The sequence below is a fragment of the Papio anubis genome, chromosome X (assembly GCF_008728515.1).
Source record: "Papio anubis isolate 15944 chromosome X, Panubis1.0, whole genome shotgun sequence".
Taxonomy (NCBI): Eukaryota; Metazoa; Chordata; class Mammalia; order Primates; family Cercopithecidae; genus Papio; species Papio anubis.
The window spans coordinates 49,548,563-49,692,741 of NC_044996.1; the positions used below are offsets into that span (position 1 = coordinate 49,548,563).

Consider the following 144,179-nt stretch of genomic DNA (forward strand, 5'->3'; position numbering starts at 1 on the left):
AACACAAATGGTTATGATTTTGATTTCAAATAAGTAGACCAGATATTTGATATTACAGAACTATTTTTATTTATAAATAAACAAGGTATATTAAATAAATAATAAATAAGGAGGTACGATGATGGTATCATAATTATATATAAAATGGGAAGGCCGGGTGTGGTGGCTCATGCTCATAATCTTGGCACTTTGGGAGGCCAAGGTAAGAAGATAACTTGAGCCCAGGAGTGCAAGATCAGCCTGGGCAACACAGGGACTCCATCTCTAAAAAAAATTAAAACAATTAGCCAGGCATGGTTGTGCACACCAGTGGTCCCAGAGGTCCCAGTACCTTGGGTGACTGAGGAAGAAGGATTGCTTGGGCCTGGGTCGAGGCTGCAGTGAACTGTGATTGCACCACTCTACTCCAGCCTGGGTGACAAAGTGAGGCCCTGTCTCCAAAAAAATAAAAGTATCCTTACCTTTTAAAAATCATATACTGACATATTAAAAAATGAAATATGCCACCTGGGGTTTGCTTTAGTATCACTGCGAGTTGAGGTAAGGTGAGTGGGTAGGTGGGAGTAAAAGACACAAGATTGTCTGTGAGAAGAGTTGAAGTAGATACGGGTATGTGTGGATTCATCTTACTGTTCTCTCTACTTGAAATTCTTTGTGCGTTTGTTTTTGGAGACAGAGTCTCGCCCTGTCACCTAGGTTGGAGTGCAGTGGCATGATCTTGGCTCACTGCAACCTCCGCCTCCCAGGTTGAAGCAATTCTCCTGCCTCAGCCTCCCGAGCAGCTGGGATTACAGTGCACGCCACCAGGTCCGGCTTTTTTTTTTTTTTTTTTTTTTTTTTTATTTTCAGTAGTAGAGACAGGGTTTCTCTGTGTTGGCAGACTGGTCTCGAACTCCTGACCTCAAGTGATCTGCTCACCTTGGCCTCCCAAATTGCTGGGATTACAGACATGAGTCATCGCGCCCAGCCGAAATTCTTTATAACACAAAGTTGAAAATATATAAATCCAATCTAAATACATACTTTTAAGATAAAAAAGCATATAACAGGATCCTGGTAACCAAAGGAATAAACTAGAATGTTAAAATGTTTGCTCATTACAAAGAGAAGCAACACTGTACCTAAATCTAGTATCTTATCAACTTATTACTAAGAAACAAGGATACCATAATACAAACATCCCACCTACCATGAAATCCAAACTGATGGTGAGAGGGCAGAGGATTGTCTAACCCAAGTAACAGTGACTATGAAGTCTCTCACATCACACGAATTTAATAAAAAACACTTTGGGCCGGGCGCGGTGGCTCACTCCTGTAATCCCAACACTTTGGGAGGCCGAGGTGGGTGGATCACCTGAGGTCAGGAGCTCAAGAACAGCCTGGCCAACATGGTGAAACCCTGTCTCTACTAAAAATACAAAAATTAGCCAGGTGTGGTGGTGGATGCTTGTAGTTTCAGCTACTCGGGAGGCTGAGGCAGGAGAATCGCTTGAACCCAGGAGATGGAAGTTGTAGTGAGCGGAGATTGCACCACTGCACCCCAGCCTGGGCAACAGAATGAGACTCCATCACACTCCCCTGCACCCTCCCCTCCCCAACAAAAAAAGAAAAAACACTCTGAGGGGATGATTCCAAAATTCACATTTCTACTTATTTGTAAGCATAGTTTTAAACAACTGGAGTCTTCTAAAATGTATTCAGTTCTGTGTCCCAGCACTGCCATTTACAATTGCTTTTTTGTGCATCAAAGGACTAACTCACAGAGAAAGCTGCATGGCAGCACTCTGCAACAATAAAACCTGTGAAACTGGCCCAAACTTCTCACATTATTCAAACATTAAATCTTACTCATAGTCAAATGAAATGGTCACTGATAAATTTCTCCATTAAACTACCAAGTTCTCAAATTTGGTAGTAGCTTTAATGAAGCAGAAAGTGAAATACAGGCTGGGTACACTGGCTCACACCTATAATCCCAGAACTTTGGGAGGCCAAAGCAGGAGGATTGCTTGAGCCCAGGAGTTCGAGACCAGCCTAGGCAAAAAACACTTTTTGTAGAGACCTCATCTCTACAAAAAATTTAAAAATTAGCTGAGTGTGGTGACATGTACCCATGGTCCTAGCTACTTGGGAGGCTGAGGTGGGAGGATTGCTTGACCCTGGGAGGTTAAAGCTGTTGTGGGTTATGATCGCACCACCGCACACAAGCCTGAGTGACAGAGCAAGGCCCTGTCTCAAAAAAAAGAAAAACAGTTTAATCTCCCTCTCACACCAATCACCTGCAACAGTTAACTATAGGCAGCAGTTTTTTAGCCACTAATTACTGTTCACTGATAAAATGATAATGGTCACTACATAAACCAGCAAATCTCTACAGCAGCACTGTCCAACAGAACTTTCTGTGATGATGGAAATGTTCTACATCTCATGCTTTTCAATAGAGTAAATAGCATGTAGCCACATGGTAGCTACTGGATACTTGAAGTATTGCTAAGGAGACTAAGGAACTACATTTTAAATTTTACTTAACTTTAATTCATTTAAATAGCCATATGTGGCTAGTGACTACCATATGGGCATTACATAATGTACTATCCATTATGGTAGTCACTAGCCACATATGGAGCTCTAGAGTACCTAAGAGAAGAAACACATACACGCACATTTCACTTAATATCTAACTCACATTTATTAAAAATTGAAGATTACAGAAAAGCATAAGATTGGTGTCATTAAACAAGCTTAATTAACTTACCTTTGACTAATAAATGAAAGTATTTAATAACACTAAAGGAATTTTGAGAATAAGTTCTATTCCAACCTTAGAAATTAAAAACAAAAACAAAGCAGCTATTCTCCAAAGGAGAAAGCAACCACAGATCTCCCTCTAGTGGCAAAAGATAAAGTTGCTGCTGAAAAGCTGAACTGCTCCTCCATACATAGAACTGCTCAGACATTTCTTTTATAAAATTTTAACTTAAGATTCTAAATCAACATATAAGGAAAATAGATCTATTTTTTGTCGACAAAAATTAGACCTACTGCCCAGTAATAGCATGGATTAAAAAAATTAGACAATTTTCATTTACTATGAATGCTAATCTCTCTAGAAATCTGATCTCTCCAGAAAAAAAATGTTTTGCCAATGACATTTGGGTATCTGGGACTTTCACCAAATAAAAGTTTATAAAGCCATAACCAAACTATGAGCAACAGAAAAGAGAGCAGTTCTCCTCTGTTGGTAAATATTCTGGGATACAGCATGAAAGGAGCTGACTCAGAAGTATAAAGTAGTAAGGAGCAGTGAGTGAGGTTTGTAACAACTCAGGGTACATCAAAAGAAACAATACATTATAAGAGTTCTTAACCAAAACAACACTTTTCATTCTGGTATTCAGTTTCAAAAGACAGCTCTGCCACATTGCCAGTTTTAATTACAACCATAAACACTCATTTAGATTTCACTATTGAACTACTTTCAAGTACAAGAAGGAACTCAAAATAGAAACGACTTATGATACAACTATTGTTATTCCCTCACAGCTTCAGGGAAAACAGGCTCTATATACACTGTAGTAAGTACAGAATGTACAGAAGACAGTTATATATACAAAAGTGCATTAATATAGTAATACATTTAGCAGTAATACAGGAAAAAAAAATCCTGGTTAACAATCTCATACATTACAGTATTTAAGACTACTTGAAGATTCTCCAAACCAGTCAATTATCTACTTGCTTTGGTTATGATATTGCTGCTACATAACTAATCTTTGAAACTAAAAAGCAAAAACAAAAACAAAAACCCACAATTTGAAATTTTTATCCATCTGTGAATTGTTTTGCATATACTTGTTTATCATTAATAGACTTTGACAATAGTCCTTAAATTCCCAACACAAAGATTCAGAATAGATAATACTTATTAAGTGAGAGTACTCAAATAGGAAATTAAATGGATCCACTACAGGGACATTATCTGCTCCATTGCTAAAAGACTCAGCTAGATAACCTAACCACAAATCTCAGTTTCAGTCTCAGTTTAAATCCAATAGGTCAGCTACTGTTAAAAGAGCCAGTAGCTTCACAAAACAAGTCATGGCTTCAGGCCACTGTTCCTTATTCAGTTGTTCAATTCAGAATAGTAAGAGTTAACTTGTTATTTATACATATAGTCTACAACTACCTTTACATAGTCAAAATGTATATGCATAATTAGAGCAAGTCTCCCCTTTTTCACCCCCATCCCTCACCACAAAAATGAACAGATTTCCACACAGGTTTTGTTGGACACAAAGACGCAACAAAGAAATCTGACAATTAAAAAAAAGTACTACATATAGAATTTAGAGAAGACCAAACAAGTTTTTCTGAGTTCGGTATGAGGGTCAAATTAAAATTTAATTTGCCATTATATGCTCTAGGTTAAAACACTAATTACCTTAATTTTAAAAATAACTGGAGGGAGAGCCAGAAAGAAAGAATTCTAATGTTAAAAAAAATAAGAAAATAAAATTTCAGCGAGTCAACTCAGATCTTCAGCAGTACCATGCAACTTCCTCACTCTTCATGGCCAGTTAGAAGAATTTTCAGAGTTCCTTCTAAGCCTTTTGGAATAAGTAAATTATTTTCCAAAGAAATAAGACCTAAGCATTATAAGTAGTTATGTTCCAGATACTATGCTAACAAAGATGCCTAGCTTAAAATATCTCAGATAGTTTTTATTCACTTAGCATAATTTTATTTTTAAGACAAAGTTTATCTTACTTTATCAGACTTAAAACGAATCCAAAGTTACCACAGTACATGTGTATACAAATACTTATTTCCTAACTAATAGTCCTTTCAGAATTAAATTTACTTCTAGTTCAGACATGTTGAATGAGTCAGTGCCCTCAACATCAACACTATTATTTGAATGCAACTGGGGATTTTCCTATTAATTGTCCCAAACTATAAACAGACTGTGAGTACCCTCCACCAATTCCAAACAAATGTTTTTCTTGGAGATAGAAGTGCTAAAAGTTCATTTGTTAAAGGAAAGAAGAGGAGTATGTTCCAGCTATTACACAAATGAATTCAAAGAATTCATAAAGAATCAACTTGCTACATAATCTCTGTCCTTGAAGTGCTTTTGCTTGTACCTTGAAAATTATCTTTCCAGATATTAAAAGTGCTCTGGTTTGAAGAAGTATCCTGGCATATGATCTTTTTCAGAGGAAAAAATATACATTAAGCCATACTTTAGATAACTTTCAAGGCTCTTCAATGATCTAGCTAGGCCGAAAATAAAGTTACGCAAATGAAATTTAAGATTTGAAGGTTTTTGTTTTTATACTCTATTAGCATTGATTGGTTCAATTTAATGACTTTGCTTACTGATACCCAATTCCATGGGCATTATGCAAAACAAATTACAACATTTGGATTGTTTTTGAGTTTTGAAAAGCCTGATATTGACAAAAAGTACAGAGTTCACCACCTTTAAGGCACATGAGGCTATTCAGAGTAAGCCACAAACAAAGTCTCTGCTGGAGAACCCAGAAACAAACAAGACTTCTATACTGGTTGTGTACTAACATTTCTAGCTAAAATATGAAGACATTTGCTATATTTTATAATTTTTAAAGCTCATCAGAATCTGGATACCTCTATATAGTAGTTTCCTATAATTCTTCCTTTTTGAGAGGATTTAGCACTTTTAAAAGTTAAATAAAATGAGAAGTTCACCCAATCTATAATGTCATTATTTTATAAGTCAGTTTCTGAGATTAATTCAGCAATATCTAATTCACTCAAGGGACAGAGGAACTGGACAAAACTGCCATAGCCTAACAAAAATGAGGTAAGTCTCATGAAAAAAAGTGTTATTTTATTCTAAGTTCTTGTTGGGAGAGAATGAACTAGCCCTTTATACCTCACTACACATTATAATGCATCACCTTCCTTTAATTCAGTTGCAAAACTATAGAAAAATATTATATATGTCATTTTGTTAAATGCAAGTCTCATCCTTTAAAAAGCTGTGGTAGGAACTGAGATACTACTATAAGATCTCTAATAAAATGTTTCTGGATAAATCTGTGGGAAATATATTACGCCCTCAGTTAACAAGGCTTATTTTCAAAGAGGAGACTTAAAATTTGCTCCAGTGTCAGTTCTCTACAGATGAGAACCAATACTACAGCAAGTCAGTCTTGCCTTTTTATTAATTAATTGGTTAGTTTGGATTTGAATTTAAAAATAAATACTACTGAGTTGGATTGTTTTAAATTGAACTCAGAGATATACCATATTGAATAAATTATTACTTATTCCAAGAAAGAAATAGTTCAAACTTTGAATTATCTACACAAGACATTACAATGGAAAAAACACACAGCACATGAACAGAGACCTAAGAACTTTTTATGTCTTTTTCTGCTAGTTTCTTTTTTAGGGGGACAGAGGACTATTAAATCTCCCTCTTCAATCACGAGCAAGCCCAAGTTATTTAATGATTTTCTTTTAATCAAATGAAATATTTTCAATCTCCTTCAACCCAACTTTATTACTATCTCTAACTTATAGTACTATAATGACAGTTCATCTGGATTTACACAAAATTTCATGATGCACTTCTATAAACATTCAAACCTTTACCAACTTTAAAAATCAACTTTGTGGCACTTTGGTAAACTTATTTAACAGTGACTCAAGTTAAATTGAAAGCAGTAAGACTATGATTATTGGGAAAGTAGGGAAATTGGTCTTAAATTACATCATGACCTTGTTTAGGGTTTTCTTTTACTGATCCCTGTTAAGTAAATAGTTTCCAAGTATTTGACAGATACATGGTGCTCTATGGCCTCCAAAAGTGGCCTGTTTTCCTCGCAGAATAGGTAAAGATGGCAGGCAATCATTCTGTGGCATTTTACTTTTGCTAAAAGCAGGTAGAGAATTTAGATACAGTTACTATGCTCTCCATTTGCTCTTCCTATACTTGGAAGGGAAAACAGTGAGGTTAAGTTGTTCCACCTCCACAGAGTATTCTGGTGTCTATCCCCAAGCTCTCTTTGGGTCCTCTAAGCTGGTTAGGAGAACCAAAGAGGGGGAGGGGGAAAGAAAGAAAGACCACTCCAATTGAAAACCATAGACATTTACGTTTTATTTTAGTAAAAATTTCAAATTACGACTTTAGTAGTCTTTAAAAGGTTACAACCATACCATGGACTTTGGCAAAGCTGCAACGTATTAATTTTTATCCCCAGTTTCCATTCTTTAACCTTCAAGGAATGAAAATGAAATCAAAATTTTAAAACACATGATTATAAGCCTTTGTATCAACTGAGAATTAAGAATTTAAGTCATGAATCTTTTTCTTAATAAGCTACTTGACATAACAAAAAGCAAAAAAAAAAAAAACAAAAACAGAAATCTTACTAACCTCTGTACTCTAGAGTTTGAAAAATATTGATTACAGCTCTTCCTACAGAATCACGGTCACCTTCAAAATGCTATCCACAATATAAAGAAAATTATGAAAGTCAGAAAGCAGCTTGATTGTCAGTAGTATCAGTTTCCATCTTCTTTAACCCATGTGAATGTTCAAGACATGTGGTAGAAGAAAAGGAATCACGCTATTTCTAATGTTCATGATAACAAACTCTCTAGGAAAACATTTAAAGAAACTCCATGATTTCACAGTTAAAATTAGAGCTCTATTAATAACCAACAAGCTAAGGTGTTTTCTATATCTCATTGCTCTGTATATTTCTAGCAATTTATAGAGAAGTTTAGCAGATCTATAAGGGTTTTCATCAGTTAATTTTCAACATTAACAAGGTCACATGCCAGAAGCTGTTATACCAAATATTTAAAAATTAGAGCTGTGCTGAAAAAAAAATGACCTACAATAAGAACTTGAGAGAGATACAGACTGACTTCCTGCCTGAGACAATTTTACAGCCTAAAATTTCTGAAAGCAACAGAAAAGCAGAATTGCTTATTTTGCCTAATTACTTTCACCATTTAAATATTAATCAACATAGCATCAAGTCTAAAATTCAGCTACTAGTAACATTATTTCATCAGTAGTCATCACTTAACAAAAAAGGATTCTAAACTTATATAAAGTTAAAAACAAAAATAAATCTAACAGGAAAAAGATGAGGGCCTGTTCTTATACCTTTGAGTCAACAATGAATGAAAACAGAACTAAAACTAATGAAGGCACTATCGTAAACAGCAATCCACACCTTGCCCACCCCCACACCTCAGAAAAAATTTATACCAGGAATCAAGAATTATGCTATGGCCCTTTAGGAAAAGTAAACTAAGAAATTGTAACATTAAGAAGGGAACTAAATTATGATCTCTACACATGTATGTATACTGACACAATAAACTACTGTCAGCAGTACCTTGAAATCTTCTAAACTGTATAAGTGCTAGTCTTTGAAGAAGCCCACTTCGCCACCATAAACTTCAAACAGTCAAAACATTTACCCAAAGTAGTGGTTCTTAAACTAGACTGTGCATCAGAATAACCCCGCACTTGTTAAGAAACAATGCTAGGCGCCTCCCTGTTGGTTTCTGATTCACTACGTCTGGGGGTGGGGCCCACAAGTATGCATTCCTAACAACTTCTCAGGTGATGCTGAAGCTGCAGGTCTTGGGACCACCTGTCAAGAACCACTGGCTTAAATTATTAATGGTACATCAGCACAGCCCTAACCAAAATTTTGGTCAAAATGCATGTAAACCAATAAGGATGGAGTATTTTAATGCTCACAAAGAATGCTAATAAATTCACCCTTATTACATCAAAACATCAACATCTGCTTCATGGTCTTCCTCAGTCACTTTCAAGGACAGCACCTCTTCGTTAAGGAAGAGCCCACTGAGCCTCTCCTTCCGGGCCTGCCTCTGCTCCTTCAGCTGCCTCTTGCGGAAGGCCTTCTGCTGTAACTTCCGCTGCTTGGATCGCTTCTGTCAAAATAAAAATTTCTAAATCAGTTTGGTTTAGTTTTTGGCATATCCACCCCAAAATGTTTTGTGGATCAAATTCTCTATGTTCTAACTTTAAGAGATGTTCAAATCCTTCTGTAGTATGATCCTCATTCCAGTAAGTGAGCCACTGGCTTAGGCATAAAAATGATTAAGATTCCAATTTTGTGGTATTTGACCAGTGACTCTTCTGATTAGGAAGGGTTGAGACAATCATTTTGGCTAGTGATGCATAATGAGTCACTTCAAAGACTTCTTTTTTAAATTCCATTAAGGTACATTGGTATAAATGCATACTGAACACACAATTAATACTAGGGGACAATACTGAATACAAATGTAGAGAACATTGCCCAGGTCTCTAATACTTATGATTCTCAGGTGCCTTTCATCCAAAAACACTAGCAATCTTATAATGGCAGGTAAAAAAAATCATGCCTTTTTCGTAGTAGGCGAATACCATCTTAAAAACCCATCAGAAACTCAGTGGGTACTCCCATCCTTGTCACTGGTGAACTGATACTAAAAAGGAATGACCACATATCTAGGGAAATTCCTTAGCAACTAACAAAGCGGGCTATGTTTCTGCTACTTCCCTAAGAACCAGGGAAAGAATCACTGTGTATCTTCAAGTCACCACTTGGTCACCAAAGAGAGAGATTCTCTTATCATCTTTAAACTGGCTCCAGATTCTTGTCACTGCAAGGAATCAAACTCCCCTGCTAAGCCACAGGACCATTCTAAATATACTTATACCTTCTTTTTTTTTTTTTAAGTGCCCAACAATATTATACAGAACTTTCTCAACTGTGAAAAGAGTAGACAGAAATTAGAGAAAGTATTAGATTTTTAAATTAGCTAAGAAGAAACATTTAAGATTAAAACATTAAGAAAACATTTAACACACACAAAAGACATACACAACATTCTTAGGAGCTAATAGACAGCAACATCAGCAACATAGTGAGATTCGCTCAGTAGTGAGTTGCAGTCAATATTGCAATCTTGAGAATAACTCATTATTTCCACCAATTTATCTTACTTAAAACATACACAAAAATCAGGTAAGATTGAATGCAATATGGTTGTGGGTCAAAACAGCATTTCAAAGCACTCAGCCAAGAGTGCTTTGTTCAACAGCAGAGCATCCTGCTTGTTCAATTAAGACCAAAACCCACAGGCATCTAGACAGCAGGATCATTTTAACTCTTCAAGAAATTTATATGAAGGAGTACTAATGTTAATATTGAAAGGTAAAGTTTTGTATTGATTAGACGTTTTACTTTTGAATCCCGAATCCGCTCTGCTGCACTTGCAGACAGGTTGCTGTCACTGTGTGCTCGACTCATGTTGGCACTGGAGTTTGAAGCAGAGTTTCCAACACTGGACCCACTGCTGCTTGCAGAACTGACCATGCTGGCACTGCTGCTGCTGGCGCTGGCACTGGCACCGCTCACTCCACTGGTGCTTGCACAACTAAAGTTGCTTCTCTTCCAGGCCTCTCTTGCAGGCCGTTGGCGAGGGCTATGCTCCTTGATATAGTTTCTGACCTTGGGAAGCACAACCACAAACTGGTTAGTGTTGCACCTTGATGTTCTACCTTCAAAATGCTGGGGGGAAAATAATATTGTACTTAATCTAAAAGACTGTCAAAAGTGCTGCAGATGCATATATAAGGTAGAATAGAAAGGCTAAATTTAGAAATAAGTACTAGAAAAATGAACAATGTTCAAAATTCTAGAAAACATGTTATAGATCTGGATTTTAAAAGCACATAAAATATAATCAGTAAATGGAAGGCTACTCGCCTTCAGAAATTTAGGACTGTAAAAAAATAGCACTCAAAATACAAACTAACAATAAAATAAAATAGATGAGATTAGGCAGTTGTTAAAGGTCTCCATTTAAGATAATTTAAGTAAGCTGCTGATTTTATATAAGATTAGGGTGTTTCCTAAATCTTAGCTAGGGGCCAACGATACCTGTCTTCAAATGCAAGACATCAATTTATCATACTAATGAAAAATTTGCTGGAATGTAGAAAATTATAGTATGTCTGCTGGGAGAAATACTGAAATGAGAGAAATTTTTCATAAATAATGATAAATGCAAAACAAAGAAACAAATCCAAAGTAGAACGTAAGAACATTAAGTATTCATTCAACTACATACCAGAGAAAAAGAACAGCAAAAATTGTATTTAGAAGATACCAGAGGCCAGGCGCAGTGGCTCACGCCTGTAATCCCAGCACTTTGGGAGGCTGAGGCAGGTGGATCACGAGGTCAGGAATTCAAGATCAGCCTGGTCAAGATGGTGAAACCCCATCTCTACTAAAAATACAAAAATTAGCCGGGTGCGGTGGCAGGTGCCTGTAATCCCAGCTACTCGGGAGGCTGAGGCAGGAGAATCGCTTGAACCTGGGCAGTGGAGGTTGCAGTGAGCCGAGATATCGCCACTGCACTCCAGAGTGAGACTCCGTCTCAAAAAAAAAATAAATAAATAAATAAGGGGGGGAAGAAGAAGAAGATACCAGAGATGCAGATTTCAGAACAGCAGAGGGAAAATTCACTAGGTTTCACCCTAGCCTGGCTCAATTATTACAGCATAAAACTACTCAAATCCCTCAGCTCAGATATTTACCAAAGAATAGCTCTCATTAATTAGTATTTTGTCAATTAGTCTCCTGTAAACTGAGTTAGAATAAATCTATACCTTAACCTAACCACCTCATAAGTGGTAACATTACATTTCAAATCCTATACAACTGAAAAGCAGGTTCTAGATTCACACTGATCCCAGAAAGGTACTGGCAGGTGAGATGTACATAAAACCTCTTAAATCAATGTGCCATCATTTTTTCTAATATTACCTTTCACAGCAGTGATTTTGGCCTTAATTATCTATGTATTTACATATGATTATTTTAGTCTACATTTTATAAGATGGTGGTATTTTTAATAGGTAAATAATCTGTATTTTCTTTACATACCTGCTTCAGTTTTTCATCTGTGAGACAGTTAAGTTCAATAATAAACTCACTGTCTGTAGGGGAGATTTGAGCAGAAGGATCAATGATCTTAATAATATCAAGTTGCTCCCGAAGACCCATCTCAGTACTCACTTTCCGACTCAGATACTCAATATATTCCACCTATGTGATGAAAAAATTACAAATAAGATCATTGCTAAAACTTCTGATCCTTCATTATGTCAATTATAATGTGTTTACATATCAGAAGCACTTAAGGTTTTATTTGTTCCCTGAAAAACAGTTAAAGCTCAAATTCAGATTTACTAAGCAATCCACATTTCCCCAGTAGCTTTAAACAGGCAATAAACTGAGCTTTACCTAGTCTCCACATAAAAGCTTTTAATTAAGAATGTTAAGATCTTTACCTGCTCATCATTTGTCATTGCACTCCAAGGAAGTTCATCTAAATTCCGGTGCTTGTTTTTCTTTTTAGGAAGCAGGCAAGGTGAACTTGGAATACTGGGTATGACATCAGAAAGTACATCACTCCCACTGGCAATGTCACTGCCTGGTAACTTTATAAAAATAAGGAGGGTGTGGGGAGGGAAAGCAAAATTGTTTCAGACTACATTTTAAATACTACAGTATATTTTCCACATCGATTAAAAGTTACTTTATGAGATTGACATGCTGCGGGCTATGCTAAGAGGGCTTCCTTAAAAGTTCATTTAATGTAAGACTAATGGCAGCCGGGCATGGTGGCTCATGCCTGTAATCCCAGCACTTTGGGAGGCCGAGGCAGGGGGATCACCTGAGGTCAGGAGTTCGACACCAGCCTGTCCAACATGGTGAAACCCGGTCTCTACTAAAAATACAAAGATTAGTCGGGTATGGTGGCATGTGCCTGTAGTCCCAGCTACTCGGGACACTGAGGCAGGAGAATCCCTTGAACCTGGGAGGTGGAAGTTGCAGTGAGCCAAGATCGTGCCACTGCACTACTCCAGCCTGGGAGACAGTCATACTCCGTCTCAAAAAAAAAAAAAAAAAAAGACTAATGGCAAATACAGAATCACAGGACATTAATTCTGATCCATGCCTATTTTATACAAAGCAGCAACATAAATATATAAATATATATTCTTTGCATATAGTTATTCAATGAAAGATGTTTTTGAAAAGCTTAGACTTGTAATCAAGACTTATTAAAATGGTAACCGAAGTCAATCATCATTAAAGTTTTTAATGTATAAAGAGAATATGACTAGGGCCTCCAAACTGTAATGAATAAGAAGCACTGGTATCCATCTGGGGAGACCTGAATGATGTGCCACTAACTGGCTTTTTGCCAGAGACTGTGCTAAACATACTGTCAATATAAAGACAAATACATCTTGGTCCTTGTCCTCAAGTCTGTATCAGTGACCTCAAGACAATTAAAATATATTAAGGCTGGGCAAAGTAGCTCATGCCTGTAACCTCAGCACTTTGTGAGGCAGAGGCAGGAGGACTGCTTGAGCCCAGGAGGACTGCTTGAGCCCAGGAGTTCAAGACCAGCCTAGGCAATGTGGCGAGACCCCATCTCTCTAAAAAAAAAAAAATAATAATAATAATCATGCCTGTAATTCCAGCACTTTGCAAGGCTGAGGCGGGAGGATTGCTTGGGCCCAGGAGTTCAAGAGCAGCCTGTCCAACATAGCGAGGCCTCATCTCTATTTAAAAAAAAAAAAAAAAAAAAAAAAAAAAAGGAAAGGAAAAAAAATTAGCTGGGTGTGGTGGCACATGCCTGTAGTCTGAGGTGGAAGGATCGCTTGAACCTGGAAGGTTGAGGCTGCAATGAGACATGTTTGTGCCACTGCATACCAGCCTGGACGACAGAGTGAGACTTGGTCTCAAAAAATAAATAATAAAATAATTTTAAATATGCTGTTAATATAAAGCAAAACACTTTTAAGAACCAGAAGTATTATAAGAGAAAAATTAGGAAACATCATAGAAGACAAAGTGTAGACAAAGGAGAAATAAAAGCAAGCCTAACATACAGAAAATAAAATCAATTTAAGACAAACAGCAAAAATATGTGCTATAATTTTATATATATTTATGTATATTTTTGCACATGTGCATATACTCATGTAACCACCACCATGACCAAGGTAATAAATATATCCATTACCTCCAAAAGTTAGAATGGATTTAATTTTAAATAAATGTATTTAAGTCATTCATCAAAAAAGTAAAGTCTTTTCTTCTACAAGGAGCACATGACAATTTTCAAACATACTGGCTTCATTTTTACAAGGTATAAAACAGCACCTTTTTGCTGTGTTTTGGTTCTATAGAGCTTGCAACTGTATCTGAACTCTGGATGATTTCTAGGCTTATGCGGTTACCAAAAAAGTGAAGAGCTACTTTAGTCATGAAGACTATTGCGATCACACGTATTTGAACTCCTACTTTGTACACAGCAGTATAATAGGTACAGGGGATTCAAAGGAGCGTTAAGTCCCTACACAAAAATTTTACTTGGGAAAGTAATACAATAACACAGACATACAATTATACAACACAGCACATGATGAATGCTAGGTTTCAGACCACATGTCATCAATGGAAATATCTAGCAGTGGGTTGAAGCTGCAGGATTAAAGTTTGGGAGAGTTGCAATGGACTGCAGGCAGGCACTGGGGAATCAATCACAAAGAAATAAATGAAACCACAAAGATAGGAGTCAATCACTATGCAAAAGATTACTATGATGTTTAAAATGAAATTGTCTAAGAGAGAGGCCATTCTTTCTACATCCCCGTAAGTAGCTACTACTCTCAAAAACTACATTTTCACTATGACAGTTATTGACAAGTCCAAGTACATAAGTGACTACCAACAATCTGTATAACTTATTTTAAAATCTCATTAACGGCTGGGCGCAGTGGCTTACGCCTGTAATCCCAGCACTTTGAGAGGCGGAGGTGGGTGGAACACCTGAGGTCAGGAGTTCGAGACCAGCCTGGTCAACATGGCAAAACTCCATCTCTATTAAAAATACAAAAATTAGCTGGGTGTGGTGGTGCGCACCTGTTATCCCAGCTACTCAGAAGGCTGAAGTAGGAGTATCATTTGAACCTGGGAGGCAGAGGTTGCAGTGAGCCAAGATCGTGCCACTGCACTCCAGTGTGGGAGACAGAGCGATCATCTCAAAACAACAACAACAAAAAAACCCATAAAATCTCATTAACTAACACTGCTTGAACTGTTCACCCTTCACCCTAATTGTTATCTAGGTGGTGTTATGAAAGGATGATTGCTGAATGCACATATGAATGCCATCTCTTTTTCAGCCTGTAATTGCAAAAAAGAAAATGCTTTGCTATTTTCCCTTTGACTTCAAATCTCCCTGTGGCCCTTAAAAAAAAAAAAAAATTAGACACTTCTTATCAGACAAAAGGCCTCCCCTTCCCTACATCAAGCTCCTTTGATAAATGAGGTAAATGAAAGAACTCTTGAAATACCTGTATTTTCAAAATATAAGAAAAAAATTCACCTAAATCTTGGAGAATATCTGCTAGGCACTTAAATTTGTACCTTTACTTCTGTCTATGCATTTGTTGGGGAGGGAGGGGTGTAAAAAAGCTAAGTAGTGGTACCTTGGCCATTTTTTCAGGGATAAGTAAAAAGATCCCAGAGTTCAAATCCCAGCTCCACTGCTCACTAGCAGTGTGACCTTGTATAGGTTAGTTTATTTCTTTGAGCCTCAGAGTTAGCAGTAAAATGTGGTCAATATCATCAATCTCAAAGGATTGTTGAGTGGTTTAAATGTGGTAACATGCCTGGCACACAGGCAACACTCAATAAAGAGATGTACTTTTCTTTTTCCATCCCTTGCCATGGTTTTGGACCCTTAAAAAAGTAGCACAATCTCTCAGAGAATGTCACATGTTGCTAAAGTGCTTGGGTTAATTTCACATGGTAGTGTTTCAGAATGATAGGGGAAAAAGGAAAAGACATTCAGGTAAGGAGAATAATTTAGTAAAGTCATAGATGGAAAAAAACATAGTATGAGGTGACATATATCCTAGATATCATGTAATCATATGTCAGTATGATTAACACAGAAAATCAGTGCTAGGGATTTAAAAGTTCAACAGAAGAACCAGAAACTGTCATATGATATGTAGAAGTAGGCCGATAACATTTTCTAAGAAGTAACTTGATGAAACTGGTCTTTAGGGAAGATCAGCTAGAAAGCACTATGGGGACAAAATAGAGTGAGGAAAGACTAGAATTAGATAGGAAGCTCTTGTAATCTAGGCGTGGATGAAAATAAGCAAAAATGGAAAGAAAAATGGGAATAGATAGGACAAATGTAACATGAAAATTTACAAAGCTGGGCGCAGTGGCTCACACCTGTAATCCCAGCACTCTGGGAGGCCAAGGCGGACAGATCACGAGGTCAGGAGTTCGAGACCAGTCTGGCCAATATGGTGAAACTCCGTCTCAATCAAAAATACAAAAATTAGCCAGGTGTGGTGGCATGCACCTATAGTCCAAGCTACTCAGGAGGCTGAGGCAGGAGCTTCGCTTGAACCCAGGAGGCAGAGGTTGCAGTGAGCCAAGATCGCACCACTGCACTCCAGTGAGGGCAACAGAGTAAGATTACATCTCAAAAAAAAAAAAAAAAAAAAAAAGAAAGAAAAACAATTTACAAAGCTGTTTGATAACTGAATGGATAAGGTAATAAAGTGTCTCATGTTGAGACCAGAAAAAAATTGGTGACATTTCAGGTCACACAACCCACCCAGAGTGATACACTTAAAGACCGCAATTTTCATAGCAAGGTAACTGAAATGATGTTACAGATCTTCTAGTCCAACATCCTCATTTTACATAAAAGAAAAAAATGATGTCTGGGGAGGGTCATACAACTAGTGGCAGAATCCAAAGTAGGACACCAATCTAATGCTTTCAACTATGCTAAACAGTTTTGCCTGTCTGGCAAGTTTGTAATAAGAGAGGAATACAATTTGGGATATAAAGGGTTTGTAGTGATAATGGGAGAAGCAAGCACAAGTGTCCTTTGGACAGACAATAATAATTTTTTACTAAGTTGTAAGACATGTCACTAAGCAGAGTCTATTTTTTTCCATGGAAACATTGTAATTGGAAGTTGCAACACTGCATCAAGGACTCAGCATCAAATAATGGGTTAGTATTAAATATTAAGGTCATCTAAGTGGAAATGTCAAGTAGACAATTAGAGATACGAGATTAGACTAGCGGTTGTATCGGAGAATTGTATGGGCTCCTGTATATTTATTAGACCAGCAATTTTCCATTTTATAACTGATACTATATTTCAGAATAAATGCTTACTAACTCCCAGCCCATATTTTTCATGGGCAATATTTGGCATATTTATATTATGATCAGTAATTGTGAAACACAGGGAGACTTAAATCTCTGCCATATTTTCTGCAGAATGCAGCAGAATTTTATGAGTAAGCTCATTTCTGTAACAGCTGATGTGTAATTTCAGAGTGCACCTCTAGGTTTCAAGTGTGACAGCTGATTACTCACTGTTTAAATTTTCTAAGCTTTCCTGCTCAATAATAGAAATAATTTCTCAGACTCTAAGACTAGTCAAATATATCCTTAATAACAAAAGGACTGAAAGCAAAGAAAATTATCAGCAAAGCAAAATGCAAAGATGCTAATTCATTCTAAGGTTAAAATCTCATCTTACTAAGTAGTGAGCATTTTTCTTCCCAGAGAATCCGTAAATCATTTATATTTACTTTAGTAGTAACTGAAACATCTGCTAAAAAGAAAGATTTAAACAGATGTAGTTTTTAATCATAACAGAAGTAATACAAATTTTTTAACTATAGTAAATGAATTTAATCCATATTAATCCTAACATGTAATTTGTAATTATCTTCTTGGATAATTTACTGCTCATCATTATGAAATCCCACAAAAACAAGACAGCACTTTAAATCTTTCAGCATATTTAAATAGCAGATATCCATGGTAACAGAGTATCCATACTCCAATTTCACAAGTGGGAAAACACATTACTAAGGCAGGTATGATTTTTGTTCTGACATCATAGTCACTCATGTACATTAACGGTGAATGGCTGGGGATGGTTTTCCACTCTAACTACTTGCAACATAAGTGAAGGAGCCAGCAATTAAAATTTAAAAATGTCTGCCACCTTGTAACATTATGGATGATAACTCTAAATAAATCACATAAAATAAGCAGAAAAAATATTTCTTAGAATTATCAGGACTCTAACTGACTTATGCTTTACTAAGAATTGTTGCAGTCTGATTTTAAATACAAAGTCTGCACTAAAAAAAAAAAAAAGGGGGGGGGAGAGAGAGAGACACTGGCTGAGCACGGTGGCTCACCATTTTGGGAGGCCAAAGTGGAAGGATCGCTTGAGCCCAGGAATTCAAGACCAGCCTAGGCACCAAAGTGAGACCCTGTCTCTACAAAAAAACAAAAAAAAAATTTAGCTGGTTGTTGTGGTGTCCACCTGTGGTCCCAGCTACTGAGGAGGCTGAGGCAGGAGGACTGCTTGAGCCCAGGAGGTCAATTCTGCAGTGACCCATTTTTGCATCACTGCACTCCAGCCTGGGTGACAGAGCGAGGCCTTGTCTCCAAAAAAAAAAAAAAAAGCACTGAAAAATTCATTATGAATATCATGAAAAAGTTTATATCTTAAATGAGAAAATCTTATTAAAAAATTTTAACCAGAAGAGGAAAAACTTCCTATCTCCTTATGAGGACAGTATTACCTGGACACCAAAGCTAGACAAAGACACAACTGAGAAAGAAAACTGCAGACCAATATCCCTTATGAATATAGATGCAAAATTCCTTAACAAAATACTAAAAAAACACATTGAGAAGCAGACTGAACTTCTCCCCTAAGATTAGGAAAAAGACAAGGATGCTCACTTTCACCATTTCTATTAAACACTGTACAGGAGATCTAGTTAGGGCAACTAAGCAAGAATTAAAAGGCATCCAGATGAGGAAAAAAGAAGGAAAACTATCTCTATTCATAGATGACATGATCTTAAATATAGAAAATGATAAATAATCCACACAGGGGAAAAAATTATTAAAGCTAACAGATGACTTCAGCAAAGTTGGCACGATACAAAATCAATATACAAATACCAATTGTATTTCTATATATACACTAGCAATGAACAATCTGAAAATAAAATTAAGAAAACAATGCCATTTATAACAGCATCGAAAAGAATATAATATTTAGGAATTAATTCAACCAAGAGAGTGTAAGACTTAGACATTGAAAACTACAAAACATCATTGAACTAAAGAAGCCCTAAATAAATAAGATATTCCATCCCATATTAATTGGAATATTTAATATTGTTAAGATGGCAATACTCCCCAAAGCAATCTACAGATTCAATGTGATCTCTATCAAAATTCCAACTACACTTTTTTGAAAAATGGGCAACCTGATCCTAAAACTCATACGGAATTGCAAGGACCCCAAATAGCTCTGTTGCCCAGGCTAGAGTGCAATGGCACAATCTCAGCTCACTGCAACCTCCATCTTCAGGGCTCAAGCGATCCTCCAACCTCAGCCTCCTGAGTAGCTGAGACCACATGTGCACACCACCATGCCTGGCAAATTTTTGCATTTTTTTTTTAAAGACACGGGGTTTTGCCATGTTGCCCAGGCTCGTTTTGAACTCCTGGGCTCAAGCTATCTACCTACCTCAGTTTATCAAAGTGCTAGGATTACAGATGTGAGCCTAAACAATCTTTATAATGAACAACAAAGTGGGAGAACACATCTCAATTTCAAAACTTACTGAAAAGCTATAATAACTAAAACAGTGTGGTACTAGCTTAAGGATAGACACATACATCAATGGAATAGAATTCAGAGTCCAAAAATAAACCCACACATCTATGATTAATTCATTTTCAAAAGGGTGCCAAGATGATTCAATGAGGAAAGAATAATTTTTGCAACAAATGGTGCTGGGACAACTGGATACCCCCATACAAAATAAAAAATTTGGGAGCCAGGTGCAATGGTGCATGCCTATAGTCCCAGATACTCAGGAGGATGAGGTGAGAGGATTGCTTGAGCCCAAAAATTCGAGACCAGCATGGACAACATAGTGAGACTCCATTCTTAAAAAAAGAAAGAATGAGCCTGTAATCCCAGCACTTTGGGAGGCCAAGGCAGCGGATCGCCTGAGGTTAGGAGTTCAAGACAAGCCCGGCCAACATGGTGAAACCCTGTCTCTACTAACAATACAAAAATTAGCCGGGCTTGGTGGTGGGCGCCTGTAATCACAGCTACTCGGGAGGCTGAGGCAGGAGAATGGCTTGAGCCCAGGAGGCAGAGGGTGCAGTGAGCTGAGATTGCGTCACTGCACTCCAGCCTGGGCAACTGAGCTGAGCAGGACTCTATCTCAAAAAACAAGACACACACACACACACACAAAAGAAAGAATGAATCTGGACTCCTATCTTACACATCATATACAAAAAATAACTCAAAATGGATCAAGACCTACATGTAAGAACTAAAACTCTAAAAGTCTGGGAAGGAAACAGGTGAAAATCTTTCTCATCTTGGATTACACAACGGTTTTTAAAATATGATATTATAAGTACAGCAAAAAAAAGATAAATTAGACTTCACTAAAATTAAAAACTTTGGTGTCAAAGGACACTATCAAGTGAATAAATACTAACAAGCAAAAAGACAACCCGCAGAATAAAAACATCTTCGCAAATCATATATCTGATAAGGGTCTAATAGCCAGCATATAGAAAGAACTCTTACAATGCAACCATAAAAAGTAAAATAACACAATTTTAAAAGGGGCAAGGTATCTGAATAGATATTTCTCCAAAGAGGACACACAAATGGTCAAAAAGCACATGAAAAGATGCTCAAAACCATAATGAAACACCAATTTATACCCAGTAGGATGGCTATAAACAAAAAGACAAGGCCAAGTGTGGACACGGACGTGGTGAAATGGGAACTTTCATATGTTGCTGGTGGAAAAGTAAAATGGTGTAGTCACTCTGGAAAACATGTTAGCAGTTCCTCAAAAAGTTAAATATCAAGTGATCATATGATCCAGCAATTCCACTCCTAGGGGTATATCCAAGAGAATTAAAAATATAAATCCACATAGAAACTTGTACCTGAATGTCCACAGCAGTATTATTTATAACAGCCAAAAAGTAGAAACAACCCAAAGTTCATCAGCTAATGAATGGATGAACAAAATGTGGTAGTGTATATCTACAAAATGGAGTATTAGTCATGGAAAGGAATGAAGTGCTGTTATATGGTACAACATGGATGAACCTTGAAAACATTATGCCAAATGAAAGATTAGCCAGACACAAAAGGCCACATATGCATCCATTTATATGAAATATCTACAAAAGCAAATCTATAGAGAAATTAGATTAGTAGTCACCAGGTGATAAGGGGGAGGGGAGAATTGGGACTATGTGCTAATGGGTATAAGATTTCTTTTGGGGGTGACAGAAATGCCCTGGAATTACATAGTGGTGATGGCTGCACAACACTGTGAGTATATTAATAACTACTGAACTATACATTTCAAAATGATGAAAACGGTGAATTTCACCTCAAATTTTTAAAAAGTTTAAAAAATTTTTAACCAAAATAATATGAAAAACAAAAACGGAAGGGTTGTGAATTACTTTTTTTCTTAAAAAAAAAAAATCTCATCTTTTCAGTGTAGCATCGTTTATAACAACAAAAAACTGAAACAAACTGAAATAGCCATAATTAGGAAATGGATTAAGTAAATTATGATTCAGTTATGGAAAAGAATGAGATGTGTTAGCTGAAAAAAAAGCACAGGGCCGAACAGTGGATGAAGTATAATCCCATGTGTTTTTAACAGTATGCAAACATACTTGAATCTGCATAAGCTCCTAACAGTGGTAACCATAGTAGAGTGGGACTTGGAGATTTTTTAAATTTGGTGCCATTCTGTATTATTTGAAAGCTGTTTGAAATTATAATATTCAATTCCTCTTTTGGAATAAAACTTCAAGTATTCAGATAGCTTTCAAACGTAGCAGGCATTCGAGTTTATCTAGCAAATAAAATCTTTGCTGTAGGCAGGGAAAACATCTTTAAATGTATCGTTTTTACAATCAGAATATGGATGTTGTAATAACACAATCTAAATTTTCTGACAAACTGCACTCATTATAAGGCAGCATTTTCAAACAATTTACCACAAAGCCGTTTTACATGGTATATACGCCACAAGAAAAAAGTGTCAGGCGAAAAACATGTCTACATACAAACAGAATACAAAATGAGAAATTATATATTTCTGATGACAGAACCAAAAATCATGTATTTATGGTAATAACAGTTTATGATATTAGATACATAATGTGACTGATATGTGTCCTATAAGGACACACCACCTATTTATTATAGGGTAGGAAGCATAAATTTGCTTGGATTCGTGCATAGAAAGGTACTGATGATATATAATAATGGTAATATTACACAAGTATTAAATAACATAAAAATCTACAAAAGGAGATCTATAGCATCTAAAAGGTACATTAGCAAAAATAAAGATATCCCATCAAATTCTTAACTTTAAAACACGTTGTAAGAGAATCTCCAGGACTGGATAAACCGTAGAGAAATTTACTTTGAAGTAGAGATGAAAATATCAAAAGAGAAGTTTATAGTTCTACTTCTATAGTAATGAGGACAAGAAAAGGACAAAAAAACTTACCTGCCATTCAAACTCGCTATCTGACCAATCCCAGTAAGTGCTAATAGAAGAAGAGACATCGCTGCAGACACTCCCCTCAGGAAATAAATCAAAAGAAGTGAAGTCCTGATCATCTAACAGGGAATAGCAATCATCTTGATCTCCAACAGACACAGATGAAAACAGCTCCTCACTGCCTTCTGAGCTGGCAACACTTGTTCCACAAGAAGTTAGGTTCCACCTTCAAAAACACAACATAAAAGAAATCACAAGAACTACAGAATCCACACAATGTTAAGATATAATTAACAGGACATATTTATAACATGTATAAGGAATGTGAGGTTTTTTTTTTTTTTGTATTTTTAAAAGAACCCTTACCTTTTAAGGAAATATACTAAAATATTTATGAATGATATATGTCTAGGAATTGCCTCAAAATAAGGCAGGGGTTGGGGAGTGGATAGAGGTACAGATGAAGCATGATGCCATATATGAATAAATGTTGAAGCTGGGTGACAGGAACATGGGGTACATTACACTTTTCTCTCTACTTTTGTAGCTGCCTGAAAATTTTTGTAGTACACTATTTTAAAAGAAAGTAGTATTTAAATTAGGACTAAAGTAAAATCTTCATCCACAAACAAAACATACAGCATAGTGGTTATGAGTAAGCTCTAGAATCAGACAGTTCAAATTCTTGCTCTGTCACTTCCTAGCTAATTGATTTTAAGCAAATAACACTCTCTCCAAGTCTGTGTCCCAATGGAGGTACTGTGATGATCACATGAGAATGAATACAGAGCACTTGCAGCACACATAAAAAGTGCCCAATATATGACAGCTTTTATTATTGTTAAAGGAAGAGTGGGGCCATTGCAGGGCAGAGAAAAGCAAGTGTAACAAACACTTCTTGAACATCTACCTGTGTAGATGCTTGTTGGTGCTTTTCACAATAGCAAAGACTTGGAATCAACCCAAATGTCCATCAGTGACAGACTGGATTAAGAAAATGTGGCACATATACACCATGGAATACTATGCAGCCATAAAAAAGGATGAGTTTGTGTCCTTTGTTGGGACATGGATGCAGCTGGAAACCATCATTCTTAGCAAACTATCACAAGAACAGAAAACCAAACACCGCATGTTCTCACTCATAGGTGGGAACTGAACAATGAGATCACTTGGACGCAGGAAGGGGAACATCACACACCGGGGCCTACCATGGGGAGGGGGGAGGGGGGAGGGATTGCATTGGCAGTTATACCTGATGTAAATGACGAGTTGATGGGTGCAGCACACCAACATGGCACAAGTATACATATGTAACAAACCTGCACGTTATGCACATGTACCCTACAACTTAAAGTATAATAATAATAAATAAATTTAAAAATAAAAAATTTTAAAAAAATAAAAAAATAAAAAAAAAAGAAGTGTTTGTTATATTTAAGTAACTTTTCCATATTAATGCTGTAGAGGCTCATTGCAAAGATGTTGGAAAGAAAGGAATGAATAATAAAATGATCAATAATTCCATTATCCAGCAGTAACTAATCTATAATATTTTGGTAGTTTATTTTTATGTGCATACATATTTTTTACAGAATCAGCAACCATTCTGTGTATATATATTTTAGTATATTGCTTTTTTCATTTAACATTAATATGCTAAACATTTTCCTACGTATATTACTTAAAAACATTTTAATGCCTATATAATATTCCATTGTATTAAATGTATCATAATTTATTTAACTTTATTCCCCCAATAATAGATACATAAGTTGTTTCTAATTTTTTAATATTAGAAATAATACTGAGATGAGCCTTGTTTATAATTATTTATCAAAATATATTATCTCAGGACACAGCTGCTTGAAAGCTAAGTACTGAGTCAAAGAATATGAACACTTCTAAGGATCAATTTAGTCAACACCTTTCTGAAAGGCTGCATCAATTTATACTCCCCAAGGCAGTATATAAAAGTGCTCATTTCACCACAATCTTAACAGCACTAAAATTGCTAAAATTTTTTTTTACCTATCTTATAGGACAGAAACTTTTTGTTTTTATGAGACAGGGACTCACTTTTGTCATTGAGGCTGGAGTGCAGTGACACAAACACAGCTCACTGCAGCCTCAAACTCCCAGGCTCAAGCGATTCTCCCATCTCAGCCTCCCAAGTAGCTGGGACCACAGGTGCAACACGCCTGTCTAATTTTTGTATTTTTTGTAGAGATGGGGTTTTGCCATGTTGCCCAGGCTTGTCTCAAACTCCTGAGCTCAAGCCATCCGTCCATCCCAGCCTCCCAAAGTGCTGGAATTACAGGCGTGAGCCACTGCACTGGCACAGAAACATTTTTATATCAAGTTTTATTTATTTAATTACTAGCAAGATCAAATTTTTAAATATTTATTAGCTATTCTGCTATGGTGTTTTCCTATGTGTTAATATTTTCATTACTAATTTTGTAAGAGTTATTTATGCATTAAGGATATTAACATTTTGTCTACAGTATTTATTGTAGGGTTTTTGGTTGGATTTTTTTTTTTGGTCTTGAAATCTATCAATCTGTTTTCTTTTGTAAATTTCCACTAGTTTTATACTATTAATAAGACAATTTTCATTGCTTTGCCAGTAGCATAGGGAATTAATCCTTAAGATAATGATTTAGTATTTCCAGTACTAACAAGCTCCTGAAGTAACGACTGCCTTATGAAAAGTCTGTTATTTACCTATTATTAGGTCGTGTCTCATCCTTCATTAAATCTACTGTTTCTCAAATTACGCACTTCATTTTTTTAACTTCCTCCATTTTGTATGGCTAATCTTTTAGAAGTTCTTGATTTACATACAAAATTTGGACAATCTGAAAAACTTTATGGTACCTTTTCTTTTGAATTGAAGGTAGAGCATTTTAAAACACTGAAACACACATACACACAAACTATTATAATTCAGTAAATAGAAAATAGATGTCAATAAATTTTTATAGATAGTAAAAAAAATAAAATTCATCTAAGAATCCTAGAATATCTTGTAATATTACTTTCATCACATGCTTGCTAGGTGAACAGTATCCTCATTTTAGAAAAATTTTTAATTAACCAAATTATCCCAGGACTTGCAATAAAAGTTATGAAGAGGAATCACACCCTGCTTTGAGACCAGTCTGGGTAACAAAGCAAGACACTGTCTCTACAAAAAATTTAAAAATGAGCTGAGCAAGGTGGCATATGTCTGTATTCCCAGCTACTCTCAGGAGGCTGAAGCAGGAGGTTCACCGGAGCCCAGGAGTCTGTGGTTACAGCAAGCTGATCCTGCCACTGTACTCCAATCTGAGCGACAGAGCAAGGCCTTGTCTCAAAACAAAACAAAAATACATTCTGGACACAGTAAGCCCTATCTACATTATGTCCTGAGCAAACTATTTTTCTCTTGTGTCTTCGAATTACATGTGATTTTTTTCCCTTTATTCATTCACTCATTCAACAAACATTTAGTCAGTATCTTCTACGTACCAAATAATATGTTCAGTGCTAGGAAAAACTGTTAGATACTTGTTTTTAATTAGAATTTCTTTTTAGCTTCTAAAAATTCTGTAGAAATGTGTTTCTCTCCATGAGTAATAATGACATTCCTTAAAAAAAAAAAAAAGATGCCATATTTAGTAATCTAACCATTAGATCACTGCCAAAGGAGTCAGGAATTTGCTTCATTTTGTGGTCTTACCTTTGGGCAAAGTCAGTGTGTTTCTCAGTTTTTCAGATTTGTAACCATCACAAGGTTCTGAATGTTCTCAGAAGTCTTTGTCTTTTGTTTTTAATTATCAGTGGCAAGTAAACTGAACTCATAATTGAACAAACCATTCATAAAATAGAATAATAATATTTTTTACTAGTAAAGATTGTAACATTTTTTATATCCTCTTCTTTTTTTTTTTTTTTTTTTTTTTTTTGAGTCAGGGTCTTGCTCTGTCAACCAGGCTGGAGTACAGTGGTGCAATCATGGCTCACTGCTGGCTTGACCTCCTGGGCTTGATTCATCCTCTCACCTCGGCCTTCCCAGCAGCTGGGACTATAGGCACATACCACCACGCCTGGCTAATTTTTGCATTTTTTTTTTTTTTGGTAGAAAAAGGGTTTCATCATGTTGTCCGAGCTGGTTTCAAATGCCTGGGCTCAAGCAATCCTCCCACCTTGGCCTCCCAAAGCGCTGGGATTATAGGTGTGAACCAATGCACCTGGCAAAATTTTTGTATCTTCTAATCTGCAAATTTTTAAGATCATAATTTTAAGGCAATATAGATAAAAACAAAGTAGGAAGTACTTTCATCCATTGCTAGTGACAGTGTAAGTTGACATAATCTTTCTTAAAAGCAATTTGGCAGTACTATGTACATCTAGAGGTTTAAAAAGGTTCATTCATTTGGAATTAGTAATTCCTCTTCTAGGAATTGTGTTCCCTTCCCCAAATAGAAATTTGGAAAAAAGATGTGTATACAAATATGTTCAAACAATACTATTTGTAATAGTCCAAAAGGGAAAACAAATGCCCCTAAAATATAGGGATTAAATGATATATCTGAATGGTATTTTTATAATCACTAAAAATCATATTTTCAGACTATTCAAAAGGAAAACACCCAACAATGTAAGTGCAAATATGCAGGTCACAAACTGTATATACAGCCTGATCCTGATTTTTAAAAATTATATATGTACATAGAAACATTAAAAGAAACATCATTAAAATGTTGATAGTTGTTACCTTTGGGGAAATGGATCATGAGTGGTCTACAGTTTTTTATATGCCCTCAGTTTTCTGTAATAAGTTTTTAAATAAAAATTTAAGTATGATTCTTTTAGACTGTTCTGTCAGTTTCAAACTTGTAATGAATGTCCATTGTGTGCTCAGCACTAAACTATTCAAATTTACAAGCCCTTACATTTTATTCCACTAAGAGAAAGCTACCTAACACTTCGATTCTAGCTATAACCATAATATTACTCTCAAAGGAGACTTTCTTCAAAATCGTGAAAGATGTTGAAAAGAATTCCAGTGAAACACAGTGTTTAACTCAATAACTAGGCTTGCTGCCCAAATTTTAATTTACAAAAAAATAAAGCCAAGAATATTTCTCTGCAAGGTGTTTCAGCAAGAATATACAGACTAAGGACTTTCAATAGTATTTTGGTAAATAGCCATTTAAATGTTAAAATTAAGAATTAAAATTAAGAAAAGTATGTGCACAATGTATACATTCCTCTGCAGTCCCCTTTTCTCTCAGGTGGACCTGATTGCCACTTCTGAAGATAAGAATCCAGCCAATGAGCACATAAAGTCCTGTCAAGCTGATGAAGGTCATTTGAAGTCTATGCTATACATTCATTCTTAGGGGACAGTGCCCTATCAGTACTTGTATTCACCACTGACTCTCTGTCAGAATCCCCATATAGCCAACCTGACCTCTGCTGCTATTCTGGAGTCCAACAGACCACCAAGGTTCCAAGTTAGAGAATATACAACCCCTTCTTCTACCCACTTAAGTTCCCTACTTTCCTCCTCGCTATCTCAATCATGTTCGGTTCATTACCCATCTTTCCCACCCTCTTTATTGCCTTGGAAGTAAAAAACACTCTGTGTCATTTCTAAGGCTAATGATCCCATTTGCACTTCTGAGTTCATCATCTCTATCTCTCATCCCATCTTCTTTTATATTTTCAATTTCTCCCTTTCCTGTGGCCTGCTTCTAAGGAGGTAACATCTCTATTCTTGGAAAAGAAAAACTAAACGAGGTTAAAAAAAAAAAAGAAAGAAAGAAACCTTTACTTCCCTTTCAAATTCTCACATCTCCCCTTCTCCTTTCCTTCCCTGCTAAATGTATTGAAAAGCTTCCACTTTCTCAACCTTTGTAACCTGTAGTTCTACTTCTATCACGTCACGGATTTCTACTGATTACTCCCAAATCTGTATTTCTAGCCTGGATATTTCTCCAAATCCTAACCCCCATTTTCGACTTGTCTCAGCAAGTCCCCAAACCAAATTTCTCCAACATGGTTCTCCCACCTGCAACCCACAGCTCTTCTGCACCTCTAATTCTGTATCTAGATAGGAAAACTATGGGTGTTACCAAAGGCACACAATAGTCTTTAGGTTTTTCTGGTTAATGGTGATTGAAAATGGAGCTCTAAAATCACATAACTGAGTAACTGATTTATGCGACAGTTTGGAAGTGCTAAGAGAAAGCTCCCATTTACATCAGAAAATCACTGCCCCCCAAACGAAAGAAAATGTCTTAAACACTACATATGTTCCACACTGACATTTCACATTTTTAAAAAATTCATTCACTTTTTTGGCTTACTGAAATTTATTCTATTTTCCTAAAATTCTAGACCAATCCATGTAAGTCTTAAGGTATGAATGATTAGGAAACTGGCTGTGTCCACGTAATGTATTTTCTACTGAACCTAGACCAGTGACATACCAACCTACGCCACAAATGACTTTAATCTGAATATTGGGCCGGGCGCGGTGGCTCACACCTGTAATCCCAGCACTTTGGGAGGCCGACGTGGGTGGACCACCTGAGGTCTGGAGTTCAAGATCAGCCTGGCCAACATGGTGAAACCCTGTCCCTACTGAAAATATAAAAATTAGCCAGGCATAGTGGTATGCGCCTACAGTCCCAGCTACTCGGGAGGCTGAGGCAGGAGAATCGCTTGAACCCAAGAGGCAGAGGTTGCCCTAAGCCAAGATTGTGCAACTGCACTCCAGCCTGGGTGACAGAGTGAGACTCTGTCTTAAAAAAAAAAATCTGAATATTGCATCCATTCAACCTCAGTGCTGTGACTGTCTTTGTTAATGAAAATTGCAAATATAGCCCAGAATCCAGTAAATGAGTAGGCACAAACTGTCATAATCATAAAGTCCTTATCAAGGGCATTATTTTTTAAATCTCCACATTTTTCTTATCAGGTATCAAGAAGGAAGCAAAATAAAGGTTAAGTCAAATATCTACCAATTAACAAGCTTCCTACTTCCAATGAAATTTGTTTTACAATGACTAAACCCAAGGCAGAATTTCAGCCTACAACTATTTGAAATCTGATTTTTGGGTTGTTGCCTGAATTGGCAAATGACGTGATGTGAAGGGAAAAAGTGACACATACCACTCCAAAATAAAAGAACTCCCTAAACTTTGCCCAATATATGATTTAGCTGTGTGCTTCTTCCTGAAAAGAAATGGCTGGAAGCCTATGGTCCTCTCAAGCACCATCTTGAGGAGGGGTAAGAAGGCAGAACATTCCAGAAGGATAATAGATTTAAAAGGCAAGGTAGCCTAGGGCAGAAACATCATGTGCTGTGAATATTGCTAATTTTGCTTCCCCTACTCTCTGCTGAAAAGGATACAGAGCATTAGAACCCCTGCCACCATGCCAAGCCTTGTGAAAAGTAGGGTAGGAGAGGGACGTTGAAAAAAAAAAAAAAAAGAGCAGGCAGTAACTAGGAAAAATGTTTGACTTGGAAAAACTGGGGCTTGCAAAGAACCTCCTTCTCCCCTCCTCACTGCCCCATTGAAAAAAAGTCCTGACCTCACCAAAGTCTTTTAGGGGAAGAAAACACAGGGAAAAAATGGGGAGGAGGAGGAGGAACAGAAAAAGTTGTAAGAAACATATTATTCTCATAACTTCACTCCCCATCACCTCCACCCAGTTTTGGCAGTACTTACCCACAGCCTCTGCCCTCACTCCCTTGCCCTCATCATCCAGCAGGATCATTCTGAAATCATTTAACTTTCCTGGGTATGTGACTTGCTCCAAGGCTGCAAAACTTAAATGCCAAATATGTACAAAGGTATTCTTTTATATTATTTTCCAACATAAATAACCCTAAGCATACCTGATTTCATGAATACGTTACATTCACATTACAGTGACATCAGGGGTTAAATAGGGTTCTGTGAGTTGGTCTAGGAAACCGTAAGTTCTATTTGTAACACGGGATCGATTAGTTCTGTTCCAGGTTTAATCATTGGCTTCAAAGGAATAGTCTTGGATTTGCTTGACTAGGTTTTACGACCTTGAACTCAATCTTTTCTTTCTGGGCCTGTTTCTTCAGTTTTTGCAATGATGATTTAGAGTACTCATAATAAATTTACTGCCACTTCCTTTTGAGATGTGTTATACTGATATTCTGATTATTTAACTATAACACCTTGTTCCCATAGACTATAACTTTCATTTATGTAAGAAACATCTTTTACACATTCCTTGTACCTGGTAGAAGCTCATTCAATCTACAGACTGATTTAAGGGAAGGGAGGGGAGAAATATGCTAAAGACATTAAAATATGAAAGAATTTGATCAAACTCACATCATAAATTTGAATCAGAAGTCAGAACTAAATTTCTTAATTTATCTCCAGTATTTTCCATAGCTGAACCCCTCTCCTAGAGCCTTATCCACACACACCCCCAGCCCTTTGTATACATATCTCAAATATCCACCTATATTAAAAGTTGAGGCTATATCTAGGACGTCTTCAAATCCCCCCACCCCCAAGATTTGATCTAACATGTAAATGCTTGCATGAGAGAAGTCTCCAGAACACTACCTTCTACCGAAATCAGTTAGGAGGAGATACACCCTCTGAATAAATTTGTGTAAGTCAGTCCATCCTAAGCCTTACTCTGTCCCTTCAAAGGGGAAGCAAACCAAGGGATATGTCATATGAAGGAATCTTCCAGATTTAAGCTTACCCAGTTTGGCTGAGCCCAAAGCGCTAAGGCAAACAGTTAATAAAGGAGGGGGGAAAAAAAAGAAATAATCGACTAGTTTCCTAGCGCTCAACTAAAAAAAAAAAAAAAGGGGGGAGGGGGGGGGGGGGGGGGGGGGGGAACAGGACTGTGAGATAGGTTAAAAATAGGGAAAATTAAGCTTCTAGCTTTAAACGTGCCATCTTTCAACGCCACTTTTCAAAAGATCTATGGATTGATCTTCAGTCATCCAAATTCCTCTACAGCGTACCGGAAATGGAAGGGGTTAAACTTTTGCAGATGGATGGAAACAGGGGCGTATCTAAAAATCAAGGGTGGGGGTTTGGGATTCGTAGGGTACAGATGGGGGGAGGGAAGGGAAGCGAGGGAGGAAGAAGGTAGGGAAGGGAGGAGTCGCTATAGCCAGAATATGAATGAGGAAAAGAGAGTAAAACGCCGGTCGAAAGGAAAATCGGAGGGCAGGGGTGAAAATAGGGAGGGGGGGCAGGGAAGGAGCCCGGGAATGAGTGCTGGTCAAAGGCAGGTGGGGGAGGGTGCGACTGGAAGCGCAGCCCGGGACGAAGGACCAGGAGCAAGGGGGCGACCAGAGGTGGAAAATCCACCCCTGCCCTCAGGTGCAGTTCGTACCTGTTGGTGTGGAAGCGGTGGAGCGGGTCGGTGCGATGGCAGGAGGACAGCTGGCAGCCGAAGTCGCTGATGTCCAGGCAGCCCGGCTCCTCGCTGGGGCAGGTGCCCACCCCGCGAGGAGGTCCCAGGAGTGGGAAGGGTTCCTCGGGGGTTAGAAACTTCTCGTAGGAAGTGATGGCCGAGGCCTCGTCGGACATGGTTGGATATTGCCTGGCTCGGGCTCCCTCTCTGGCCCTGGGCTGCTCCCGCGCCCGCCCCTGCCCCCACTCTAACCTGTCCGCAGTCGCCGCCGCTCCGGGGTGTGCCCGCCGCAGCTCACTGGCAGGCTGGGCGTCGCGGCCCGCTGCTACTTGCGGGGTGCGGGGCCGCGCGAAGAGGCTGCTCGAGGCCACAGCAGCCCACCGGCCACCCAGTTAGCGCCTAGGTAGCCTCTGCAGCTGCCGCCGCCGCCCGACTCAGCCCGTCAGCGCAGCGCCGCCGCCCGGCCCGGCCAGGCCCGCCCCGCCCACTGCGCTCAATGCTAGTGACTGCAGCAGTCTGCCCGGCGCCCGCCAGGAGGGGAAGGGCGGCGGGAAGCCACTCCCCGTGCCCCCTGCTGGACCGGAGGAGGAACTGAACCTCCGCCTGCCGCGGCCCCGAGCGGCCCGCCCCGCCCTCTACTCATCAAATCAGGGATTCAGGCCGCTAGAAGGGCTCGGCGCCTCTGGCCAACCTCCTCCTCCGCTTTCTCACTCGCACTTGATTACTAAGCAGGAACCGCAGTCTCAGAAAAGGGACTTGGCCAAGGTCACACTGCGGGTGCGTGAGAAAGCATCCAGATGCCCTGGTTCCCAGCGCACTCGATCACCCTGTCCCAATTCAACAAGTATTTATTGAGCTCCTGCAATGTGTGCCCAGCACCGTGCAATGAGCTGTAGGAGAAATCTTCCAAGCAGGAAAAAATAGTCCCTTCGTCCGTCACCCTTGATCACCTAACTCCAAGAACACTACGCTGCAGCCACTCGCCTACTCAGAGCTGCTGGACACGTTGTACTCTTTTGTGCTTTGCGCCTTTTGCTCGTAGGCACTCTGCTTGGAATGCCCTGCCATTTCTCCCCTGCTAATCCTTCAAACTCCAGCTCAAACGTTATCTCCTCTGTGAAGCCTTCCCTGACTCCCAAAGGAGACCTAGGCACTCCTGCTAATTTGCCCCCTCTCTCCCGTAGAAAATATATTATGGAGCTTAACTTGTTCAACTTGAATCAACTTGTTAGGTGTCATATACTGTACTTTGCTCTTTATCTCATCTCTCTTCTCTGTATTCTGGACAAGTGGTTCCTGTTCTTGGATGCATAAAATTTAAAAAATATATATTCAGAGGAAACTCCAAGATTGCTAATTTACTTTGCCCAAAGAAGACAATCTTTAAAACTACCTAATACTATTTTATAAAAGGAAGCACATTTTCATATAAGCATAATTTTTCAATAAAAGCAATTCTTTGCATTAACTGTATTTATGAAAAAACTACACTGATCCTTCAGGAAAGCATAGAACTAAAATAGGTGGAAAGGAGGGGAAAGATGAAAGAAGGCAGGAGGAAGAAGAGAAAGAGGGCAAGAGAAGTGGGGGTTGTCACTAAAACAAGCCCCATTCAGTATTAAACTCTGTGCCTTGCCCTACCAATGCAACTTATAGTGAAAACAGCTCCGCTTTTCCAACGTGCCTTTAAAATGTATACATTATCTTGCTTCAGTTACTTGTTTGACTGTTGAGCATGCCTGCTTTCTTTCATTGAGATTGCAAGAAGGTATGTTGCATTGTGTATGTGGCTTTCAAAATGAATCATTCATTAATATCTAATGAGGCTGACCAATTTAAACTTCTGGAAGTGAGGCTGATGATGGTTTGTTCTATGGTCCCTAATGCACCAATCCCCAGGGGTCTGAGGCCAATGAGGCTGATTGGGCCATGGCTTGGTCCCCACAAACAAGAGACTTGATTAGCCAAATGAAACAAGAGTCAAGTGCTGCATGACAATGTAGGTACTCAGGTTAATAAGTACTGTTAATAAGAGCTGTTAATAAGAAGCTAACGAAATAGTGTAATTTATTTTATTTTATTTTATATATTTTTTGAGACGGAGTCTTGCTCTGTCAGTCAGACTGGAGTGCATTGGTGTGATCTTGGCTAACTGCAACCTCCACCTCCCAGGTTCAAGCCATTCTCCTGCCTCAGCCTCCCGAGTAGCTGGGATTATAGGCATGTGCCATGACACCTGGCTAATTTTTGTATTTTTAGTAAAGATGGGGTTTTGCCATGTTTGCCAGCCTGGTCTCAAACTCCTGACCTCAAGTGATCCACCCGCCTCAGCCTCCTAAAGTGCTGGGATTACAGGTGGAGCCACTGCGCCTGGCGGTCTAATTTAAATATATATACCTTTTACACATACTATAAGAGGTGGGTGTTTTTTAAACTGGAGTCTAATGATAGAGTATGTGAGGTTTCTACAAGTATGTGTTTTACTTTTGTGTTTGATTTTAAGCATATTCTGAAATATCTGTATGACCACATAACTAACTGCTGTCACATGATTAGGACATGTATTTGAGTTTATTTTCACAATGAATTAGCATAAGGTAATACTACTTTAATTGTCATGATCTAGTGAGAAGACAAACGAGGTGAACCTCATACTTGGCATCTTCCTATACAAATGAAGGGTTGCAGTAGTCTGAAAAGAAGAAAGTGATGGAAAAGTGGAGTCAACCCCAAGACATACTTACAAGCATTCTGAAGGCCAAGAGCATATGCTTGCCAGTCAGTAGTATGTTCACGTTTCTAGGGCAGTTTTGTTTCATCATATATACCACATTACACTGACTTTGTAAAAAAGTTTGTGCACAATTTGTAAATTTCCTTTGGTGTTACATTTGTACAACAGCTTTATGAACATGCAGTTTATACTTAGTGTTTGCTTACATTTAAGAAATATTATAAAAAGAATTTACAGAAATGTTTGGGTGTGAGATAATTAAAAAAAAAAAAAACAAAACAGAGGTCCTAGGCCGGGTATGGTGGCTCATGCCTGTAATCCCAGCACTTTGGGAAGTCGAGGCAGGCAGATTACCTGAGGTCAGGAGTTCGAGACCAGCCTGGCCAACATGGTGTAACCCCATCTTTACTAAAAACACAAAAATTAGCTGGGTGTGGTGGTGCACGCCTGTAGTCCCAGCTACTTTGGAGGCTGAGATAGAAGCGTCGCTTGAACCTGGCAGGTGGAGGTTGCAGTGAGTCTGGGCAACAGAGCGAGACTCCGTCTCAGAAAAAAAAAAAAAAGAAGAGGTCCCTGCATATATTTATCAGTGAGAAATACTGACATAGATATGGATAGCAGTACATAGAGTTTGTGCACTGTATGTATAATGTTTACTTAAATATATGGTAATAATGTATTAATACATCTTAACCAAGTTTGTAATCATTGGAGTTGATGACTGTTGGGCATCCTGCCTTCTTGTCTCACTTCGATTTGATTTGTCCCTTGGGTGTACTTCACCTCAATGGATTTACCCAATTCATCTCTCCCTTCCATTCTCCAACATCCTTCCTAATTTCTGTTTCTCTGAAAATGTGGGTAGGTACAGTAGTTCCTTATTTTCTCTGAAGATCTGAGCCTGAGAGCAAACCCTGGGGTAATCTGCCTTGAAGTCTTCAGATGCATGATTTACCTACCAGAGAGCTGATGGCTGCAGGAGAGACTGAGTGGTATCGAGAATTGTCAACTAACTTTTATCATTTTGTTTACCATTGGACAGAAATACACTGGACTTGACCCTTATCTAACCTTTATAATTAGATAAGGTAATCTAACCCTTATAATTTTTTCATGTGATTGATGAGCTCAAAGTGTGTGTGTGTGTGTGTGTGTGTGTGTGTGTTTGTGTATTTAGCTGAGTCAAATATCACCAACAAAACCTGCTGATAAAACAAAGCTTGAATTTCTTATGTATTTTGGCAAGGAAAACCTCAGCTTCCACAAACTTTGGCAATGTTTCAGAGGGGAATGTCTGGGCAGAATTTATTAAGAATTGGCAGTTTGATTTAAGGTGGGTATTTCAATGTGGGGTCTTGATTAAGATTGGGTAAGAATCATTTTACAATAATCCAGGATTGGTGGAAGAAGCAAGATGAGGATTTTGAGGTGAGAAATTCAGAGAATTGTAGGGGGCAAACTGTTGATGCTTTCCATTGAAGAGGTGGTAGGTCTTTCAGGAAGTTCTGTAAAGGATGTTAAGAATTAGATCAATTCTTTTTGCACGTGGATGTCCAGAAGCTCCTACATTATTTATTGAAAAGACTATCTTTCCTCCATTGTATTGCCCTTGCTCCTTTGTCAAAGATCAGTGGACATTTAAGGAAAGGATGAGTTTGGCTTGGGAGAAAGAAGATTAGTGAGGGCTTTACAGTGAGTGACATTTGGCCTGGGCTTTTAGAAGAGTAGGCCAGCAAAAGATGGGCAATTTAGACGAAACATTGTAACACTGAAATTGTGGATCGTTTCTGTGGTGAAACTGGTGAATTCTGAAAGATACATGATAGACTTAGAAAACGTTTTTGATAATAAATGGTGTGATATCAATCATATACAATCATAGAAACCCTTGTGAACAAATGTGAACCTGAAAGAACCAATCCTTCAAGATGAATCCCGAAATGCTAATGGCCTAAATTTAAAATAGAGAGCCAAACAGCCATTTGCTGACTAGAGGTCATACACCCACTCTGAGTTCCCAAAAAACCTCCACCTTTTTAACTTTGGGACTTTTAGAACTCAGCTGTATCAACCAATCAGAGTTCAGCCATATCAACCAACTGGGGCTCAGCTGCTTCCACCAATCAGAACTAAGCAAGTTTTATCCTTCATTTGCATAAATGGATGTGATTGGGAACTTGGGTGTGAACTTTTGCAATTAAACCTAAACACTCTTTTTGTTGTCTGGAACACACCTTCATCTCAAACCTGTTTGCAAACTGTTCAGTGAAATAAAGTGTCTTTCCTCCAAATTCTTTTTCAGAGAACTTTTGTTCACACCCTTAAGGGTTGATGGCAAAAAAATTTTTGAGAAATAACAACCAGGGGGATGATTATAACATTTTTACATTTGTCCTCGTATAATTTTCTTCTTCTTCTTCTTTTCTTTTCTCTTCTTTTTTTTTTTTTTGTTTTTTGAGACAGAGTCATGCTCTGTCTGCTCTGTTGCCCAGGCTGGAGTGCAGTGCCACGATCTTGGCTCACTGCAACCTGCAACCTCCACCTCCTGGGTTCAAGCGACTCTCCTGCCTCAGCCTCCTGAGTAGCTGGGATTACAGGTGTGCACCACCACGCCTGGCTAATTTTTGTATTCTTAGTAGAGATGGGGTTTCACCATGTTGATCAGACTTGTCTCAAACTCCTAACCTCGTGATCTACCCGCCTCAGCCTCCCAAATTGTATAGGGGTGAGCCACTGCGCCCAGCCTCTTTCTTCTTCTTTTTTTTTAAAAAAAATATGATATATTGCTCCCCTGTAAAATTCTATCCAGTCTAATTTTAAGTACTTTAAAATTTTTAATGAATGGGGTAATTCACCATTCTTTAATTGCTCTTACCAAACCTTTGTTTAACCACTGTTACAGATAAGTTAGGAAAGTCATATCTCCTCTTTGATGTATATGTGTGTTAAGCAAGTAGCTATGATATTCTTTCCTATGCTTTAATGAAAATCTTGTACACAACTAAAACATTCCATGAGACTTATAAATATTATAATTTATTTGACTAATGTAGAAAGGGCTTTTCAGAAACAACCAACATTTCTCAGATCAGCATGAATTTTTAGTTTAATGATATTTTCTTAGGAAAATGTTTGTTTTAGCTGCCAAAAGTAACCACTGAAAAGACCCTCCATAATCTGATTTTTTGGAGAGGAAGATGATCATATATTTGCTTCCATACAGCAAAAAAGGAATTAAAATAAATTATGATATATAATATATGTAAATAAAAATAATAAAAGGAACCAATTACAAGAGGTCATAGCAAAAGGAATGTATTAAAATATATTCAGAACTAGGTAATCCCAAAGAAAATTATTATCTTGGTTCTTTTATTGTAGCTAGAGGAATGGACTTAGTCAAGTGAGATTAGAATCAGTGACTATACATTATGTACTATGTAAATAATAGGATATATATTTTGGAGGAGATGCTAGATGTTTTGAAATTTTCCTCCTTGCAAATATATATTTTAACAATCTGGTCATTTTCAACCTGAACTTTTTTTTCAATCTGAACATTACTCTTAACCAGTACTTGTACACTTTTACAATATTATGATTGAGGTTTGTAAAGATGATTCAGTATGTCTTCTGAGTCATAGAAGAATTATTAAATTAGGATATGTTTTATTATTTGCAAGCTGGTAATCTGGTCGTTGTTTCTTTTTTTTTTTTTTTTTTTAACACTTCTAGACTAATCGGAGCATCCTTATCAGGTATCTAACCTTGGGCTCATTCTTTGATCATCTCTGATAACACAGAGTTTACACTCAACAGACATATAGCAACCAACAGCTGATAAATTTAAGATTCATGCTATTATAGCAGTATCTATCACAAAATAATTGTGACCTAACTAAAATTTTAACAAATGCCACATAACTATTTTTAATAAAAACATTTTTCCACAATGAAGCACAAACAATCTTCATTTCTAATTTGATAGAATGTAGTCTGCTGGTGTCACCAAGACAGTAGATTTCAGGAATAGGGCAGATCTCATTTTAATCTGAGTTAGGACAGATGTTCAAGTTTGACTTGAGGGGTCTTATCCAGTTACATCTTAACTCACTCCTGACTTCCCCAGAGATGGGTATGATGGCTCTGCCTACAACAGAGGGTCTACAGAGGGACTTCTTTACATGATCCTCTGATAAACATGAGCTGAGCATGAGTATTAGGGTTCCCTAGAAGCAGAGCCAGAGGTGGGGCATGATTCTTGTGCAAGTGATTTAGAGCGAGTGCTCTCAGCAGCAGGGGAGCGAGAGAAGCAGGATATGGCTAAGGGAAAAAACCTAAACTCACTGGAAACGAGCTCTAGCCTAATCCCAGGAGGAGCTCTGGAGTAGGATTTGCACCATAGAATTGGTCAACCTTGAGGCAAGGTACCTTGTACCCTCATCATCAGTCAGTCATTGCTTTTGGCTGCAGGGTTGTGTGTGTAGGGGTTGGGGGTATTAAACAGCAATCTCCCAGGCAATGAACCTCTTCTGCAGAGTGCAGTTCTGCAGAGAAGGAAGCAGCTGTATTTATCAGCTAATACCCACAGCAGCTGGGGGATGGATCTATCTGCCTTGTAAAGGGGGCCTGAACTGGTCACCAGCTGTGTAAAACACTATGACATAGAAACACTGTCATATATATGTTAGGATCCCAGAACAGTTCTTAAGAAACAAATAACTGAAACATACTGAAGAAAGCACTGCAGAACCTGAACACTTAAATTATGTACGTAGAACACTGCTTCTAAAAATATGCTACGAGTACAACTAGGGATGCTAGGAACACATCTCCCTTTCTAACATTGGGTTTACAAACATCCTCTCCCCTCAACTACCCAGTTTGCTTAGCAGTAGCAGCTGGTGGTGAATTCTGCCATTAGGGCAAGATGCCCAGCAAGGAAAGAACTGGGTTGGTTAGGAGAATTTAAGGCAGTGGAAGTCTCTGGAATGGGGATATGGTGTGTAGGGTGAAAGGAGCTGAAAGGGAAAGGTTTCTTTGTGTATGAGACCCACTCACCAATTTCCACCATTTGTTTATTTCTACCGACCCTAGAGACACTCTTGTCAGCTTGTCTTTCCTCTGCCAACACTTTTGCTTTGCATCAGGATTTTTCTCTTTCCTGGCCTCTGGAACTCGACTTCTCACAGCTCTACCCCTTACACTGACATTTTCTAATAGTTTGACAGCTAGAAATAATGGAGAAAATTAAGTAAAAAGTTTTTCCATCCTACCTGTTATTTTTGTTTTTAAATTTGGCCAAGTCCAGACATGTGTGCTACTGTTGGGTGTCGGGGGAGAAAATAAAAGACAAGATGATTTGCCTGCAATTCAAACCCAAGAGGGTTTCCTAGGTGTGGAGTGATGGGTTCTGAAATGCCAAATGAGAAATAAGGTCAGGGAGCTACAAAAGAGGTACAGAGGTAGGGACAAAGCAGTGCTTCATTTACCTTCAGCAAACCTGGCGATTTACCTTCTCCTTCAGTCCCTTCACCATCACCAATCCTTCCCCTGAAAAAACCACTGTGGACCACCTGATGATAAGTTGGGAAGTGAGAGTGGGTGGGTGTGGAGCAAGAATAACAACATCCTGAGTACCATACACTCTGAAGGAACAGAGGGAATTCCTATTCTGTTTTAACCTGGGACAGAGGGGATGGCCCTGTTCTCTCCAGGCTGAGGCAGTAATTCCTGACTCTAGGGACTGCTGATATGGAAATTACTACTACCACTCTAGGTGGAGTCAGATGAGTATGTTAAAGAGTCTCATTGTACTGTCCTAAAATAAGCAAGATCTTCGTTAATATCCAAGCTTTACAGAATGGTGGGATGAAGTGAAGGCCCTATACCTTTATCCTCAGTAGTCTTCAGTACTATAGGCAGTAACAGGGCCTGTGTGGCACAGTGGAGGGCAATGAGTGAGCTGTTTATGCCAATTCCTAGTATAGTCACCTCTTTGGCTGCCAGCCTTCAAGGGAGAGATCTTTGCCTTACTGGGGTCTGCCCTTCTGCTTCTGAAGTGAACCTAGTCTTCCTGTATGGGCATTGAGCAACTCTTGGGGTGGGGAATCGGGGGAGAGAGAGCACTTGAAAAGAATTTATGGTGGCTTTTTTTCTCGGTGATATTTGAGAGATACTAGGACACATCTGAATGTATCTGAGTTTAAGTCTTGGCTCTATTTGTTATTAGCTCTGTGACCGTGGGCAAGTTATTGATTTATATGCAATGTGACTAATCTGAGTTTTCTTAGCTGCTTTAAGCAGACGAAGAGGACAGGAAAGGGTAATACACTTAACAACCAGCAAAGGGTTATTGTGAGGATGAAGCAATAACAACAAAATGGGTTTAAAGCACTTATAGTGCATGGTCCATGGAACTGCAAATGTTGGGTTTTGCTTATTTTAGGACAATACAAAGAGACTCTTTAATATACTCTTCTGACTCCAACCAGAGTGGTAGTAATTTCCATATCAGCAGTCCCTAGAATCAGGTATTACTGCCTCAGCCTGGAGAGAACAGGGCAATCCCCTCTATCCCAGGTGAAATGATTATTATCATTTATTATTTATTAGCCAGAGGTCTTAGGTGAGATCAAATTCAATCATAATTTATATTTCAATATACTGCTTAACTCCATGACAGGCAATGTTCTAGGTGTTCCTCACATGTGAAATTTTAATATTTTAACTGCAACTCTGGAGGCAAGTACTATTATTATACCCATTCTACAGATGAGAAAGCCAAGGAATAGCATGCTTGAATCACTTGCCCAAGATGCCATGGTTAGATAGTGGTACAGTGGGAATTCGAACGCGGGAACTCAGGTTTCAAAGTCTGTGCTCTTTACATACTCAGTTAAAGAGTCAGACAAGAACCAAAAGGAGATGGAGAATGGAGGGTAGAAAGGGCACAGGTTCAAGGTGAAAGGTCAGAAACTGCAAATTCGGAGTTTGGGTTGGTCTAGCAGCTTGAAGGCGTCATCGTGAACTGTTCACCTAAGTAAGTTAAGCTCCTGTTTAATAATGATTGATAAGCTTGCAAGCCAACTTAAAAACAAACTGGGGAAATGTTCCAACAGATGACTAAGTCTTTTAGGTCTTTTTACCTGTGTCTTTTGGTCTCTTTACCAGATTAGTCGCCTGGCTCTCCCACACAGACCAGCCAACGGACGTGGCAGCAAAGGGGTTAATGTCGAGGCGGGGCGGGGCGGGGCGGGAGCGAAGAGGGGGCGGCTGAGCGCAGGGCGGATGGCGAGAGCGGAAGCAAAGAGGATTGTGGGAGCTCCGTTGTGCGTCGCTTAAGGGAGGGCGGTGGATGGGCGAGAGTCCGGTAACTGCGACTGCCGCTGCTCTCCGAGGCCACAGGACAGGGGCCGTGGGTCGCCGTCATGAAAGCGAGCGAGGCGGAGGTTTGTAGCACTTCTTATGGGCTGAAGGCGTAGACACATCCTGCTTCCAGCCGAGTAGGCAAACGGGAATGGAAGTGATAGGGGATCGGAAGTTGCGAGGGGATGAGGAGTCGGAGGAACTGACAAGAGGACGGACCCGGCGGCGAGAATTGATTGCGTAGCTGTAGGATTAAGGGGCGTGTCAACTGTGTTGTGTGTGTTGACACTGAAATGTGTGAATCTTACTATTTTTGGCTGGGGACAGGCGAGGTCTATGGGGGGTGGGGGCGGACAGATGAATGGAGGATAAAATCAGGGCGAAAACGTGTTGTCTACAGGGCACCAATACATCTGAATCCCATCTCGGCAGGATGATTTTATGGAAAGATCTGGGTCGCTGGTTTCAGATTCCGCTATTGATGCGTTGATTGATTCCCTTACCAAAATACCAGGTACCTGCTCTGTGCTGGGTACTGCACTAGAGGCTCCGGATGAGGAAAGGAATTAGGCTTTTCCCTCGACATTTACAGCCTGCCGGTTGCTATCTGCATTTGGAGACAGGCTATTACAATACAAGGAGACAGAGATCCTGTGTTGTGAAAACCTACTGGGTGCCACCGAACTCACCTGGGAGTTTAGATCTGGGACGGCTCTTTGATGTGGTGATTTATCATATATTTTGAAGACAAAATAAGCAGGGCAAAAACGAAGTGCGATTTTCCTCCAGGCACCTTCCCTCCCTGTTGAGGTGAACTGGAGAACTGAGTAGCATTTAAGGCCCAAAACTAGTTTCTTTTTCTTTTCTTTTCTTTCCTTTTTCTTTCTTTCTTTTTCTTTTCTTTTTTTTTTTTTTTTTTTTTTTTTTTTTTTTTTTTGATAAGGAGCCTCTCTACTTCTGTCGCCCAGACTGGAATGCAGTGGCGTGATCTCGGCTCACTGCAACCTCCGCCTACCGGGTTCAAGCGATTCTTCTGCCTCAGCCTCCCAGGTTGCTGGGGTTAGAGGCGCCCGCCACCACTCCTGGCTAATTTTTATATTTATAGTAGAGCCGAGGTTTCACCATGTTGGCCAGGTTGGCCTCGAACTTCTGACCTCAAGTGATCCGCCTGCCTCGGCCTCCCAAAGTACTGGGATTACAGGCATGAGCCACCGCACCCGGCTCCCACAGCTAGTTTATTCCTGGTAAGAGCATTTGCCCATCACATTGGCACTTCCAGGCCCCTCTGGAAGAATCAGTCTTACGTGAGTGCAAAGCCTGCAAGCTCTGGGTAGGACTACAGTGGAGGTGCCAGTTATTTGGTTTTCTAGCAAACTCGGTTCACAGCAGGGAATTGTGCACCCAGCAGAAATCCTAAGCAATATTTTAAAGCTTCTGAACAAGAAAAGCAGCCTCTTTGTTTACCAGATAAACAACAGTATAGCAGTCTAAGTCAGTGGCTCCCAAACTTTCCTGTGAATCAGAATCAGATGGAGGGTTTCTTAAAATAAAGATTGCTAGGTCCCATCCACAGAGTTGCCCCTACAGTTGGTCAGGAGTGGACCCCTGAATTTACATTTCTAACTAGTTCCCAGGAGATGCTGATACTCCTGGACATGGGGCCATACTTGGAGAACTATAGGTCCAAACGGAACTGACAATAAATCTGAAAGAATATCTCCTGGAATCCCTTAGAACTCGGGAGGCATAGGTTGCAGTGAGCCAAGATTGCGCCACTGCTTGCCAGCCTGGGCGACAGAGCGAGACTCTGTCTCAAAAAAAGAAAAAAAGAAAAATCTCCCATAGGGAAGGCTAGGCACACTCCTAAAGGTCAGGCATGTCTGAATTCAGACACAGTAGATATGAAATAAAATTGACTTACTTGACACTGCTTAGAAAATCTTTTTATTTTTATGTTTGTATAATTTTATTGTATATTAACAAATTGTATACATTTATGGAGTTCAAAGTGGTATTATATGTGTACAGTGTAGAATGATTAAATCAAGCTAAATAACATATTCATCACCTAAAATATTTATCTTTTTTTACACAAAAATGACTCAACATGGAACTTAATAGTTTTTTTTGTGGTGTTAACATTTGAAATGTACTCTTAGCTATTTTGCAATATGAAATTTTGAATTATCACCACTATTCTATTACCTGCTTCTGTAGGTTCCATTGTTTTAGATTCCACATACAAGTGAGAACATGAAGTATTTGTCTTTCTGTGCCTGGCTTATTTCACTTAGCATAATATCCTCCAGGCTCATCAATGGACAGATTTTCCTGATTTTTGAAGATTGAATAGTATTCCATTGTGTATGTATAGCACATTTGCTTTATCTGTTCATCCACTGATGGATACTTAGGATGATCCCATAACTTGGCTATTGTGATAAATCCTGCAATGAACATGAGAGTGCAGATATCTCTTCGACATACTGATTTCAAATTCTTTGTATATATACTCAGAAGTGGGATTGCTGGATCATATGATAATTCTATTTTTAATTTTTTGAGGAACCTCCATGCAGTTTTCCATAATGGCTGTACTAATTTATATTCCCACCAATAATGTATAGGGTTGCCTTTTCTCCATATCCTGGCCTGTTATCTTTCATCTTTTTGATAATAGCCATTCCGAAAGGTGTGAGGTAATATATCACTGTGATTTTAATTTGCATGTCACTAGCAATTAGTGATGTTGAGCATTTTTTCTTATGCCTGTTGGCCATTTGTGTGTCTTCATTTGAGAAACGTCTATTCAGGTCCTTTGTCCATTTGTTAATCAGGTTATTTGTCTTTTTGCTATTGAATTGTTTGAGTTCCTTATATATTTTGGACATTAACCTCTTATTAGAAGTAGGGCTTGCAAATATTTTCTCCCAATCTGTAGGCTGTCTCTCCACTCTGTTAATTGTTTTCTTTGCTGTGCAGAAGCATTTTAGTTTGATATAATCTCATTTGTCTAGTTTTGCTTTTGTTATTTGAGCTTTTGGGGTCAAACCCCCAAATTCATCGCCCACCAGTGTCCTGTAGTTTCTTCCCTAGGTTTCCTTCTTGTAGTGTTATGGTCTCAGGTCATATATTTAAGTCTTTAATAAAATGGATGTGTTTTTGTTGCTTGTGTGTTTTGAATGGTCGAGCAAAGATCATCTTCCTGAACTAAACAAAGCGAATTGTTTTTCTCCATTGTAGTTGTCACAGTGACTTATACCATAAATTGGTTAAAAACACAAAGTAGCTGTTTTCTATTCAAATCCCTTGCTGGTTTTTATATATTCAAGTAGTTGTTTACAGTGGAATTCACACCTCCACTATGTCAACAACAAAAAATGAAGTGTTCCTAATTTCTGGTAATAAATTATATTTGAGGTTAAAAATTAAAAAGACAATGTGACAAGCTAATTGACAGAGAAAGATTAGTGTAAGAAGTCAGAATTGGTAGGTAGTTCCCCCCAACCAATAAAACCCTCCCTTTAGAAGAAATACAGTCATTCATTGCATAGTGGCATTTTGGTCAACGATGGACCACATATATGATGGTAGTCCCATGAGATTATAATGGAGCATATATAGAAACCTGATATACAGCACTTGATACTGGCCTTGCAGATCAGTTGGGGTAATGATTGATGTTCATTATTGGTACTGGGACATTTTGTTTTTCATATGAGAAAAAAATATGTATATATACACACACACACTCTAGGTTTGTGTAAGTACTGTCTATGATGTTCTCACAATGAAATTGCCTAATGATGCATTTCTCAGAATATATTCCTGTTGCTTTGCAAGGTGTGACTGTAATCATTTTATTTACTCTAGAACACAGAATCAGAAATCTCATTGTGTTACAGATTAATTTGAAGCCTTCCTTTAGGGGTTGGCCCTAAACAGACTCCTGTAGGGTGGCAGTCCACAGTTATACCTCCTGTTCAAACCCCCTTCCATGACCCTGAAAAAGGCTAGGACACATTTTCAGAAATTTCACTGATCATTCTAGACTCTAGTCAATGCTTCATCCCAAATCTTGCTAGGCCAGTTACAAAACAAAATAAGTGAAACCCCAAACCAAACACTCAGACACACATAAAAAGACAACCAAAAAGTCCATACAAACTGGCCTGAGTCTATTGTGAGTGTTTGTAGGGGCCAGCAAGGTGCTAGGATGGCCAGTGCCTTGGATGTTTCAGAAATCTGTTCCTAGACTGGGAGTGGTGGCTCACGCCTGTAATCCCAGCACTTTGAGAGGCCAAGGCAGGCAGATCACAAGGTCAGGAGATCGAGACCATCCTGGCCAATATGGCAAAACCCCGTCTCTACTGAAAATACAAAAATTAGCTGGGTGTGGTGGTGCGCGCCTGTAGTCCCAGCTACTTGGGAGGCTGAGGCAGGAGAATCGCTTGAACCTGGGAGGCGGAGGTGGTTGCAGTGAGCCGAGATCGTGCCATTGCACTCCAGCCTGGGCGACAAGAATGGATCGCCATCTCAAAAAAAAAAAAAAAAAGAAAGAAAAAAGAAAAGAAATCTGTTCTCTATCATATCCATATTCCAAAGGAGTCAGCAAGACAACCACATATGACTCCTGAAAATTAATCAGATTTTCCACGTGATTGGTGAGCCTCTCACTTCATGCTTGTGCACTTACCCTGCCCCTCCACGCTAGTCCTCATCTCTGTCTAAATCCACACCTAGTCTTACAGGCAGTGTTATTTTCCGTGAAATGTGAGGAGATAAAACAAACCTATGTAAGTTTGAACTCTGCAGCTCCATTTCCTAAATGATGCCCGAGTAGTAATGATTTAATTTTGTTGCATGAACATGCAGTATCTCAGGGACCCTGAGAGTTTACAGATGGTTGTGAAGGAGAATTTTGGGTCAAGAGTGTCAAAGCAGCAAACACGATTACTCCAGAATTCAAGTTCAGATGGGATTGTTTCCAGTCCATATTTTCTGTGTGCTACAGCTGATTCCTTAAACTAAACTTGAAATCAGTATGTGTCTCTGACCTGAAGTTGGGTGGGGATTCTGTTCTGGCACTGAACTACTAGGTTATGGAGGTCAGTGTTTTCTTTGGAACGGTTTTTCTGAGGGTAAGAGTCCTTGCATCAAGCAAATGAGAACTATAAAGGAAAGGAGGAAAAGGGTGATGATATTGTCACGTTTTTTCTTTGCAAAATAAGATTAGGATAAAAATGAAGAATACACTAGGAGGAGGAGGAGGAGGAGGAGGAGGAGGAGGAGGAGGAGGAGGTGGCAGAAATAGGATTGTGAATCTGGGATCTGCAACTGAGATGTCCTGTGCCTACCTATTGGTTTTCCCAAAGCAGAGGCTTAAGCACTCTGTGTGTGAAGCCATATTTCCTTTAGGTCCTGTGACTATGCTGGGGACAGGGCAGCTGTTGCCACTGTTATTGGAATAACCTTTCTGTACTTGATAAGGTGATAAGGAGGAAACCTGGGGGACCAGATCTCATATACACATATATTTAAGACGTGTGTGTGTGTGTGTATATACACACATATATAAAACTTTAGGGGCAATTTAATAGCTTCTGGCAGTCTAAGGAGTTTATATAATTGTCTGCCAAAACTGCAGTGTAAAAGAGCCAAATCGAAAGTCTGACTGAAAGCTAGAATTCAGGGGATGGGAAGTGACCTCTGCTAGAAATGAGTTTTATTATGCAAGGTCCTTAGAGGAGTTGTCAGTGCCCTCTAGCCCAAGACCACCAGGAACACACCTGTGGTTGAACAGGTTGGGTTGATTGCTCAGTGCATTACATGGAGGGAGAGCACACACCATGGGTGCTATGGTGCTTCTCTGTTGGAGGGTGTCAGCAAGGACTTATTATGGGATTTGAATCTGTGTTAGGTGAATTTGGGCAAGATTTAAATAAGTGAGGCTTTGCCCTGGATTGGACTCTGTTAGGAAATGGGAATAATTCTATGATTTGGTATCTTAATGAATCTTATCCAGAAGGAGGCTAATTGGTAAAGTAGCAACAGTCACTGTTAACCAGGATAGCAGAGTGTTTGGTCATTTTTATGGCCTGGTCAAAGTTCATGTTTTGTTTCTTCAGATACAATTACGAGGTGGTCTTGCTTTTTTCTTGGTCACTGTGGTCACATAGTGGCCTTGTCTGATAGTGGCAGTTTAGAAATTGTTATGTGCATCGGGAGAACACCAAGGCCCAGCTTCGAGTGCCAGGCCAGTTGCCACATGTCAGTGGCTGCTTTTTTTCCTCCAGAGTGATCAGTGCTGAGTCCAACAGCTTATTGGAGGCCAGATTTCCTGGCCATTTATAGTAGATAAATAGTCAGCTATGCTGAACAGGAAAGCTTGGGGCTGGATGTGGGTGAAAGCATTTGGTTATCTTTTTTTTTTTTTTTTTTTGAGATGGAGTCTTGCTCTGTCACCCAGACTAGAGTGCAGTGGTGCGATCTTGGCTTACTGCAGCCTCCGCCTCCTGGGTTCAGGTGATCCTCCTGCCTCAGCCTCCCAAGTAGCTGGGACTACAGATGTGTGCCACTACGCCCAGCTAATTTTTGTATTTTTAGTGAAGATGGGGTTTTGCCATCTTGGCCAGACTGGTCTCGAACTCCTGACCTCAAGCGATCCTTCCACCTTGGCCTCCCAAAGTGCTGGGATTACAGGCATGAGCCACTGTGCCGAGCCCTCTGGTTACCATGAGCCTCAGTTAAAGTATTAGTCTCCGAGGTGGTTTTTCCCTAAAAAATCAGATCAAAGTATACTTAAGCATGAGAAGTACATGGGAGAAAGTGGCAGATTGTATTTTTCAGAGATGACCACCATAGTACCTCTCATCCCATACTCTCTTCTGTAATGTGACTTTGCCAACCTTCCATTGAGAAGTAGGGTCAAATATCTCCTCTCTTTTCAATCTGGGCAGACTTTGATTATATTAACCAATAGAATAGGGGGCAGTGAGACTGTGACTTCTGAGGCTAGGTTATAAGAGGCAGTGTAGCTTCTGGCTCATGTGCAGTGACATTCACCGTTACAGCCCTGAGCTGCCGTGTACAAAGTCTGATTACCCTGAGGCTGCCGTACTGTTAGAAGGCCCAGGCCTATGGTAAGGCCACCTATAGGTCCTCTGATCAACAGCCCTAGCTGAGGTTCCAGCTAATAGCCAACATTTACCAGTAGCCTATAAATGAAAACTCCTAAATGATTATGGCCCCCAGCCTTCTGGTTTTCCCAGCGGAGGCCCCAGACGTCATGAAGTAGAAACAAGCTGTCTCTGTTCCATGATGTCTCAATTCTTAAACCACAGAATCCTAGAACAAAGTAAAATGATTGTTTAATGCCACTAAATTTGGATTGGTTTATTATGAAGCAATAGTAATTCAAACAGAGGTGGGGAGCTTGGTTAACATAAAAGGATTGAAGTAAAAGGAGCAAGGAAGGCAAATAGTCAGTAGAGAAGAAACAGGCTGGTACACAAAGCATTTTGCTTTGCTGCTGATGAGGGGTGCTTTGATCCCAGAGACTTCAGAGTGGACAGTAGAGGAGAAAATGGAAAGAGAATTTATCCATTATGCTAAATGAAATTGCTGTGGATAAATGAAAAATCCATAGATAATTGTGCCTCCTTTTAAAGTAAGATCTTGAACTATTTATTTTTTAACTGAACATCTTGATTAAAACTAACAGAAGTGTGTGGAGTTTTTTGTAAGTAAAAAGTAGTAATAATATTAACATTGGCCAACTATTCAGTGAGTAACAAGATTTTTTTTCTTTTTTTGTTATTATACTTTAAGTTCTGGGGTACATGTGCACAACGTGCAGGTTTGTTACATAGGTATACATGTGACATGTTGGTTTGCTGCACCCATCAACTCATCATTTGCATTAGGTATTTCTCCTAATGCTGTCCCTCCCCCAGCCCCCAACCCCCTGACAGGCCCCAGCGTGTGATGTTCCCCTCCCTGTGTCCATGTGTTGTCATTGTTCAACTCCTATTTATGAGTGAGAACATGTGGTGTTTGGTTTTTTTCTCCTTGTGTTACTTTGCTGAGAATGATGGTTTCCAGTTTCATCCATGTCCCTGCAAAGGGCATGAACTCATCCTTTTTATGGCTGCATAGTATTCCATGGTGTATATGTGCCATATTTTCTTTATCCAGTCTGTCATTGATGGGCATTTGGGTTGGTTCCAAGACTTTGCTATTGTGGATAGTGCTGCAGTAAACATACATGTGCATGTGTCTTTATAGTAGAATGATTTATTATCCTTTGGGTATATACCCAGTAATGGGATTGCTGGGTCAAATGTTATTTCCGGTTCTAGATCCTTGAGGAATCACCACACTGTCTTCCACAGTGGTTGCACTAATTTACACTCCCACCAACAGTGTAAAAGCATTCCTATTTCTCCACATCCTCTCCAGCATCTGTTGTTTCCTGACTTTTTAATGATCGCCATTCTAACTGGCATGAGATGGTATCTCATTGTAGTTTTGATTTGCATTGCTCTAATGACCAGTGATGATGAGCATTTCTTCATAAGTTTGTTGGCTACATAAATGTCTTCTTTTGAGAAATGTCTGTTCGTATCCTTTGCCCATTTTTTGGCGGAGTTGTTCGATTTTTTCTTGTAAATTTAAGTTCTTTGTAGATTCTCGATATTAACCCTTTGTCAGATGGGTAGATTGCAAAAATTTTCTCCCATTCTGTAGGTTGCCTGTTCACTGCTGATAGTTTCTTTTGCTGTGTGGTAGCTCTTTAGTTTAATTAGATCCTATTTGTCTATTTTGGCCTTTGTTGCCACTACTTTTGGTGTTTTAGTCATGAAGTCTTTGCCCATCCCTATGCCCTGAATGGTATTGCCTAGGTTTTCTTCTAGGGTTTTCATGGTTTTAGGTCTCACGTTTAAGTCTTTAATCCACCTTGAATTAATTTTTATATAAGGCGTAAGGAAAGATTCCAGCTTCCGCTTTCTGCATGTGGCTAGCCAGTTTTCCTAACACCATTTATTAAATAGGGAATCCTTTCCCCATTTCTTGTTTTTGTCAGGTTTGTCAAAGATCAGATGGTTGTAGATGTGTGGTGTTATTTCTGAGGCCTCCGTTCTGTTCCATTGGTCTATCTTTCTGTTTTGGTACAGAACCATGCTGTTTTGGTTACTGTAGCCTTGTAGTATAGTTTGAAGTCAGGTAGCGTGATGCCTCCAGCTTTGTTCTTTTTGCTTAGGTTTGTCTTGGCTATGTGGACTCTTTTTTGGTTCCATATGAACTTTAAAGTAGTTTTTTTCCATTTCTGTGAAGAAAGTCAGTGGTAGTTTGATGGGGATAGCATTGAATCTATGAATTACTCTGGTCAGTATGGTCATTTTCACGATATTGATTCTTCCTACCCATGAGCATGGAATCTTCTTCCATTTGTTTGTGTCTTCTTTTATTTCGTTGAGCAGTGGTTTGTAGTTCTCCTTGAAGAGGTCCTTCACATTCCTTGAAATTTGGATTCCTAGGTATTTTATTTTCTTTGTAGCATCTGTGAATTGAATGGGAGTTCACTTATGATTTGGCTCTCTGTCTGTTATTGGTGTATAGGAATGCTTGTGATTTTTGCACATTGATTTTGTATCCTGAGACTTCGTAGAAGTTTCTTATCAGCTTAAGGAGATTTTGGGCTGAGAGATGGAGCTTTCTAAATATACAATCATGTCATTTGCAAACAGAGACAATTTAACTTCTTCTTTTCCTAATTGAATACCCTTTATTTCTTTCTCTTGCCTGATTGCCCTAGCCAGAACTTCCAATACTAAGTTGAATAGGAGTGGTTAAAGAGGTCATCCTTGTCTTGTGCTGGTTTTCAAAGGGAATGCTTCCAGTTTTTGCCCAGTCAGTGTGATATTGGCTGTGGGTTTGTCATAAATAGCTCTTATTATTTTGAGATACGTTCCATCAATACCTAGTTTATTGAGAGTTTTTAGCGTGAAGGGCTGTTGAATTTCGTCGAAGGCCTTTTCTGCATCTGTTGAGATAATCGTGGTTTTTGTCATTTGTTCTGTTTATGTGATTGATTATGTTTATTGATTTGCATATGTTGAACCAGCCTTGCATCTCAGGGATGAAGCTGAGTTGCTCGTGGTGGATAAGCTTTTTGATGTGCTGCTGGATTCGGTATGCCAGTATTTTATTGAGGATTTTCACATTGATGTTCATCAGGGATATTGGTCTGAAATTCTCTTTTTGTTGTGTCTCTGCCAGGTTTTGGTATCAGGATGATGCTGGCCTCATAAAATGAGTTAGGCAGGATTCCCTCTTTTTCTATTGTTTAGAATAGTTTCAGAAGGAATGGTACCAGCTCCTCTTTGTACTTCCGGTAGAATTCGGCTGTGAATCCGTCTGGTCCTGGACTTTTTTTGGGTGGTAGGCTATTAATTACTGCCTCAATTTCAGAACCTGTTATTGGTCTACTCAGAGATTCTACTTCTTCCTGGTTTGGTCTTGGGAGGGTGTATATGTGCAGGAATTCATCCATTTCTTCTAGATTTTCTAGTTTATTTGCATCGAGGTGTTTATAGTATTCTCTGATGGTAGTTTGTAGTTCTGTGGGATTGGTGGTGATATCCCGTTTATCATTTTTTATTGTGTCTATTTGATTCTTCTCTCTTTTCTTCTTTATTAGTCTGGCTAGTGGTCTATCTATTCTGTTTAATCTTTTCAAAAAACCAGCTCCTGGGTTCATTGATTGTTTTTGAAGGGTTTTTCGTGTCTCTGTCTCCTTCAGTTCTGCTCTGATCTTAGTTATTTCTTGTCTTCTGCTAGCTTTTGAATTTGTTTGTTCTTGCTTCTCTAGTTCTTTTAATTGTGATATTAGGGTGTTGATTTTAATCTTCCTGCTTTCTCTTGTAGGCATTTAGTGCTATAAATTTCCCTCTACACATTGCTTTAAAGTGCCCCAGAGATTCTGATACGTTATGTCTTTGTTCTCATTGGTTTCAAAGAACATCTTTATTTCTGCCTCATTTTGTTATTTGCCTGGTAGTCATTCAGGAGCAGATTGTTCAGTTGCCATGTATTTGTGCAGTTTTAAGTGAGTTTCTTAATCCTGACTTATAATTTGATTGCACTGTGGTCTGAGAGACAGTTTGTTGTGATTTCTGCTGTTTTACATTTGCTGAGGAGTGTTTTACTTCCAATTATGTGGTCAATCTTAGAATACATGCAATGCGGTGCTGAGAAGAATGTATATTCTGTTGATTTGGGGTGAAGAGTTCTGTAGATGTCTGTTAGGTCTGCTTGGTCCAGAGCTGAGTTCAAGTCCTGGATATCCTTGTTAATTTTCTGTCTCGTTGATCTGTCTAATATTGACAATGGGGTGTTAAAGTCTCCCACTATTATTGTGTCAGAGTCTAAATCTCTTTGTAGGTCTCTAAGAATTTGCTTTATGAATCTAGGTGCTCCTGTATTGGGTGCATGTATATTTAGGATATATTTGTTGCATTGATCCCTTTACCATTATGTAATGGCCTTGTTTGTCTCTTTTGATCGTTTTGTAAACAACTCAAGATAATTGGCTCAAAATGGTTAGTGAGACTTCCTCAAAGGCTTGTCATCATAGGCAACTACAATATTAAATCTTGTTACTCTGATTTCCAGCAAGATGGCTGAATAGGAACAGCTCTGGTCTGCAACTCCCAGCGAGATTGACGCAGAAGGCCAGTGATGTCTGCATTTCCAACTGAGGCAAACAGGGTCTGGAGTGGACCTCCACTGTTTAAGGTCTGTTTTATCAGAGACTAGGATTGCAACCCCTGCTTTTTTTGCTTTCCATTTGCTTGGTAGATCTTCCTCCATCCCTTTATTTTGAGCCTATGTGTGTCGTTGCACATTAGATGGGTCTCCAGAATACAGCACACTGATGGGTCTTGACTCTTTATCCAATTTGCCAGTCTGTGTCTTTTAATTTGGGCATGTAGCCCATTTACATTCAAGGTTAATATTGTTATATGTGAATTTTATCCTGTCATTATGATGCTAGCTGGTTATTCTGCCCGTTAGTTGATGCAGTTTCTTCATAGCGTCATGGTCTTTACAATTTGGCATGTTTTTGCAGTGGCTGCTACTGGTTTTTCCTTTCCATGTTTAGTGCTTCCTTCAGGAGCTCTTGTAAGGCAGGCCTGATGGTGACAAAATCTCTCAGCATTTGCTTGTCTGTAAAGGCTTTTATTTCTCCTTCACATACGAAGCTTAGTTTGGCTGGATGTGAAATTCTGGGTTGAAGTCTTTTCTTTTTTATTTATTTATTTATTTATTTTTTTGAGACAGAGTCTCGCTCTGTCGCCCGGCCTGGAGTGCAGTGGCCGGATCTCAGCTCACTGCAAGCTCCGCCTCCCGAGTTTACGCCATTCTCCTGCCTCAGCCTCCCGAGTAGCTGGGACTACAGGCACCCGCCACCTCACCCGGCGAGTTTTTTTTATTTTTTAGTAGAGACGGGGTTTCACCGTGTTAGCCAGGATGGTCTCGATCTCCTGACCTCGTGATCCGCCCGTCTCGGCCTCCCAAAGTGCTGGGATTACAGGCTTGAGCCACCGCGCCCGGCCTGAAAAGTCTTTTCTTTAAGAATGTTGAATATTGGCCCCCACTCTCTTCTGGCTGTTCTGCTGTTAATCTGATGGGCTTCCCTTTGTGGGTAATTCGACCTTTCTCTCTGACTGCCCTTAACATTTTTTCTTTCATTTCAACCTTGGTGAATCTGATGATATGTGTCTTGGGGTTGCTCTTCTTGAGGAATATCTCTGTGGTGTTCTCTGTATTTCCTGAATTTGAATGTTGGCCTGCCTTGCTACGTTGGGGAAGTTCTCCTGGATAATATCCTGAAGAGTGTTTTCCAACTTGGTTCCATTCTCCCTGTCACTTTCAGGTACACCAGTCAAACGTAGATTTGGTCTTTTCACATAGTCCCATATTTCTTGGAGGGTTTGTTCTTTTCTTTTCACTCTTTTTTCTCTAATCTTGTCTTCTTACTTCATTTCATTAAGTTGATCTTCAATCACTGATATCCTTTCTTCCTCTTGATTTGGCTATTGAAACTTGTGTATGCTTCACGAAGTTCTTGTGCTGTGTTTTTCAGCTCCATCAGGTCATTTATGTTCTTCTCTACACTGGTTATTCTATTTAGCCATTCGTCTAACCTTTTCTCAAGGTTCTTAGCTTCCTTGCATTGGGTTAGAACATGCTCCTTTAGCTTGGAGGAGTTTGTTATTACCCACCTTCTGAAGCCTACTTCTGTCAGTTCGTCAAACTCATTCTCTGTCCACTTTCGTTCCCTGCTGATGAGGAGTTGTGATCCTTTGAAGGAAAAGAGGCATTCTGGTTTTTGGAATTTTCAGCCTTTCTGCACTGGTTTCTCCCCATCTTTGTGGTTTTGTCTACCTTTGGTCTTTGATGTTCGTGACCTATGGATGAGGTTTTGGTGTCAACGTCCTTTTTGTTGATGTTGATGGAATTCCTTTCTTTGTTAGTTTTCCTTGTAATAAGTCAGTTGGAGTTTGCTGGAGGTCTGCTCCAGACCCTGTTTGCCTCAGTTGGAAATGCAGAAATCACCCACTTTCTGTTTTGTTTGTTTGTTTGTTTTTGAGATGGAGTCTCGCTCTGTCACTCAGGCTGGAGTGCAGTGGCCCATCTCGGCTCACTGCAAGTTCCGCCTCCCAGGTTGACGCCATTCTGCTGCCTCAGCCTCCCGAGTAGCTGGGACTGCAGGCGCTCGCCACCATGCCCAGCTAATTGTTTTTTGTATTTTTAGTAGAGACAGAGTTTCACCATGTTAGCCAGAATGGTCTCCATCTCCTGACCTCGAGAAATCACCCGCCTTCTGCCTCGGTCTCGCTGGGAGCTGCAGACCAGAGCTTTTCCTATTTGGCCATCTTGCCGGAAATCAGAGTAACAAGATTTAATATTGTAGTTGCCTATGCTGACGAGCCTTTGAGGAAGTCTCACTAATCATTTTCAGCCAATTATCTTGAGTTGTTTATAAAAAACAATTTCTACTTTGCTGTGGTTATGTGAATGTTTGCCTCAGTATATCTTATTTGAGGTGTTTAACATATGACACATGGCTGCCATTAGTGTTGAAACTGTGAAGACGTTTAGCTGTTCAGTCTTCCTTGATAATAGTACCTAGTTATCAGAGATTGAAAGGACATTTGCTCACCTCTGTCTCATTGTGTGAGATGAAAACACAATGTTATTTCCAATGACATGTATGGAAGTTTCATTCTTTTAATCTGGCAGAATCTGGTTCACTTTTTTTGAAACAGGGTCCCACTGTGTTGACAGTTGGAGTGCAACGGTGAGATCATGGCTCACTGCAGCCTCGACTCCCAGGCTCAAACAATCCTCCCACCTCAGCCTCCCAAATAGCTGGGACTACGGGAGACTGCCACCATGCCCAGCTAATTTTTGTGTTTTTTGTATAGACAGGGTTTAACCATGTTGCCCAGGCCGATCCTGAACACTTTTTCTTTTAAAAGACATAGTAGTGAGAATGCTGGTTCACTTTTAAAGTCTCCGTATGTGGCCACATTTTAGATTTTATATGCATCAGTAATTTTTGCTGGGTAACCTATTCTATCTGTAGGTAAGAATGGAAGTTCTAGGGCTGGGTGTGGTGGCTCACACTTGTAATCCCAGCAATTTGGGAGGCCAAAGCAGGTGGGTCGCTTGAGCCCAGTATGAGACCAGCCTGGCAACAATGGTGAAACCCCATCTCTACAGAAAATTCAAAAATTAGCCAGGCGTGGTGGTGCATGCCTGTGGTCCCAGCTACTCAGGAGGCTGAGGTGGGAGGATCGCTTGAGCCAAGGAGGTGGAGACTGCAGTGAGCTGTGATCATTCCAGCCTGGGTGACAGAGTGAGACCCTGTCTGGAAAAAAAGAGAAGTAGAAGTCCTTGTACTGTTGGAATTGTTTAATCAGTGAGCATTCAGAGATACTGGTTATAAATGTTGAGTATGGCTACCAAATGACCACATGGTTATGGGCCAAGGTACAACATGTCTCAGTCACTTCTTTTATTGTAAAAATTCATGTGAATGTCTAAGGTTTTGAAGATTTACACCTGTGTTTTCTAGGAGTTTTATATTTTTCTTTCCTATGCCTTTGTTTTGTTTTCAGGTAAGTTTGGCATGTAGTATAAAGTAGGAGCCCAGCTTTGTTTTCCAGACGCATATCCAGTTGTCCCAGCAGCTGGAATTCACAGCTTACTGCAATTGCAAGGCTTCTGGTTTTCAAGGCCATCACTGAGCAGTAGAGCAGGGGATGTGAATAGAGCAAGTTAAAAGGCCACAAAGATCAGTGTTTTTGCCAAGATTCAGTTGTTTTCTTGAATAAATGCTCCTTAGATTGCTGCAAGCTTTTGGATAATTTCCAGCATACTGAAAAACTTGATTTTAACAATTTTGCCAATATTCTCATCACTGATTTGAGGAGCAGATTTTTTGGAGGGTCTTACTCGGCTATTCTGAAAGTCCCTACTCATAGGTTTCTGTTTTGCCTGGGCCATAATCAGATCTCCATATGAAATAATAATCTTGATATATGTATATATTTGGGTCAGAACTTCTTAGCGGTGGGCAGGATTTGGACTGAGCAACAAAATGCTTAAGGTGGCCTTCTCCTGTCTCTTCAGGACTCTAAAAGACTGTCCTGGGTGGAGGCCGGGCTGTATTCACGAGCAGGCCAGTGGGTGAGAACTATAGGCAGCCAGTGAGACCATGTTGTTTTTGTCCCTGTCAGACTGTTTCTGTGCTCATAGACATATGAAAACATCTGGAGATACGTTTGAGCTCATTTTTTCCCCCCCAGAGATGGACTGCCAATTTCCTCTGCTGTTTATGGTATTCCCCAGAAAATTTATTAGACTTGTACCTCTCCTTTAGAATGAATTTGGGAGAGACCAATGTTAAAGGGGGTAATTGGAGAGACCAGGGAAGGCTTCCTGCAGGAGCTATGAGTTTTGACCTAGTCCTACAGAGTGAGCAAGAGCTGATAAGTTGAAGAAAATAGGTGGTGAGTAAGAAGTAGTTAAATTTAACACAAGCCATGAAGATTATACGTAATTATTTCCCCTCACTGGGCTAATGCAAGAATAAAACCCAGGCTTATCCCTGGAGGAAAGCCAGAAACTATTCTGTGATCCCTACCCACAAAAAACAACAACAACAACAAAAAACACCGGAATCCTGTCTCTACAAAAAAGACAGAAATTATCAGGGTGTGGTGGCACATGCCTGTAGTCCTAGCTGCTTGGGAGGCTGAGGTGGGAAGATTGCTTCTTGAGATCGGGAGGTCCAGGCTGCGCTGAGCCTTGATCCCACTACTGCACTCCAGCCTGGGTAACAGAGTGAGACTCTGTCTCAAAATAAATAAATAAATAAGGAGAGGAGGCTGTATATCGTAGTCATAAAAAATTCAAGACCTGATGTCAGACAACTTAAGTTCAAATGCCAGATCTTCTGCTTATTGGCTGTGTGACCCTGGGAAACTTACTTTATCTCTTTGGTCCTGTTATCTTTGTAGAATGGGAATATCTACCTGCTTCACAGGTTTGGTGAGAAGTTTAAATGAGAGAATGCATCAGTAGTTCAATGCACAATGTCTTGCACAGAGTATTTACTAAAAGCCATTTTATTTTATTTTTATTTTATTTATTTGTGTGTTTGTTTATTTATTGAGACGGAGTCTTGCTCTGTCACCAGGCTGGAGTGCAGTGATACAATCTTGGCTCACTGCAACCTCCGCCTCCTGGGTTCAAGTGATTCTCCTGCTTCAGTCTCCCAAGTAGCTGGGACTACAAGCGCACACCACCACACCCAGCTAATTTTTGTATTTTTAGTAGAGATGGGGTTTTGCCATGTTGGCCAGGATGGTCTCGATCTCTTGACCTTGTGATCTGTCTGCCTTGGCCTCTCAAAGTGCTGGGATTACAGGCATGAGCCACCGTGCCCGGCCTATATTTATTTTTTTTGAGATGGAGTTTCTCGCTCTGTTGCTTAGGCTGGAGTGCAGTGGTGCAATCTTGGCTCACTGCAACCTCCGCCTCCCAGGTTCTAGCGATTCCCCTGCCTCAGCCTCACAAATAGCTGGGATTACAGGCATGCGCCACCATGCCCAGCTAATTTTGTATTTTTAGTAGAGATGGGGTTTTACCATGTTGGCCAAGCTGGTGTTGAACTCCTGGCCTCAAGTGATTCACTGGGCTCGGTCTCCCAGAGTGCTGGGATTACAGGAGTGAGCCACTGCGCTCAGCCAATTTTTATTTTTGAGACAGGGTCTTACTCTCTCACCCAGGCTGGAGTGCAGTGGTACCATTTCAGCTCACTGCAACTGATATGGAAGGGGAAAGGGAAGTACTGGGAAGGGAAGAGCATGATCCCTTTCAATGATATGGAAGGAGGCAAGAGTGTGGTCCCTGGCTAGGGCTCTATCCCCGGGCCTATGCCCATGGACCTAGATGAGGACAGGCATTTTTGTTTTCCTGCCCAAATGTTGCATTTCCCAAGACCATCCTGGCCTGCCATACCACCATCCTGTGCCTATGAAAACCCCAAGACACCAGCAGGCAGACACACATGTGGCTGAGCTTTGAGAGGAGCACATCAGTGGAGGAACACACAGGTGGCTGGATGTGGAGATGAATGCACTGATAGGTACCAGCACACTGGGAGGCCATCGACCGGCAGAACGACATGGAGTTTGGCTAGGGCAGTCAGAAAAAAGCCTGGGTCGTGAGCAGCCTGACTCCAGAGGAAAGCCATCTCCCTTCTGGTTCCCCCATCTACTGAGAGCTACTTCCACTTAATAAAATCTTGAACTCATTCTCCAAGCCCACGTGTGATCTGATTCCTCCAGTACACCAAGGCAAGAACTCCAGGATACAGAAAGCTCTCTGTCCTTGCGATAAGGTAGGGGTCTAATTGAGCTAATGCAAGCTGCCTACGGGCAGCTAAACTAAAAGAACACCCTGTAACACACGCCCATTGGGGCTTCAGCTGTAAACATTCACCCCTAGACACTGCTATGGGGCTCCCTGCCCATCCGTATGCTCCCATAGAGGTTTGAGCAGCGGGGCACTGAATAAGTGAGCTATACCCCACATTGCACACCCTGCAAGGGGGACAAGAGAACTTTTCCTTTTTCACAACCTCTGCCTCATGGGCTTAAGTGATCCTCACACTTCAGCCTCCCCAGTAACTGAAAGTACAGGCACGCCACCATGCCCAGCTAAATTTTGTATTTTTTTCTAGAGATGCTGTCTCCCTATGTTACTCAGGCTGGTCTCAAACTCCTGGCCTCAAGCGATCTTCCTGCCTCAGCCTCCCAAAGTGCTGGGATTACAGGCGTGAGCCACTATGCTGGCTGGTGGGCAGCCACATTTTAAATCTCTGAGTCTAGCCATAAATCCAAATATCAAATGCACAAAGCCTAAAAACCGTGTGAGTGTGGTCAAAATAGAAACTGTTTTTGAATGCTTTCTGAAATTTATTTCTGTTCTGTTCACTTTTAGAATTTGGTAGCATCTTGAAAATGCCAACAGTCTCTATCATGTTAGGAAGGATCATATGGAGTGTTTTTTGTTTTGTTTTGGTTTTTTGTTTTGTTTTTTTGTTTTGTTTTTTTGGGGCTATATTTGAGACAGAACATCTGTGAACAAAAGGTCTGAAAAGGAGACTGGAGGAAAGAGACTCTGTTCCAGTGAACTGTTTGCAAACTCAGGAGTCTCAGCCTCCAGTGTAAAACAATAGTACATTTATAACGAAGGATTGAAGCATGGTTAGTTCTGATTGGTCAATGCAGCTGAGTTCTGGTTGGTCCATATAGCTGAGCCCTGATTGGTCAACACAGCTGAGCTCTGATTGGCTGAGTCAGATGAGCCAATGATTGGTTGGTTCAGGGAAGCGCTGAAAGTCTGAAATACAAGAGTGCTGGTTTTCAGGGACCTCAGAGTATGTGTGTGACCCCTAGTCAGTAAAACGGCTTGTTGGCTTTATTATACATTTAGGCCCAGTGAGCTGCTCAAGATCCATCTTGAAGGACTGGCTTTTTCAGGTTTATGTTTGTTCACACATGAAAGGAGGAGCACTCACTTTGGGGCTTGGCGGGTGCAGGGCTACAGTAGAGGCAGGGATCAAGCAGAGCATATTTCCAGGGGCTAGGTGAGATTCAGAGGGATGGAGTCAAGTTCCTGATCAGCTTAACCTCCTACTACGAGATTCTACTACCTGAACTTTTATCTCCTTGAGTTTTGGAGGTACAAGGTTTTTATTTATTGAATCATCAAACATGCATTGAGGCGGGGTTATGGGGACAGTAGTTGGTTTTTTTTTTTTTTTTTTTTTTAAGCTATTGCATGGGTTCTGGACCCAGGGCAGGCTTGAATCCAAGCTCTAGCATTTCCTGGCTGTGTGACTATGGACAATTTACCCAACCTTTCTGTTGCTCTTTTGCTTCATCTGTAACATGAGGATAATCATATTATTTACCTCACTGAGTTGTGAGCATTAAATGGGATAATACAGATACAGTATTCAGTGCTCAACAAATGTTAGATATTATAATAATTATTCTATAGTGGTTGGAAATATGGCTATTTTAATTCTGTGTGTACATGTTTAATTCTTTGTTTATGCGGTCAACTGGTTTTGTTTATCATTGTGTCTCTGCCTGTCCTAGGCACGACACTTATAAATTTGTTGGGTGCATGAATGAATGTGTGCAGGTAAACAATTGTAATACAATGAGAGGTGCTATAACAGAGCTTGAGTACAAGATACTTTGCAGGACATGGAGAAGAATATGATAAACTCTGAGCATTTCCGAGAACAGTTCACTGAGCTAGGCTGTTCCCTTCCAGAACTTTCACAGTGCAGTGGGCTTTCAGAGCAAACTGCACTGGGGAATTAAGTAAAGGGATGCTAGATAGCCACCAGGTGGCGATATTGCAGAAGGATTCAAGTAGTGGAGGAAAAGAGCAGCCCTTATCCATCTAGAAGTCCACGTTTATGTCCACGTCAGATTTTTTCTCCTGTCCACGAAAGTTCAAGTCGTGATTTCTTTCCCTTTGTTCTGATGGTATTGGAGCACTGCTGTTCCTGCCCAAGGCTGTTTTGGAGCTGCCTGGTGCTGCAGCCACTCTATCATTACCAGAGGACAGAAATGATGCTGTTTCCAGTTCTTCAGTTGTTGGGCTTCTAATTCTTACATCACTGACCTGCTGTTTCCTCTGCTATGCCTCCCATGGATGGAGTTAAAGGGGTGAGGGGAGAAGCAAAACTGACATATTTTGAGACTTCTGGCACTATATCAGACATATATACATATATAATATGCATGCATATTATGCATATTATATACGTATGTGTGCATATTATATACGTATATAGTATGTATGTTATATGTAACATACATAATTATATACTTTGATATGTGAGTTGTGAGCCATTTTATATAGTGGGAAGCTGAGGCTCAGAGATGGACATCCTTTCAGTATTCAGATAAAATTCTCTAGTTAATCAAACTTGGTATCAGATATTGGAGATACAAAGATTAGGAAGATGTGGTTCCTACCCCTAAGTCTTGTGCTCCTGTAGTACTCTGTTGGTGTGTCTATCACAGGACTTATTACATCATGTTATTAGTGGTTATTTATATGTCTGTCTTCTCAGATAGATGGTAAATTCCTTAAAAGGCAGCAGCCATTTCAAGCATTCCTCATACTTAGCATAGGCTCCAGTAAATAGTAGATATTTAACTAGTATGAGGCACAGAATAATTGTGTCTGACGGAGCAGTGGGAACTAGTGAAGAGTTTCAAGCAGAGCAGTGACATGATGAGATTTTCGCTGGAGGTGGGTAACAGGTTGCCCATTGGATTGGAGGAGTGAGTGGAGGCAGGCAGGGAGGTGACTATGGCAGAGTCTGTGCTAGAGGGGATTTGGGCCAGAACAAGAGCAGTGGCAGTGAGTATAGAGAGAAGGCAGGTTGGAGAGTTATTGAGGACATGAATTAGGATTTGGTCATTTCTTAGATGTGCAGATCGAAGAATTCCAGTCTTGGGTGATGGTGGTGCCAGCAGCAGGTTCAGAGTAAAGAGGGGAAGTGGGTTTGGGGTGGGGAACGTGAGTTTGGTTTTGGACATGCTGAAGTTGAGGTGTCTATTCAGGGGGTGTGATATATCAGGATATTTGAAACAAAAACTCAGGAAAGGTTAGGAGTGAAAATCCGGGGATCATGAGGCTGTCGGTGGAGCTTAGAAACTTGCCAGGGGATGCCATCACTCCGGGGCAGGACATGCAGTGAAACAGGAAGTGGGCTAAGGATGGAACCTGGGAACCTTGACACAGATGGGCTGAAGAATGAGAAACCTGTGAGAAAGATGGAAAAAGAATAGCCAGGGCGATTGGAAGAAAACCAGGAGGGTGTGGTGCCACAGCAGCCAACAGAGGAAAGAGTTAAGGAGGGAGGGAACACGGGAGTTGTTAGTACTTCAGAGGCAGGTAGGAAGTTGATGGTAGAGAATGGTTCAGTGTGACTGGGCTTTGGGGCATCGTGGACGAGTGGCAGGAGATGAGCCCAGAAAGGCCATTCGGGCCCTTATGCAAGGAACCTTGGTCACCAGGCTAAGAAGTTAAGGCTTTATTTTGTAGGAAAGGAAGAATCATTGAGGGGTTTCCAATAGGAGTAACATGGTCAGATCAAGGTGTTTCAGAAAGTTCAGGCTGAGGCAATGTGGAGGACGCTGTGGAGGAGGCAATGGCTCATTGAAGTGATGTAAAGTGACTTTTGGGCTGTGAAAGAAGACACTGTCTTCCAAGATCTTTAGTAGGTAAAATTGAGACGCCTTGAAAATGGTAGTTAATACTCATTGAGCACTGTTCTAAGTGCTTACGTGAATGATCTTGATTCTCACAACCAACCTATGAGGTACATTAACATCATTTAATGCCTAAGGAAGCAGGAACAGAGAGATAAAGTAATGTGCTGAACAGAACTAGTAAGTGGCAGAGCCTAGATTCAAACTCAAGTGGTTTGGCTGTAACCCACACTCTTAACTTCAGTGTTGTTTTGCCTTGATTAGATGTGGGGAGTGAGGGGGTTGTCAGTTAGCATCAGGTTCAGCTGTGACTTATTAGCCATCCAAAATAACGTATGGACTTTCTGTCCCATCGTCTCCACCATGTGACACTTGTCCTCTGGTCATTGCATTTATGTTTCACGCAGTAAAATACTGGGTAGGGGGAAGGGGAGAACAGATATTGGGGAACAACAGAAGTCTCTGCTGTAAGAGAAATCCCAGGACGCTGACATTTGCATGGAGGACGATATTGCCACAAATTGAAGTGGTGACCACAGGAAACCTGTTAGACCTTTATCATTTGAAAGTTTCTTTTCCCAGAGTCCTTCCTTTGCCCTGGAAATGAACCCCTCTGTGACTCTGGTGCGCTGCTCCTCTCCTGTCCAGCCATTCAGTGCTCGTGAGAGCTTCCAATCACAGTACCTGTCTCCATGGCCACAGTTGATTTGATTGGTTGAGGTGTGGCATGTGGTCTAGGTCAGGACAATCAGAATGTTTTTCTTCGAATTTTAAAAATTTAATTGAGGGAAAATATTGCCTCTTGGTTTTGTGGCACAGCTAGGAGATTATGTGGCCAGAAACTGCTGGTGGCCCATTTTACAGCCACGGGGAGGAAACTTGTTTCAGAGAATGAAGTGAACTTACAGGATGAGCAATTGAAAGATTCCTGTTCATGTTTGAGTCTCTGATTGTACTTGTCCTTGACGCTCATCTACTTATGATTATGTGAAACTTCCAGTAAATTAACTCTTTGGCCCAAATGGTGTTTCTGTTACTTGGAATCAGTAAAGTCCTAATTAAACCTGTGTTCAAATAGGTAATTCTGGAATCACTGTAGATGTGTTTAGGGTCTCTGTGTGTGTTGGGTGGGGGGGGGGTCATAGTAAATAGTAACCAGAAGCAGGGAGGCAATTTTTGAGACTGTTTTAATGGTCTACATGAAAAACAGTAAGAATCTGAACTAAGATAGTGTTGGTGGGTACTGTAGGTCCTGGCCAGGCTTGCCACTCCCAGTCTCTTCTATCTTCTAGACTGTGAACCAGCCACCCACCTCTATAGGCTGCTCATCTTTACATGGTTGCAGTACAGCTGGTCACTATTCATTACGAGCATATTTTCCTCTGTGTCCTTGGGAATCATTATAATAGCTGGTTAAAAATTTCTGTCTGCTAATTCTAACATGTCAGTCATCTCAGGGTCAGTCTTCATTGATTGCCTTTTTTCTTTGGTATAGGTTACATTTTCCTGTTTCCCATAGGAAACATGTTCAATCATTTTGATTTTCCTCAAACAATGTTCAGTCATTTTGACTTGTCTCCTGGATATTGCACAGGACATGTTCTAGAGAAACTGGATTCCATTATATCCCTCTGAAAAATATTGACATTTTTGTTTTAGCAGCATTTAACGTGACTAAACTCGAATTCCATGCTCTGTGTCCCTTGTGGCAGGCAGCAACTGAAGTCTCTAGTCAGTTCTTTTAGTCTTATACAGACTGTTTGGAGACTGTCCCATGAGTGCATAATTCAGAGGTCGGCCAGAGATTTGGGTAGAGTTTATACACAGAATTCAGGACCCTGCCTATCTGGCTGTCTCCATTCCAAGATTTTATCCCCACAATTTTCAGCTGCTGTGGAAACTCTGAACTCTGTCCTCTTGTCTTCAAGTCAGTAAGGTTCACCCATCAGGGAACTGATTGGGGCCTACCCTGTGGTTCAAAGTCTTAAAAATGGGAATCTCATCTAGTTTTGGTCTCTTCTTTTAAATGTAGATCGTCCTCCAGTTTCTGCCTGCCTTGGGTTACTTGTCAATACTTGCATGTAATTAAAAAACAAATTGTCCAGAGTGTATAGTTGTTACATCTGAAGGAGGATGGGTTTGATAGGAGCTATTTGGTCATTTACTAGAAGCCAGAATCTGTCTGGTCACTGTGATATAACCTGTGGTGTGTGTAGCCACGATGTGCTGGCAATGTATTAAGAAGTTGTACACACAATCTGGATGTGAGATCCAGATGATGAGGCTTAATTAAGGCAGTTTTTGTAATCACACTAAATGCGATGATATTTCAGGATGGCATGCTCAGGGGTATAAGGAGCTTGATTAGCCAATAAGCCCCCACTTGGGGCTTCCCAGGAACTGAAGTAACCTCACCCTAGAGGTTACCGAAAGGCAACATCCCATTGCTACCAACTTGAGTGCTTCTCCCCATGTGGAGTTTAACTCATTAAATATCTCTTGTCCTGATATCTCTAGATCACCTCTGCTTTATAAAAAAAGGTGTTTGACCTGGAAAATCGGGTAACTCCCACCCCAATATTGCGCTTTAAGCAAACAGGCACACCAGGAGATCATATCCCACACCTGGCCGGGAGGGTCCCACGCCCACGGAGCCTCCCTCATTGCTAGCACAGCAGTCTGTGATCTACCGGCAAGGCAGCAGCGAGGCTGGGGGAGGGGCGCCTGCCATTGCTGAGGCTTAAGTAGGTAAACAAAGCTGCTGGGAAGCTCCAACTGGGTGGAGCTCACAGCAGCTCAAGGAAACCTGCCTGTCTCTGTAGACTCCACCTCTGGGGACAGGGCACAGCTACACAACAACAACAACAACAACAACAAAGCAGCAGAAAACTCTGCAGACGCAAACGACTCTGTCTGACAGCTTTGAAGAGAGCAGTGGATCTCCCAACACGGAGGCTGAGATCTGAGAACGGACAGACTGCCTCCTCAAGTGGGTCCCTGACCCCTGAGTAGCCTAACTGGGAGACATCCCCCACTAGGGGCAGTCTGACACCCCACACCTCACAGGGTGGAGTATACCCCTGAGAGGAAGCTTCCAAAGCAAGAATCAGACAGGTACACTCGCTGTTCAGAAATATTCTATCTTCTGCAGCCTCTGCTGCTGATACCCAGGCAAACAGGGTCTGGAGTGGACCTCAAGCAATCTCCAACGGACCTACAGCTGAGGGTCCTGACTGTTAGAAGGAAAACTATCAAACAGGAAGGACACCTACACCAAAACCCCATCAGTACATCACCATCATCAAAGACCAGAGGCAGATAAAACCACAAAGATGGGGAAAAAGCAGGGCAGAAAAGCTGGAAATTCAAAAAATAAGAGCACATCTCCCCCGGCAAAGGAGCGCAGCTCATCGCCAGCAACGGATCAAAGCTGGACGGAAAATGACTTTGACGAGATGAGAGAAGAAGGCTTCAGTCCATCAAATTTCTTAGAGCTAAAGGAGGAATTACGTACCCAGCGCAAAGAAACTAAAAATCTTGAAAAAAAAGTGGAAGAATTGACGGCTAGACTAATTAATGCAGAGAAGGTCATAAACGAAATGAAAGAGATGAAAACCATGACACGAGAAATACGTGACAAATGCACAAGCTTCAGTAACCGACTCGATCAACTGGAAGAAAGAGTATCAGCGATTGAGGATCAAATGAATGAAATGAAGCGAGAAGAGAAACCAAAAGAAAAAAGAAGAAAAAGAAATGAACAAAGCCTGCAAGAAGTATGGGATTATGTAAAAAGACCAAATCTCCGTCTGATTGGGGTGCCTGAAAGTGAGGGGGAAAATGGAACCAAGTTGGAAAACACTCTTCAGGATATCATCCAGGAGAACTTCCCCAACCTAGTAGGGCAGGCCAACATTCAAATCCAGGAAATACAGAGAACGCCACAAAGATGCTCCTCGAGAAGAGCAACTCCAAGACACATAATTGCCAGATTCACCAAAGTTGAAATGAAGGAAAAAATCTTAAGGGCAGCCAGAGAGAAAGGTCGGGTTACCCACAAAGGGAAGCCCATCAGACTCACAGCAGATCTCTCGGCAGAAACTCTACAAGCCAGAAGAGAGTGGGGGCCAATATTCAACATTCTTAAAGAAAAGAATTTTAAACCCAGAATTTCATATCCAGCCAAACTAAGTTTCATAAGTGAAGGAGAAATAAAATCCTTTACAGATAAGCAAATGCTTAGAGATTTTGTCACCACTAGGCCTGCCTTACAAGAGACCCTGAAGGAAGCACTCAACATGGAAAGGAACAACCGGTACCAGCCATTGCAAAAACATGCCAAAATGTAAAGACCATCGAGGCTAGGAAGAAACTGCATCAACTAATGAGCAAAATAACCAGTTAATATCATAATGGCAGGATCAAGTTCACACATAACAATCTTAACCTTAAATGTAAATGGACTAAATGCTCCAATTAAAAGACACAGACTGGCAAACTGGATAAAGAGTCAAGACCCATCAGTCTGCTGTATTCAGGAGACCCATCTCACACGCAGAGACACACATAGGCTCAAAATAAAGGGATGGAGGAAGATTTACCAAGCAAATGGAGAACAAAAAAAAGCAGGGGTTGCAATCCTAGTCTCTGATAAAACAGACTTTAAACCATCAAAGATCAAAAGAGACAAAGAAGGCCATTACATAATGGTCAAGGGATCAATTCAACAGGAAGAGCTAACTATCCTAAATATATATGCACCCAATACAGGAGCACCCAGATTCATAAAGCAAGTCCTTAGAGACTTACAAAGAGACTTAGACTCCCATACAATAATAATGGGAGACTTCAACACTCCACTGTCAACATTAGACAGATCAACGAGACAGAAAGTTAACAAGGATGTCCAGGAATTGAACTCATCTCTGCAGCAAGCAGACCTAATAGACATCTATAGAACTCTCCACCCCAAATCAACAGAATATACATTCTTCTCAGCACCACATCGTACTTACTCCAAAATTGACCATATAATTGGAAGTAAAGCACTCCTCAGCAAATGTACAAGAACAGAAATTATAACAAACTGTCTCTCAGACCACAGTGCAATCAAACTAGAACTCAGGACTAAGAAACTCAATCAAAACCGCTCAACTACATGGAAACTGAACAACCTGCTCCTGAATGACTACTGGGTACATAACGAAATGAAGGCAGAAATAAAGATGTTCTTTGAAACCAATGAGAACAAAGATACAACATACCAGAATCTCTGGGACACATTTAAAGCAGTGTGCAGAGGGAAATTTATAGCACTAAATGCCCACAAGAGAAAGCAGGAAAGATCAAAAATTGACACTCTAACATCGCAATTAAAAGAACTAGAGAAGCAAGAGCAAACACATTCCAAAGCTAGCAGAAGGCAAGAAATAACTAAGATCAGAGCAGAACTGAAGGAGATAGAGACACAAAAAACCCTCCAAAAAATCAATGAATCCGGGAGTTGGTTTTTTGAAAAGATCAACAAAATTGACAGACCACTAGCAAGACTAATAAAGAAGAAAAGAGAGAAGAATCAAATCGACGCAATTAAAAATGATAAAGGGGATATCACCACCGACCCCACAGAAATACAAACTACCATCAGAGAATACTATAAACACCTCTATGCAAATAAACTGGAAAATCTAGAAGAAATGGATAATTTCCTGGACACTTACACTCTTCCAAGACTAAATCAGGAAGAAGTTGAATCCCTGAATAGACCAATAGTAGGCTCTGAAATTGAGGCAATAATTAATAGCCTACCAACCAAAAAAAGTCCAGGACCAGATGGATTCACAGCTGAATTCTACCAGAGGTATAAGGAGGAGTTGGTACCATTCCTTCTGAAACTATTCCAATCAATAGAAAAAGAGGGAATCCTCCCTAACTCATTTTATGAGGCCAACATCATCCTGATACCAAAGCCTGGCAGAGACACAACAAAAAAAGAGAATTTTAGACCAATATCCCTGATGAACATCGATGCAAAAATCCTCAATAAAATACTGGCAAACCGGATTCAACAACACATCAAAAAGCTTATCCACCATGATCAGGTGGGCTTCATCCCTGGGATGCAAGGCTGGTTCAACATTCGCAAATCAATAAACATAATCCAGCATATAAACAGAACCAAAGACAAGAACCACATGATTATCTCAATAGATGCAGAAAAGGCTTTTGACAAAATTCAACAGCCCTTCATGCTAAAAACGCTCAATAAATTCGGTATTGATGGAACGTACCTCAAAATCATAAGAGCTATTTATGACAAACCCACAGCCAATATCATACTGAATGGGCAAAAACTGGAAAAATTCCCTTTGAAAACTGGCACAAGACAGGGATGCCCTCTCTCACCACTCCTATTCAACATAGTGTTGGAAGTTCTGGCTAGGGCAATTAGGCAAGAGAAAGAAATCAGGGGTATTCAGTTAGGAAAAGAAGAAGTCAAATTGTCCCTGTTTGCAGATGACATGATTGTATATTTAGAAAACCCCATTGTCTCAGCCCAAAATCTCCTTAAGCTGATAAGCAACTTCAGCAAAGTCTCAGGATACAAAATTAATGTGCAAAAATCACAAGCATTCTTATACACCAGTAACAGACAAACAGAGAGCCAAATCATGAATGAACTTCCATTCACAATTGCTTCAAAGAGAATAAAATACCTAGGAATCCAACTTACAAGGGATGTAAAGGACCTCTTCAAGGAGAACTACAAACCACTGCTCAGTGAAATAAAAGAGGACACAAACAAATGGAAGAACATACCATGCTCATGGATAGGAAGAATCAATATCGTGAAAATGGCCATACTGCCCAAGGTAATTTATAGATTCAATGCCATCCCCATCAAGCTACCAATGAGTTTCTTCACAGAATTGGAAAAAACTGCTTTAAAGTTCATATGGAACCAAAAAAGAGCCCGCATCTCCAAGACAATCCTAAGTCAAAAGAACAAAGCTGGAGGCATCACGCTACCTGACTTCAAACTATACTACAAGGCTACAGTAACCAAAACAGCATGGTACTGGTACCAAAACAGAGATATAGACCAATGGAACAGAACAGAGTCCTCAGAAATAATACCACACATCTACAGCCATCTGATCTTTGACAAACCTGAGAGAAACAAGAAATGGGGAAAGGATTCCCTATTTAATAAATGGTGCTGGGAAAATTGGCTAGCCATAAGTAGAAAGCTGAAACTGGATCCTTTCCTTACTCCTTATACGAAAATTAATTCAAGATGGATTAGAGACTTAAATGTTAGACCTAATACCATAAAAATCCTAGAGGAAAACCTAGGTAGTACCATTCAGGACATAGGCATGGGCAACGACTTCATGTCTAAAACACCAAAAGCAACGGCAGCAAAAGCTAAAATTGACAAATGGGATCTAATTAAACTAAAGAGCTTCTGCACAGCAAAAGAAACTACCATCAGAGTGAACAGGCAACCTACAGAATGGGAGAAAATTTTTGCAATCTACTCATCTGACAAAGGGCTAATATCCAGAACCTACAAAGAACTCCAACAAATTTACAAGAAAAAAACAAACAACCCCATCAAAAAGTGGGCAAAGGATATGAACAGACATTTCTCAAAAGAAGACATTCATACAGCCAACAGACATATGAAAAAATGCTCATCATCACTGGCCATCAGAGAAATGCAAATCAAAACCACAATGAGATACCATCTCACACCAGTTAGAATGGCGATCATTAAAAAGTCAGGAAACAACAGGTGCTGGAGAGGATGTGGAGAAATAGGAACACTTTTACACTGTTGGTGGGATTGTAAACTAGTTCAACCATTATGGAAAACAGTATGGCGATTCCTCAAGGATCTAGAACTAGATGTACCATATGACCCAGCCATCCCATTACTGGGGATATACCCAAAGGATTATAAATTATGCTGCTATAAAGACACATGCACATGTATGTTTATTGCGGCACTATTCACAATAGCAAAGACTTGGAATCAACCCAAATGTCCATCAGTGACAGATTGGATTAAGAAAATGTGGCACATATACACCATGGAATACTATGCAGCCATAAAAAAGGATGAGTTTGCGTCCTTTGTAGGGACATGGATGCAGCTGGAAACCATCATTCTTAGCAAACTATCACAAGAACAGAAAACCAAACACCGCATGTTCTCACTCATAGGTGGGAACTGAACAACGAGATCACTTGGACTCAGGAAGGGGAACATCACACACCGGGGCCTATCATGGGGAGGGGGGCGGGGGGAGGGATTGCACTGGGAGTTATACCTGATGTAAATGACGAGTTGATGGGTGCAGCAGACTAACATGGCACAAGTATACATATGTAACAAACCTGCATGTTATGCACATGTACCCTACAACTTAAAGTATAATAATAATAAATAAATTAAAAAAAAAAAATAATGAAGGGAGAAATGTATGCAGACCCAGTGGAGTTGAACTCACGTTTTTTATAACATTCATAGGCATAGGTTGATACATAAATAAAATTATTAGGAGACTTGAGGGCTTTCTGATGCCCAACAGCAAAAAAAAAAAAAAAAAAGGTGTTTGAGTTTATTATAGTAAATGTTAATTTCTATATGGTTTACAGATCAGAATGATGAACTGAGACCCTATCTAGTCCTCTGCCAGAGACCTAGTATTTAGGATGGAGAGGAATAGATAAATTGACAAGCTTTTTAGCAAGCTGAATGGTTGGGGATCAGTGACAAACTGTATTCAGTATAATAGGAGAGATGGTAGAGTTAAGGATGACTTCCAAGTTTCAGCCTTGGGCATCTAGGCGGGTGGTAAATACAGGAGAGAAAAGACAAGGAAGAGAGCATGTGTAAGGAAGATGAATTAAGCTTTGGCTGTTTGAAGTACCCCCTGGACATCTAGGTGAGTACATGAGATTCTGGATCACTGGAGAGAAGTCTGGGATGGAGATATATATTGAGGAACCACCAGTAGTTAAGTGATAGATGAGGCTATAGGTGTAGTTGATATAACTAGGTAGCATATGCAGAGTGAGAAGAGAACTGATAGCAAAGCCCAGTAGATAAGGGGAGAGCCTAAGAAATAAGTCACTTTAGGAGACTGAGGAAAAGACAAGGAAAGGTGATATACAGAAGCTAGGGGAGGAGAATTTCAAGAAGGAATTTAGTGGTCAATAGGGTCCAATTCCAAAAACAAAAAACAAAAAACAAAACAAATAAAAACAAACAAAAAAACAAGCAAAACAAGTACTGACAGGCATCTATTGGATTTAACAACTAAGACATCTGTCTTTACCTCAAAGATTACAATTTCAGTGGAGTGATGGGGAATGCAGCGGTTTGAGGAGTACATGGGGGCGGTAGTCTGTAACATGTGACTCCTATCAACCAAGCCTCCAAGTAACTGTACCTCTGTGTAGTCCCTCTACTGTTGAATGTGGTGGGCCCTGTACAAAAGTTTAACTGAAAGAATGCAGGGAATTAATGCTGCTTGACTGCCAAGGATAGGTTTTAAGAATCCTGTAACTTTTGCCTTGGTCTTTTGGATCCCTCAGGAACCATGTAAGAAGTCTGACTGCCCTGCTGGAGAAACCAAATGGAGAGGTCCAGAGACAACATGGAGAGAGAGCGCACAGCCCAGCTGAGCCCAGCTTTCCAGTTATCCCCACCAATGCGCCACACATATAAAGGAAGTCATCTTGGTCCCTCCAAAACAACCTAGCCAGCTAGCTGGATACCACTGAGTGACCTCAGTAGATGGCACATGGGACAGCAGAATTATCTAGTGAGCTTTGCCCACATTCCTCACCCACACAGTCGTGAGTATAATTAAATGATTATTGTTTTAAGCCCCAAGTTTTGGGGTGGTTTATTATACAGCAGAATATAACTGGAACATTGGGCATTGAAGTAGTGGAAACCATACATGCACGTTATATTTCCGTTAAACTTGGAAAGATCTGATGTAGTGGGAGGGTCACATAAGATCGAGGGAGAATTTTTATGAAGATGACAGAGACTTGGGAGTGTGCATATGCTGATGGGGAAGAGTTAGGAGAAAGAGAATGTTGAAGATGGGGAAGAGAGAGGAGATGGCTGATGCATGAGGTTTATGAGAAGGTAAGGGAAAGGATGAGATGCAAAACTCTGCTGGAGGGACTGATCTTGCATACAAGGATAGTGGGATGCTTCACCTTGTAAAATAGGAAGTGTCTGCCTGCTTCCTGTTCTTTAAAAATGTCAAGCATATCCATGTACTAGAGTGGAGAGAATATATGAAGGTTAGTTGGACAGTACTGGATCTCCTAAGGATTGTTTGACTGAGGCCCTTTCTCTAGACTGCTGACTCAACCTAGGCTGGAGTTAAGTGATTGGAATCCACACCCTTGGACCAGAATCCAAGTTACCTTCTGCTAAAGCCATACATGCACGTTAAAACCACACTTCCACAGAGTCAGCTGGTCTGGGCTCAGTGGGCTCTCAAAATAATACAGGGTTCCATTGCCTCTGACCCAGAGGTTCTCTCCAAGAGAAAGAGCTATTGATGTTACAATTCTGCCTGTCACTGTCCCTGTTATAGCAGGGAGTGCGTACTGGATTAGTACCCCCCAGGAGGATGTGTGGTAGGTTGGGTTGGTGGTGGATGGCAGTTTGTCCCAAAATGTCACTTGAACTTCACCTTTGACAGCTGCAGACTTCTGCATGCTGGTAAGGAATTAAAGAAAGTGGAAATGCAATGCAGTCCAAAATAAACCACTTTACAAAACTTTATCTTATGGAAAATTGCAAACATACACAAAATTAGACTAGTGAAATGAATCCCCATATACCTATCATCCAGCTTCAACAATTACAATTTCTGCTCATCATTTGAATGGCACACACACACATATTTGTGTGGATATATATATGTGTCTGTAGTTTTATATATATAAATAAAACTACATATATATAGTTATATATATAGTTGATTCTTATATATATAAATGTAGTTATATATATATACACATATATAAAAAGTTGATTCTTATTATTCACAGATTGCATATTTGCAAGTTCACTTACTTCAAACTTATCTGTAACCCCAAATCGATACTTGCAGTGCTTTCAATAGTCATTCATAGACCTGCACAGAGTGGCAAAACAATTTAGTTGTCAGGCACTCAGTATTCCCAGCTGAGGTTAGAAAAGGCGATGTTCTTGTTTCTGCTCTCATACTGTAAGTAAGTGTTCTTTTCATAGTTGATTTAGTGATATTTTTATGGCTTTTGTTGGTGATTTCACTGTTTAAAATGGCCCCCAATCATAGTGCTGAAGTACCGTCTAGTGTTTCTAAGAGCCAGAAGGCAGTGATGTTCCCTATAGGGGAAAATACATGTGTTAGATAGGCTTCCATTAGGCATGATTTATAACGCTGTCTGCTGTGAGTTCAATGTTAATAAATCAGCAACACAGTACATCCAGAAAAAGGAATAGGAAATTTGCCAATCTATGTGTGAAGACACTCTGTATGGTGCTAAAGTAACATCTTTAGTGTGTGATGAAGCTATGGAATAAATGGAAAAGCAGCAAAATTTGTAGATTCATGAGATAACTACTGATTAGAAAAAGCATAGTGGACAGCATGGTTGTGAGGCTTTTGAAAACCAAAGAAATTTATGGTTATGTTAACCCAGGATCAGGAAAATGTTAAACCCTTCTTGGCTAGTGGTTTACTATAAAATACTGCATATAATGTATTATTTTAAGAAATATATATTAAAGAGGGTGTCTTTAGACAGAAGCATACATAAAACAAGGTTGTGTGTATTGATCATTTTAAGGAATGCAATGAGAGGCTCCCAGGAACCTAAACCTGTATTTCTACTAGGAGCAGTGGCTTGGTATTTGGTAATTCATTGGTTAAGGTGACTTTATAGAATATAACTGCCACAAATAATGAATCAACTATATGTACATGGGGGTGTGTGTGTGTTTTGGAGTACTTTAATGCAAATTGCTGACTTTTTTTATCTGAAAATGTTTCAATATGTCTCTCTAACATATTGGTTCTTAAAGTGTGGTGTGAGGAGTCCTGGAGACACCTGAGACTGAGACCCTTTCAAGTGACTGGGAAATCCTTTTTCCAACTACATATCTCCATGAGGTTGGATTTGTCTTCATATGATTTATCCAAAACAGCATGTTACAACATTAAATGCAGAAGCAAATACGAGAATCTAGCTGTCTTGTACTGAGGCAGACATTTAAGAGATTTTCAGAAATGTAAAACATTCCTAAAATCTTTGTTTATGAAAATGCAATTATTTTAATAACATTTTATGTACAATAATCAGTGGATTTATTATTTTAAATGCATTAATACATATTTTAAAAATTTGCACTTTTGATTTCTAATATAATAAATATTGATAGCTCTGTAACCTACATTAGCAAAAGCTCTTTAGGGTCTAAAAGTACTAATATTTTCACCATGTGTATATAATTTTTATTTGTAAATATTAAAATAACTCACTTAAGAAAACATAATAATGCTTTTTACAAAGAAGCACTGATACACTTCTTTTTAGCACTGTTTGTAAAACTTGTCGAAAGGAGGAGGAATTTTTAAACTACCCCAGCTGTGCATAGAAGACAGCTAACACAGGAAAAACAAGTCTAGCAAAGAAATTCGCTAAGGCTACTTTCTGCCACCCTGGAATCCCACACTAGTTTTTTTGTTTTTTGTTTTTTTTTGAGACAGAGTCTAGCTCTATCACCAAGCCTAGAGTGCAGTGGCGTGATCTCGGCTCACTGCAACCTCCACCTCACCAGTTCAAGCCATTCTTGTGCTTCAGCCTCCCGAGTAGCTGCGATTACAGGCATGTGCCACCATGCCCAACTAATTTTTGTATTTTTATTAGACACTCAGTTTCATCATATTGGCCAGGCTGGTCTCGAACTCCTGACCTGAAATGATCTGCCCACTTTGGCCTCCTAAAGTGCTGGGATTATAGGCATGAGCCACCGCACCCGGCCCCACACTAGTTATTTTAAAAAATTATCTTAAAATAATTATAGAGTCACAAGGAAGTTGCAAAAGTACATAGAGTCCCATGTACCTGAAACCATGCTTCCTCTAATGGTGGCACCTTATGTTATTATAGTACAATATCAAATTCAGGAAATTATTACAAGATTGTTAACTAGAATATAGACCTAATTTTCACCATTTTACATGCATTTGTATGTGCATGTGTTTTTCTATGTGGTCTTATCCCATGTATAGGTTTAACAACCACCACAGTCATGATATAAAACTGTTCAATGACCTCCCTTGTGCTTCCCCTTCATAATCATACCCACTCTGCCCCATCCTTGCTCCCTGGCAATGATTAATCTGTTCTGTATCTCTAAAATTTTCTAATTTCAAGAATGTTACATAAATAGAGTCCTATACCATGTAGTCTTTTGGGATTGACGTTCTTCACCAAATGTAATCCTTTTGAGTTGCATCTGGGTTGTTGTGTGTATTAGTAGTTTGTTCCAGCTCAATAGTATTCCCTTGGGTGGACAGACCAGAATTTCTTTATCCAATTACTACTTGATGGACATTTGGGTTGTTTCCTGGTTTTGCAATTACAGATAAAGCTGCTGTGAACATCAGCATGCAGGTTTTTGTGTGACTATAAGTTTTCATTTCTCTGGGATAAATGCCCAAGAGTGCACTTGCAGGGTCATATGATAAGTACACGTTTAGTCTCATAGGAAATTGCCAGAATGATTTCCAGAGCCTTACCATTTTATATTCCTAACATCATTGTATGAGAGATTCATTTTTTCTGCATCCTTGTGAACATTTGGTATTACTGTTTTTTATTTTAGCCATTCGTATAGGTGTACAATGATACCTTAGCTTATTGTGGTTTTAATTTGCATTTCTTAGTGACTAATGATGTTGAACATGTTTTTTGCCATCTGCGTATTCTTTTTGGTGAAATTCTGTTCATATATTGCTCATTTTCTAATGGAATCTATTTTTTACTTTTTTTTTGGAGACAGGGTCTCACTCTGTCACCCGGATTGAGTACAGTGGCGCAATCATGTCTCACTGAAACTTTGACATGGACTCAAGTGATTCTCCTGCCTCAGCCTCCTGAGTACCCAGGACCACAGATGTGCACCATCATACCTGACTAATGTTTTAATTTTTTTTAGAGATAGGGTGTCACTATGTTGCCCAGGCTTGTCTCAAACCCCTGGCCTCAAGTGATCCTCTCAACTCAGCATCCCAAAGTGCTGGGAATACAGGTGTGAGCCACTGTGCCAAGCCTTTTAATGGAATCTTTATGTCTTTTTTACTGTTGAGTTTTGAGAGTTTCTTTTCCTCTTCTATCTCCCCCTAACAAGTGCTTTTGCCCAGACTGGAGTGCAGTGACGTGATTGTAGCTCACTGCAGCCTCAAACTCTTGGGCTAAAATGATCCTCCCACCTCAGCCTCCCAAGTAGCTAAGACTGCAGGCATGTGCCACCACACCTGGCTAATTTTTAATTTTTTTTTTTTTTTTGTAGAGGCTGGGTCTCGTAATGTTGCCTAGGTTGGTCTCAAACTCCTGGCCCCAAGTGATCCTCTCGCCTCAACCTCCCAAAGTGCTGGGATTACAGGCATGAGCCACCATGCTGGGCCAACTTGTGTATATCTGTGAAAAATCCCTTTGGGATTTTGATAGTAATCAGGTTAAATCTATAGATAACTTTGGGGAAGATTGACATCTTTATTATATTGAGTTTTGCAATCACTGAGCACTGTGTGTACCTCCATGTTTTCAGATCTTTGCTAGCTTTCTTTCATCAAGTTTTACGGAAAGGGATGGATGTACTTATGAACTTTCAGTGGCTTCATCCTGGCAGAGAACAGGAATGCTGCTTGCTCTGTGAACTCTGCAGCCTCAGGGTCCTCATTTGGGGTGAAAGCTTCCTCATAAGGTCATTGTAAAGATTTAAGGAGATGCTGAATGCCCAAGTCCTGCCTCCAGCATATGTGCTTTTCTCCTTAATTTCCCACTCATTACCTTTTGAGCCTTGAGTTTTCATCTGTGAACCCACATAGGATAATAGTGGGACCGACTTCCAAGGGGTTGTTGTGAGGAATGGGTATGAGAATTCAAGTAAAGCACCAAAGAGACTGCCAGACACAGCAGGGGTACCATAAGCAGTAGCTGTTATTACCATATGATTGTAGTGAGGTGAAACTATAATTTCTTCCTTTCACTGAGAGAAAACTCTCAAGCAGCTGGTCCAAAGAGCATAAACAGCACAAGGCAAGTAGCAGGATGTTGCTGAAGGTTTGGGACAGTGGAGAGGGTTTATTTTAGCACAGCAGGCAATACGAAATAGAGTCTCAGAACCATGTACCTGCTATGACCCAACTTTTATAGAAAAAGAACAAGAATAGATATGTTTGTGTTTGTGTAAAAGCATCATCTGGAAGAACACACCCCAGACCAGACTGTGGGGAGCTGGGGAACTTTCACTTCTACTTTTTCCCCTTTCTGTGAAAGGTGATTTTTGGGCTGGGCGTGGTGACTCACACCTGTAATTCCAGCACTTTGGGAGGCCGAGGCGGGCAGATCACTTGAGGTCAGGAGTTTTGAGACCAGCCTGGCCAACATGGCGAAACCCCTTCTCTACTAAAAATATAAACATTAGCTGGGCATGGTGGTATGTGCCTGTAATCCCAGCTACTAGGGAGACTGAGGCAATAGAATCTCTTGAAACCAGGAGGTGGAGGTTGCAGTGAGCCAAGATCATGCCACTGCACTCCAGCCTGGGCGACAATGAGACTTTGTCTCAAAAAAAAAAAAAAGAAAAGAAAAGAAAGAAAAAAAAGTTATTTCTTTTTAGTTGAGCATGTACTACACTAAACAATGTTACAATAAATTTTTTAATTGAATTTATTTTTATTTTGAGACAGGGTCTTGCTTTGTCACCCAGGCTGGAGTGTAGTGGCATGATCATAGCTCACTGCAGCCTCAACTTCCTGGGCTCAAATGATCCTCCTGCCTCAGTTCCCCAAGCAGCTAGGACTACAGGCATGTGCCACTATGCCTGGCTAATTTTTTCATTTTTATTTTTTGTAGAGATGGGGTCTTGCTGGGTTGCCCAGGTTGGTCTCGAACTCTTGGCTTCAGCAATCCTCCGGAGCCTCCCAAAGTGTTGGGATTACAGGCATGAGCCACTGTGCCTGGCCAGAAATTGTTTTGAAAGGCTAACCAGTAAAACATTAACCAATTTACAAGAGAAAAACAACCCCATCAAAAAGTAGGCAAAGGATATGAACAGACACTTCTCAAAAGAAGACATTTATGCGGCCAACAAACATGAAAAAACGCTCATCATCACTGGTCATTAGAGAAATACAAATCAAAACTACAATGAAATACCATCTCATGCCAGGTAGAATGGCGATCATTAAAAAGTCAGGAAACAACATATGCTGGCGAGGCTATGGAGAAATAGGAACACTTTTACACTGTTGGTGGGAGTGTAAATTAGTGCAACCATTGTGGAAGACAGTGTGGCGATTCCTCAAGGATCTAGAACCAGAAATACCATTTGACCTAGCAATCCCATTACTGTGTATGTACCCAAAGGATTATAAATCATTCTACTATAAAGACACATGCACATATATGTTTATTGCAGCACTATTCATAATAGCAAAGTCTTGGAACCAACCCAAATGCCCATCAATGATAGACTGGATAAGGAAAATGTGGCACATATACACCATGGAATACTATACAGATATAAAAAAAGAATGAGTTCATGTCCTTTGCAGGGACATGGATGAAGCTGGAAACCATCGTTATCAGCAAACTAACACAGGAACAGAATAACCAAACACTGCACATTCTCACCTGTAAGTGGGAGCTGAACAATGAGAACACATGGACACAGGGAGGGGAACATCACACAGTGGGGCGTGTTGTGGGGTGGGGGGCAAGGGGAGGGATAGCATTAGCAGAAATACCTAATGCAGATGACAGGTTGATGGATGCAGCAAACCACCATGGCATGTGTATACCTATGTAACCTGCATGTTCTGCACATGTATCCCAGAACTTAAAGTATAATTTAAAAAAAGGAAAAAAAAGGAAAAAAAAATCAACAAATCAGCAAACTACACAGAAGAATATTAGAACAATTTATCTCAAATTTCTCTTCCATTGAGCTTCCTGCCTGACCCTAGAGCTCCCTCACCTCTTTGGCTTACCAGCTCCCATCCTTCAAAGTTTCTAAGTTATTCTGTGGAGAATTTGAGCTGCTCTCTTCCTTTAGATCCGGGCCATCTCAGCTAGGTCCAGAGAGCCTCACTCACCTCCCCAACTAAGCAAGCATCCCCGGAGGTATGTTCTTCATGCAAGGGCAGTTTGTGCTCTGAGAGAATTTATTTGGTTAGCTTATAAAGGGATTATATTCTTTTCCCCTGCACACGAGAGAGAGTAGCTTTACTGCCTTTAATGACATCCTATGTGAAGGGTCTGGGAGGGATGGTTTAGGTAATCCATCTACAAGGGTGCTCAGAGAGTTTGGAGAGAAGCGATTGGTGTCATTATGATGGCATTCTGTGGCACAGTACTTACAGTGCACTAGGCGCTCTTTTAAAGACTTCTCAAGTGTTCCTTCATTTAATACTCACCACAACCCTGTCAGGGACTTCCTGTTATTGTCTCCGTTTTACTGATCAGGAAGCTGAAGCGGAGAAGTTAACTACTTTGCCCAAGTTCCTTTCCTCCTGTGAGGATAAGGAGCCAAAGGTTCAGGAATGCCCAAATCACATCCCTCTTCTTGTCCAACCACCCAACCCCTCCACAAGCAACCTGACCAGCCACCTTTATACAAAGTACAGTTTTCAGATTGGAATACAAATATATCTCCTTGACTCCCTGCTCTGAGAGGTATTTCCTCTCAAACTCCCAAAAGCTGGATTGAGGAACATGGCTTAGTTGGTGCAGTATAGCAAAATGTCCTGCTTGTTGAAACTGAATTTGTGATTATCTTCTTTTTCCTCAAGAAGTCATTGAGGGCTCTTGTATTCCTATAAAAGGAGAATTTAGAGTAGCCAAATAAAAAGGGGGGTGAAGTAGTCTCATTACAGAAAAAGGGAGTTTGAGCAGCCTTTTAGTAGTTGATTGCCTCAAGATGTGGTATTCAGCCAGGGTGAAGGGAAGGTGGTTGGGGCTGTGGATCTGGATGTTTACAGAAGTTTTTACCCATCCTGAGACTTCAATTCTGCTGTTGGTCTTCAGAGAAGTGTCTGCATCTGCTGAGAAGAAATCCCACCACTGCATTCCAGCCTGGGTGACAGAGCGAGACTCCATCTAAAAAAAAAAAAAAAAAAAAAAAAAAAGAAATCAGGAGACATCTAAATTTGTACAAAAAACTAATAAAATTCTGGAAAAATGGACTCAGAATATAAGAAATGTACAAATAAAAAATATTTGGAATATGTACTAAATGCCACTGAATTGTACACTTTAAAATGGTCAAAATGGTGAATTTTTTGTAACTTTTACCCCAATAAAAATTCTGGAACAAAAAGGGGAGGTAGAACCATGGGTAGAATACAGAAGAATCAGGCCAGGGATGGTGGTTCACACCTGTAATCCCAACACTTTGGGAGACCAAGGCGGGAGGATCACTTGAGGCCAGGAATTTGAGACCAGCCTGGGAAACAGAGTACGATTGCCATCTCTCTCTCTCTCTCTCTCTCTCTCTCTCTCTCTCTGTCTATATGTGTATATATATATATATACACACATACACATTATACACACACACATATATATGAATCATACCATTTGATGTGATATCTAGTAATTGCTTTAAAATACTTCATCAAAATGTGGGGGACTATAGATGAGACAAGTTATGCAACATATTGATAATTCTTGAAGCTGAGTGATGGGTACATGGGGATTCATCATTCATTTTCTGTAATTTCATGTGGGTTTGGAAAGTTCCATTGAAAATGTTAAAAACAACCCCCTCCTCCTGCCAAATCATTTGAAAACTTAATTTGGAGAGTTTCTTAGAGCTGAATTGACCTTTAAATATTTTTAAGTATTAAAGTCTCTAGTAGCTCAGAGTTAAAGGGTATTCCCAGCAAGTTAAGAGATGAGGAAGGGCCCTGAATGTGAGCCAGAGCTACTAAAGTAGGATGTGCCACAGGCCACCTCTCTTTCTGCTCTGGTTCCTGTGAAACATAGTGCTTGTTCCAGCAACATCACCTCTAGGAATGTATCCTCAGGAAATAATTGTTCACATGTACAAACCTGTATGTGAATAAGGATGCTGTTCTCAGTGGGTTTATAACAGTGAAACAATGGAAACAAGGTAATGACTAGCTCTAAAGAGGCTGGCTTAATAAATCATGGATACAAGTAAATAATTGGATTTAATGCAGTTATGAAAAATAATCTAAACACCTTGGGCCTCAGTTGCCTGGTTTTTAAATGAAGAAAGCCAAAGGAGAATTGTATTCCTCAACTAGTTTTAGGAGACCAGCAAAACTTTGATACCAAAATCTCACAAAGACATTATACAGAGAGGAAAATTATAGGTGACTCTCTCTTACAGACATAGATCTAAAAATCCTAAACAAAATATTAGCAAATTGAATCCAGCAATATATAACAATTGTAATAAATCAGGACAAAATCTTGTTTATTCCAGGAATGCCTGGTTGGTTTACTATTAGAAACACAAATAATGTAATTTAGCATTTTACCTAATAAATGAGAAAGAAGCATATGATAATCTTAATAGATACAGAAAAAGCATTTCATAAAATTCAGCATCCATTGATTATTTTAAAAACATATGGTAAATTAGGAATGGAAAGAAACATTTTTAAACTGATAAGTGGTATTTACTAAAAACCTGCAGCAAGCATCCACTTAACGTTGAATTGTTCAAAGTGGTCCCCTTGAGTTCAGGAATAAGACAAGAATGTCTCTTCTCACTACTTCTTGTACTCTAGGTCCCAGTCAATGCAGTAAGGTAAGAAAAAGAAATGTATATGGATTGGTAAAGAAGAAGTAAAACTGCCATCATTCACAGATGATGTGCTTGTGTATGCAGAAAAATTCTAAGGAAGCTACAGATTAAAATTATTAAGAGAGACTAGCAAAGTCAGTATACAATATCAACATCAAAATACCAGTTATATTTCTATACACCATCAATAAGCACTTAGAAAATGAAATTTAAACCAATATTTCATTTATAGTAGCATACACAATTACCTTGAACGAAATGTAATAATAGACATACAAAACCTGAAGCAAAAGTTATGAAGCTTTGTTGACAGTGTCAAGTGTTTGTGAGAATGTGGAGCAACAGGAACTCTCAAACACTGATGGTGGAAGTGGGAATTGGTACAACTTTGGTATACAGTTTGGTGGTGTCTAGTGAAGTTGAAAATATACATAATCTATGAGCCAGCAATTCCTCTCCTACATATATACATTGTGTGTGCACATATGTACCAGGAAACATTAAAAATATGTTCTTAGCAACAGTTTTCATAATTGTCCCAAACTGGAAACAGCGCAAATGTCCATTGACAGTAAAAGGATAAATTCTTGTAAAGTCATAGAATGGAAAGCTGTAACACAATACTGGGAATGATGAACCAATGCCACATGCAACCAGGTTGAATCTCAGAAGCATAATTGTAAGGGCAATGAGCTGGATACAGAAGGGTATATGCATTATGGTTCTATTTACATAAAGCTCAAGAAACAATAGTGTTTGGGCATCTATATTTGAGTGGTAAAGCTATAAAGAAAAGTAAGAAAGCAATAGCCAAAACTGTCATGAGAGTGTTTGGTTTGGTTTGGTTTGGGAGAGAGGAAAGAGGTTGTGATTGGGCAAGGACTTACAGGAATTTCTGGAGTTCTGGTGTGTTCTGTTTCTTGATCTTTATGGTAATTTGCTCTATAATAATTTGTTAAGTTGTAAATTTATATTTTATGCACTTCCCTCCGCCCCAACCGCCCCCCCCCCCCCCCGTTAGATTGTTTTAGAATGTGGAAATTTTAAAATAAGATTTATCTCAGGGCTTGTTGTAAGAATGGGATGAAGGATAAAGCCATGTAGAGCTTGTAGAATATGCCTGGCACTTTGTAAGACCTTAATAAATGTTAACTGTCTAAACACAATACAGATTTGTTATTATTGCTTCTCTTATTTGTTGCCAACCCTGCCCCCTGTCCATCATATTTGTTGCCAGTGTTTCTCAGCTTACTATTGGTATTTTTGTTAATGCTGTCTTCTGAATTATCGATCTTTTCCTTTATACTTTCTTTCATTAGTCTTAACTATAGAAAGTTCTCTCCAACCCAGAGATTTAACATGTATTGTGTTGCAGCTTTCAAAGGGGTTGCTTTTGAACATTTGATTCCTTTTATTCATTTTATAACAACAAAATATATGATTAAAAATATATGAAAAAATATATGATTAGTACATAATTGCATAAAATCTACATTGACTTCTCAAATGTGTCTGGGATTCATATTTAGTGTCATGGGAGAAAGGAAACTGGCCTTTTTTCCAATCAGGTAATGAAGTTCTCCCCAGCACCACAAATTGAACAATTTATCTCTCCTCCACTCACTGTTGCAGCTGTCTCCTCTTGCATACTTCAAATTCAAAACCATTTGCACCAAAAGCATAGACTGGAAACTTGATACCTGAACTGAATGTGATAATGCAACTCTGAAGGGAGAGAGGATGGTTGCCAGGCAGCAGGAGGGATAGCTGCAGCAAGGAGAGAATGTGAAAGAAAGGTGGAAAAAGCCTGTGTCAAACAAGTATTCTTTAAAGGCTGCATCCTTGTGTATGGCGCACAAGCCACTTGCTGCTGTGACGTTTGGCTAATTATGTCTGTTGACCTTGTTTTCCTCACGTATCATCTCTATATAATAATAACACCAACCTCATAGGGTCCTGTGCACATGAGGGCTAACTCAAGTAAGGAACACAGACTTTGGGGTCAGTCAGTCCAGTGTCTTATCCTTGACTGTACCACTAAATAACTACATGATCCTAAGTACGTTTTCTAACTTCCCGGCCTGTTTCATCATCTGAAATATGTGTCAATTAATAGTAATTAAATTAGTAGCAAATTAGAAATAGAAAGTAATACTTATCTTGAGGGAGTTGCTATGAAAAGCTAATAATGCGTTTTAAAGGTTTGGCACTGGGTGCCTGGCATGTAATAAGCTTGGAATAAATCGCACTTGCAGTGATTTAAATTTTTATTGCTATTGCGGAAGGATCAGGAAGGGAAAGAATATTCAGCAAAAGAGACTGAGAAGTAGGCACCAAAAAGATCTGGGAGAGGGAAACCGTGAGATGATGTCATGGAAACAAGGGAAAGTAGTATCAAGAAGGAGGGAGATAATGCAAAAGGAGGTCATTCAAAGGCTGGTGTCTCCTGACAAGACAAAAGAGCAATTTTCATCTCTTAGCGACTAATGAGAATGAAGGGAGAAAGGAAAGGAAAAAACAATAATTATAAATGAAGGGTATTGAACACAAAATTTTCTAAAAGCCTTCTTTCACTTAACCCTGTGATCACTCCAAGTCTTCTATGTCTTCCAATTGGGCAAAATACATACTTCTTGAATAAAGGAAAGCCAGTGTGACACAAAATGAAATAAAAAGTACCACTTTTGCATCATTTTGGTGAAGTAAAAATTTAGACAGTTTCAGGTTTACACAACAGAGGACAGGATGAGGGGGGAAGGAAAGGGGATGAATTACAGAGCAGGGTTTCAAAGTAATGATCTTGAACCTCCAAGCTAATTCCAGTGAAAAGGAGGGTGGGGGTAGGTGTAGCATTTACTCCTCTTTTCACTCTACCTGGTTTCAGAAAGAAATCATGACAGCATATCTAGGTAAATCATTCAATAGCATTTATAGATTGACTTTGAGAAAAGGTGAGCAGGAAGTGGAACTATATTCTAATCTTGGAGAGATGAGTGGGCAAATCCCCTCCAAGGATAGATTGCAGGAGAGGTAGGAAGGAATAAGGGGCTGTAAGAGCCAGGTAGTGTTGGGGGACCCTGTGGCTTTGGGGGCTTGATGAAGCTGCCTCCTGCCTGGGTGGTGGGTTCCTCTTCGCCTGTGGTGAGATGGAGGTGGCTGCCAGGGGCCAGAGGTGCCCCAGATGGATGCAAAAAGTGGGTCTCTTGAACCTTTACTCCTGCTCAGTTCTCAGCTAAAAGGTCAGAGGCAGAGGGGCCCTCCCAGTCTACTGGACATGAGCATTAAGGAGGCTGAGGCTTAAGGCCATCATGGAATGCGGAGGAGGGGGAGGTGATGATGGGCAGAGCACATGAGGCTGAGCCTCCATCTCCCCCCACCAAGAGGTGAGTGTGGCTCCAGGGAAGGGGAGTGGTGGTAAAGTGCAATTGTGAGAAAATGGATGGAGCAAGGGAGATAGGAATGAGATTGCGGGGATATGGATGAAGCAGGGAGATCTGAATGAGACTGTGGGGATATGGATGGAGCAGGGGGGATATGAATGAGATTGTGGGGATATGGATGGGGCAGGGGGGATCTGAATGAGATTGCGGGGATATGGATGAAGGAGGGGGGATCTGAATGAGACTGTGGGGATATGGATGGAGCGGGGGGATAGGAATGAGACTGAGGATACAGATGGAGCAGGAAGGATCTGAATGAGATTGTGAGGATATGCATGGAGCAGGAGGGAACTGAATGGGATTGTAGGGATATGAATGGAGCAGGGCGGGTATGAATGAGACTGTGAGGACATGGATTGAGCAGAGGGGATAGGAATGTGATTGTGGGGATATGGATGGAGCAGGGTGATAGGAATGAGATTGTGGGGACATGGATGGAACAGTGAGGATAGGAATGAGATTGTGGGGATATGGATGGAGCAGTGGGGATAGGAATGGGATTATGGGGATGTGGATGAAGCAAGAGAAAGGGACCAGGGAAGAGCAGAGTTGGGGGTGATTCTGGAAGGAGAGCACTCCAAGGCAGATTCTGGGCCTGGCAGCCCTGGGAAGGCTGCATTGGGCTCCTTGCAGTGTGTGGCTTCTACCCCTCCCTGGGGGACTCAGCCTAGACCCTTTTGTCCCCCATCGGTCTGCTAGCCTAATTAGAGTCCCAACCTCCACTCCTCCCACCACATAGCCCAGGGTTCTGTGTGAAACCTGTGGGTCTGCAGTTTCTGCCAGGCCTCCTGTCCCTGTCACTGTAGATGGGAGCCCACCAGCCTGGCCATCATACCCCTTCCCCTCTCCCCCTGTCCTTCTGTCCTCCACCTACATAGCTCTGTGCTCCTTTCCCTGAGGTGCCAGCTCTGGCTGCTGCACACCCTGTCTCGTCAGCCCAGGGGCCCCCTCTTTCCTCCCAGGCAAACTCCCTCAGGTCCTCAGGTCTGCATTCATTTCACTCCACTCCCTGCCTTAAATGAAATCATTCCTCCCTGCACCTTGCCAGTCTTGACCTCTTTGTGAGGATAGGGACTACTGTACCTACAAGAAAGTTGGGACCCTCGGGGATAGAGGTCACATGTCATCTTTTATCACCCTCTAATCTGAGGTCAAGAGATGGGGCAGGAGTAGTTGTCCCTTCCCAATACAAACAGGAATGGAGCCTCTGGAATACCCATTTTCAATTTTTGTCCCTGCTGTTCCCCATCTGATGTCTCATGATATATTCAAGAAGAAAACATTGGAACATTATTAACTCATGGGTGCAGGAGTTGGCTTTATGACCTAGGAGACAGGTCAGTTGTGTTAAGGGGTTGTATGGGAGATATTCAGTCCATTTCAGTTTCCTTTCTCCTTTCCTATAAATGAGGTTGATAAAAACCCATCCTCCTAGTATGACCCCCACTTACAGCTTCTATATTTAGTGTCATTTTTCTTTATCTTTCTAAAAGTAACATCACACAGAGATATGAAATAAGATGTTTATATATATTCATTGACATAGAAGTCCACAAGATATATTATTTGGTGAAAAATACACAGTATAGAACAGCATTTATATTTGATCACTCTTATCTATACATGTATCTATCTGGGTACACAGGTACAGGGAGATATCTGGAAGGACATTCACCAAAGGGCTGACAATGGTTACAAAAGGGTGCTGAGTTTCAGGTAATTTGTACTTTAGTTTTTGTATCTTCCTTTATTTTTGAAGGTTTATTGAAAAGATGCTCCTTTCATAAAAAGTAGAAAGTCATCAAAGAAATAGACACATGGAGAACAGACTCTTAAGCCAGCAGAGAAGGGAGCATGGACAGAGGTCACACCATTCCCCTCCACTGTGCTGGTATGCAAGACCTCTTCTCTTTCCCAAAGGAAAACTGCTTTGTGGATTCATGCAGTTAGAAACCCACCCTCCTCTCCTGTTATTCCCATTACTCTGAATACAGTTAAGAACTCATTTAGGGCTGGGTCTAGATCCTTACTGTGGCTCAAAAGCATCACTGTGTTCTCCAGGGACGTCTTTTGACCTGTCCTCTGTATGTGTCAGCTCCTGCAGGGTGATGATCAGATTCTCAAAAACCTGGGCCTTGTTGCTCTCATTGTCACAGGTTTCTTCTGAGTGGCCCTCCTTACCACAATATGAACAGCAGATTGTGTATTTTCACTTCCTGGCTCTACAAATATTCCCAGGACCATCATTCTTATACCCAGAACCACCACTGGTAGAAAGAGACTGAGCCCCAGAATTGTTGGGGGAATCAATAACCAGCACTTGATCCAGAGGTCTGGCTCTTCCTCTGAAGGGAGGGACACCTGTGGGTGTCAGTGGAGGGTCCAGAGACACCACCAGGATCACATCCTCATCGGAGTCATCAAGGGTATCATCTATTTCTATCACGTTGCAGTTACAGTTAGCACTGCCGATTGTTATTGACAGGGCACCCTGAAATGCCACAGGGCTGGCTGCCTTCTCCATAATTGGCCCAGACCTTTTCGGCCGCTTCCGTTTAATAAAAGCATCATCCCAATCCTCTTCCTCCCTTATCATCTTGATTAACTCCAGGAAATTGGGAAGCCGCTCCTGCGCATTTGCATACATCCTGAGAAGATGCTTAAATTTAAGCCTGAAGCACAGGTCCCTATTCAGCTCGGTGCCTAAAAGAAGCTGTTGCAAGCCAGTCTGGTTTGCATCTTTCTCAGCTAGGATGCCAGCCTGAATTCTGGAGCTGCAACTCTAAACGGATCACATAAAGGGAGGCTTTCTCCCCTAGTGCCTGCAGGGTGTTAACAAATTTACCATGGGCAGTCACACTGCTTTCAAACTCCCCAAACACCAATTTCATGGCCCGCAAGAAATCTGCTACACTTAGGTTGGGGTTGGCCGCCTGAAGCAAACGCATGACCTCCCGGGCAGGGCCCCTAAGTGTTTTCATCAAGCGCTTGAGTTTTTCCTCCTCAGACATACTCCAATCTGGCAGGACCCCATTGACTTGGATCAGCCAGTTTTCAAAGGTTTCTTTCCCCTGGGCTGGCACCACTCTCCCCGAGAACAACTTCATGTTTCTCTCTGCCATGTTGACCTTGAAAGGACTGAGACTCCTCCCCAGAGACCTCAACATGGAATGGGCCCAAGGCGGCAAAGGTGCATTCTGCTGCCTGCTGTTACCCACACGCGCAATGATGCTAGCCATGACTGAGGACGATAGTGTATCTGAATACAACAAGATACTCGCGCTTTTTGGAAAAGCCTTATCTGCAGGATTCTCCAAAGCAACGTTCATGGGCTGTGCCTGCCTTGTATTTCAGTAGGGATTCTAAGGAAAATAAAAACGGTTAATAAGATAGTGGGCTGTGGGGAAGCAGTCTGTAGTAGCATTCTCGATCTTCCTGAATAACGTTGTAGTGCATTTTATATCTGCCCAGTGCCTTAACAATACCCTGTAGGAGACTGGCAATTACAACATTCCAGAGCTAGCAGGTTTCCTTGGACTAGTTGGTAGTTTTTCAGAGCCACATCCATCCACTCCTGCCTGTACTCCAGGAGGGGCGACAACTGTTGCTTCTAATTCTAGATGACATAGTGTTTGGAGCTTATACTGGGCCCTCAAAACGGAACTCAATGGTTGTGGGTCACAGATTTATGGTAATAAGAAACCATTAACCTCATGGCCTCAGGTCTCAATCACATCCCCTTGTCAACGTTTCCCCCGTTATTTCTCAGATTCTTACATGAACTCGGAAACTAGCGTTCGCCTTTATTTTACGTGCAGCCTCTGCAACAGGTGCCTGCCGTGAGAAAATTAACCTCTGGGGTAGAGCCGACTTTTGTCCACTGGGGGTCGCAGGTCCCAGTCCTCAGGGCCTCAAGACTGTGACGCGAAGGAGGGAAAGGAAGGATTGGAAGCAGCTTCATCTGAAAACCTGATACCTCCTCTCCACCAGCTTCACTGTCACCAGGCGGAAAATTCCCTCTCCCATCTTCTGAACGCAAGCCAAAGTGCCTCCTGCCCCCATCCCCACCCCGCCTTACATTTCCTCCGGGAGACCCTCGCCCTACCAGCTCTGCAATCCGCCGCACAGAATCCAAGTTCGGATTTGGCTTTGATGACCTGCCAGGGAGAAAGAGACTGGAAGTTGGATAACCTCCCACCCCCATATTCCTTCCCAGGAAGAGAGGAGGAGATGCAAAAGGGGTTCAAGACAGCTTGCGATCGTCTCCTCCCGCCCCTTGCCACCTCCCCGAACACACTCCCACCCCCGATGCCCGACAACACCCCCGATCTCCGACAACACCACGACCCACCTTAATCCAGGCAAATCCTAAATCCTACCCAGTTGGCAGCATCCAGATGAACCACAACTCCTTCCTCAGCGCAACCAGGCCAAGGGAATGCTCCATCCCCTGCCTCGCAGTTACCGATTCTCCAAGCCAGGCGCCGCCCAGTCCTGGCGGGGCTTCCACCACCCCTCTCCGCGCCGGGCAATCGCGCGCTCTTTCTTTACCTGCGCTCCACTGGTAGGCAGCATGTGCTCCCGCGTCGACAGCTCTGTTTTGCCTTCCGGTCCCCGTAGCTCTGCAGGGGAACGGTATCTCTGGCGCCTCCTCGGCCGCTAAGCGACCCGGGGCTGCCAGACCTAGCGAGAGCTTCGCATGACCGCCCAGCAAGGGGTAGCCGAGTTGAGGCAGCGCGGTTCCCAAGGCAGCCAAGGCTGCGCCCACCCTCCAGTTCGGCCCTCCGGGCAGCAGCGGTTGCTTTCAGTCTCTGCCCATTGAGACAAAAGAGCGTGACGAGCCGGGCGACGCGGCCAATCAGCGGGGCGAGGGGGCGGCCTCCCCGCGCAGCCTCCGCCCCGAAGCTACTGCTAGCAAGAAGGGGGTGCGGGAGGGCGGGGGCTGCGGCAGACAGGCGCGGGAGCCGGCACGGCGTCAAGTGCAGCTCGGAAGCACGGACTGGGCCCATTTCCCTTTCATCCGTGAGTTTGCTGCTACCCCATCGCTTCCCTTCTCCCTATCCCCTTCCACCTCGGCTCTCCTCCCGGCTTTGAGACCGGATGCCTTAAACACGAGGTGGGACAGAAACCAAGTGAACAATGAGAGTTCCTCACCTTTGTATAGGCGGAAGGGGGGAAACAGCGTTTACTGAGTGCTTTTTGTGTGCAGAGGCGCCTGCATGGACATCTCCTTTCCTCTTCTCAGCAGCCCTGTGAAGGAGGTAGCAGCGTACCCATTTAACAGGAAAGGACTGAAGCACCCAGGCAGTACAGTTAGGAAGTGCAGAGCTAAGAGCTGACACCCAAGTCAACATGTCTGACTTCAAAGGCTGCCCCTTGCCAACACTCCTCTGTTCTGTCAGATTAAGGGATAGTGGAGAAAAACCAAGGCCAGGATGGGAGGACCAACTTGGGATTGCATAGAATTGGTGAGCAAGAACCGTTATCTCCATTTCACAGATGAAGAAACTGAGCCAGAGAGAGAGAGGTTACTCGTTTTGGCCTGTATCCTGCAGAAAATAAGTTACAGCATCCAACCTAGCACCTGTATGTTGCTCTCTAGATGCTAATTCTTTGCCCTGCAGCGCTGCCTGGAGAGTATTTTTGCACAGGTAGTCTCAAACCATCTCAACAGCAGTCTCAATGTGATGATAGTGCTGAGGGAGGGGGTGAGGAGGTAGTGGGGACAGGGCTGAGGGAAGATGGAGGCAACCTTTATGGTGCCCATTGTACAGAAGAGGAAACTCTTTTTGACACTTTTCTTTCTTGTTTCTTTTTTTATTATTATTAATCTTTTTTTCTTTTGCTTTTTTGTTTTTTTAACACAAGCTGCCTGTTTTTTAAAAGCAACATTATTTCTACAGCCCTTTGTGACCCCAAAGAGGCCAGGCTCAGAGAGGTAAAATGATTTATCTGAAAATACAAGGTGAAGCCAAAATTTGAACCAAGTCTCTGAATCCAGAACTCATTCTATTAACCAAAGTGTGAGTACAAGGTGGGCTGCCTCCGACCCATTTTGGAGAGCTTGTTATAAATGCAGCTTATTGGGCCTTACCCCTGGGGGATTTTGATGTACTAGGACTAGGCATGAAGAGTGTGATTTGTAGTTTTAACCAGCCCTGTAGTTGATTCTGAGGTGTAGAGAGATTCGTGAACCACTGTTCTAAACACCACCACGTGATGCTGAAGGTTATGAGTAAATGGGCCTGTTATCAGTGTATCTGTCCATGGCATATCTGTCATGAAATGTAACTCCAGAGCACAGATTCCTACCCGCGGTCCTTCCTGGAATTGTATGCAAAGAATCTGGACTCCGTACATTCTTCTGAGTCCACAGCTTTGCAGATTTTCAAATGGGTCTGTCATAACATCTTCCTTCTTCAAGCCATGCTTGACGAAGAAGTGTGAGAAATAAAGCCCCATTTAACCTAACCCCCAAACCACAGCTCTCTGTTGCTGATATAGCTCTTTCATTTCCTGGCTCAAGGACAGGTTGCTAGGTTGCCCTTCTGTGAGCTCTTCAGGGGACTTCTCCTTTGCTGGATTTGGCATCACTGGCCCCAGAGAAGGAGCAACTCCATGGAAACGGCATGCAGGGTTGTCCAAAGTGAATGGCCGTGAAGGCAGTGGCTGGAAAACCTGCTCCATTTTTCCCTGACTTAGAGAGCAGGTATTACTTCCTTTATGTATAGTGTGGCTAGGAGGCTCCTGTGGGGCCTGTTCTTGACTCCTGATGTTTAGAAGCAAGTAAACAGTCTGATGCCCTTCAGCTGCTGTTGGCTTCATCTTCAGTCTGCCAAGGTACTTCACTTGCTCCTTTCCACCCTCTTATTTACAACCCCAAGATCTAGAGTTCCTTGGAGTAAACCATATAAATTTGGAGATAAAGCACCTTCCATCTCAGGATCACGGCCTGTGGATGGAATAGTGGGGTAGTGGTGGTGGAGGGTGGAAAGTGTGGATGTATGGATAAGGCAGGTTGCTCACCTTGCACACTCAGGGCTGATGCTGGCAGTAGCTCTTAGGTTTCCTTCAGACTTTTGCTTCTGCTCCCCTGTCCCATGACATCTGACTCTTGCCTCCCAGAAGACTCTTGTTCAGTGTTTAAATTGGCTTCATCACCAAATTAGGTATTTGCAGCTGGACTTGGTAGGGATGGAATCACATAAAACCAAGAATAGGTCTCAGAGCTCTGACAAAAATAATGATGGGAAATGGATTGTGTAAAGTGGCCAGGGTTGGGCTACTAGAACAAAGCAAGGGACTCTTCATGCAGGGATGGGGGGAATATTAGCAACCTGGCTCAAGTTGGATACAGGATATCCTATCTCTGGCCTCATGTGTGTGAGTGTGTTCCAACTGATGGCTCTAATGAGACCACATTTTCTAATTTCAAAAAATAAACCTTAAAGGCTTGAAGGTTTGGAGATAAAGCTTTCAGCTGAAACAATAATAGCTGCCTTTGGCTGCCTGCCTCCTTTGTGCCAGGAACTTTCTATCTGTTATCTCTTTTAAGCTTCTCAGTAACCCTGTTGAGACAGCCATTGTATCCCATTTTGCAGACAGGGAAACTGAATTTCAGGGATGTTACATAACTTGTGTTAGGCTTCACAACTTGTAAGTGGAGGCACTGAGACTGCAGGCCAGGGATGTCAAACACCAAAGCCCATGAAAACTCTTCTTTGCTGCCTTCCAAACAAGCAGTCCAAAATGCATTCTGCAGATGACCCAGTTCATTAGACCAATTGCAGCCTTTAGAACAATTTAATTGTAATTGTGCCTTTATTCCTATTATCTAATTTTTTTGACTTTTAAAATTGTGTGTGTGTATGTGTGTGTGTATATATATATATATATATATATATATATATATAATTATACTTTAAGTTCTAGGGTACATGTGCACAACGTGCAGGTTTGTTACATATGTATACATGTGCCATGCTGGTGTGCTGCACCCATTAACTCGTCCTTTACATTAGGTATATCTCCTAATGCTATCCCTTCCCCCTACCCCCTCCCCACAATAGGACCCGGTGTGTGATGCTCCCCTTCCTGTGTCCAAGTGATCTCATTGTTCAATTCCCACCTATGAGTGAGAACATGAGGTATTTGGTTTTCTGTTCTTGCGAAAGTTTGCTGAGAATGATAGTTTCCAGCTGCATCCATGTCCCAACAAAGGACACAAACTCATCCTTTTTTATGGCTGCATAGTATTCCATGGTGTATATGTGCCACATTTTCTTAATCCAGTCTGTCACTGATGGACATTTCGGTTGATTCCAAGTCTTTGCTATTGTGAATAGTGCTGCAATAAACATACGTGTACATGTGTCTTTATAGTAGCATGACTTATAATCCTTTGCGTATATCCCCAGTAATGGGATGGCTGGGTCAAATGGTATTTCTAGTTCTAGATCCTTGAGGAATCGCCACACTGTTTTCCACAATGATTGAACTAGTTTACCATCCCACCAACAGTGTAAAAGTGTTCCTATTTCTCCACATCCTCTCCAGCACCTGTTTCCTGACTTTTTAATGATTGCCATTCTAACTGGTGTGAGATGGTATCTCATTGTGGTTTTGATTTGCATTTCTCTGATGGCGAGTGATGATGAGCATTTTTTCATGTGTCTGTTGGCTGTATGAATGTCTTCTTTTGAGAAGTGTCTGTTCATACCCTTTGCCCACTTTTTGATGGGGTTGTTTTTTTCTTGTCAATTTGTTTGAGTTCTCTGTATGTTCTGGATATTAGCCCTTTGTCAGATGGGTAGATTGCAAAAACTTTCTCCCATTCTGTAGGTTGCCTGTTCACTCTGATGGTAGTTTCTTTTGCTGTGCAGAAGCTCTTTAGTTTAATTAGATCCCATTTGTCAATTTTGGCTTTTATTGCCATTGCTTTTGGTGTTTTAGAAATGAAGTCCTTGCCCATGCCTATGTCCTGAATGGTATTACCTAGGTTTTCTTCTAGGGTTTTTATGGTTTTAGGTCTAACATTTAAGTCTCTAATCCATCTTGAATTAATTTTCGTATAAGGAGTAAGGAAAAGATCCAGATTCAGCTTTCTACTTATGGCTAGCCAATTTTCCCAGCACCATTTATTAAATAGGGAATCCTTTCCCCATTTCTTGTTTCTCTCAGGTTTGCCAAAGATCACATGGCTGTAGATGTGTGGTATTATTTCTGAGGGCTCTGTTCTGTTCTATTGGTCTATATCTCTGTTTTGGTACCAGTACCATGCTGTTTTGGTTACTGTAGCCTTGTAGTATAGTTTGAAGTCAGGTAGCGTGATGCCTCCAGCTTTGTTCTTTTGGCTTAGGATGGTCTTGGCAATGCTGGGTCTTTTTTGGCTCCATATGAACTTTAAAGCAGTTTTTTCCAATTCTGTGAAGAAAGTCATTGGTAGCTTAATGGTGATGGCATTGAATCTATAAATTACCTGATCTCATTTTTTAAAAATGAAACTACTAATATAACTTATGGAGCAACTTATATACCAGGTGCTATGCTAAGCACTTTCTGTACTTTGTCTCATGCATCCTTCATGACAATCATTTTACATATAAGGATACTGAGGATCAGCAAGATGATGAAACTTGGCCAAGATTATAAAGCTAGGAAGTGACAGAGTGAAATTCAAACCCAGGGCTGGCTGAATCCAGAGCCCATGTCTGTGCCCTACAGCACAATGCAGTGGGGAAGACAAATGTGGCCCTCATCTTAAATGGGCTCCTCTCTGTCAACCACAGCTCTATTTGCTTCTCACACATGGGGTAGGCCAGCCCCATGCACGACTCACACTTCTAAGCGTATGTACCTTAGGCCACTTCCTCAGCCTAGAATGCTTGCCCTTACTCCCCTACCTAACAACAGCATATTCTATTCTACTCAGTTAAGGATTGAGTCATATGCCCCTTCTCAGGTAGAATAAATTGCTCTTGTCTTTTTGCTTCCACCTTCATTAGTGTACCCTTTATTTTGTTTTTCTGTAGAGTTTAGCTCATTGTTGACCTGTCTCCCCTGCTAGATTCCCAGGCAGTTGAGGGCAGGCACCAAATTCTATTCACTCTAGCTCCATGGTGGTTTACCCGCAATGATTTAGTGGATGATCAATACATGTTTGTGAGCTGACCAAAGGACTGGCTGAGAGATACCCTGAATGAACAGACAAATACGTTCATTTGTGGCTGGATCCTGGGGCAGTCACACAGGCTACCCATGTGGACTAGACTGGCTGGGAGAGTCTGGAATCCTCTGGGCTCATTTTACTAGGCTGTAAACATAGGAGGCAGGTCATAGGGTACAGATGATATCTGCTTAAGGCCAACTCTAGGTCCATTCTGTGGTCTGTACTTTGAATTCATGTGAAGGGGCCAGGCTCTCCTAGATTGCTTATGCTGCGCCTTCCTATTCGTGGAAGTAAGGGCTTCCCTGCCTCCCTTGGGAACAGAAGATTTGTTCCCAAATGCCCCTGTGTCTGGTTATGGTTGTCCTGAGAGCGTCCAGAAGGAGCATGTGTTCTGTGGACACAGATACTGAAGTCCAGAAGCATTTTTGTTTTGATACTTCTTATCAAAGCCACCATGTTATGGCTTCCCAACCACTTTCTCTCATTTCATGTTATTAATCTCTGCCACAACGTTTTGAGGTGGATCCTAATATCCCTGTTTTGTAGCTGAAGAACCTGAGACTGAATGAAATGTCTTGTTCATGGTCACACAACTAAGTAAGTGGCAGAGGCAGAATTCAGTCTCGGGTCTGTCTGCCCTTTCAAAAGCCTGGCATCTTAACAGAAAATACATGGGAGAAACACGAACTCCCCTCCCATAAAATGGAAAGGATTGGATTTATAAAATGGATTACATATTAAGGTTTGATGTTTCTCAATTATTGTTCACCTTTAATCCCTCAAAATGATTTACAAAAATGGCAGGAGTTGGGGATTGAAAAGTACAATCCCTCTATCAACTATTGACCTGAATGCCCCCATATCAACACCCTCTGACAGATACAGTATGGAGATGACTAAAAATTATTTTGCCCTTTCTTCTCCATTTACAGCTCAGGTGGGTAAGGCTCCAAGATGTCATTGAACTTCTAAAGGTCACACATCAAGTTAATAACAAAACTCACTTAGAATGCTAGTTATCTCATACTACCCCACCTGCTTCCTGGCCTTTCTGGGGTAGGTGCAATAGTTGGGAATCCTTGTACTGCCAAATCCTAGCCCAGTTTTCTTTCTGCTAAATCATCCTGCCTCATGGTGTCAGTGAACACGTTTACTGTTCACTGTAAATGGTAGGGAGGAAATGGAACATTACTGCACTCTGAGGTAGAAGAAAGGACAAATATTTACCTCACCACCTGTCCTTATTTAGGTGAAGGTAAGACTTTGGAAAGAAGATCTTTAGTAGGAGAGCTGAGGGCTGTTGGGGGCTTCTGTGGATTTAGCGGCCTGGGTATCTGGGAGGAGTCCCCTTTGGCTCTGGAAAAATGGAAGTGGGGCTGCCAGGGGCCAGAGGTGGCCTAAAGGGATGCAAATAGTGGGCCTCTTGAGCTTTTACTCCTGCTCTGTTCTCAGCTAAAGGGTCAGAGGCAGAGGGGCCCTCCCAGTGTACTGGCTATGAGGGTAAAGGAGGCTGAGGCTTAAGGCCATCATGGAATGTGGGGGCAGGGGGACATGGTGATGGGCAGAGTACAGGAGGCTGAGCCTCCATCTCCCTCCACCAAGAGGTGAGTGTGGCTCCATGGGAGGGGAGTGGTGGTAAAGTAAGATTGTGACAAAATGGATGGAGCAAAGGGGATAGGAATGAGAATGTGGGGATATGGATGGAACAGGGTGGGGTTATGAATGAGATTGTGGGGATGTGGATGGAGCAGGGGGATAGGAATGAGATTGTGGGGATATGGATGGAGCAGGGGGTATAGAATGAGATTATGGGGATATGGATGGAGCAGTGGGGATAGGAATGGGATTGTGGGGAGATGGATGGAGCAGGGAGAAGGGGCTAGGGAAGAGCAGAGCTGATGGGAGTGATTTTGGAAGGAATAGTACGCCAAGGCGGATTCTTGGCCTGGCAGCCTCTGGAAGGCTGCATTGGGCTTCTTGCAGTGTGTGACTTCCACTCCTCCCTGGGGACCTCAGCCTGGACTCTCTGGTCCCCCATCAGCCTGCTAGCTTAATTAGAGTCCCAACCTTCATGCCCCCCACCACATAGCCCAGGGTTCTGTATGAAACCTGTGGGTCTGCAGATCCTGCCAGACTTCTTGTCCCTGTCACTGTAGATGGAAGCCCTCCATCCTGGCCATCGTGCCCCTCCCCCTCTCCCCTGTCCTCCTGCCCCACACTCACACATCTCTGTGCTCCTTTCCCTGAGGTGGCAGCTCTGGCTACTGTACACCCTGTCTCGTCAGCCCAGGGAACCCCTCTTTCCTCCCCGGCAAACTCCCTCAGATCTGTACTGAGCATTCATTTTTTCTTTAGATCCCAAAGTTCCTTCATATGTCCTGGCTTCCAAATTGCTTCTCATACTAGCCATCTGCTTCCTGGCCTTTCTGGGGTAAGGAGCAATAGTTTGGGGTCCTTGCACTGCCTATTCTATCTAGTACAGTGGTTCTAAGCCAGGTTTTGCCTCCCAGGGGACATTTGGCAAGGTCTCAAGATATTTTTGGTCATCACACTGTGTAAGTCACCACTGGTGCTACTGGCACGCACTGAGCCAAAGCCAGGGAGCCTCTGAACATCCTCCAATGCACAGGACAGGCGCCAAGAATAAAAAATTATCCTGCCCAAAATGTCAATAGCACCGAGGTTAAGAAACCTTGCTCTATTATATAGCTACAGGTCTTCAAGGTTAGGCTTAGAAGTTGCCAGGTGCTGAGTCTTTAGGCACTGAACTTCCAGAAGCAGCTGCTCTTTCCTTTCCTCACTTGCTAGAGGGGGGCTGGGCGTTGCCATGAAACAGCTACAACTTGGGCAGGAATCTATGGAGAGAAAGGCGAGGGGAGATTCCCCCTCCCCAAATTTAATACCAACTTTTAGAGAAAGCATTGCACTTCAACTGTTAAATGCCTTTCTGCCTCTACAAGATAGTGCCAGATTTTTTAAAAAAGAGAATAGTAATGTATTATTCAAGTAGTTTATAAAATGCAGTTTCATGTCATGAAAGTTGATGCATTAAGTTTTGGAGTCTTCCCCTCCTCTATTTCATGTTTTTCCATTGTAATCCTTTGAATATTGGAATATTTGCTGTGTCAGCAAAATACTGTAGTGGTGGCTCTGTTCAGAAAAACTGATTGCCTTTCTTTTAATTTAAAGTTAATGAATTCTTAATTTCTTAAGGGTGTGCTTATATATCAGAAACTGGCTCAAAGAGTTGCTTGTTTCCGTCGACCTGAGTTTCTTAGGGTTCATTTCTAATTAAGCAATGAAAATGCTTGCCAACAGAATTAATTGGTCGGTCTAATCTCTTTTTTTTCCACCCTTGCCAGTTTCTTCCATCTGCACACAGTTGTCTTCAGCATGGGGGAGCAGAACCACTCTCCCAGGAAGGAGCTTCAGCCCAGGACACGAGCAGAGGCTCCAGGAAAGAAAAGCTGGCATTCCCAGGCCTACGCCCTTGGGGCCGTTTCCAACTTTATGTCTACTTTTCTGACGTTTCCTATCTATAAGGTTGTGTTCCGGCAACAGATCCATGCCATGGCAGTGTCAGAGGCTGTGAGACAGCTTTGGCACGAAGGTCCTCAATACTTCTACCGGGGAATCTACCCTCCTCTTCTCTCCAAGACGTTGCAAGGGACTCTTCTGTTTGGGACTTATGATAGCCTGCTGTGCTTTCTCTCTCCTGTTGGGCCACACACCCTGGGACACCGCTGGGCTGCAGGGCTCATGTCTGGCGTGGTGGAGGCTGTGGCACTCAGTCCCTTTGAAAGGGTGCAAAATGTGCTCCAGGATGGTCGCAAGCAAGCTCGCTTCCCCAGCACCTTCAGCATTCTCAAGGAATTCAACTCTTATGGGCTTTGGGGGCGGCTGTCACTGGGTTACTATCGTGGTTTCTGGCCTGTCCTGGCCAGGAACAGCCTGGGGAGTGCTCTATATTTTTCTTTCAAGGACCCCATCCAGGATGGCCTGGCAGAGCAAGGCCTGCCCCATTGGGTTCCTGCCTTGGTGTCTGGTAGTGTCAATGGAACAATCACCTGCCTAGTTCTGTATCCTCTGATTGTGCTGGTTGCTAATATGCAGTCCCATATTGGATGGCAGAACATGCCAAGCCTGTGGGCCTCTGCCCAGGATGTGTGGAACACTCGGGGTCGAAAGCTGCTCCTGATCTACCGTGGAGGCTCCCTGGTCATCCTAAGGTCCAGTGTGACATGGGGCCTCACTACGGCAATCCATGACTTCCTGCAGAGGAAGTCGCACTCCAGGAAAGAGCTGAAGACTGACTAGCTGCAGAACGTGTGGCCATGGCAGCTTTGTTATTCTAAATCTTCCCTGGTTGGTTCTATATAGCTTACTTCTTTGGCTCAGTTGCCTAATACAGCCATCCTTTAGCATCTGTAAACTCATTGCATGGGAGAAGTTCCCAACTACCAACCTGTTGAGCAAGGACAAAGCCCAACAGGATTCCTTAGTCAAAAAGAAATGTTCGCCCCAGTCTCTCCACAGCTTCAGTAGCCTCAGAGCCAGGAGGCCTTTAAATAACATGTAACCCAGATTAAGTGTCATTCCTTTAAGGAATTCCTTGGCAATAAGTGGAAACTTAAAAAGATGACCTTACTTAGGCACTTTGAGCTTTGGGGCCCCTCTAGGTGTCCTCCAGACCAAACTGAGTGGAACTCCAATTTCAAAGAACTATGCTTGACTCTTAGGATGGGAATTCCATAAAACTCAGATGGCTACATTTTCATGACATTGTTCACTGCCTCTACCACCACCTCTCACTTCTCAAGGCTGTGGGTCCTACTTTCAGGGTAGCAGCTGTGACTGGAAATCCCAAATTAGGCTTGTGTGAACTCATCAGGTGCCACAAGAACTAGTGGGGCTGGAGATGGGAGTGCGAAGAAGTGTGGCCCATGGATGGAAGGATAAAACTTTGAAAGAAGAGATTTAATTACATGCAAAATAGAAACATTTGCTATAGTCTGCTTGGTGTTATCTGCAAGGACATTTCTGAGAGCAAGGTGATAACATTGCCTAAAAACCATTTGAGTTTCCCTAAAAAACCTGGAAGTGAAGTGACCATATCTTTTCACAGATAATTGCATATTTTGTTGATGTGGTTAATGTAGTTACTATGACATAAAGATCACTAATCTTAGCCTTAGAAATCAGAGCCATTCAAAATATGGTCCTTATATAACTTTCAACATATTGTCACTCCACTTACATAAACCCCAAACACTAGCCATAGTGAACTCTTGTTCTCTCCCCAGACATTCCATGAACTTTCCCATGGCCATACTTTGGCCCACACTATTCTTTCCACCTGCAGTGCTCCTTCTTCACATGCCAGTCTACCAAAATCCTTCCAGCTCCTCAAAGCCCAGCTCAGAGGTCACCTTCTCTATGGAGCCTCTTGATTTCCCCCAACTGAATGTGACATTAATTTCTGTGACATTAGTCTCTTTAACATTAGTCTCTGTGATGCCCCTTTCTTTTTCTTTTATTTATTTATTTATTTATTTTTTTTTTTGAGACCGAGTTTCGCTCTTGTTGCCCAGACTGGAGTGCCAATGGCATGATCTCGGCTCATGCAACCTCCGCCTCCCGGATTCAAGTGATTCTTCTCCTGCCTCAGCCTCCTGAGTAGCTGGAATTACAGGCGCCCACCACCCATGCCCGGCAAAATTTGTATTTCTAGTAGAGATCGGGTCTCTCCATGTTGGTCAGGCTGGTCTTGAACTCCCAACCTCATCAGGTGATCCACCCACGTCAGCCTCCCAAAGTGCTGGGATTACAGGCCTGAGCCACTGCGCCTGGCCTCTGTGATGCCCGATTCTAACAGCATTTCATACATGGTACTGATTCCATTATGTCACTAATCTCATGTGACCCTGTGTTCTTGTATTCTTCAATACCTCCTACTAGACTGTAAAACTCATTGAAAGCAGGGATTCTTGTATGCATTTTTAAATCTTCCATTGTGCCTAGGTGCTCAATAACGTCGGTTGAATTATTGAATTGATTATCAAGCTGTGATGTGGTATATCCTCAGGGTGCTGTCCCTTGTACACGAAGATAAAGTTATTGACTCACTGTCAGCAGGACACATGCCTTTGGGCTGTGTTTTTGTTTTCTTTTAATAATGGATTTAGTTTTGTGCTAATGATAATGATGCTGCTGCTGATAATAATAACAATAATAAAAAATTACTTTCAACTGGAACATTTGATGAGTTTGTGTTACTGATGGCATGTTTGCTCTTAGCACCAGTTCAGGAACTGAAATTTCACAAACAGAATCACACTGTATAACTGTCCCATTTATTTCAACTCTAGGATTTTGAGGATTTCCAAGATGACATGTGTTGTAGTTTCCCCCTACAGATATCTTAGTAATGCCCTCCTCTTGCATGTCCTTACTGAACCAAATTTGTCCTGTATTTGTCTTACTTGGTTGTAGATTTAGCAGTGAGAACTTCTCACTGAATGCCACAGAAATTAAAGATACAATTGTTGGAGGTATGATGTCAGAGAGCATTTGCCACCAAGGTTGGCAGAAAATGGCTGCTCCAGGAGAGGTGAAGATGAGTTTCCACATCTGCAGATCGGGATGTGTTGGGACAGTACTCAACTTGTGGATTCAAGAAAGTATGAACACAGAGTCTGCATAAGGAAAGGAAAAAGATGCATTTATCTCCCAAGTACACTGGTGATTTCCACTTATGTCATTCTGTCCATCCATGTCCCTTTCTTCATTTTAACTTCTTTTTTAAAAATAATTTCAAACATTTAAAAATGTTGCAAGTATAAATAAAGCTGAAAGAACACCCATGTCCCTTTTACCCTAATTCCCCTATTATTAATATTTCTCCCCATTTGCTTTATTATTTAAGTGTGCACTCTGTCTATACACACACAGGATATTTTTTCCCTGAACTATCTGAGAATTGCATACATCAATTTTCAATATTCCTAGATTCAATGTTTGTAGATCCAAATTATTTTTTCAAAGACTGTGTTTTATCTCTGACAATGCCACAGTTATTACAGAATATAATGAAATGAAAACTCACACGGTATATGTGATATTGTGAAATACACACTTGGTCTTTGATCCTGTTTCCTGGCATACAACTCCTAAAATCCTTAGAATTTCCAAAGTGATATCTTTTTGTATGCTAATGATTGGCTTATGGCTGGCAGCCCCTGGTTGCTTCAGGATGGGAACTAGTCACCAGAAAGACCAAGACACCATTAGAGGGTTGGGACTTAACAACCTCATTCCGACCTCCAGGGAGGGAAGAGGGGTGGAAGGTTAAGTTGATCACCAGTGGCCAATGATTTAATCAATCATGCCTATGCAATGAAGCTTCCATAAAAACCCCAAAGCACTGGGGTTTGAGAGCTTCCAGATAGCTGCACATGTGGAGGTTCCTGGAGGGTGGTGCCCCAGGGAGGGCACAGAAGCTCTGAGCCCCTTCTGCAGTACCTCACCCTATGCATCTCTTCATGTGTCCTTTGATATATCCTTTATAATAAAGTGGTAAACGTTAAGTATTTCCCTAAGTTCTGTGGCCCTTTCTGGCAAATTAAACCCAAAGAAGGGGTCATGTGAACTAAAAATTGAAGCCCATCTGTCAGAAGTTCTGGAGGCTTGGATTTGCAACTGGTGTCTGAAGGGTCTGGGAACAGTCCTGTGAAACCCAGTCCTCAGCTTGTGGGATATGACGCTATCTACAGGTAGATTGTGTCAGAATGGAATTGGAGTACACCCATCTGGTGTTCGCTGCAGAACTGATTGCTCACTTAGTGTGTGGGAAAACCCCACACATTTGGACATGGAAATATTCTGTGTTGATTGCCATGGTGTGAGAGCAGAGGAAAAAGTTAGGGTACTTTCCCCTCAGAGTATATTTTAAAGCTAAATTGCTAATAATTGCTTAAATTTACTATATTTGCCCTTATAAAAACTTTACATTGTGTATGTTGAAGCCTGAAGCTATGCAATTATAATATAAACATGGATTTACAACTAAAGTAAGTTGTAATTTAAATAATTGAGTTTTTCAAATCAGTTCATATGAAACCCTAGGCAATACTGTAAAATTATACAGACCTGACAACTTTTTCCACTTAAATGTTCTCAGCAAAATTTAAGGGCATAGTCGTTTTCAAGTAATTTTAAATGTCAATGTTAATATTTAGTTTAGTGATGTTAATGTGGCTATGTTTTTTGATATTAAAAATGACTTTTAGGAGTTGAGATCAATAAAATAAGGAGGTAATAAATATCTATATCTATTTAAATACATAAAATATACAATTTAACACTAAAATTACTTGGTATAAAAAGTCAAAAGTAAAAGAATAAAAAGCCATCATACAACACAATATATGCATGATATACATTTTTTTCTAAATATAAACGACATCAGCTTTTCTAAAGCTCAAGTTGAAATAATAAATGACTAATGTTTTGTGACAAATCATTATATGGTATATTTTGACTTAATTTTGCGTTTACAATTTATTTTTAAACATTAAATAGCATTATAATTTTACTGGGATAACTATATATAGTGTAGTATGTTAAAGTTAATAAAATATCGTTGCATGTGAGAGAAAAAGCATAATAAATCAGAAACAATATAAAAAGCTTTCAGAAAAGATAAAAATACTGTATTTCTCTAGTCTGTTCACTCTCCAATGTCTCTGGTTCTTTCATATCATCTTCCTTTCCTCAAATCTTTTAATACTCCCTCCCTCATCATTTCCAACTAGTGACCCTACTTTCTATTTCATTAGGAAAACATACATTCAGAAGAGAACTACCAGTTTAAAGAACATTTATAAAGCCATCACCCATGTAATAACCAGCCAGGGCAAGAAATAGAGCCCTTTAATAACCTACTCCTCTCCCCCCACCACTGATGACATCCCTCCCTCCATCTCAGGTGTAGCCCCTATGCTGACATTTGTAATAATCATTTCTTTGCGTATGTTTATACGTTTTCTTCCTTATAAGCATCCCTAAACAACAGTTTTGTTTTACAGATGTTCAAACATTAAATGCTTTTTAAACTTGGAATTGTGACTATCTTGTTTCATTCCACATTGCTTGTGAGACTCATCGATATTGCAGATAGCTGTAGTTGATCCATTTTTATTGCTGTACAGTTTACCATTGTATAAATATACCATGATTTATTCATGATAACTTTGAGGAACATTCTGGTTGTTTGCAGGTTTTATTTTTACAGTTTATTAGTTTTATTGATGTATAATAATTGTATATGTTTATGGGGTACACGTGATATTTTGATACATGTGTACAATGTGTAATGATCAAATCAAGGTAATTGGGATATCCATCAGCTCAAACATTTATCATTTCTTTGCATTAGGAACATTACAAATCTTCTCTTCTAGCTATTTTGAAATACACGGCTGGGAGCGGTGGCTCACGCCTGTAATCCCAGCACTTTGGGAGGCCGAGGCGGGCGGATCACAAGGTCAGGAGATCGAGACCATCCTGGCTAACATGGTGAAACCCCCGTCTCTACTAAAAAATACAAAAAATAGCTGGGCGTGGTGGGGTGTGCCTGTAGTCCCAGCTACTCGGGAGGCTGTGGCAAGAGAATGGCGTGAACCCGGGAGGCGGAGCTTGCAGTGAGCCGAGATCGTGCCACTGCACTCCAGCCTGGGCAACAGAGCGAGACTCCGTCTAAAACAACAACAACAACAACAACAACAACAACAACAACAACAAAACACTGTGGTCATTCTGTTGTGCTATTGAACGCTAGAACTTATTCCTTCTCTCTAACTGTATTTTTGTGCCCATTAACCAATCTCTCTTCATTCGCCCCTCTGCAGCACCCTTCCCAGCCTCTGGCAACCACAGTTCTACTCTCCACCTCCTTGAAACTTTTTAGCTCCCACATGAGTGAGGACATGTGATATTTGTCTTTCTGTGCCTGGCTTATTTCACTTCACATAAAATCCTTCAAGCTCATCTGTGTTGCCACAAATGACAGGATTGCATTCTTTTTTAAATACCTGAATACTATTAAATCGTGTACATATTATCACATTTTCTTTATCCATTTATTTACTGATGGACACTTAGGTTGATTCCATAACTTGGATCTTGTAAATAGTGATGCAATAAACATAGGAGTGCAGATATCTCTTCAATATATTGTTAAATATTTTTTTGGATATATATCCAGCAGCAAGATTGCTGAATCATAATGGTAGTGCTATTTTTAGTTTTTTGAGGGACACCCATACCGTTTTCCATAATGGCTGTACCATCTTACATTCCCAATAACAGTGTATGAGAGTTCCCCTTCCTCCACATCCTTGCCAGATTCTGTTTTTTTTTTTTTTTTTTTTTTTTGTCTTTTTGATAATGGCCATTTTAACTGGGGTGAGATGAAATCTTATTTTTGACTGTTACAAAACGGTGCTACCATCAATGTTCTTGGTAGTGTATATAAACACAGGTATTTCTAGGGCACTTATGTAAGAATGGAATTACTGGTTTATGGAATATGAGCACCTTCAATTTAATTGGATGATACCTAACTTCCTCAAGGCATGTACCAATTCACACCCTTACTAGCCAGGTTTAACAGTTCTCATTGCTCCACCTGCTGGCCAACACTTGGTATCATCAGACTTCTTAATTTTTGCCTATCTAGTTGGTGTAAATGGCATCTCATAATTTGATTTTCCTGATGACTAATAATGTTGAGCATCTTTTCACATGCCTACTGAACATTAGGATTTCCTCTTTTGTGTAGCATTTATTCTAGACATTTGTCATTTTCTCCTGTTGAGTTGTATGACTTTTTCAAGTTAATTTGTAGAAGTTGTTTTAATTTTAGTTCTTTCTCCTTTATATGTGTTCCATACATCTCTCCCCACCTTGTCACTTACTTTTCCATTTTAATGATTTCTTTTGATAAACATAAGTTCTAATTATAAGATAGATATCGAAGTTATCAATCCTTTCTTACGGTAAGTGCTTTTTGTGTCTTTTCAAAGGAATCTTCCTATACTAAAATATCATGAAATATTCCTTTATGCTATGATAACATTTACAATTTTTATGGTTTTGACTTTCACATTTAGGTTTTTAATATACTTGGAATTAATTTTCATGTAGAGTATGAGAATAGAGGTCTAATTTTTTTCCTTATGAATATCCAATGCCCTAATATCATTTGTTAAAAAGTCTTTCCTTCTCCCATTCAGTTACAATGCCAACTCTGTCAAATACCAAGTGTTCATATATTATTGGGACTATTTCTGACCTGTCTGTTCTATTCCACCAGTTTATTTATCTAATCTTGTGCCAGTACAGCATTGCCTTATTACCTGTAGCAGTAATAATAATAAATGTCTTGATATCTGATAGGGAAAGTCTTCCCGCTTCATTCTTATTCCTCAAGAGTTTCTTAACTATTCTTATCAATAAGTACAGAAATAGGTGCTGAGATTTTCTTTTCACAAAATTACTGTTGAGATTTTAATTTCAGCAAAACGTAACTGTTGAGCTTTTTTTTTTTGTTTCTTTGTTTGTTTTTGAGACGAAATCTCACTCTGTTGCCCAAGCTGGAGTGTGGTGGTGCAATCTCGGCTCACTGCAACCTCCACCTCCTGGGTTCAAGTGATTTTCCTGCATCAGCCTCCTGAATAGCTGGGACTACAGGCAGACACCACCATACCCAGCTAATTTTTGTATTTTTAGTAGAGACGGGGTTTCACTATGATGGCCGGGCTGGTCTTGAACTCCTGACCTCGTGATCTGCCAGCCTCAGCCTCCCAAAGTGCTGAGATTGCAGGTGTGGGCCACCACGCCCGGCCAACTGTTGAGTTTTAATGTAAACAAAAATAATGGTTGAAATAATGGTTGAAATTCTAATTTTAATGTTTCTCCAAGTTTCATAATATCCTTCATAGTGTTCAATATATCTTTTTTGGGATTTTTATTTATTCCTTACTGTTTTTAAACAATTACTAGCAGTAAAGCAGATTATCATAAATGGGATTATAATGAGTTTCTTACATACAATGTCCTTCTATTTTAAGAGAAAAAATATATATCTGTTAAGAAATCAATTTATATGTGTTGAAGCCTCATGTTGACATATTCAGTATAACATATATTAACATAATGAACTATGTTATTATCTATAAAGATGCCACTAATTCCTTAGGTTTTCAAAAAGTAAACAGCAAACCTTAAAAAAATGTATTATGACAATGGAGATGGAGTTGACAAAAAAGGTCAACTCTGAGATAGAGTACATAAAAGCTCAAGATATCTGTATCTAACTGCCTACTTGATATTTTCACTGATATATAGGCATTCCAAATATGTCAAGACTAAACTCTTTATTCTCCCTACCAATGTGTCCCTAGCCTTCCCATTTCCAATGGTATCATCATTTTCTGGTACTTTCAGCACAAAGGGTACTAACATATAGGGAACTTGACTCTCTCACTCATCACTCTATTTCCAGTGCCCAGACTGTCATGCACATACTAAGTGCTCAATGGATATTTGTAGAATGAATGAATGAATGGGTCCTGCTCTCCAAACCTGTTTGATTAAAAATCATTCAACAATATACACAGAGTAGTATATGAAAAACCGCCAAAAGACTTCTCTCCTTAATTTTCAATTATTAGACCCACAGCCTTAGTTTAGTCTCTTCTTATTTTATACCTGAACAACTACCACAACTCTTTTCAATGGATTTTCTTGTCACTGTCCAATGTGAATAGCTTACAAGATAAAATCCAAACCACTTGGCATGGCATTCAAGGTCCTCCATAATCTGACACCAGCTTACTTTTTTCACCTGATTTTCCTCTACTTAAATATTATGAATCTCGATGTCCCAACCACATAAGACTACTGGATGTTTCCCAAGTGTGCCCTACATTTCTCTTTGTTCTTTTCCCCTCTTCCTGTAATTCCATTGCACCCATTTCTTCCTTCAACAAATGCTATCCATTTTTAAAGGCCCAATTCAAATGTCATTTCCTCTATGCAGGCTTCTTGGACTCCCTTAGGTAGAATCAGATTTCCCTCTTTTTCACTTTCCCCTGGTACTTATTAACCTTGATGTAACATTTAAAATCATAGATGTTATAGAATTATTAGACTTAGAAGTGGTCTTGATGATCATGTGGTCTGACTTTTTCATGCTATCAAGGGCCAGAGCTAGAAGAATCCAGTTCTTTTGATTTGCTTTGCCTCATGATTATTTGTGTATATATATATACACACACATTTTTTTTGAGACAGAGTCTCACTCTGTTGCCCAGGCTGGAGTGCAGTGGCACTATCTCAGCTCACTGCAACCTCCACCTCCTGGGTTAAAGCAATTCTCCTGCCTCAGCCTCCTGAGTAGCTGGGAATACAGGCGCAGGCCACCACGCCTAGCAAATTTTGTATTCTTAGTAGAGACGTGGTTTTGCCCTGTTGGCCAGGCTTGTCTCCAACTCCTGACCTCAAGTGATCCTCCTGCCTCATCCTCCCAAAGTGCTGGGATTGCAGGCGTGAGCCACTGCACCTGGCCTATTTGTGTGCATACTTTTTATTCTCCACCTGACATGTCGCTGGGCAGAAATAGGGTCTTATTCATCTTTGTTCTTCATGATACTTAATACAATCTATTGCACATAGTGGATATACAGTAAGTATGTTTTAATTGACTTGAGATTAGAGGGATGGATACAGTAGAGGTAGCCTTCATAATATTGTACTGTGCACCAGGTACCATGCCAGTTTTACAAGAATTACCTGATTGATCACACAGTACTATAAGATAAGCACCATTTCTAGCTTTACTTGCCCAACACTTCATAGCCAGTAAGTTGTAGAATCTGGGCCAGAATCCATATTCCTCTGGCTCTAGATACTTTGCTCTTAGTCATTGTGCTATAGTGCAAAACAGTAAGGTGGGAACTCAAAGATTTTGAGTTTAGAATATGATTGATGGATTAATTTGGCATGAAAGACTAACTTTTATTTCCTGGAGGACATAGCAGCTAGGTTTGGGAAGATAGTTTGGGACTATATTGTGGAAGACTCTGAATGCCAGGTATGGTATCAGAAGTTACCTCCCTTCCCTAACTCTCCATCTGCACCAGTCTAGATCACTGTCTGAGGCCCAACTGAAACACTACTTACTGTTTGAAGACTTCCAGAATCTTCCAAGTCACGATGAACTGCCCCTATTCCCACAGTACTTTGTTCATACCTTTGTTATGATACATAATGTTACTTTTTTTTTTCTTTTTTTCTTCTTTTGACGGAGCCCCACTGTGTTACCCATGCTGGAGTGCAGTGGTGTGATCTTGCCTCCCCTGGGTTCACGCGATTCTCCCACCTCAGCCTCCAAGTAGCTGGGACTACAGGTGTGCACCACCATGCCCGGCTAGTTTTTGTATTTTTAGTAAAGTCGAGGTTTTCCTATGTTGGCCAGGCTGTTCTTGAACTCCTGACCTCAGGTGATCCATCAGCCTCGGCCTCACAAAGTGTTGGGATTATAGGCGTGAGCCACCACACCTGGCCAATCTGACTTTCTTAACAGAAATATTTTGCAGCTCTGTCTTCTTCACATTTTATAAATTTCTTGAGAGCAGCCACTTTATTTATGATTGTATACTTCTTTTTATTTAGCATCTGATACATAGTAGATGCTTGTCTTAGTCCATTTTGTGTTGCTATAAGTGAATACCTGAAACTGGGCCATTTACAATCAAAAGAGGTTTATTTAGCTCATGGTTCTGCAGGCTGGGAAATTTAAGATTGGGCAGCTGCATCTGGTAGCTTCTGATGAGGGCTTTGTACTGTGGCAAAACATGGCAGAGAAATGGAAGGGAAACCAGGTCCCGGCAAAGAGAGTAAAACACAAAACACGAGAGGCAACCTCACTTTGCAACAACTTGCACTTGCATAACCAATCCAGTCCCACAAAGAGTAAGAACTGACTCACTCCCACCAGACTGCTTTAATCCCTTCATGAGAGTGAATCTCTAATGACCCAGAAGCCTGTTAAAGGTTCCACCCCCTCTCAACACTGTTACATTGGGGACTAAGTCTCAATATGAGTTTTGGTGGGCACAAACCATATTTAAATCATAACAATGCTCAATAAATATTAGTTGAATTAAATGTTTCATTAGGAGAATATAGACATGAATAAAGCATTGTTTCTGCTCTCAAGAGAAGCCAACATTCTATTAAGGGAAACAGTGCATTATTCCATGTGAGAAGCTATACTAATGACATGTATAAGCCTGTGGAATTCAGTAATCAATTAGAAAATGCAATAGGAAAAATAACCTATTCATGATATTCCCAAAATCTATCAGGCAACTAGGAAGATAGCTAACAAAGATGTATAAACCATTATGCAGAAAAGTATGAGATTGTACTAAAGGAAAATCAATAAAAAATCAGAAAGTGGAGGAATATACTTGTCAGGAACTACCAAAGGTCTAGAATTTGACCCTATTTACAAACTTAAAATTAGCCTGACACGACACACACAGTTTCATATATTCTGTCAGAAGACATGAGAATCTTGGGTGAGAGGCAAAGGACTTTATTACTCAGAAAAAGCAGTAGCTAGAACTTCTTGTTGGCTTGTGTTTGTACCCAATGCCCCCCAGATCCCACAAGGGCAATGCAAAGGACCAATGATGGATGGCTGCACAGTGGGTTGCATTACAGGAAAGAAACAACACATTTGGAGGATCCACTGCTTTTATAGAAAATGGAAATAAGCTGGCTCTTTGTGATGTTTCCTTATCCTTCAGGGTTTCTCACTGCAAACATGGCCCTGAGAATGGCCAAGGTGAAGAGTCATCAGTGCCTTACATTTTTGGCCTACTCAGAAAAAACATGCATGAATGCTTAGGGACCATGATGGGTTGTCTTTCCCAACAATACTCCATTTGTATGTGGGGAGACTTTAAGTCAGCAAATTGGTCATTCTTCTCAAATTAATCCATAAATCCAATATTATTCCAATCAAAATATTAATGGGCCAATTTTTTTGTGGAATTTGGAACATTGATTACAAAATTGGAAAAGGCACATACAATAAATTGCTATATGAAAGAAGTGACATTGCAAAGGAGTGAAAAAAGGATGAATAATTTAATAAATGTGATTGGGACAGTTGTTTCCCTTCTCGAAGAAAAATCTAGATCCATGCCTTATACAAAATAAAGTCTAGATGTATAAAAGACCAAAATACACAACCAAAATCTTAAAACCAAAAAAAAAAATAATGTCCCCAGAGTAGAGAATTTCCTAAACAAAATCCCAAAACAAGTTTTAAAGGAAAATATCGATATATTTGATTTCACAAACATTGTATAATAAAAGACATGAGAAATAACATCAGTGTTAAAAGACGAGCAATCATTGGCACAAGCTTTTTGGAAAACTAGTTTGCTCTATCTACTGAAGCTGAACCTATGCATTCCTTATGACCAGAAACTCCGTTTCTTGGTATATACCCAAGAAAAATGCATATGTATATTCACTAAAGATATTATGAATATGCTCATAACCGCATTATTTGTTATAGTCCCAAACTGAAAAACACAAGTATCCACCAACAGTAGAATGAATAAATGAATTGTGGTATACATTAAAACGTAGCACATAAAGGAGAATAAACTAACTACAACTACAAACTCATGACAACATGGATGAATCTCATAAACCTAATGTTGAGCAAAAGAAGCCAGACACAGAGGAGGAGTATATACTGAAAGATCCCATTTATTTAAAGCGGAAAAGAGGCAAAACTAATTGTCAGGAGAGTGGTTATCATCCTTGGGCATAGTGACTGGAAACGGGCACAAAAGAAGCTTGTGGTGGGGTGGGGGGAGGTTGGTAATGTACTGTGTCTTGATCTGAGAGCTGGTTACATGGGTATCTTTACTTTGTAAACATTTATCAAGATATACACCTAAGATATGTGTGTATGTATATTGTACTTAAATAAAACATTTTGAAAATCTGCCTAACAGGATACTTTCTTATATATGGCTCTCACCAGCAGAGTTGCATACATACCAAAAGTCATGTTTTTCCTCAAACAGTTTTATTCCAGTTACATTTGTTGTAAATGAACATAACATGGATTTGAAAAAGAAGATCAGCAACAGACTTAGAGAAACTTATTGCAAAATATATTGCTGACCAACAATTAGATACAGAATATGGGAAGAACCCCTAAGAAGCAATACTTAAAAAACAAACAACTTATAGGAAAAACAGGCAAATGACGTGAAAACATACTTCACAGAAGAGGAAATGTATATAACCAGGAAACCTATAAAAAGATGCTCATACTCGTTCATGTCCTTTTCAGGGACATGGATGAAGCTGGAAACCATCATTCTCAGCAAACTAACACAGGAACAGAAACCAAACACTGCATGTTCTCACTCATAAGTGGGAGTTAAACAATGAGAACACATTGACACAGGGAGGGGAACATCACACACTGGGGCCTGTCGGTGGGTGGGGGACTAGGGGAGGGATAGCATTAGGAGAAATAGCTAATGTAGATGACGGGTTGATGGATGCAGCAAACCACCATGGAAAATGTATACCTGTGTAACAAATCTGCACATTCTGCACATGTATCCCAGAACTTAAAGTATAATTTTAAAAAGATGCTCATCTTTATGAAATAATCTGGGACATACAGGTTCAAACACTAGGGAGATACTCACTTTCACCCACTTAATTGGCTAAAGAAGTCTGAAAATACTAAATATTGGCAAGAATATGGGGAAAATGGGACACATACACTGCTGGTATGAATGTAAATTGATGCAATTACTGTGGAAACTTATTTGGCAGTGTGTAGTCGGTTGAAGATGCATGTACTATGTCATCTAACAATTTCAATTCTAGGTGACATTTATAGACCAAGAGGAGGCTATTGCAAGAACATTAACTGCTGCATTGCTTGTAACAGAAAAAATTGGAAACAACTTAAATGTCTAGGAGGATGGAAATGCATTAGTTAGCTATGGAATATTCATATAATGGAATGTTATATATCATTTAAATGCACCTCTATTGGTTACAGTATAAACACAGGTAAAATGTTTAGAGATGCATAATATTAGGTGAAAATTCATAATGTTGGGTGAAAAAAACAACTGTAGAAGATTACACACAGATATGATCTAACTTGTCATAATGCAAAAATCACCAGAAAATGATTCATTTAACAAATATTTATTGTAGGCACAATTCTAGGTACCTGGGATCATTGAAGAAAGCAGAGATATCTTCCCTTGTAGACCTTACATTTCAATGGGGGAAGACTGAAATAAGATAATTAGCATAATAAGTAAATAAATTATATAGTGTGTTAGATGGTGATGAAGCAAAAACAGAGGATGGTAAGGGGGATAGAGAAAACAGGGTGGGCAGTTTGCAGCATTAAGTAGGATGGTTCAGGTAGGTCTCATTGATATAGTGAGATTTGAGCCTTGAAAAATGTGAGAGAATTTAAATGAGTGGCTCTGCTGGAAAACAGCACTCCTTCCTGGCAGAATAGACATTGCCATGGTCTTATGGCAAGAGTGAGCCCAGGCTGTTTCAAGGATAGCAAGAAGGCCACAGCTGTGGCAGAATGAGGAGAGCAGATGAGAGGTCAGAGATATAATGGAGAACCAGAAAATGTCAGGCTTCTGCAGGGACTTTGACTCTGATTCCAAGTGGAATACAGTGTCTTTGCAGGATTTTGAGCAGAGAAATGCCATGATTTGATTTATATTTTAAAATTATCACTTTAATTTTTGCATTGAGAATGTGCCACCATAGGGGAACGAGCGTGGAGGCAGAGAGGCATGTTAGAAAGCTGTTGCAGTTATCCAGAAGAGATATGATGGTGGATTTGACCTTACATGTACCAATGGAGATGGTGAGAAGTGGTTGGATTTTGGATGCATTTTGAAGTGGAGCAAAAATGATTTTCTGATGGATTGGATGTGTAGTGGGAGAGAAAGAAAGAAATTGAAGGTGGTGTCAAGGTTTTTGGCTCCAAGCAGATGAACAGATGGAGTTGCCATCAATTGAAGTGAGGAAGGCAATAGGAACAATAGGTTTTATAGAGCAGATTAGTTCTGCCTATGACATTTTGAGTTTGAAATGTCCATTAGACATTGAGTGGAGGTGCTGAGTAGGCAGTTGTATGTATCAGACAGGAGTTTAAGATGAAGATCTGGCCTGCAAACATGAATTTGGAAGTTAACCTAGAAATATTTTATATTAGCTATTGGACTGGAAGAGATCACCAAGGGAGTGCACACAGAAATGCAAAGAACAGGGACAGAGCCCTGCGGCATTCTCATTTTAAGAGGTTTGGAAGAAGAGGAGAAGCCAGTAAAGGAAACTGAGAAGGAGCACCCAGTGAGATCAGAGAGTGTGTTGAACTGGGAGCCACAGGAAGAAAGTGAACCAAAGAGGAGTGACTCGTTAGCAGTGCCCAATGCTGCTGATACGTAAGGTGAGGACTAAGAATTGATCATTGGATTGAACAACAAGAAGTCATTCATGGCCATGATCATGACCATGACAGGAGCAATTTCAACAGATTTGTGGAGGTGGACCCCTGATTAGAATGTGCCCAAGAGAGAATGAGAGGGGAAAAATTGGGAACACTGAATAGAGACCACTATTACAAGGGGATGAGAGAGTAGTCAAACTCATTACCTGGGGGAAGAACTTTCCTGATAGATGAAACAGACATTGCAAAGGCTCTAAGACAATAATGAGTATGGCTTGTTTGAGGAACAGCAGGGAGGCTACAGCTGGGGCAGAGTGAGTAAGGAAGAGAACAGGCAGAGCTAGTGGGAAATAGAAAAGTATGGTCATCTGGGGCTCCCTCTTGGCCCCAAACTGATATAGGTAGAAGGCCTAGGGGAGTATAGTCTTAGACAGGAACACTGGTTCAAGTGATGTCTTATATTATGTATAGAAACATATTTCATATGTGTCTGTAAAAGAGATTTGCATCAAAGGGGAGCAAGGGAATTGCGTGATGGCAGGTGGGTAAGTGGAGCCAAGATTATATATATATTTGTGTGGGTTATATAATAAAGATGAGAAATAACAGTATAATTTAATCCTGATTGACTGAAATGACCCAATAGACAACACAACATTGATAATGCTGGAGATAAGGGAGAGAAAAAAGGTAGTGATATCATCCAGTTGATAGGAGAAGATATCTAGTGGGAAAGGAGAGGGGCTGGCTTTAGAGGGCAGTCTGGAAATATCATTATATTAACTTGCTAAGATTGCTATAACAAAATACTACACATTGGGTGGCTTAAACAACACACATTTATTGTCTCACAGGGTTGGTCTTCTGAGGCTTCTCTCCTTTGCTTGCAGATGGCCATCATCTCCCTGTATCTTCACATGGTCAGCCCTCAGTCTGTGTTATCTGTGTCCTTATCTCTTCTTACAAAGGCACCAGTAGTATTGGGTTAGGACCCATCTTAATGACCTCGCTTTGACTTAAGAGGTAATTATGTTACATTATGAGATACTGGGGGTTAGGACTACAACATATGAATTTTGGAGGGGTACAATTCAGCCCATAATAATCATGTATGATATCAACAGGAAGACCATGTATACGGATGTGGGTGCAGGTAGGTGAAGTGATGTGGTGGTAGGAGTCTGTAGAAGTTCTCTTCTGATGGCTTCAATTTTCTATTGAAATAGGAAGCAGTGGAAGAGTTAGTCAGGATATGGAGATAGTGTTGGGAGTTTGAGGAGAAAGAAGTTACAAAATAATAACTTGGAAAAGTCAGAAAATTAAGGGACAGGAGACCTGTAGCATGATTGCCTAGCAGCATTAAAGTCTGGTTGAAGTTCATGGTCATGAAGTTAAACTGAGAGTTGTCATGTGGTTGTGAATTTTCCCCTAGCCAGCTTTAGTTGTGTGGGTGCAGGCTCATGGGGACATAGCTGGATTTAGCCAGGGGTTGTGATTTTGCCAAGCAACACAAAGTGAGAGAGGGGCAGGATACTGGAGGGTATTATGTAGAGGAGTGGTTGTAAATTGAGCATGACATCTGAGCTAGGAAAGGAGAAGAGAGAAGACAATAAAGGGAAGAAGAGACAGTAAAAATCTGATAAGGTCAATGGATTGGAGATTCTGGTGAGGATGAAAGAAAATAGGGTCCAAAGTGAGTGGGCTAAAAAGAGAGGGGTGTATGGTCAGAAAGAGGGATGTCTGAAATTGAGATTACAGAGGGGTTCCCAAAATTATAGTGACAAGGGCTAGGGTATGGCTACATGAGTGAGTACATGAGTGAGTAACTGATGTGGAGTTGAGGACAATGTCATGCAGGAGAAATGCTCAAGGAACAGAAGGGGCTAGTTTGTCAGATTATCAGAATGATTTTTTTTTGAGATGGGGGTTTCGCTAGGTTGCCCAGGCTGGCTCAAACTCCTGGGCAAACTTCCCAACTTAGTCTTCTGGGTAGGTAGGACTATGGTGAGCGCCACCATGTCTAGCTTTAGAATGATCGACATTGAACTCACTAAGAATTAAGATAGGACAACTACCACTGAGAATGACCATGTTCTCAGAGACAAAATGTCTGAGAAATGAGGGGAGAATATTTCTGACAACAGCAATAAGAGCTGGTTGGTGACACTAGCTGTCAAAAGCTGGAAGTTTTTAGGGAGGTAGGAGAGGGATTGCTCTCTAAAGGCAGCAATGAGAAGCAGTAAAGTCACTTACACAACTTTTAGGATCTGTGGTACAGTGGTGGTAGGAGAGAAAAATCATCTGCTCCTTGTGAGTGGGCTTCAGGGGATCCAGAGTCCTCAGGAGAGGGGGCATTCAGAGAAGAGGCTTCGACTATGGAGGAATTATCGTGGGTGCATTGTGTTTTATTAGTAGGGGAGGGGTGACAGAGTGACCTAAAGAAGGGATGTGGACACAACCTTATGGAGGTTAGAATGTAGCAGTTGAGAGGTGTCTTGGGATACTCGTGGTGACTGGCACAAATGGAGATAAATGTTATCATTAGTTGAGTTATAATAGATTCAAGGGACATCAGGGTGGGAGGATTTTGAGGTTTGGGCTATGGAGAGGTGGGTATCTGGAGCTTCCTGTCAACTCCAAGGGATGTGGGGGGTGTGGTCTTAGACTTGGATCACTGGTTCAGATAAGGCTTCATTTTGCTCCTTCATTGTGCTCAGAAATCACATTAATCTGTAATGACAGAAAAATAGGCCAGAGGGCCAAGATGGCTGACTAGAAGCAGCTAGTGTGTGCAGCTCTCACGGAGTGGAATGGAAGGTGAGAGTAGACATAGTACCTTCAACAGAAACATCCAGGTTCTCGCATTGGGATTAATCAAGGAAATAACTTGTCCCGTGGAGAACAGAGAAAAGCAAGGCAGGACGACAGCACATCCAGGAGCAACACAAAGCCAAGGGAAGCTCCCTGGCAAGAGAAGTGGTGAGTGAATGTGTGGTCCTGGGAACCCATGCTTCTCCCATGGATTTTTGCAACCCACAGGTCAGGAGATCCACTAATGAGCCCACTCCATCAGGGCCTTCAGTCTCACACACAGAGCTATATGGAGTCCCGGCAGGACAGCAGGTGTATGTGGAGAACCAGGAACTTCATATACTCTGGCTACCTGGGCATTCCAGCAAAAGTAACTGCAACTCCAGCAAAGCAAGAGGTTAGACCCCTGTACATACCCCTAGGAAAGAGGCTGAATCCAGGGGGCCAAGCAGCCATAGTCTGCGGACCCCACTTCCACAACACTGCACAGGATAAGACCTACTGGTCTGGAATTCCAGCTAGCCACCAGTAGCAGTGCTGCACCTACCTGGGACAGAGCTCCAAGGGGGAGGGGCAGGCCGCCATGTTTGCTGTTTGGGTGACTTAGCCCTTCCAGCCTTCAGGCTTTGGAAAGTCCAAACCAACTGGGGCAGAAGGGATCCCTTAGCACAGCACAGATGCTCTACCAAAACGTGGCCAGACTGCTTCTCTAAGTGGGTCCTGATCCTGTTCCTCCTCACTGGGAGGGACCTCCCAACTGGGGCCTCCAGCTACCCCTGCTGGTGTTCTGTGGGTGACAAAGATTTGAAAACTCCCTGCGACAGATCTCCCAGAGAAAGGGCAGGCCACCATCTTTGTTGTTCGGATGACTTAGCCATTGCAGCCTTCAGGCTTTGGAGAGCCCAAATTGACCAGGGCCAGAAGCGGTACCCCAGCACAGTACAGCTGCCTTATGAAAGCATGGCCACACTGCTTTTTTAAGGGGGCGCCCAATCCCCTTTCTCATCACTGGGTGGGGCCTCCTAACCAGGGTCTCTAGCTATACCCATTGGTGTGTCTCTGAAGTTTCAGGCCTCCATGGGATGGAGCTCCCAGGGAGAGGGGTGGGCCACCATCTTTGCTGTTTGGGTAACTTAGTAGTTCCAGCCTTAGGCTTTGGAGTGTCCAAGGTGACCAGGGGCTGAAGCAGATCCCCAGCACAGCACAGCTGCTCTATGAGAACAGCTACTTTTTAAAGCAGGTCCCCAATCACATTCCGCCTGACTGGGTGAGACCTCCCTACGGAGGTCTTTAGCCACCTCCAACAGTTGTATTCGGGCTGGCAACAGGCCCATACCTCCTTGGGATGGAGCTCCCAGAGGGAGGAGCAGTCTGCCATCTTTGCTGTTTCATAGCCTTCACTGGTGATACCTCCAGGTACTAGAACATCTGAGGTGACTAGGGACTGGAGTGGACCCCCAGCATACCACAGCATCCCTGTAGAAAAGTGGCTAGACTGTTACATGGGTGCTCATTCCCATACCTTCCTCACCAGACAGGTCTTCCAGGACTGGGACTCCAACTACCCTCCTGCTAGAGCCACTAGCAACTCAGTAACTTCCTGGACAGAGTCTCCAGGGGCAAGTGAAAGCCTCTCTGCCTCTGCTTTGGCAGTGAAACCGTCCTTGCTAACTTCGGACTAACAAAGAAGCAGAGACTCTAAGTGTCTTATCCACACCTCCAACAAGCTACACTTAACCCAAGGAGAGGAGGCCAGTTTGTCTCTCACGGGTCCCACATACCATCCACTGCTTGTCACCAGACAGGGAACCCCTGGCTTGAGCTTACAGCACAGAAACTCTATCCTAGGCTAACTGCACTGAGCTACTGCTGACTCACATTTCTCCGGAGTGGAGCCCCCAGGAGACAAGTAAAGTGGTGAAGCAGCAAGCAAGCTGATGTGGAGCCCAGAGGTTCTGGCACAGGACCATCTGTAGCAGAGAATGGCCAAGCATGGCCACCCCTTCAAGCTCAACATGCTCCCATAAGAGACTTTAGCACTATGGGAACTGTCTGACCTGATGTGTGCAGGGCAGTCTTGCACATCAGACAGGGCTGGTCAGACCTGAGCACTCCTTGGTCTGCTGTCCTCTCCCAGGGCCGCAGCCTGGCCACACCTGCTTACAGGGCAGTCTTGCATGCCCTAGGGGCCCACACCATAGCTTCTGTGCTGGTGGATCATGCTTGACTGGTGGAGAGCTCCAGTATGGCAGCTCCTATGGCCGTGCACCAGCCTGCATGTTAACTCCCAAGCCCACAGCAGCTACTCCCAAGCCCACAGCAACTCCCTACATCACTCTGCAGGCACCTGTCTGCACGGGTGGGTTTTGCTTTACTTGCCCTGCCAGCATGTGAGAGTGCAGTAGGCCCCCAAACCCTGCCGACTACCACTGGAGATGAAGCCTTGGTGGGAAGAGAGCCAGCAAGCCTCACCTCACCAACAAATAGCGATCAGGGGATCTGCCCATACCCTAAGCAATCACTCCTGCTTGTGGGGCACAGGAAAGGCACCCAGACCTGAGCTAGCCAGCACTCTGCCCCAAACCAACATTACCTCCATTGTAACAGCCCACACAGTCTCCAGCAGCGGCCCCCTGCTCCCTGCTCCCCACAGCTGCTTTGCCTCTGCTGCTGTGATGAATGCCCACAGGGAGGCAGGCACCTCTGCATCCACTAGCACTTGGCTGCAGCTACTGCACCTTGATCCCCCCAGTACAGTAGATTCCAAATGTCAAGGAGCCAGAGAACAAAGCTGGGGCCCAACACAAGTGCCCAGAGGTAGAGCATGCAGTCCAGGGGTTGGGAGCTGTACGTTGGCCCCCTAAAATCTTCCAGAAACAAAGCCAGATGGCTGAATCCACCTTATACCACAATCAAATCCTCAAGGTCATCAAATAGGATAAAAGAAAAAAAAAAACCCATCCAAAGGTCAGCAACCTCAAAGGTTGAAGGTAGATAAGCCCACAAAGATGAGAAAGAATCAGTACAAGAATGCTGAAAACTCAAAAAGCCAGAGTACCTTCTTTCCTCCAAATGATTGCATCACCTCTCGTGCAAAGGTTTGGAACCAGGCTGAGGCTAAGATGGCTAAAATGATAGAAGTATAGGAAAGAAGTTCACTGAGCTACACAAATACATTGTAACCAAATGCAAGGAAGTTAGAAATCACGATAAAATATCTTAGGAGATGACAAACAAAATAGCCAGTATAGAGAATGTAACTGACCTGATAGAGCTGCAAAACACACTACAAGAATTTCAAAATGCAATCACAAGTATTAACTGCAGAATAGACCAACAGAGGAAAGAATCCCAGAACCTGAGGGCTGTTTCTGAAGTAAAACAAGCAGATAACAGTATATAAAAAAGAATGAAAAAACCACCAAGAAATATGCAATTATGTAATGAGACTGAATCTATGACTGCTTGGTGTACCTGAAAGAGATGGGAAGAATGGAATCAACTTGGAAAACATATTTCAGGATGTCCTCCATGAGGACTTCCCCAACCTAACTAAAGAGGCCAACATTCAAATTCAGGAAATGCAGACAACCCCAGTAAGATGCTCCATGAGAAGATCATCCCTAACACACATAATCATCAGCTTCTCCAAGGTTGAAATGGAATAAAAAATGTTAAAGGCAGCTGGAAAGAAAGGCTAGGTCACCTATAAAGGGACGCACATCAGACCAATAGCAGACCTCTCCGTGGAAACCCTACAAGCCAGAAGAGATTAGGGGCTAATATTCAACTTTCTTAAAGAAAAGAAATTCTAACACAGAATTTCACATCCAGCCAAACTAAGCTTCATGAGCAAAGGAGAAATAAGATCCCTTTCAGACAAGCAAATGCTGAGGGAATTTGTTATCACCAGACCTGCCTTACAAGAGTTCCTGAAGGAAGCCTTAAATATGGAAAGGAAAGACTGTTACTGGCCACTACAACATCACACTGAAGTACACAGCCCAGTGATACTATAAAGCAATCACATAACCAAGTCTGCAGCTAACATCATGATGAAAGGATCAAATCCACATAGATAAATACTAACCTTAAATGTAAATGGGCCAAATGGCCCAATTAAAAGACACAGAGTGGTAAGCTGGATAAAGAACCAAAACCCATTGGTATGCTATCTTCAAGACACCCATCTCACATGCAATGACAGAAATAGACTCAACATAAAGGGATGGAGACAAATCTACCAAGCAAATGGAAAGCAGAAAAAGCAGGTGTTGCAATCCTAGTTTCTGACAAAACAGACTTCAAACCAACAGAGATCATAAAAGACAAAGAAGGGCATTACATAATGGTAAAGGGTTCAATTCAACAAGAAGATCTAGCTCTCCTAAATATATATGCACCCAACACAGGAGCACCCAAAGCAAGCTCTTAGAGACCTTCAAAGATACTTAGACTCCCATGCAATAATAATGGGAGACTCACTGACAATATTAGACAGATCATTGAAGTAGAAAATTAACAAAGACATTCGGGACCTGAATTCTGCACTGGATCAAATGGGCCTGATACATGGAATATATAAATACGACAGCAGTGTACGTTTAACATGGTACGTGGTACCTCCTAAAATTGATCTGGTGAGTAAAACACTGCTCAGCAAATGGAAAACAACTGAAATTATAACAAATAATCTCCTGGACCACAGCTCAATCAACTTAGAAATCAAGACTAAGAAATTCACTCAAAATCTTACAATTCCATGGACATGGTAATTGTATTACAATTCCATGGACATGGTAATTGTATTACAATTCCATGGACATGGTAATTGTATTACAATTCCATGGACATGGTAATTGTATTACAATTCCATGGACATAGTGAATATATTACAATTCCATGGACATAGTGGTGTATTTTGAATTCATAGAAAGACTTCTCCTGGAAGATTTTAGGGTAAATAATGAAACTAAGGCAGAAATCAAGAAGTTCTTTGAAAGTAATCAAAACAAAGATATAACATACCAGAATCTCTCAGACACAGCTAAGGTGTGTTAAGAGGGAAATTTATAGCACCAAATGCCCACATCAAAAAGACAGATTGATCTTGAGCTAACAATCTAACATCACAACCAAAAGAACTAGAGAATCAAGAGTAAACAAATCCCAAAGCTAGAAGAAGACAAGAAATAACCAAAATCAGAGCTGAACTGAAGGAGACAGAGACACGGAAAGCCATTCAAAAGATCAATGAATCCACGAGCTGATTTTTTGAAAAAAATTAATAAAATCAGTAGGCCACCAGCTAGAGTAATGAGGAAGAAAAGAGAGATGATTCAAATAAACACAATCAGAAATGGCAAGGGAGATATTACCACTGAGCCCCAAAGAAATACAAACAACTATCAGAGAATATTATGAACAGCTGTACGCACATACACTAGAAACTCTAGAAGAAATTGATAAATTCCTGACACATACACACTCCCAAGACTGAACCAGGAAGAAATTGAATTCCTGAACAGACCAATAGTGAACTCTGAAATGCAGGCAGTAATAAATTAGCCTAGCAACTGAAAAAAAGCCCAGGACCAGGGGATTCACAGCTGAATTCTACCAGATGTACAAAGAAGAGCTGGTACCACTCTTACTGAAACTATTCCAAAAAATTGAGAGGGAGGGACTCTGCCCTAACTCATTCTATGAGGCCAGCATCATCCTGATATCAAAACCTTGGAGAGATACAACAACAACAACAACAAAAACTTCAGGCCAATATCCTTGATAAACATCAATGCAAAAATCTTCAACAAACTACCAGCAAACTGAATCTAACAGTACATCAAAAGGCTTACCCACCACAATAAAGTAGGCTTTCTCCCTGGGAGGCAAGGTTGGTTCAACATATGCAGATCAATAAGTACGATTAATAACAGAAATAGAACTAAAGACAAAAACCACGTGATTATCTCAATAGATGCAGAAAAGGCTTTCAATAAAATTCAACATCCATTCATGTTAAAAACTCTCAATAAACTAGGCATTGAAGGAACATACCTCAAAATAATAAGACCCATATATGACAAACCCACAGCCAGCATCATACTGAAAGGGTAAAAGCTGGAAGCATCCCCCTTGAAAACCAGCAACAAGACAAGGATGCCCTCTCTCATTACCATTACTCCTATCCAACATAATATTGGAAGTTCTGGCCAGGGTAATCGGGCAAGAGAAAGAAATAAAGGGCATCTGAATAGGAAGAGAGGAAGTAAAGCTATCCCTGTTGCGGGAAGTCAGGGACCCCGAACGGAGGGACTGGCTGAAGCCATGACAGAAGAACATAAATTGTGAAGATTTCATGGACATTTATTAGTTTCCCAAATTAATACTTTTATAATTTCTTACACCTGTCTTTACTGCAATCTCTGAACACAAATTGTGAAGATTTCATGGACACTTATCACTTCCCCAATCAATAACCTTATGATTTCCTATGCCTTTCTTTACTTTAATATCTTAATCCTGTCATCTTTGCAAGCTGAGGAGGATGTATGCCACCTCAGAATCCTGTGATGATTGCATTGGCTGCACAAATGGTTTGTAGAGCATGTGTGTTTGAACAATATGAAATCTGGGCACCTTGAAAAAAGAACAGGATAACAGCAATGTTCAGGGAACAAGGGAGATAACCTTAAACTCTGACTGTCGGTGAGCTGGGCAGAACAGAGCCATATTTCTCTTCTTTCAAAAGCAAATAGGAGAAATATCGCTCAATTCTTTTTCTCAGCAAGGAACATCCCTGAGAAAGAGAATGTGCCCCTGAGGGTAGGCCTCTGAAATGGCTGCTTTGGGGGTGGCTGTCTTTTATGGTTGAAGACGAAGGAATGAAATAAGCCCCGGTCTCCTGTAGCACTCCCAGGCTTATTAGGATGAGGAAATTCCCGCCTAATAAATTTTGGTCAGACTGGTTGTCTGTTCTCAAACCCTGTCTCCTGATAAGATGTTATCAATGACAATGCGTACACAAAACTTCATTAGCAATTTTAATTTCGCCCTGTCATGTGGTCCTGTGATCTCGCCCTGCCTCCATTTGCTTTGTGATATTTTATTACCTTGTGAAGCATGTGATCTCTTGACCCACACCCTATGCGTACACTCCCTCCCCTTTTGAAAATCACTAATAAAATCTTGCTGGTTTTACGGCTCAGGGAGCATCATGGAACCTGCCAACATGTGATGTCTCCCCCGGACACCCAGCTTTAAAATCTCTCTCTTTTGTACTCTTTCCCTTTATTTCTCAGAGCAGCTGATGGTTAGGCAAATAGAAAATAACCCACATTGAATATTGGGGGTGGGTTTTCCCCCGATAATCCCTGTTTGCAGATGACATGCTCCTATAACTAGAAAACGCCATTGTCTCAGCCCAAAAGCTTCTTAAGCTGATAGGCAACTTTTGTAAAGTCTCAGGATACAAAATCAATGTGCAAAAATCACTAGCATTCCTATACACCAACAACAGTCAAGCCAAGAGCCAAATCAGAAATGGACTCCCATTCACAATTGCCACACAAAGAATAAAACACCTAGGACTACAGCTAACTTGGGAAGTGAAAATTTTCTTAAAAAATACAATAGAACTACAAATAAAAAAGGAGAACTGCTCAAATAAATCAGACAACACAAACAAATGGAAAGACATTCCATGTTCATGGATAGGAAACATCAATATCATTAAAATGGTCATACTGCCCAAAGCAATTTATATTAATAGATTCAATGCTATGCCTATTAAACTATTATTGACATTTTTCACAGAACTAGAAAAAAATATTTTAGAATTCACAGGGAACCAAAAAATAGCCAAGGCTATCCTAAGCAAAATGAACAAAGTTGGAGGCAAACCATACTACAGGGCTACAGTAGCCAAAACCGCATGGTACTGGCACAAAACAGGCACACAGACCAATGGAACAGACTAGAGAAGCCAGAAATAAGACCACATATCTACAATTATATGATCTTTGACAAACCTGACAAAAACAAGCAATGGGGAAACGTTCCCTATTCAACAAATTGTGTTCCCATAAGTGGTTGCCATATGCAGAAGATTAAAACTGGACTCTTTCCTTACATCATATAGAAAAATTAACTCAAGATGGATTAAAGACTTAAATGTAAAACTGAAAACTATAAAAACCCTGGAAGACAACCTATGCAATATCATTTATGATGTAGGCACATGCAAATATTTCATGACAAAGATGCCAAAAGCAATTGCAACAAAAGCTTCTGCACAACAAAAGAAACTATCAATAGACAGACAACCTACAAAATGGGAAATAAATTTTTGCAAACCATGCATCTGATAAAAGTCTAATATCCAGCATCTATAAGGAACTTAAATAAACATACAAGAGAAAAACAAACCCCATTAAAAAGTGGGCAAAGGATGTTAACAGACACTTTTCAATAGAAGACATACATGTGGCCAACAATCATATATTAAAAAAATGCTCAACATCACTGATCATTAGAGAACTGTAAATCAAAACTACAAGGAGATACCATCTCATGCCAGTCAGAATGGCTATAATTAAAAAGTGAAAAAATAACAGATGATGTCAAGGTTGTGGAGAAAAATGTATACTTGTACACTGTTGCTGGGAGTATAAATTAGTTCAGCCATTGTGGAAGACAGTGTGGCAATTCCTCAAAGACTTAAAGACAGAAATACCATTTGACCTGCCAATCCCATTACTGTGTATATACCTGATGGAATAGAAATTGTTCAATTATAAAGACACATGCACAGGTATGTTCATTGCAATACTATTCACAGTAGTAAAGACATGGAACCAACCTAAATGCCCATCAATCATAGACTGGATAAATAAAATGTGGTATATATACAGCATGGAATACTATGCAGCCATAGAAAAGAAAGAGATAATGTCCTTTGCAGGGACATGGATGGAGCTGGAGGCCATTATCCTTAGCAAACTAATGCAGGAACAGAAAACCAAATATCGCATATTCTCACTTGCAAGTGGGAGTTAAATGATGAGAACACATGGATACAGAGGGGAACAACACACACTGGGACCTGCCAGAGGGTGTAGGGTGGGAGGATGGAGAGGACCAGGAAAAATACCTAATGGGTACTACGCTCAATATCTGGGTGATGAAATAATCTGTAGAACAAACACCCATGACATAGTTTAGCTACGTAACAAACCTGCACATGTACCCCTGAACTTAAAAGTTAAAAAAATACGCTGGAAGTTACACATCACATTCAGGATAGGAGTACCCCTGGGGAAGAGGGAAGGTGAATGGAAATGGAGTGAAGGTCAAGGAAACCTCAATTTTTTTTCTGTAAAGTTTTCATTCCTTAAAAGAAAGACAAAGTAAATATACCTAAATGTTAACAACATTGAAATCTGAGTAGTGGAAACACTGGTGTTTATTATATTTAATGCCAGGGACATTGTAGGTACACAATTAATATTATTTGTTGAATGAGTATGCTTTTCTGTTTTAAAAGTTTCTCCAACAAGCATACACAATTTTCAAATTAACAGAAAGTGCTACAAGAGCAAAGAAAAGGGAATGAAGTGAGGTGGGGAAGGCTTGAGACATCCCTGTGGAAAGAGTGATTTCTAATCTATATAAATCTGTACCACCATACATGGGGTGCAAGCTAAAGACATAGTTCTACCTCCACCTTACCTTAATGCTCTAAGGTTCTGGATAAGCATCCAGAAAATGATCTTGAACACTTAGTCCTTTCAAGTAAATACAGGATCCTCAATTTTCTCTTCCAATAGACACTGGGTGGTGCTATTGTCCAAAAATTCCTCCCCGTCACAGATTTATTACTTCAATCTATAGACATCTCCACAACCAATGTGTCTTGTGGGCCAAAGTGCTAGGGATTGGGGATATAAAGGTAAATAGCTTCAGTTGTTCTGTGATTATAAACTGATTGCTATCGGGTTCCGTGGCCGAGAAAGTTGCAAATGTGACTGTTACATTTTATAGGAGAGCACTACTGTCACAGAAATGTCCAGTTGTAGGGGTGAATGGCCCTGAACCACCCACCCTCACCATGAGCATCCCTACTCCACGACCTGGCTAAGGATTAGAGCAGACGACACCGAGCCCCACTTCCAACCTACTGTTAGGTTTTCATAGCGTCCTTAGGCCCCAGTGGCTATAAAAAGCCCAGAGAGCCTAAATACCGGTCATTCGGCTTGGACTTCAGTGTTCCAGATGCTCTAAGCTCACTGGGCAAGATGTGTCTGCTTAATGCAGAGGTCTCTGTTATTGTGAAAGAGTGAGGGTACTTAGGATTAAGGGAATGTGGACCCTCAGGACTAAAGCAGTGGGAGAGGCCTGGGAGGTGGAGCCTGGGGAGGCGGGGTCTGCTCTGATGTCACCAAGCCCCTGATCATAGAGGAGATGGTGGGCAGGCTCTGGAGGCTGAAGCGGAGGAGGGGAAGGAAAGGAGTCCGGAAACCCTGGGCCAATCAGACAGGGCTGGGGCGGGGTCTGCTGCAGGGCTTAGCGCTGCAGGCCTCTGGCGGGAACGCTAACCTGGTCCAGAGCGAGCCTGGGTCTCAGCCCCGCGGACAGCTTTTCAGGAGTCTTCAAGCCTTCAGGTGAGGACCTGTGGCCCCGCAGGAGCCAGAGGACCATGGGAACAGGGAGGCCTCGGGGTCGCGAGGCGGAGGATGCCGCACCTTCGGGAGCCAGAGGGGCCGGGGTTGGGATTGGCGCTTTGCGTCTGCGCCGCCGCCAGGCCTGGCGAGTCTGCGCCTTTGCCTGCCCCGGGCGCCGCCTTCTGCGCGCGAAGTCCAGCCCTGCAGGGTGCAGGTCCTGGGAACAAGACCCAGGGATAGGGGGTGGGGACAGACCCTTAAAAGCGACCCGTCCGCGGTAGCTGCATGTCGGAGGCTTTGAGGATGAGGAGTTTGGGGGCCGCCCGGAATGGGCCCTCTGGGGCTGGGCCCTCGTTCCCTCCCATCCCGTGGCCGTTACGCTGGGCGCCAGACAACGCTAATAGTTATTTGAAAAGGTATGCAAGCTGCTCCTGACAGACTGGCCTATGCACCTGGCCCTGCTGTTATTTATTTGTTAGTTCCAGTTTCCCAGCTCGGAGCTTGGCGTCTGATCGCTTGGCAGAGGAGGGTCTTAGGGTAACCTCGATGGAATGGAGGCATGTTCGGCACTTCTGGCTGCTTGGGGGCCTCTCCATTCTACTCCAAGCACTAGACATAGTATCTTACTCCACCAGGGTGGGGCCGGGCTCTCTTATGAGAGCTCTGCCTTCCGATTTCTGGGATACCCTATTGTCTCTTTTGGACAAACTCGGGATGCTCACAGGGCACCAAGCATTTGGTCAGGTCCATAGCCACGGACTTCTGAGTCTCATCTCCTTGCCTGTCTCTTTGCAGAGAAAACATGGTGAAAGAAGACTCACTTCTATTTGGTTTATCCCATTCTGCTGAAGTCATGGGTCTGATCCTAGTTAGCTATCTCTTCTTACAACGTTTACAAACCAGTGCCACAAGGAGCTATTATGAGGCGTGCACTGCCTTAATGTACTATCGTCTTTGGGGATTTAAAATAGAAATTAATACAACTTATGCCACTCTGTTTTGTGTGCTGCTCCCCATCTCTCAAGAAAAATGCCAAAAACCAAAAGTAATTTATTAGAAAGTGAAGATGCTCAAATAGTGCTATCTCCTGTTACAAAATAATTACCTGTTTAAAGTCAGTCTTTACTTTTTCTTCTATCCCTATCTGCTCTTGTGCTTCTATCACCTCCGTTTTACTCTTGCTGTGATTTTAAGAGTCCGACATACTGGCTCTGGGTTTCTAGGGCACCTTGGTTTATAGTGCGTTCTGATGTAGTGGCATTTACTGCCTATCAGAAATGGGCTAATGATGTAGAGTTGAAATTATTTTAACAAAAATATAACTTTTTTTTTAATAGAGACTTGCTCTGTTGCCCAGGCTGGAGTGCAGTGGTGCAACCTCGGCTCACTGCCACCTCAATCTCCCAGGTTCAAGCAATTCTCCTGCCTCAGCCTCCCGAGTAACTGGGATTACAGGCGCACGCCACCATGCCTGGCTAATTTTTGTATTTTTAGTAGAGATGGGGTTTCACCATGTTGGCCAGGCTGGTCTTGAATTCCTGACCTCCAGTGATCCGCCCACCTCGGCCTCCCAAAGTGCTGGGATTTTCTAAGATGTGTTGCTGTTTTTCTGTTGAAAATAAGCAGGTAGAATATACACTGATAGGAAATGTGAATTTTTTTGCTTGTGACCCATTAGTCTGAAGATAGTTCTGCCATGTACGTTTTCTTAAAAATGTTTTTTTCTTTTCAGGCTTTCTTCTAGTCAAGATGAGTGATAAACCAGACTTGTCGGAAGTGGAGAAGTTTGACAGGTCAAAACTGAAGAAAACTAATACTGAAGAAAAAAATACTCTTCCTTCAAAGGAAAGTAAGTCATGGGGGATTCTGATGGAAACAAACAATAGAGAAAGTTAATAGGTTCACTAAATAAACCTATCTTCTAGTAAATTTTTGATGCAAAGTAAGCAATAATTAGAGTACCATGGTATTTAATGCAGCAGTTAAAACTATCAAATATTTTTCTTCTGGTTCTCATATGATGGGGGCCCAGTAGTGATAGGGGAATAAAAAACTAGATTCTTGTTAGAAAATTATTAAAACCACGTTAAAACCAATCTTGGGATATTGGATGTAGCACTAAAAAACACTTAGTTTTTGTGTATTTCTTAATAGAGACGGGGTTTCACCGTGTTAGCCAGGATGGTCTCGATCTCCTGACCTCGTGATCCGCCCGTCTCGGCCTCCCAAAGTGCTGGGATTACAGGCTTGAGCCACCGCGCCCGGCCGCTGAGCATTTTTAATGTACCCACTGGCCGTTTGTGCTGCTTCTTTTCAGTAATGTCTATTGAGGTCGTTTGCTGATTTAAAAATTGAATTATTTGTTTTCTTGCTATTGTGTTGTCCACATTCCTTCTATATTTTGAATATTAACCTCTTATCAGATGTACATTTGCTAGTATTTTCTCGCTTTCTGCGGGCTTGTTACCTATGAAAGGGGTCCCCTGAAAGGTGGTATCTTTCCCTGGTTGGTGTTGTGAAGCCAGTATAATAAACTGCAAGTGAGTGTCAGGCAGTGCAGGCTTTATTCCATGGCCATGGACTTCACAAGCAGGAGGTTGGCTCACAAATCAACTTCTCAGCTCGGGAGAGGGAGAATATCACAAATACAGGGGATTTTTAACGAAGGGATTGGGCATTAGAAGCAAGGAGAGGAATATTTATTTCTTTTCTGTGAATAGGTGCAGGACTTCTCGAAAACAGAATGCCACCTACCTTATTGCCCATTCAAGGTTTCTTTCAGTCGTTGTCACAGTGATTGTCAACTGTTGTGGTGCTGGTGGGGGTGTCAGTTCGTATGGGAATTAGATTATAATGAAGTTCCAGTTTCTTTAAAGATCAATTGAGCTGCCATGTTGCATCCCATCAGTCTCGGCCGGTTTAGTCACGATGGGGAAATTCTGATGTCAGGTATCCTGCTTCCTAAAGACAAGCAGAGTTAAGGCAGGGTAGAAATTTAACTAGGTCCTGTAGGCATTACATTGGGTAACACGTTGTCTCCTCACTCTATTATTTATTCTTTTTCTGTAAAAACTTCTTTAATTTGACACCATCGCATTTGTCTACTTTTTACTTTTGTTGCCTGGGCTTTCAGGGTCATATCCAAAAAATCATTGCCCAGGCCTATGTCATGGAGCTTTGTCAAAATATGAAACTTGAATGGCTATATCACAAAATTAAAGAAATTTTAAATAGCAGAATAGACACAGTTGGACTGAGAATCGGAGAATGAGAAGACAGATGTAAAGTCATTGTGAAAATTTCATAGGGACATAACTCGTGAGAAAGGAGTGAGGAGAACTGATAAACCTTAAGGATCTGACTAAAAGGCACAAAGTATATCTCATAAGTAATACTGGGCAAGTTGGAAAGAATTCTAATCAAAGGGAAAATCGCTGGTAATTTTACAGAATTGAAGGAAGACATGATAAACTACCTTCAGGGAGGACACCTGTTCCCATCCTTCTAAAGCTTAAGAAAAGTGAAAGCAGAAATCACAATAGCTAAGAGAAGAAAAAAAGACAACTGCAAGGCCTATAAAGGAATAACAAATAGTTTGACAGTCAACCTCCTTATATCAATAAATAAAACTCAAAAGCAGAGGAGATGTGTGTCAACACAGAATGTCATTGCTAGCTAAAGTATTATTTGAGAATGAGGCTGTGGTAAACATGGACGAGCCAGGGTCCCCTTTAAGGATGGATTTGCTGTTTTGGGTTTTGGGAATGCAAGCAGGTGCCAGTCCTGAGCCGTTAGTCCTTTTCGGTATTACTGTAGCTACTCTTAGCTGCCTTGTCCATACACACTGCCTGATCCAGGAGAAGTGGAACGGTCTGGTATTTCGGCACAATGGCGAATATCCTGATGGGCCCCTTTATCTTCAAATCTCACCCTGGGAACAGAATAGGATTCCACTGGCCTTGCACTCGAGATGCACTTCTCTCTGTTCCCAGTCCTGCCTGCCTCCTGACCCTTCCTCAGCTATTGACCATGAATAAGTTTCCCACGCACTAAACTTTATTTCAGAGTCCATTTCTTCCAGGACCTAAGTCAGAAATGATGAGATTTGAGAGAAATGGGAAACTCTTAGTGTAGATAACAACAAATTTTTGTTAAGGAAGTTTCTCAAGAATGTAATTTAAAGAGATTTAAAATGATCACAAGAAGATGACTGGAGGTGCCAAGAAGGAAAGGTAATAGAATGGATTAACAAGAGGAATAAAACAACGATTGTATAAAACTGATGAAAGAGAAATACAACAGAAAAAGAAAACCCTTCAGGCTCATATCCTTGATAAACACTGATGCAAACATCCTCAACAAAATACTGGCAAATCGAATCCAGCAGCACATCAAAAAGCGTATCCACCACGATCATGTGAGCTTCATCCCAGGACTCCCGTGATGCAAGGTCAGTTCAACATATGCAAAGCAACAGTTGTGATTCATCACATAAACAGCACTAAAGAGAAAAACCACATGTTTATCTCAATAGATGCAGAAAAGACTTTTGATAAAATTCAACTCCCCTTCAAGTTAAAAACTCTCAATAAACTATATGCTGAAGGAACACACCTCAAAATAATAAGAGCTATTTATGACAAACCCACAGCCCAACATCATACTGAATGGGCAAAAGCTGGAAGCACTCCCCCTGGAAACCGGCCCAAGACAAGGACGCCCTCTCTCACCACTCCGATTCAACATAGTCTTGGGAGCTCCGGCCTGGGCAATCAGGCAATAGAAAGGAATGAAGAGCATTCAAATAGGAAGAGAAGAAGTCAAAATCATGTCCCTGTTTTCAGACAACATGATCCTATATCTAGAAAGCCCCATCGTCTCAGCCTAAATGTTTCTCAAGCTAATAAACAACTTCAGCAAATCCTCAGGATACAAAAATCAATGTGCAAAAATCACTAGCACTCTTGTACATCCACAACAATGAAGCCGAGAGAGACAAATCACGAAGGAACTCCCATTCACATTTGCCACAAAAAGAATAAAATGCCTAGGAAGACAGCTAGCCAGGACAGTGAAAGATCTCTACAAGGAGAACTGCAAACCATGGCTCAAAGAAATCAGAGGTGACACAAACAATGGAAAAGCATTCCATGCTCATGCATAGGAAGAATCAGTATCATTAAAATGACCATACTGCCCAAAGCAGTTTACAGATTCAATGCTATCCCCATTAAACTACCATTGACATTCTCCACAGAACTGGAAAAAATATTCTAAAGTTCACCCCAAATCAACAAAAGAGCCCAAATAGCCCAATGCAATCTTAAGCAAAAGGAAGGAAGCTGGAGGCATCACGCTACCCGACTTCAAACTATACTTCAAACTATACTGGTTACAGTACCAGTACAAAAACGGACACGCAGACCAATATAACATAAGAGAGAATGCAGAAATTATTATTACTTTGTGACAAACCCAGAAATAAATACTGCACACCTACAACTATATGATCTTTGACAAACCTCACAAAAACAAGCAATGTGGAGAGGATTCCCTATGCAAAACATGGTGCTGGATGTGCTGGCTAGCCATAGGCTGAAGATTGAACCTGGACCCCCTTCCTTACACCATATACAAAAATTAACATGAGATGAATTAAAGACTTAAAAGTAAAACCTAAAACTATAAAAACCCTGGAAGGCAACCTAGGCTACACCATTCAGGACATGGGCACCAGTACCAGGCAAAGACTTCATGACTAAGATGCCAAAAGAAATTCCAACAAAAGCAAAAATTGGCAAATGGTGTCTAATTAAACTAAAGAGCTTCTGTACTGCAAAAGAAACTCTCAACACAGTAAACACACAACCTACTGAATGGGAGAACACTTTTGCAAACGATTCATCTGACAAAGTGTAATATCCAGCATCTGTAAGGAACTTAACCACATTTACAAGAAATAAACAATCCCATTAAAAAAATCAGCAAAGGACATGAACAGACACTTCTCAAAAGAAGACCTACATAGTGCCAACAAGCAAATAAAAAAAAAGGTCAACATCACTGATATTAGAGAAATGCAAATCAAAACCACAATGAGATATCGTCTCACATCAGTCAGAATGGCTATTATGATGAAGTCCAAAAATAACAGATGCTGGCAAGTTTGTGGAGAGAAAGGGATGCTTACGCACTGACTTTGGGGAGTGTAAATTAGTTCAACCTTTGTGGAAGATGGTGTGGCGATTCCCGAAAGACCTGAAATTTGAAATACCATTTCACCGAGCAATGCCATTACTGGGCATATACACAAAGGAATAGTAATCATTCTATTATACAGACGCGTGCATGTGTATACTCATTGCAGCACTATTCACAATAGCAAGGACATGAAATCAACCCAAATGCCCATCAGTGATAGGCTGGATAAAGAAACTATAGTACATATACACTGTGGAATACTATGCCTCCATAAAATAGAACAACATCATGTCCTTTGCAAGGACTTGGATGGAGCTGGAGGCCATTATCCTTAGCACACTAATGCAAGAACATGACACTGTTTGGCTCTGTGTCCCCCACCCAAATCTCACCTTGAATTGTAATCCCTATACTCCCCCCATGTTAAGGGTGGGACCAGATGGAGGTGATTGAATCGTGGGGGTGCTTTCCCCCATGCTGTTCTCATGATAGTGAGTGCGTCCTCACAGGATCTGATGGTTTTAGAAGGGGCTTCCCGCTTCGCTCTGCGCTTCTTCTTCCTGCCATCACAAGAAGAAGGACGCGTTTACATTTCCTTCCACCATAACTGTAAGTTTTATGAGGACCCCAGCCCTGTGAACTGTGAGTCAATTAAAACTCTTTCATTATAAATAACCCAGCCTCGGCTATTTCTTCATAGCAGCGTGAGAACAGACTAATACAAGCAAAAGACCAAATAGAGCATGTTTCCACTTATAGGTGGGAGCTGAATGATGAGAACACATGGACATATAGAGGGGAACAACACACACTGGGGCCTATTGGAGGGTGGAGAGTGGGAGGAGGGAGAGGATCAGGAAAAATAACTAATGGTTACCAGACTTAATGCCTGGGTGATGAAATAACCGCCACAGCAAAGCCCTATGACAAACGTTTACCTGTCAAAAAAACCTGTACATTCTGGACATGTACCACTGAACTTAAAATAAAACAGGAAACAGCCTGATGCAATAAAGATTATGACTGTATTAAAAATTAAGGAAACAGGCAGGGTGCCGTGGCTGATGCCTGTAATCTCAGCAATTTGGAAGGCCGAGGTAGATGGATCACTTTAGGCCAGGAGTTCAAGGCCAGCGTGGCTAATATGATAAAACTCTGTCTCCGATAAAAGTGCAAAAATTAGCCAGCTGTGGTGGCGCATCCCGGTAGTCTTAGCTACTGGGGAGCCTGAGGCAGGAGAATCTCTTGAACCCGGGAGGCGGAGGTGGCAGTGAGCTGAGATAGCACCAATGCACTCCAGCCTGGGAGACAGAGTGAGACTCTGTCTCAAAAATAAAAATAAATAATTAAAGAAACAAAATAAGAACTATATATTATACTTTTGTATCACGTGGATGATGGGAGCATCGGTGAGAGCAGCTATGCCACAGCCACCACTGGCTCAGGCAATAAAGGCTTTCCAGCCCTTGAGCTAACACCAGCCATGGCTGAAATTGTGGGAAGGTGACCCAGAAACGAACCAGTGAGAGCCTCCCGGGGATGTTTAACCTTGCAGATTGTGAAGAAAAATGATGTGGCTCTTTCTCTGTTGTTTGTTTGCTTTTTTGTTTGTTTGTTTGAAGAAAAATAACATGTTGACTTACTGATATGAATAGAGAGACTGTTGTGGACAGGTCTCTCGTGCGTTGTACCGAACTAAAAGACAGATTGGCTTGCTAACCTACAGAATGGGAGAAAATTTTTGCAATCTACTCATCTGACAAAGGGCTAATATCCAGAACCTACAAAGAACTCAAACAAATTTACAAGAAAAAAACAAACAACCCCATCAAAAAGTGGGCAAAGGATATGAACAGACATTTCTCAAAAGAAGACATTCATACAGCCAACAGACACATGAAAAAATGCTCATCATCACTGGCCATCAGAGAAATGCAAATCAAAACCACAATGAGATACCATCTCACACCAGTTAGAATGGCGATCATTAAAAAGTCAGGAAACAACAGGTGATGGAGGGGATGTGGAGAAATAGGAACACTTTTACACTGTTGGTGGGACTGTAAACTAGTTCAACCATTATGGAAAACAGTATGGCGATTCCTCAAGGATCTAGAACTAGATGTACCATATGACCCAGCCATCCCATTACTGGGGATATACCCAGAGGATTATAAATCATGCTGCTCTAAAGACACATGCACACGTATGTTTATTGCGGCACTATTCACAATAGCAGAGACTTGGAATCAACCCAAATGTCCATCAGTGACAGACTGGATTAAGAAAATGTGGCACATATACACCATGGAATACTATGAAGCCATAAAAAAGGATGAGTTTGTGTCCTTTGTAGGGACATGGATGCAGCTGGAAACCATCATTCTTAGCAAACTATCACAAGAACAGAAAACCAAACACCGCATGTTCTCACTCATAGGTGGGAACTGAACAATGAGATCACTTGGACTCGGGAAGGGGAGCATCACACACCGGGGCCTATCATGGGGAGGGGGGCGGGGGGAGGGATTGCATTGGGAGTTATACCTGATGTAAATGACGCGTTGATGGGTGCAGCACAGCAACATGGCACAAGTATACATATGTAACAAATCTGCACGTTATGCACATGTACCCTAGAACTTAAAGTATAATAATAATAATAATAATAATAATAAGTAGATTTATAAAATCACCGTTTGTAAAGGGGACTGTTTAGAAATCGTTGACTAGACTTCAGTCAAGGAGTTTACCATATATGATGTTATCTAATAACAAAAATGAGGCTTTTTGTCCTTCTTAATCGTGAGCCGATTTGTTTGGAATAGAACAAGTTGTTTGTTAAATATATGACAGGAAATACACTTGAAAGCCTGACCTTTGAAATGACAGTTCATTGATGACCTTTATTTCTTCATTATTTTTTAAGAATCTTTTTTGTTCCATTCCTGCAACTTAATGTTACTTAAATGCATTTAAGGAATGTCTTTACATATATTATCAGAGACTTTGAAAGCTATCTATCTAACTTGCACATAATTTTCATTTTTGGAATCCCTTTCTCTCCCTCAGGGGTTTCCTAGGAGATTTAAGGTGATATTTTTTAACCCAATATCTCTTGAACTTATTAGCCATTTCCAGCTTCTGAGTTGTGATTTGTGGTGGTTGTTTTGTTTTCCTTTTCTTTATTTTTTTTAAAACCTGGTCAATGTTGAGTGTTGTCATATGTTTTTAATAAAAGTACCTTTCTGTTTCTATTGTCTGCTTGGAGGCTGTGTTATGGCTATTTCTCGTTCTCCTGATTCACGGAAGATGTTGATCAGAACTGAAGCCAGGAGCCAGACTGCCAGTTCCTTGGATGCCCAGGAGCCCTCGGCGGCCATGTCAGGGAGTTCCTGCTCAAGCCAGGGTGGCTTAGCCCAGGATAACAGTAGATTCTGAGATGGTGAGAATTGTTCCACACGTGGCCACAATCATTCCTGTAGTATAATGGACATGGGCTCAGGAGGTCTGTCTCTCCTCAAGGATCATGAGCTGAAATTGCTAAACTTTGGGAGTTTTCAGTGACACCCTTCAAAGTGCTCACGGTGTGACATGGATTAGCTGAGAAGGGCGGATGTGCTTTTGCCCTGTGGGGCATCTGTCTGTGTAGCTTTCTCCGAGTTAGGCCACAAGGGGCGCTTAAGCCCGCAGACGCCCACTGTGATTGGTTGATGAGACGCGAATCAACGGGACCATCCAGTCACCTTCAACGCAGGTAGGTTTCATCCAATCAGACGTGGAACTGGCCCATGATGTGGAGCCATGCTGCATACCCAAGTGTCCCCGCTTCCCCGTTCCACAACCGCCATTGTCTGTTCGTGTCATCTAATGGCCGCTGTCTCCGCCATGGCTGGACCTTCCTCTGAGATTATCTCTGAGGAACAGCTGATCACCCAGGAGCCCAAAGAGGCCAACTCCACCACGGCCCAGAAGCAGAGCAAGCAGAGGAAGCGAGGGCGCCGTGGGCCCCGCAGGTCCCACGCCAACTGCCGCAGGGACAGCTTCGCCACCTATTTCCGCCGGGTGCTGAAGCAGGTTCACCAGGGCCTCAGCCTTTCCCGGGAGGCCGTGAGTGTCATGGATTCTTTGGTTCATGACATACTGGACCGCATCGCCACCGAGGCTGGTCGCCTGGCCCGCTCCACCAAGCGCCAGACCATCACCGCCTGGGAGATCCGGACCGCTGTGCGCCTGCTGCTGCCGGGGGAGATGGGCAAGCTTGCCGAGTCCAAAGGCACGAAGGCTGTCCTCAGGTACACCAGGAGCAAGTGTGCTCCCTCAGGAGTGCCCGAGCACCACGGGAACCCAAAGGGACTTGGTAGAGCCACTGAACGTGGCCCAGAAGACCAGTGGCTCGCCAAGGAGGGAATCCCACTGGAGGTTGGGGTGGCTGGTGCCCTTTCGACTTGGGAGGCATGTGACGTGTGGCATCCTGCAATTTTTCGAGCATTTTTCCCGCAGTACTAAACATTGCCAACTCTAATATATCTATAGTGCAATTTGCTCCAAGGAAAAATAGTGGGTGTTTCCGTGATCGTGTTTCATTCATTTCCTCAGTTTCCAAAACGGTTATTTTTATTACTTATGTTTCTAGGTTATCTTTATGGTGATATTATTATTGCACTGATCTTTACCTTTTTCTCTCTCATTCTCCTGTGACTGGATGGTGGAATTTTCCAGAACTTCACTATATGCCATACAGCAGCAGAGAAAGTGAATACAGTGATGCAAGAAGCAAGGTAACCCTCCTAAACGTTTTCGACACCTCTCCTGTCACGAATCCATGTAAATAAGAAAATGAGGCCCAGTTAAAGTGTACATACAGCTAAATAAAATTTTCAAGAGTCCATTCATTTTCCAGCTTTCTCGATTCTGAAATCACTATTGCAGAATCTTTTTTTGACCTGAGGATAATCTTTTCATTTCTTTTTAAACAGAAACCTTTGTTACTTCCAGGTTTGTGTCAGTAGGCCTAGGGTGTGTCCACGGAAACGGCTCATGCCCTAGTGTTCAGTGGTGCAGCCAATGAGTGACTCGCAGTACAAGAGCAACAGTCACTGTCCCAATGTAGGGGGAGTGACCCAGGCTGAACCCACAATAGCCTTGCACTGATATGCAGCCTGGTTATTGGAGGGACAGGATTGTGATTCTTTACCTGATGTTTTTGTTTTCAGTGTTTGTAATCATGGTCATTTAAGGATATGAATCCAAAGGCAGGAGTAGGATATGTTTCTTGCCCCTAGCATCAGGTTTTGCAGAGCATGCTCAGCCTTTATGAGAAGTCAGATAATGCTTATTTCCTCAAGAGATCTGCATATTAATATTCATGTTAATGTTAATATAGGTTACCTTTCATTGTGCTTTCTTCTGGGTCCCAAGTCTTTGTACTTTTAGCACTTTTTCCTAGAAGTGTATTGTTGAATTTCAAAGTAGCTGCTGACTTTCCCATTGCTTTTCTTTTCAATTGATTTATAGCTGCCAAGGATTTCAACAAGAGAACATACTCTGGGATTGTAACTCACAGGAATTTATTATGTTGTGCCTTGAAGCTCGACATGTGGCCATTTTTGTCAAATGTTTCTCGTGAATTTTGAAACATCACATAAACAACCCTTCTCCTTTATGTGTAGAAACCAGTAAAGGGTGGCACTCTCAGTCAAACCGTGAAATGAAAGCTGGATAAATGACAGAAATCAAAATTTTCTTGAGCCCATCAGAAGTGGGAAAGAACTACCCCAGAGGGCACAACACATAGCCACATAGATTATTCCATCATTGACAGAGCACCTTTTGGTCAAGAGGGAAATGGGTGCAGGGCAGGATAGTAGCCAGAGATTCCCTGAATAGTGTAGATGGGAAGTGGGGGAAGGTCACCTCCAGAGCTCCACTTGGGATCCATAGAGAAAGCATGTAGAGCCAAGAAGTCCCCTCACTGGGATTTGTTACTTTCTGTTTTTGCAGAATATTAGGAAAATGTTATGACAATAGTTGAAGAGAAATGCTCAATACACAAGGAGATGAAGAAAAATCCCCACGAAATCAGCTGCAACTAAATCCCTATGGACGATGCCGCCAGGGGGTCCTACATATCTGGAGCAACACTTTGAAAACCAAAGACCCTTGGCAGAACCCTGTTCCTTTCCAGAGACAAAGCTGTGTACCTGGTCCAAAACACCACATCTCACTCAGTGACTTATTTATCATTATGCTAATTGTTTTGCTTTAAATCGCCATTGTTTCTGTCAAATGGGACATACAAATAAATCTCTAAAGTTATCATTGCATGTCTACAGAGTAATTTGACATGTCTTTTTCAGAAACTATATCCACTGTGATATTTTACCCTGGAGTGTGTGTTTTCCATTGGTAAATTCAGAAATGAAAGAGGAGCATTAGTAAAACAGGGTTAACAATGAACTCTGATTGGACTGTGGGAAGTGAAGAGTGAGAGTTCAAGGGGACTGACGCTGGTGAATTATAGGAAGAAAGAGGAAAGGGGTGGATTGATGTGAAGGTCGGCAGAGGAAGCTCACACATGTGATACAGCATTTCAGGGGGTGATTGTGGGGAAGGGGAACCTAGTGAGCAATCGTGATGTCAAGCTGTGGCTTACTGAAAACACAAAGTAGGGGAAACAGCTTTGCGACTTAAAAAACAAATAAGAAGTATCAATGTATGGAAAGTAGGATGAATAGGACAAACATAATCCAACCAATCTTTTCATCAGCATTCCCTGTACCATGGAGTTCATTTGAAAACATAAGCAAGGACCTAAACACAGTACAGAGAAAACTACATCAAAAAGTTTAAGGAACAATACCTATTCTAGGCCCCCTAGAAATGGAATCCCACTTGTTTAGATTTACCTGATTCTTCTCTTCTTCAGGCTAGAATATTTTGTTTTTGGAGACCTTCATGCCTGGCCTCTGTGCATCATGGGGATGAGGGAATGTTGTCCGATGGAGCA

General features: G+C 41.1%; 4 protein-coding genes across 7 annotated transcripts; 2 read left to right on the plus strand and 2 right to left on the minus strand.

The window, feature by feature from the left end:
• Positions 1 to 2,666: 2,666 nt before the first annotated feature.
• FAM199X (family with sequence similarity 199, X-linked) lies at positions 2,667 to 32,702 on the minus strand. 2 transcript variants are annotated; one of them, XM_003918077.4, is made up of 6 exons: positions 32,179 to 32,702; positions 22,783 to 23,002; positions 12,388 to 12,537; positions 11,981 to 12,142; positions 10,274 to 10,540; positions 2,667 to 8,972 (listed from the first exon to the last, which is right to left on the minus strand). In XM_003918077.4, exons 1-6 carry the CDS (start codon positions 32,373 to 32,375, stop codon positions 8,802 to 8,804), a joined length of 1,167 nt encoding a protein of 388 aa, XP_003918126.2. In that variant the 5' UTR covers positions 32,376 to 32,702; the 3' UTR covers positions 2,667 to 8,801. The 2 variants fall into 2 exon arrangements, with proteins under 2 accessions (XP_003918126.2, XP_021788183.1); XM_021932491.2 differs by having other exon boundaries at positions 10,403 to 10,540; positions 32,179 to 32,680.
• A 9,525-nt stretch (positions 32,703 to 42,227) lies between these two features.
• On the plus strand, positions 42,228 to 104,991 carry SLC25A53 (solute carrier family 25 member 53). 3 transcript variants are annotated; one of them, XM_031660648.1, is made up of 3 exons: positions 42,228 to 42,384; positions 73,795 to 74,058; positions 101,251 to 104,991. In XM_031660648.1, exons 2-3 carry the CDS (start codon positions 73,997 to 73,999, stop codon positions 102,203 to 102,205), a joined length of 1,017 nt encoding a protein of 338 aa, XP_031516508.1. In that variant the 5' UTR covers positions 42,228 to 42,384; positions 73,795 to 73,996; the 3' UTR covers positions 102,206 to 104,991. The 3 variants fall into 3 exon arrangements, 2 of the variants coding, with proteins under 2 accessions (XP_031516508.1, XP_017810410.1); XR_004180639.1 differs by lacking the exon at positions 101,251 to 104,991 and adding an exon at positions 76,298 to 77,047 and having other exon boundaries at positions 42,232 to 42,384; XM_017954921.3 differs by lacking the exons at positions 42,228 to 42,384; positions 73,795 to 74,058 and adding an exon at positions 92,652 to 92,742 and having other exon boundaries at positions 101,251 to 104,143.
• ZCCHC18 (zinc finger CCHC-type containing 18) lies at positions 89,230 to 91,076 on the minus strand. The gene is given in 2 exon segments (XM_031660647.1): positions 89,230 to 90,485; positions 90,487 to 91,076. Coding segments are annotated over 2 exon segments (1,302 nt in total). The 5' UTR covers positions 91,050 to 91,076; the 3' UTR covers positions 89,230 to 89,746.
• A 34,804-nt stretch (positions 104,992 to 139,795) lies between the features above and the next one.
• Positions 139,796 to 143,488, plus strand: LOC101010987 (histone H2B type W-T). Its single transcript, XM_003919254.5, has 3 exons — positions 139,796 to 141,465; positions 141,893 to 141,951; positions 143,174 to 143,488. Exons 1-2 carry the CDS (start codon positions 140,975 to 140,977, stop codon positions 141,927 to 141,929), a joined length of 528 nt encoding a protein of 175 aa, XP_003919303.1. The 5' UTR covers positions 139,796 to 140,974; the 3' UTR covers positions 141,930 to 141,951; positions 143,174 to 143,488.
• The last annotated feature ends 691 nt before the right edge of the window (positions 143,489 to 144,179 follow it).

Bases quoted from the DNA above. Each gene is read 5' to 3' on its own strand.
- FAM199X (XM_003918077.4), bottom strand. From the start codon at position 32,375: ATGTCCGACGAGGCCTCGGCCATCACTTCCTACGAGAAGTTTCTAACC. The intron at 23,003-32,178 runs GTACGAACTGCA...GTGTTTTTGAAG, and splicing joins CACCGCTTCCACACCAACAG to GTGGAACCTAACTTCTTGTG. The intron at 8,973-10,273 runs GTAAAACGTCTA...TTATTTTGACAG, and splicing joins AGCGGATTCGGGATTCAAAA to AAGCGATCCAAGCAGCGGAA.
- SLC25A53 (XM_031660648.1), top strand. From the start codon at position 73,997: ATGGCACATGGGACAGCAGAATTATCTAGTGAGCTTTGCCCACATTCC. The intron at 74,059-101,250 runs GTGAGTATAATT...CACCCTTGCCAG, and splicing joins CATTCCTCACCCACACAGTC to TTTCTTCCATCTGCACACAG.
- LOC101010987 (XM_003919254.5), top strand. From the start codon at position 140,975: ATGCTGCATACCCAAGTGTCCCCGCTTCCCCGTTCCACAACCGCCATT. The intron at 141,466-141,892 runs GTACACCAGGAG...GGAATTTTCCAG, and splicing joins GGCACGAAGGCTGTCCTCAG to AACTTCACTATATGCCATAC.